Genomic DNA, 144,179 nt, shown 5'->3' on the forward strand with positions numbered 1-144,179 from the left:
ATTTAAACTTTTATATTTTTTTTTTATTTTTTTCACATTTTTTTTTACTTTTTCCATGCTTCAATAGCCTCCATGGGAGGCTAGAAGCTGGCATAGCCTGATCGGCTCTGCTACATAGCAGCAATCATCAGATCGCTGCTATGTAGCAGAATTGCAGGTGTGCTGTGAGCGCCGACCACAGGGTGGCGCTCACAGCTGCCGGGGATCAGTAACCATAGAGGTCTCAAGGACCTCTATGGTTACTATTCTGAAGCATCGCCGACCTCCGATCATGTGACGGGGGTCGGCGATGCGATCATTTCCGGCCGCCCGGCCGGAAGCGGTAGTTAAATGCCGCTGTCTGCGTTTGACAGCGGCATTTAACTAGTTAATAGGTGCGGGCAGATCGCGATTCTGCCCGCGCCTATTACGGGCACATGTCAGCTGTTCAAAACAGCTGACATGTCCCGGCTTTGATGCGGGCTCACCGCGGAGCCCTGCATCAAAGCAGGGGATCTGACCTCGGACATACTATCCCGTCCGAGATCAGAAAGGGGTTAAATTTGAAAAAAAATCTACATTTCTGTTTTTCTGCAGTCAAGATGGGATGCAGAGTGTACATTAATGAGAAAAAAAATAACTTTTTTGAATTTACCAAACGGCTGCAATTAAACAAAGAGTGAAAAATTTAGAGAGGTCTGAATACTTTTCGTGCCCACTGTATATAGCGGATTGTCTGTCGTTTAACATCAGCAATAGTAAACGTTCCATAAGGCATTTCAATTTTGGATTATTTATAATTACTCAAATTCTGCAGTAAAAAAACACATTTTCGAGTGGTTTAACCAATTTAAATTTGTCTGTCCCATGCACACCTTTACACTTGCCCACAATCTGGAAAAGAGAATTCCTAGGACCGATCATTTCCTAATTATTACTTACCTAAACAGTCCACCAATCATCCGACGAGCAAATCAGTAGTTTGTCAGGCGAAACAATTTTTAAGCCTTAAAAACCAATATTGATTTGTCAGCAAATTTAGTCTACACAGCACCTGTTGAGAACAATGAAATAGTAAGCGCACAGAATGATCGTATTCATCTCTTAGGCAGGCGTCACACTAGCGAGTTTTACGGACGTATGAGCGCAGAAAATACGTCCAGAAAAAACGCATTGCACACGGCCCAATGATTCTCTATGGCCCAGCTCCTATCTGCCGTATATTACGGATCCGTATTATACGGTCTTGTTCGGCCGTAGAAAATCGCATCATGCTTCGTTTGTCACCGCATTGCACAAAAAACGCCAATGAAAGTCTATGGGGGTGAGAAAAATACGGATTACACACGGACCGGCAGTGTGACTTGCGAGAAATACGCAGCGGTGTTCTCTAGAAAAGCCGGTAATTCAGTGCGGTGTACAGTAAAATCACACTGACAGAATAGAATAGGTAGAATAAATGTGTTTTAATATTTTATTATACTCTTAATCCACCTGAAGACCCTTGTCACCTGAAACAAAGTAAAAAAAAAACAATATTCCAGACCTTCCGTCGTTCAGTCTTGTCCCACGCTGTAAATCCATCTGAAGACGTTAAATCACTTTACACCCAGGAGCTCTGCTAATGCAGCTGTGGTCCTGTCTGTAAAACTTGGTGAATGAATGGAATGCAGGGCAATGTACTGTAGTTACCTCGAGTCGCGGTGATGCGCTCTCTGCTGGATGAACTCGTATGAACTCGAGCGTGGGAAAATATTTTGAAAAGTTCCCAGGCTCGAGTTCATTGCAAAAAAGTGCAATTCCACAACTGTTTATTGGATTTTTTTTACGATGTTCACCAAATGCTAAAACTGACCTGTCACTATGATTCTCCAGGCTATTAATTGTTCGTAGATACCAATCATATGTAGGTTGTTTTTTATTTAAATGGTGGAAAAAAATCCAAAGTTTGTTAGAAAATAATAAAAATTGGGTCATTTTCCAATACCCATAGCGTCTCCATTTTTCGTGATCTGGGGTTGGGTGAATGCTTATTTTTTGCGTGCCGAGCTGACGTTTTTAATTATGAACTTTTATAATTTAAAAAAAAACTTTTTTTTTTTTTTTTTTAAACTTTAGGCATGCTTCAATAGTCTCTATGGTAGACTAGAAGCTGCGATAACCCGATCGCTTCTGCTACACACAGGCAATGATCAGATTGCCTGTATGTAGCAGAAATGCTCACTTGTAACATCCATTTACAGATAAAAGTTAAATCGCTGCTGATCGTAGCTGATGTCCGCCAATGCAGATGTGTGCCTTGTGGTATGGCAGGGACAGGACCATAGATACACTTGTAACATTTAGGAAGGGGCTAGATGGCGACATAGATTCTCTGTTTCTATTTGCCCTATGACTTCAATGTGAGTCTCGTATGACATGCGATTTACACGCGACTTGTCTGCACTTAGCTGTTTTATTTAAAATTCAAACTCTAAAGCGGGGGCCACACCACAGCAATTCTCTAACAAGTCGCGAGACCAAAATCACTGCATGACTATTTAGGTGCCGATTTCACTATTTGGCTAAGTTCACACTAGGTGTTTCTTAAAGCTAGTTTCCAGCTGCCTTTTACAGTACCCACAAAGCCTATGAGATTTCAGAAATCTCATGCACACACATTGGTTTTTTTTGTCATCATGATTTTGTGCTTCGCATGTTTTTTTTGCACTAGAGCATGTCACGTCTTTCAGCATTTTTTCAGCGTTTTTCACCCATTAACTTGCATGGTTGGTGAAATAATGCTGAATAAAAATGCACCAAAAACGCAGGTATCAGGTTTTGCTGGATTTTTTTTGTGCCAAAACCTGATTCTGTAGAATTGAACTTTTTTCGAAACTAAATTTATCAGCATGCACAAGAGACAAATCTAGCATGCCAAAACCGCAGAAAAAAATGCACAAAAAAGCATAAAAAATGCCACAAAACATGCAAGGAAAATATGCTTTTTTTTCCTGCAGCTTCTTTCCTGCCAAGAGATCAGATTTTACTGCTGAAAAAAATGCCTAGTGTGAACTTACCCTAAATAAAGCAGACAAGCTGTAGTGACTTTGGACATGCACTGACGCCTATGGCACATGTGTGACTTGAGACCAGCGACAGACAATCCAACATATATGGCAGAAAGTGACAGGTTACCTCCTACACTCGGAGCTCTAAAACAACATGTCCTCAGAGTCCATATCCAAGCCAGAGTGTGGGGACAAGCTAACATTGCTTTGCAGGATTCTCAGCTGGATCCCGAGAAGAATGGCTATCACAAAGGGTTGGATGGACAGTTGAAACCAACCATGACAGATGTTCTTCCAGCTCCAAAAGCAATAATCGAGATGATTAGTTGTCAATGCAAACATGACTGTTCTTCTTCAAGGTGTTCGTGCCGAAAAAATAACTTATCCTGTACCGATCTTTGTCAGTGTGACAGCGAGTGTATGAATGACGAGGACACTCAGACCAAATATGAAACTGATGATGACAGTGATGGTGGCGATATGTAAAGACACTCTGGTTGTTCAAAAGTTAAAAACATTAACTCTCTGCTTTTCGAGTTCGAAAATTTGTTCAAATATAAACCGATACAATTTGTAGTCGTATATAGAGTATTTATTTGGATACCACTGCATTTCTTAGTACTCAAAATGTATGTTTAGCTGTCAAAATTTAAGTTTTACGTTACTTACAAGCTGAGATATTAACAAAAATCGATGTAAATCAGCCATTTTGTAAAATCCAAGATGGCGGCCACTTAGGACTCGGGGCAAATGGAAACATTGTTTTTCTTATTGCTTATACCATAGCCTTTCCAAAAATGTACATATTTGAAACTCTCCAGAAAATTCCGGCGAAATTACATAGTGAACCGGACTAATATTTGGAAACATTTACAGCGATGTGGCAAGTGACACCATAGGAAATCATTACATCCAGTGTTGTGATGTGTCGTCATGTAGCCCCAGCCTGAGGCCGGAGTCACACACAACATATAAAAATACGGTCCATTTTTGATGGCCGAGATAAGCAGAAAATTTCCTGAACAGTGAACCGTATTCAATGCGAGGATGCGATTTTTTTCTCCAAACATTATCCGTGTGTCATCCGTATGGCATCCGTACGCTCGCCGGCTTGCAAAATGGACAGAGAATGGATCCATGGCCTCAAATATTCATAAAAACATATATACTGTCTATATATATAAGTCAGTAAGACACTTATATATACATATATTTATATTTCATACAGCGCTAGATAGCAGAAAAGCTGGTAAATCAATTGCCGGCTTTTGCGATCTCCTTATCAAACCCGACAGGATATGAGACATGGTTTACATACAGTAAACCATCTCATATCCCTTATTTTTTACATATTCCTCACTAGTAATGTTAGAAGTGTATGTGTGCAAAATTTGGGAGCTCTAGGTGTTAAAATAAAGGGTTAAATCACGGAAAAAACTGGCGTGGGCTCCTGTGCAACTTTCTCTGCCAGAGTGGGAAAGCCAGTGACTGAGGGCAGATATTAATAGCCTAGAGAGGGACCATGGTTATTGCCCCCTCCCCTCCCCCCCCCCCCCCCCCCCGGCTAAAAACATCTGCCCCCAGCCACCTCAGAAAAGGCAAATCTGTAAGATGCGCCTATGCTGGCACTTAGCCACTCTCTTTCCACTCCCCTGTAGCGGTGGGATATGGGATAATAAAGGGTTAATGTCATCTTACAGATGTGCCTTTTCTGGGGTGGCTGGGGGCAGATGTTTTTAGCCGGGGCGGGCGGGGGGGGGGGGGGGGGGGGACGGGCAATAACCATGGTCCCGCTCTAGGCTATTAATATCTGCCCGCAGACACGGCGCACTAATGACTGTAGTCGCAGACACAGCACACTGATGACTGTAGTCGCAGACACGGCGCACTAATGACTGTAGTCGCAGACACGGCGCACTAATGACTGTAGTCGCAGACATGGAGCACTAATGACTGTAGTCGCAGACACGGCGCACTAATGACTGTAGTCGCAGACACGGAGCACTAATGACTGTAGTCGCAGACATGGAGCACTAATGACTGTAGTCGCAGACACGGCGCACTAATGATTGTAGTCGCAGACACGGAGCACTAATGATTGTAGTCGCAGACATGGAGCACTAATGACTGTAGTCGCAGACACGGCGCACTAATGATTGTAGTCGCAGACACGGAGCACTAATGATTGTAGTCGCAGACATGGAGCACTAATGATTGTTGCCGCAGACACGGCGCACTAATGATTGTAGTCGCAGACACAGCGCACTAATGATTGTAGTCGCAGACACCGAGCACTAATGACTGTTGTCGCAGACACAGCGCACTAATGATTGTAGTCGCAGACACGGAGCACTAATGATTGTAGTCGCAGACACAGCGCACTAATGACTGTAGTCGCAGACACCGAGCACTAATGATTGTAGTCGCAGACACCGAGCACTAATGACTGTAGTCGCAGACACAGCGCACTAATGACTGTAGTCGCAGACACCGAGCACTAATGATTGTAGTCGCAGACACGGCGCACTAATGATTGTAGTCGCAGACACAGCGCACTAATGACTGTAGTCGCAGACACGGCGCACTAATGACTGTAGTCGCAGACACGGCGCACTAATGATTGTAGTCGCAGACACGGCGCACTAATGACTGTAGTCGCGGACACGGCGCACTAATGACTGTAGTCGCAGACACGGCGCACTAATGATTGTAGTCGCAGACATGGAGCACTAATGATTGTAGTCGCAGACACAGCGCACTAATGACTGTAGTCGCAGACACGGCGCACTAATGACTGTAGTCGCAGACACGGCGCACTAATGATTGTAGTCGCAGACACGGCGCACTAATGACTGTAGTCGCGGACACGGCGCACTAAATGATTGTAGTCGCAGACACGGCACACTAATGATTGTAGTCGCAGACACAGCGCACTAATGATTATAGTCGCAGACACGGCGCACTAATGACTGTAGTCGCAGACACTGAGCACTAAATGATTGTAGTCGCAGACACGGCGCACTAATGATTGTAGTCGCAGACACAGCACATTAATGATTATAGTCGCAGACACGGCGCACTAATGACTGTAGTCGCAGACACGGCGCACTAATGATTGTAGTCGCAGACACAGCACATTAATGATTATAGTCGCAGACACGGCGCACTAATGACTGTAGTCGCAGACACGGCACACTAATGATTGTAGTCGCAGACACGGCGCACTAATGACTGTAGTCGTAGACACGGCGCACTAATGATTGTAGTCGCAGACATGGAGCACTAATGATTGTTGCCGCAGACACGGCGCACTAATGATTGTAGTCGCAGACACAGCGCACTAATGATTGTAGTCGCAGACACCGAGCACTAATGACTGTTGTCGCAGACACAGCGCACTAATGATTGTAGTCGCAGACACGGAGCACTAATGATTGTAGTCGCAGACACAGCGCACTAATGACTGTAGTCGCAGACACCGAGCACTAATGACTGTAGTCGCAGACACCGAGCACTAATGACTGTAGTCGCAGACACAGCGCACTAATGACTGTAGTCGCAGACACCGAGCACTAATGATTGTAGTCGCAGACACGGCGCACTAATGATTGTAGTCGCAGACACAGCGCACTAATGACTGTAGTCGCAGACACGGCGCACTAATGACTGTAGTCGCAGACACGGCGCACTAATGATTGTAGTCGCAGACACGGCGCACTAATGATTGTAGTCGCAGACACGGCGCACTAATGACTGTAGTCGCGGACACGGCGCACTAAATGATTGTAGTCGCAGACACAGCGCACTAATGATTATAGTCGCAGACACGGCGCACTAATGACTGTAGTCGCAGACACTGAGCACTAAATGATTGTAGTCGCAGACACGGCGCACTAATGATTGTAGTCGCAGACACAGCACATTAATGATTATAGTCGCAGACACGGCGCACTAATGACTGTAGTCGCAGACACGGCGCACTAATGATTGTAGTCGCAGACACAGCACATTAATGATTATAGTCGCAGACACGGCGCACTAATGACTGTAGTCGCAGACACGGCACACTAATGATTGTAGTCGCAGACACGGCGCACTAATGACTGTAGTCGTAGACACGGCGCACTAATGATTGTAGTCGCAGACATGGAGCACTAATGATTGTTGCCGCAGACACGGCGCACTAATGATTGTAGTCGCAGACACAGCGCACTAATGATTGTAGTCGCAGACACCGAGCACTAATGACTGTTGTCGCAGACACAGCGCACTAATGATTGTAGTCGCAGACACGGAGCACTAATGATTGTAGTCGCAGACACAGCGCACTAATGACTGTAGTCGCAGACACCGAGCACTAATGATTGTAGTCGCAGACACCGAGCACTAATGACTGTAGTCGCAGACACAGCGCACTAATGACTGTAGTCGCAGACACCGAGCACTAATGATTGTAGTCGCAGACACGGCGCACTAATGATTGTAGTCGCAGACACAGCGCACTAATGACTGTAGTCGCAGACACCGAGCACTAATGATTGTAGTCGCAGACACGGCGCACTAATGACTGTAGTCGCAGACACGGCGCACTAATGACTGTAGTCGCAGACACGGCGCACTAATGATTGTAGTCGCAGACACGGCGCACTAATGATTGTAGTCGCAGACACGGCGCACTAATGACTGTAGTCGCGGACACGGCGCACTAAATGATTGTAGTCGCAGACACAGCGCACTAATGATTATAGTCGCAGACACGGCGCACTAATGACTGTAGTCGCAGACACTGAGCACTAAATGATTGTAGTCGCAGACACGGCGCACTAATGATTGTAGTCGCAGACACAGCACATTAATGATTATAGTCGCAGACACGGCGCACTAATGACTGTAGTCGCAGACACGGCGCACTAATGATTGTAGTCGCAGACACAGCACATTAATGATTATAGTCGCAGACACGGCGCACTAATGACTGTAGTCGCAGACACGGCACACTAATGATTGTAGTCGCAGACACGGCGCACTAATGACTGTAGTCGTAGACACGGCGCACTAATGATTGTAGTTGCAGAAACGGCGCACTAATGATTGTAGTCGCAGACACGGCGCACTAATGATTATAGTCGCAGACACGGCGCACTAATGATTGCAGTCGCCGACACGGCGCACTAATGATTGTAGTCGCAGACACGGCGCACTAATGACTGTAGTCGTAGACACGGCGCACTAATGATTGTAGTTGCAGAAACGGCGCACTAATGATTGTAGTCGCAGACACGGCGCACTAATGATTATAGTCGCAGACACGGCGCACTAATGATTGCAGTCGCCGACACGGCGCACTAATGATTGCAGTCGCCGACACGGCGCACTAATGATTGTAGTCGCAGACAAAATGATGTGTTGCCACCGCCCTACAGTGGAAGCCACGTTATTTCAGCAAACATGTCGTGGATGTGATTTTTAGCCGCTAATATTCCCTGTTCTCCACTTTCTATGCAGACTCCCTCATAGACCGCACCGCTCTCCAGGGGTCTCACAATGGCAGATGGTGGGGCAGACTGATGGGCAGGCCTGGTCATAGACCGCACCGCTCTCCAGGGGTCTCACAGTGGCAGATGGTGGGGCAGACTGATGGGCAGGCCCAGTCAGAGACCGCACCGCTCTCCGGGAGTCTCACAATGGCAGATGGTGGGGCAGACTGATGGGCAGGCCCGGTCACAGACAGCACCGCTCTCCAGGGGTCTCACAATGGCAGATGGTGGGGCAGACTGATGGGCAGGCCTGGTCACAGACCGCACCGCTCTCCGGGGGTCTCACAATGGCAGATGGTGGGGCAGACTGATGGGCAGGCCCGGTCACAGACAGCACCGCTCTCCAGGGGTCTCACAATGGCAGATGGTGGGGCAGACTGATGGGCAGGCCTGGTCACAGACCGCACCGCTCTCCGGGAGTCTCACAATGGCAGATGGTGGGGCAGACTGATGGGCAGGCCCGGTCACAGACAGCACCGCTCTCCGGGAGTCTCACAATGGCAGATGGTGGGGCAGACTGATGGGCAGGCCCGGTCACAGACAGCACCGCTCTCCAGGGGTCTCACAATGGCAGATGGTGGGGCAGACTGATGGGCAGGCCTGGTCACAGACCGCACCGCTCTCCGGGAGTCTCACAATGGCAGATGGTGGGGCAGACTGATGGGCAGGCCCGGTCACAGACAGCACCGCTCTCCGGGAGTCTCACAATGGCAGATGGTGGGGCAGACTGATGGGCAGGCCTGGTCACAGACCGCACCGCTCTCCGGGGGTCTCACAATGGCAGAGGGTGGGGCAGACTGATGGGCAGGCCCGGTCACAGACAGCACCGCTCTCCGGGAGTCTCACAATGGCAGATGGTGGGGCAGACTGATGGGCAGGTCCGGTCACAGGCTCCTCACATTACACACTGCAGTTATTTCCAGCTGACATGAATGCAAATTACTGGAGCAAAATTCATTTAAAAAGCTCCATTTACAATCACCTGTTTCCTAGAAATTAAAGGTCATTTGTAATTAATTAAAGGGAACCTGTCACCCCGTTTTTTCAATGAGATACAAATATGGTTCAATAGGGCCTGAGCTCTGCTTTCCATTAGTGCCTTTCATATCCCCCGATTCCCCACCTTTGCAGAGAAAATATCTTAGTAATCTCTCCGTTTTCGTCTGTCAATCACCCCGGTCTGGTCCGATGGGCGGGGCCTAATCACTGTCTCTCCCCCCTCTTCGGCGTGTCAGACGTAACTAGATCTGTGAATAGCACAGATCGTGGTCATTTTTTGCGGTTGCGCATTGCATTAGCCTCTAGCGCCTGCGCAGTATGCTTTGACCAACTGTGGGCAAAGCATGAAATCATTTTTTGCGCATGCGCCGGCTTTTGACCCTATGCTCTGTGCCCTGGAAGCATAGAAAGACTTCCGCGGCACAGAACGTCAAGGAAAATGCCGGCGCATGCGCAATAATGAGTTGAATGCTTTGCCCACTGTTGGGCAAACTGTACTGCACACGTGCGAGACGCCACTTGAATATGAAGGCGCAGAAAACAACGCCAAAACCGGAAAGAAGATTCATACAGCAAAGCCGGAGGTGGGGAGAATCGGCGATTAGGCCCCGTCCATCGGACCGGGGTGATTGACAAACGAAAACGAAGAGATTACTAAGGTATTTTCTCTGCAAAGGTGGGTGGATATGGGGGGATATGAAAGCTATTATGCTGCCATCACACTAGCAGTATTTGGTCAGTATTTTACATCAGTATTTGTAAGCCAAAACCAGGAGTGGAACAATTAGAGGAAAAGTATAATAGAAACATATGCACCACTTCTGCATTTATCACCCACTCCTGGTTTTGGCTTACAAATACCGATGTAAAATACTGACCAAATACTGATAGTGTGACGGCAGCCTTAATGTAAAGCAGAGCTCAGGCCTTATTGAACCATATTTTTATCTCATATTGAAAAAATGGGGTGACAGGTTCACTTTAAATACTTCAGAACTATAAGTGTATGTGTCCACATTCAGGATTACATCCGGATTAGCTGTGGATTCAACGCTGCGTACAGCTGTAGCGTTCAACCCGCAGCGTTCAGATGTTACAGCATAGTGGAGGGGATTTTATGAAATCCAGTCTCCACTATGCGTGCAAACACGTATCCGGCGGCCCTGCGTTTACAGACATGCGGCGCATCTTTTTATATCGCAGCATGTCCATTTACCTTGCGGCAACGCTGCGTCGCCGCAAAGGTAAATCACAGGGCCCTTTGAATGGGGTGCAATGAACATATCCGGAATCACCACGCGTATAGAAGGGGGCGGCGCTTTGGGCGGAGCGAGTTTTACGCTCTATCCAAAGCGCCGGCAATCTGGAACTTGGACACGCACTGTTAGGCCACATTCACATTATCAGTATTAGGTCAGTATCCAGAAGACTGGAGAAGAGCAAATGTTGTTCCTATCTTCAAAAAGGGGAAGAAGGTGGACCCAGGGAACAATAGGCCGGTGAGTCTGACTTCTATACCAGGAAAGATCTTCGAACAAATAATTAACCCCTATCTGACCTCGGACGGGATAGTACGTCCGAGGTCAGATCCCCTGCTTTGATGCAGGGCTCCGCGGTGAGCCCGCATCAAAGCCGGGACATGTCAGCTCTTTTGAACAGCTGACATGTGCCCGTAATAGGTGCGGGCAGAATCGTGATCTGCCCGCACTTATTAACTAGTTAAATGCCGCTGTCAAACGCAGACAGCGGCACTTAACTACCGCATCCGTCCGGGCGGCCAGAAATGACGTCATCGCCGACCCCGTCACATGATCGGAGGTCGGCGATGCTTCTCCATTGTAACCATAGAGGTCCTTGAGACCTCTATGGTTACTGATCGCCGGTAGCTGTGAGCGCCACCCTGAGGTCGGCGCTCACAGCACACCTGATTTTCTGCTACATAGCAGCGAACAGAAGATCACTGCTATGTAGCAGAGGCGATCGTGCTGTGCCTGCTTCTAGCCTCGAAGCATGGCAAAAGTAAAAAAAAAAGTTTAAAAAAATGTGAAAAAAATAAAAAAAATATAAAAGTTTAAATCACCCCCCTTTCGCCCCAATCAAAATAAATCAATAAAAAAATATCAAATCTACACATATTTGGTATCGCCGCGCTCAGAATCACCCGATCTATCAATTAAAAAAAGCATTAACCTGATCGCTAAACAGCGTAGCGAGAAAAAAATTCGAAACGCCAGAATTACGTTTTTTTGGTTGCCGCGACATTGCATTAAAATCAAAAGAACGTATCTGCACCAAAATGCTATCATTAAAAACGTTATCTCGGCACGCAAAAAATAAGCACTCAACCGACCCCAGATCATGAAAAATGGAGACGCTACGTGTATCGGAATATGGCGCAATTTTTTTTTTAGCAAAATTTGCAATTGTTTTTTACCACTTAGGTAAAAAATAACCTAGTCATATTAGGTGTCTATGAACTCGTACTGACCTGGAGAATCATAATATCAGGATAGTTTTAGCATTTAGTGAACCTAGCAAAAAAGCCAAACAAAAAACAAGTGTGGGATTGCACTTTTTTGGCAATTTCACCGCACTTGGAATTTTTTTCCCGTTTTCTAGTTCAAGACATGCTAAAACCAATGATGTCGTTCAAAAGTACAACTCGTCCCGCAAAAAATAAGCCCTCACATGGCCAAACTGACGGAAAAATAAAAAAGTTATGGCTCTGGGAAGGAGGGGAGTGAAAAACGAACACGGAAAAACGAAAAATCCCAAGGTCATGAAGGGGTTAAACAACATGTATGTAAGTACCTGAATAAGAATGAAGTGATTAAACAGAGTCAGCAAGGGTTTGTAACTAATAAGTCATGCCAGACTAACTTAATTTCCTTCTATGACAGAATCACTGACTGGGGGGATCAGGGAAATGTAGATATTGTATATCTTGACTTCAGCAAAGCATTAGACAAAGTATCTCACACAATCCTTATTGAAAAAATGACTAAGTATAGAATGGACAAGGCAACTGTGGATTCATAACTGGCTTAGTGATCGGACCCAAAGTGGTCGTAAATGGCTGCACATCCAGTTGGAAGAATGTCTCAAGTGGGGTACCACAGGGCTCTGTCCGGGGCTCTGTATTGTTCAACATCTTTATCAATGATTTAGATGAAGGAATTGAGGGTAAAATGATTACATTTGCTGATGACACAAAGCTAAAAGGGATAGCAAATACTATAGAAGAGAGAGAGAGAGGATTCAAAAAGATCTAAATAAACTGGAGCAGTGGGCAGCAACTAACAGAATGGTTTTTAACAGGGAAAAATCCAAAGTCCTACATCTGGGCAATAAAAAAGCATATACAGAATGGGAGGAATAGGGCTAAGCAACAGCACGTGTGAAAAAGACTTGGGTATACTAATAGATCACAGACTTAACATGAGTCAACAGTGTGATGCAGCAGCAAAAAAGGCAAATACAATTCTGGGATGTATTAGCAGAAGCATACAGTCTAGATCACGTGAAGTCATTATTGCCCTCTACTCCTCTTTGGTCAGACCTCATCTGAAATACTGTGTACAGTTTTGGGGACCACATTTTAAAAAAGACATCAACAAACTGGAGCAAGTTCAGAAAAGAGCAACCAGAATGATGACCGGTCTACAAACCATGTCCTATGAGGAACGGTTACAGGATTTGGGAATGTTTAGCTTGCAAAAAAGAAGACTGAGATGAGACTTAATAGCTGTCTACAAATCTCTCAAGGGATGATTTAGTGAATCCTGCTTTGAGCATGGGTTGGACCAGATGGCCCAGGAGGTCCCTTCCAACTCTTAAGGCTCTGTGCACACGTTGCAGATTTTGCTGCGGATCTGCAGTGTTTCCGCAGCAGTTTCCCTTGAGTTTACATTACAATGTAAACCGAAAACGCTGTGGCCAAGCTGCGGAAAAAAACGCGCGGAAACGCAGCAGTTTACATTCCGCAGCATGTCACTTCTTTATGCGGAATCCGCAGCGGTTTTACACCTGCTCCATAATAGAAAACCGCAGTGGAATCTGCACAAAAACCGCGGTAAATCCGCAATAAATCTGCAGGAAAAACACTGTGTTTTTGCCCTGCGGATTTATCAAATCCACTGCGGAAAAATCCGCAGGGGACCATTATACGTGCGCACATAGCCTAACATTCCATTATTTTACCTCAGTATTTGTAGCCAAAACCAGCAGTGGGGGATAAATACAGAAGTGGTGCAGATGTTTCTATTATACTTTTCCTCTCCTGGTTTTGGCTACAGATACTGATGTCAAATACTGATCAAAAACTGAACGTGTGAACGTGGCCTAAGGAGGAGAGACAGGAATTCCATCTGTAGCACGGAAATAACAGGACTCTGAATGAAGGGCACGTACTGCGCAGGCTCCGCTTGGCGCTACAATAGTGAGCTGTGGAACTACAAGTCCCAGCGTGCATCGCAGCCACAACCTGCTGTACGCTCCGCTATCTATCGCCGGGCACCGCCTCGGACACAGACCCGCTCCCCCAGCGCCGTCCTCCCCACAATCACCCACGTGTCACTAGTCAGCGACTTCCGAATCCACGACGCTTCCGGGACTCCACATCGATTGCTCGTGGCTGCCGGGGGCGGGGCCGCTGACACACAGGCCGGGCTGCAGCTGCCGGCACAGGACGGAGGATGCTGGACTTCGCTATATTCGCCATCACCTTTCTCCTGATCCTGGTGGGAGCGGTGCTCTACCTGTACCCGGTATGTGCGGCCCGGGGGCGGCGGGGCCAGAGTGACCGCAAGGCGGAGAGTGATGGAAGGATGCCGGTGCTCTACTGCACAGCGCCTGCTGAGAAAGCAATGGACCTGTCAGCGTCCGCTCCGGAGCCAGGAGCAGCGTGCAGGTGCATCTCCCCGCTGCCCTCCCCCCAGCTGCTGCCCCGCGCCCCCCGCTATTGCCCAGTCACGTAGTGTATTGCCCAGCCCACGTAGTATATTGCCCAGCCACGTAGTATATTGGCCCGGCCCACGTAGTATATTGCCCAGCCACGTAGTATATTGGCCCGGCCCGGCCCACGTAGTATATTGCCCAGCCACGTAGTATATTGCCCAGCCCACGTAGTATATTGCCCAGCCACGTAGTATATTGCCCAGCCACGTAGTATATTGGCCCGGCCCGGCCCACGTAGTATATTGGCCCGGCCCATGCAGCACATAACATTGGCCAGGTAGTATGTAACACTGGCCAGGTAGTATACAGCACAGAGCCACGCGGTATATAATACAGCCCACGTAGTATATAGCAGTGTGGGCACCATATCCCTGTTAAAAAAAAAAAAAAATAGTTCTATACTCACCCGCCGGGATCCAATCCAGCGAAACTGTCCCGATGCGCTCGCACCTGCCGCCATCTTCCGTTCCTTCCCAGGATGCGTTGCAAAATTACCCAGATGACTTGGCGGTCTCGCAAGACCGCTAAGTCTTCTGGGTAATTTCGCAATGCATCACTGGGAACGGAAGATGGCGGCAGGCGCGAGCGGCTCGGCGGACTATGGAGGGTGAGAATAGCAGGTTTTTTGTTTATTATTTTTAACATTACATTTTTTTTACTATTGATGCCGCATAGGCAGCATCAATAGTAAAAAGTTGGGGGGACACAGGGTTAATAGCGGCGGTAACGGAGTGCGTTACCCACGGCATAACGCGGTCCGTTACCACCGGCATTAACCCTGTGTGAGCAGTGACTGGAGGGGAGTATGCAGGGGCCGGGCAGTGACTGCGGGGAGTAAGGAGCGGCCATTTTCTTCCGGACTGTGCCCGTCGCTGATTGGTCACGGCAAAACAGCCACGACCAATCAGCGACTTGGATTCCATGACAGAGAGAGGCCGCGACCAATGAATATCCGTGACAGACAGAAGGACAGACAGAAAGACGGAAGTGACCATTAGACAATTATATAGTACTAGATTGTGGCCCGATTCTAACGCATCGGGTATTCTAGAATATGCATGTCCCCGTAGTATATGGACAATGATGATTCCAGAATTCGCGGCAGACTGTGGCCGTCGCTGATTGGTCGAGGCAACCTTTATGACATCATCGTCGCCATGGCAACCATTATGACATCTTCGTCGCTGAGCCTGTTACTGATTGGTCGAGGCAACCTTTATGACATTATCGTCGCCATGGCAACCATTATGACCTCATCGTCGCCGTGCCCGTTGCTGATTGGTCGAGGCCTGGCGGCTTCGACAAATCAGAGACGCGGGATGTCTACGTCCTTTATGACATCATTGTCGCTGTGCCCGTCGGGTATGCATCGGGCATTCTAGAATATGCATGTGCCCGTAGTGTATGGACAATGATGATTCCAGAATTCGCGGCAGATTGTGCCCGTCGCTGATTGGTCGAGGCAACCTTTATGACATCATTGTCGCCATGGCAACCATTATGACATCTATGTCGATACTGTGCCCATCGCTGAATCAGAAACATGGGATTTCTACGTCCTTTAGGACATCATTATGACATCATCGTCGCTGTGCCCGTTGCTGATTGGTCGAGGCCTGGCGGCCTCGACCAATCAGAGACGCGGGATGTCTACGTCCTTTATGACATCATGGTCACTGTGCCCGTCGCTGATTGGTCAAGGCAACCTTTATGACATCACCGTCGCCATGGCAACCATTATGACATCTACGTCGATACTGTGCCCGTCACTGATTGGTCGAGGCGAATTTGCGGCAGACTGTGCTCGTCGCTGATTGGTCGAGGCAACCTTTATGACATCATCGTCGCCATGCTGTGCCCGTCGCTGATTGGTCGAGGCCTGGCGGCCTCGACCAATCAGAGACGTGGGATTTCCAGGACAGACAGACAGAAAAACCCTTAGACAATTTTATATATATAGATTGTCACAGTCCGGCCGAGAATTAGTCCCTCCCTACTTCCGTCCAGTCAGTGCCCGGCGCCCGCTCCATACTCCCCTCCAGTCAGCGCTGACACAGGGTTAATGGCAGCGTTATGCCGTGGGTAACGCACTCCGTTAACGCTGCTATTAACCCTGTGTGACCAACTTTTTACTATGCAGCATCAATAGTAAAAAGATCTAATGTTAAAAATAATAAAAAAACAAAAAACCTGCTATTCTCACATTCCGTCGTCCGCCGATGCGCATGCGGCTGCCGCCAGCTTTCGTTCCCAGAGATGCATTGTGAAATTACCCAGACCGCTAATTCATCTGGGTAATTTTGCATTGCATCTCTGGGATCGGAAGCTGGCGGCAGCAGCGCGCGCATCGTGACAGCTTCGCTGGACACCGGCGGGTGAGTATATAACTATTTTTTATTTTAATTTATTTTTTTAACAGGGATATGGTGCCCACACTGCTATATACAAAAAATAAATAAGAAGGGGGCACCACGGGCAGTCAAAAGCGCAGGTGAAGCGGAGACCCAACGCGTGTCGCCCCACAAAGGAGGCTTCGTCAGGGTTTTTTTATTGTTTTTAAACTGTCTGTTTCCTGTATTGCTTGTTTCATGTATATTGCAGTGTAATAAAAATTGTTCTATTTTTGCTAAATCCAATGCGTGGTGATCCCCATCTGTATGACCTTAGCTTTTTTTTCTTTTGTTTGACACACTGCTATATACTACGTGGGCAGTGTTATATACTGCGTGGCTGCTATATACTATGTGGGCAGTGTTTATATACTACATGGCTGCTATATACTACGTGGGCAGTGTTATATACTGCGTGGGCTGTGCTGTATATTACGTGGGCAGTGTTATATACTGCGTGGCTGCTATATACTATGTGTGCAGTGTTTATATACTGCGTGGCTGCTATATACTACTTGGGCAGTGTTATATACTATGTGGGCAGTGTTATATACTGCGTGGGCTGTGTTATATACTATGTGGCTGCTATATATTACGTGGCCTGTGCTATATACTACGTGGCTGCTATATACATACGTACGTACGTACGTACATACATACATATGCTAGAATACCCGATGCGTTAGAATCAGGCCACCATCTAGTAGACTATAATGGGTATGAGTTCTAACCCACGAACACCATAGATTGACCATGTACGTGACTCGCTGATGTCTGAATATGGCCTAACACATACATACATCTCACAAAATTAGAATATCATCAAAAAGTTTTCATCTGCAACAATCAGTGATGGTTTGGGGAGCCACATCATCTGCTGGTGTAGGTCCATTGTGTTTTATCAAGATGAAAGTCAGCACAGCCGTCTACCAGGAAATTTTAGAGCACTTCATGCTTCCCTCTGCTGACAAGCTTTTTGGAAATTGAAATTTCATTCTCCAGCAGGACTTGGTACCTTTGGCAGTGTGGACAGGTGCCAATACCTGGTTTACAAACAGTATCCCTGTGCTTGATTGGCCAGGAAACTCACCTGACCTTAACCCTATAGAGAATCTATGGGGTATTGTCAAGAGGAAGATGAGACACCAGACCCAATAATGCAGACAATCTGAAGATTGCTATCAAAGCAACCTGGGCTTCCATAACACCTCAGCAGTGCCACAGACTGATCTCCTTCATGCCTCGCCGCATTGATGCAGTAATTGATGCGAAATGAGCCCCGACCAAGTGTTGAGTGCATTTACTGAACATACATTTCAGTAGGCCAATATTTCGGATGTTAAAATCATTTTTCAAGCTGGTGTTATAAAGTATTCTAATTTACTGAGATAATGACTTTTGGGTTTTCATTGGCTGTAAGCCATAAACATAAATAAACGCTTGAAATAGATCACTCTGTTTGTAATGACTCTATGTAATGAGTTTCACTTTTTGTATCGAAGAACTGAAATAAATTAACTTTTTGATGATGATCTAATTTTGTGAGATGCATCTGTACATGCCAATTACTTATAGTGAAATTTTTGCTCACTGGGAATTTCACTGTAGAAGTTCAGAACTCCTTTAAATAAAACCTTCTGTTGTGAACATGGCTCAGAGATGCATTTGCAGTATAAACTAGTTAATAGTGTGCAGATTTTCACATAAATCAAAATATCAGACTACATTACTTCATGTGAAAAATATATATTCCTGTTGGAATCAGGGCTGTGGAATTGGTCAGTATAAAATGGACCGACTCTTAACTATATAATACATTGGGTTCGTTACAGGATGTGCTGTAAATGTTTTCATAATTTGGGAAGGTTGTGAAATGTGCTATAAATGTCTGTTCTGTTCCTGATCTAAGGATCTCTGCATTTAGTGGAGATGAATCTGTGCTGCACTTTATGCACATGCTCAGTAGTGATCCGTGCTGTGGAGTCAGTGGCTTGGCTTACTGACCTCACAGCCCTGGTTGGAAATGTGTTGCTTCATGAGGATAAAATGGCAATTTACCGTGTGTGTGTTGAGTGTAAGGCCAGGGATAGATATGTCTACGTAAAATCGATTGATTTTCTTCTGGAAAACGCAGACTCTTTATCCATATCCCATCAAATAGTTTCCCAGGTTAATGATTACAAACCAGATGCTATGACTATCCCACTCCACATCCCTGCCTCACCACTGAGCATGTACATAAAGTGAAGCACAGATTCATCTCAACTAAAAGCCGAGATCCTTAGATCAGGAACAGAACAGACATTTCACAACTTTCCCAAATTATGAAAACCTTTCCAGAACATCCTGCATTGTACTACTGTACCCAACGTGTTATATATTTTAGGAGTCGGTCTGTTTTATACTTACTCTACCGCCCTGTGGGGAGCGTAAGTTCAGCTACTCTTCTGAGAAGGACAGAATGAAGGCAGATTTTAAAAAATCAACTGACAAGTTCCCTTTTAACTCCTCATTCATATATAGATTTTATTAAAGGGTTTTATCAAGATTGGAAATTATCCATCATTAATAAGTTAGGGTGACAGAAAACTTACTGATTGCTGGGGTCAAACCGCTAGGACCTCTATCAATACCGTAAGCAGGTCACTGCAGATCTGTCTGAATAAAGCGGGGATAGAGAGCATGCCCACCTGATCCATCCATTGTCCATGGACTGCTGGAAATAACAGAGTACTATATTCTGCATTCTCCATTACAGCTACATGCATGCATGCCATAATTATTGTAATGTTGTGGAATATACATTGAAGTCAAAGTATATATTACTATGGCGGTATTGTGTATCTCTGTAACTTACACATCAAACAATCCATTACCCTTTGGTCACTTCCTATATTGTCAAAGCCAAGCAAATAGAAGACCTAATTGCCCAATAAAATATCACAACTTACAGTTTTTGTATCAGTTACTATGTAAAGTAGTGCAATAATAATGATTGTAATAATCTATCTATATAATCGTCTGAGGGGTACTTCCGTCTGTTTGTGTGTCTGTCATGGAAATCCCGCGTCACTGATTGGTCGCGGCTGGCCGCGACCAATCAGTGACAGGCACAGTCCGGCCTTGAATTCCCCTTCCCAACTCCCCTCCAGTCAGTGCCCCCTCCCTACTGCCCTCCAGTCAGTGCCCCCATAGCGGTTTAGCAGTCCGTTAAACTGACTGAGTTACACCGCGGTGTACCGCAGTCCGTTAACGCTGCTATTATCCCTGTGTAACCAATCTTTTACTATTGATGCTGCCTATGCAGCATCAATAGTAAAAAGATCTAATATTAAAAATAATAATAATAAAAAAAATCATTATATTCTCCCCTTCCGGCGGCGCCTTTCCCACTCCTCGCAATGCTCCGGTGCCAAGAATCCATTGCGGCAATGACCGCATCATCACGTGTTATTGCCACAATGCATTACTGGGAATGTTGCGTCGCGACGAGCATCACTAAAGGCCTGGGCTGGATCCGGGGGCTGCCGGAAGGTGAGTATATAACTATTTTTTTTTATTTTAATTCTTTTTTTTTTAACAGTGATATGGTGCCCACCTTGCTATATTCTGCGTGGGCTGTGTTAGATTCTGCGTGGGCTGTGTTAGATTCTGCGTGGGCTGTGTTAGATACTACTATACATATTCTAGAATACCCGATGCATTAGAATTGGGCTACCATCTAGTGTAACTATAATTATTGCTATATAATACTAGGCAAATGATGCAAATTGACATTTATTTTTGGTAGACTTACAAACAAAAGGGAATGGAGAGTGTTGCAGTCTAAAAGGATGTATTAGGCTACGTTCACATTAGCGTTCCGCTAATGTGCGTCGCTGTTGCGTCGGCGACGCAGCGGCAATGCAGCGGCGACGCGCCCCTATGTTTAACATAGGGGACGCGTGCGTTTTTTTGGTTGCGTTTTTCGACACGTGCGTCGTTTCCGACGCTAGCGTCGGACGCAAGAAAATGCAACAAGTTGCATTTTTCGTGCGTCCGATTTTCGTCAAAAAACGACGCACGCGTCGCAAAACGCAGGGTTTTTTGTGCGTCGAGTGTTGCGTCGCCGTTGCGTCGCCGACGCACCGGCGTGCAACGCTAATGTGAACGTAGCCTAACAAATGCAGTATATGCTATACCAGTGTGGCCTTTTCTGAATTCTGATAGGACCCAGTTTCAGGGCCGAGTTCTGTGCTGGATCTCCGGCCGCTGACATTTGCTCTGTTCACTGTGGGTGACATTTTGTAGCTGCACAGATGTTTCCCACTTTGTGTTACTAACTGCAGGCTTTAACTGCTGTGTTGCCAAAATTCCTTTTTTTTTTTTAAATACTAATCCGAACACTTTCAGATCTACCCTGAGATGTTTGTGTATAGGCTTCTATAGGCTATGGCTGCAATTCAGGCTACTTCACAGTGCAATACAAGTTAGGGGCCACAATGTGACCCGGAGGACACGGCAACAAGTAAACAAGTTGCAAAAAGTTAAGCCTCCTGAGACACTTTGCAGCTAGCTTATTGTGCTTGCAGCGCTAGGGTTTGTAGTATGGCTGGTTTTTGCCTATTGAAGATAAATCCTCAGTGATGCTGTGCCCATACAACATGCATATTGTCATCTGGACAGCCTCTGTTTACACAGGGTTATGTGCTCCTGACTATAAGCCCGTGAATGAGCATTTTGCTTCTTTTCCAGTTGATCGGTAACGTGTTTACAGTCTGGGGATCAGACTACCGTCTTATGAAAGCTGATCCTAATCTGCCTGAAATCTCACACTTCATTTTCTGAACTCTGTATTTTTCTCTTTTAGTCATCTAGACAAGCATGTGGCATACCGGGACTTGCCCCTTCGGAGGAGAAGTAAGTTCTAAAATGTATATATGGAGAAACAGAACCATACCTGTCTATTTTAGCTCAGCAGCATGCAATTTAATGGGGTTTATGTGCAATACCACACGTTACACCAGGGCTCTGGAGTCTGAGTTTGTGTCCATTATGGTGGAGTCAGCATAAAATGGACCAACTTCTAATATATAATAAATTTGGTACAATGCAGGATGTGCTGTAAATGTTTTCATAAGAATTTGGGAAAGTTATGAATTGTTCTGTTCCTGATACAAGGATCTCGGCGTTTAGTTGAGATGAATCTGTGCTGCACTTTATGTACATGCTCAGTGGTGACCAGTGCTGTGGAGTCTGAGTCGGAAGTCAGGTAAGGCTGGTTTCACACTTGCGTTTCAAAACGCATGCGTTTAAAAAAAAAAAGCATGGTGAAAAAATGCATGTAAACGCGTGCAAACGCTGCGTTTTTTTGACGCATGCGTTTTTGCATGTGGTGAAAAAAAACGCAGCGTTTTCACGCGTTTACATGCGTTTTTTCATGCGTTTGCGTTTTTTAAACGCATGCTGAGAAATGTGTGACAGCTGCCAATCATCAAAATAAAGTAAAAAACCCACTATAAACAGAAACAGTTAGGGTTAGGGGTAGGGATCATAACCCTAACCCTAAAGGGATCCTAACCCTAAAGGGGTTAGGGTTAGGATCCCTTTAGGGTTAGGGGTAGGGTTAGGATCCCTTTAGGGTTAGGGGTAGGGTTAGGATCCCTTTAGGGGTAGGGTTAGGGGTAGGGTTAGGGTTATGATCCCTGTAGGGTTAGGGTTAGGATCTCTTTAGGGGTAGGGTTAGGGATAGGGTTAGGATCCCTTTAGGGTTATGGTTAGGATATCTTTAGGGTTAGGATTCCCTTATCACCTTTATGGTGGGGGGTGGCATATCAGTGTGTTTTGTTTTGTTTTTTTTAATAAAAACGCATGCGTTTCCATTGACTCCAATGTATTTTTTGACACACAAAAAACGCATGAAAACGCATGCGTTTTTATGTGTCAAAAAAACGCCTCTCAAAAATACTACAAGTTGCATTTCTGAAAAAGAACGCATGCAGCAAAAAAACGCATGCGTTTTTTTGTTGTACGCGTTTGGTCGCGTTTTGAAACGCGTACAACAAAAAACGCATGCGTTTTCAATGTTAAATATAGGGAAAAAAACGCATGCGTTTTTGTGCAAAAAACGCTGCAGACAAAAACGCAAGTGTGAAACCACCCTTAATTGAGGAGTCTGGAGTCCGTGGTTTGGCTTACTGACTCTACAGCCCTGCATAACACATAGGCAGAGTTAGTAATGAAAAATGCAGCCATGTTTTTATCGATTTTTGACAGCGCCTTTATACCATACAGTATCTTCTTTGGCAAAACTAGATAAAACGACCTGATGGTCTGTCCTACTTGTACTACAAGACCTTCCAAGATGACTTCTCCCTACATTAATTGCCCTTTTCAATTCTTTTCTAAAGTCAGTTCAGATCCCTGACTCCGTGCTACACTCCTTTATAACATTGATTCCCAAACCAGGCAAGGATAGACTAGACTGTAAAATTTATAGACTGATTGCCCTTCTCAATTCATATGTTAAAGGGAACCTTGTCACCCCCCAAAATCGATGGTGAGCTAAGCCCACCGGCATCAGGGGCTTATATACAGCATTCTGTAATGCTGTAGAAAGCCCCCGATGTAACCTGAAAGAGGAGAAAAAGAGGTTAGATTATACTCACCCAGGGGCGGTCCCGCTGCTGGTCTGGTCAAATGGGTGTCTCAGGTCCGCTCCGGCGCCTCCCATCTTCTTCCATGACGTCCTCTTCTTGTCTTCATGCCGCGGCTCCGGCGCAGGCGTACTTTGTCTGCCCTGTTGAGGGCAGAGGAAAGTACTGCAGTGCGCAGGCGCCGGGTCTATCTGACCTTTCCACACTTTTTTGTTAAGTATAATAATTCCACCTGTGTTAATTCATAGTTTTGGTGCCTTCAGTGTGAATTTACAGTTTTCATAGTCATGAAAATACAGGAAAATCTTTAAATGAGAAGGTATGTCCAAACTTTTGGTCTGTACTGTATGTGTGTATATATATATATATATATATATATATATATATATATATATATATATATATATATATATATACATATGTGTATATATATATATATATATATATATATATATATATATATATATATATATATATATATATATATATATATAATTATTTTTTTTTTAGCCAGCCTGCTGCAGTGTCACACTGTAACAACGACCTCGCATGAGGCTGCATAATATAGAGTTGGGAATGCCAGAACATAAGAGGCAGTCCTCGGGGCTCCTGTCCGATGGCCACAGGTGGATGTACTGGGTCCTGTGAATAGATTGACAGTTAGAAGTTAAAGAGGTTATCCCCCTACTTTTTTTCTTTTTCCCTTGATCACCTATTCTTAGGATGGGTCATCAATGTTTAGCCTGGGTCCAACACCAGGCACCCCACCGCCGATCACCCGTTATCGGTGTCTGTGGCTGGTAATGCTTGCTTGCAGAGCTGCTCCGTCTTATCGTGTGATTAGTAGGTAACATTAAAATTACAAAAAACTTTATTGAAAAATTCTAAAAAGCCCCAAAGGCAATCGGAAAAACAAAAAATCACATGAAAGACACACAACTGCTGTCTTACATAGCAGTTATTGGACTCGTAAAGAGGCCACTAAGACAAAATCCACAATGATGTTGATTATATCTCAATACCAAGAGAAAAATTCAAAGTTCAATGCTTAGGTTAAATTGGGAAAAAAGAGGAAAGCTCTCACCTTGTTTTCCTCTATCAACCTCAGCTCTAATAGTATATGGTACATGTAAATAGCAAAGACCTCACCTCGCTTTCCTTTGTATGACCGAGCTCCAAGGGACCGTAAGACCTTTCAGGGGAGGCAATTATTTTCATCCATACAATACCCCGAATTAATACTCCAAAAGGACCCTTGTTACCATGACCCCAATAGTTTTTCATCCCGAAGCATTTTGTTTCTCATACTCATCAGGGAAAGGAAGATAAAGTACAGTCAAGTAGATCTATTAATATTTAAGTCCCATTGTGTATATGGGGGATGACTCGGCTTACTGTGCTACTGAGTGTTTAGGTTAAATAGACCGCCAAATGATCCTCATGTGGTAAGTGTACCTACGTCATTTCCTATGCGCATTGATGTGGAATGCATAGGTGACCCCACATGTCACTTCCGGTGTAGTTAGTCATGTGACTTCCGTTCATTACCTCTTTTGGAACGCAGTGCTGGAACGCATGCATCATGTCCGGCGCTGCGTCTCAGGTATACAAAGAAAGCAGGTTTTTTTTTTTTTTTATAGTCCCACATGTGACCTCCGCTCCATCTTGGAACGCAGGGTTGGACCACATACATCATGTCCGGTGCCGTAACCAAGGTAACGCTTATTTAACCCCCTCCAGTCCCATCTACTGCTGGAAGAGGAATGTTCATTAATAGAATAATGGAGGGGGAATTCCTTCTTATAAATGTGTGGATATGTTGGCTAAGTATTTGACTTTTAGTTGGAAGAGAAACTCCTCAGGCCCATTGCATACATTCTCCCCCCCCCCCTCCCCTTTTTATTTTTGCTACAAGGGCATCCACTGCCTATGCACACTAACTCTTCAAACACTAATACAGTGTTCTCCAACTCCGGTCCTCCAGAGCCACCAACAGGTCATGTTTTCAGGATTTCATTAGTATTGCCCAGGTGATGGAATTATTGCCTGTGCAGGTGATGCAATTATCACCTGTGCAATACTAAGGAAATCCTGAAAACATGACCTGCTGGTGGCTCTGGAGGACCGGACTTGGGGAACACTGCCTAATCGTATTTGCAAAGCAAGGGACCATAGTCCTGCCAGTAATGGGGGATCTCCAACATAAGTATCCAACAAAGATTAGGAGTGGATAACCTCAAGGTAAGGTGATTTGATGATGAAAAACACACACATTACAGTAGCTCAATGATGACACAAATATGCGGTAAATATGAAGTGTATAAGGACAAAAAATGGTAGTCAAGAGTAAATTCAGATGTGGTTAATAGCTGCAGGAAAAAGAGAAATCCAGTTTGTTTCAAGGAAGTAAGTGTATTAGTGGTGTGACCATTAGATGGCATCTACATACTGGCACTATACTCAAACAACTAATACATCTCCCAGTGAAACATTAAAGAGTAAGGCTACTTTCACACTAGCGTCGTACTCGGCCCGTCGCAGTGCGTCGGGCCGACGCATACTGTGGAAGCGCCGCACAACGTGGGCAGCGGATGCATTTTTACAACGCATCCGCTGCCCCATTGTGAGTTGCGGGGAGGAGGGGGTGGAATTCCGGCCGCGCATGCGCCGTCGGGAATGGCGGACACAACGCACCAAAAAACGTTACAAGCAACGTTTTTTGGTGCCGACGGTCCGCCACAACACGACGCAACCGTCGCACGACGGTTGCGACGTGTGGCAATGCGTCGCTAATACAAGCCTATGGAAAAAAAAGTCTGCAGGATGCGTTTTTTCTGCAAAACGACGCATTGCGACGTGCAGTGCACGACGCTAGTGTGAAAGTAGCCTTACTCTTTAATGTTTCACTGGGAGATGTATTAGTTGTTTGAGTATAGTGCCAGTATGTAGATGCCATCTAATGGTCACACCACTAATACACTTACTTCCTTGAAACAAACTGGATTTCTCTTTTTCCTGCAGCTATTAACCACATCTGAATTTACTCTTGACTACCATTTTTTGTCCTTATACACTTCGTATTTACCGCATATTTGTGTCATCATTGAGCTACTGTAATGTGTGTGTTTTTCATCATCAAATCACCTTACCTTGAGGTTATCCACTCCTAATCTTTGTTGGATACTTATGTTGGAGATCCCCCATTACTGGCAGGACTATGGTCCCTTGCTTTGCAAATACGATTAGGCAGTGTTCCCCAAGTCCGGTCCTCCAGAGCCACCAGCAGGTCATGTTTTCAGGATTTCCTTAGTATTGCACAGGTGATAATTGCATCACCTGCACAGGCAATAATTCCATCACCTGGGCAATACTAATGAAATCCTGAAAACATGACCTGTTGGTGGCTCTGGAGGACTGGAGTTGGAGAACACTGTATTAGTGTTTGAAGAGTTAGTGTGCATAGGCAGTGGATGCCCTTGTAGCAAAAATAAAAAGGGGAGGGGGGGGAGAATGTATGCAATGGGCCTGAGGAGTTTCTCTTCCAACTAAAAGTCAAATACTTAGCCAACATATCCACACATTTATAAGAAGGAATTCCCCCTCCATTATTCTATTAATGAACATTCCTCTTCCAGCAGTAGATGGGACTGGAGGGGGTTAAATAAGCGTTACCTTGGTTACGGCACCGGACATGATGTATGTGGTCCAACCCTACGTTCCAAGATGGAGCGGAGGTCACATGTGGGACTATAAAAAAAAAAAACAACCTGCTTTCTTTGTATACCTGAGTCGGGAATGGCGGACACAACGCACCAAAAAACGTTACAAGCAACGTTTTTTGGTGCCGACGGTCCGCCACAACACGACGCAACCGTCGCACGACGGTTGCGACGTGTGGCAATGCGTCGCTAATACAAGCCTATGGAGAAAAAGTCTGCAGGATGCGTTTTTTCTGCAAAACTACGCATTGCGACGTGCAGTGCACGACGCTAGTGTGAAAGTAGCCTAAGTGGCATGGAAAACCACCTGCAGTCAATGAGAGAAAAATATATAGAAGTATGAAATGATGGATGCTTACCCATATAGTACCATGTCCCTGTATGCAACTGCAGCCCCGATGCACGTTTCGCCTGGGCTTCCTCAGGGGGTTGTCAACAGCTGGCAAAACATGATACATTCATGCTCTAAGGACACGTGTATTAAGCATGAGTTTGAGCACATGTGCCACTAACTGATAACTGTATTTCAGCTACATAGCTTTGTTTATATACTGATTTATTCCCAGCAGTACCAGTTTATGCCTCATCCACAAACCCATGTCCTGGCAGACAAGAAATTCCATGTTATCAGATTCTGCATTCATCTTTGCCACCAATGATCACTTTCTGAGCAGCTGCTGTTTTCCATCTTGGTCAGCGGTGTTGCAGCTCTTGATACTCCCATTGACTGCCTACTTATAGATGTTTGACGTGAATGTGATGTAATAAGCACTGAAAGATCACCACAGAGGTAATAGATGCCCAACCTTCTACTAAGTCATCTGTCTGCTTTCAGGGATGGAAATCTGCAGGACATTGTGAGCAAAGGCAGCTTGCATGAGTTCCTGGTGAATTTACATGAGAAGTTTGGTGCTGTGGCGTCCTTTTGGTTTGGTAGAAGGCTTGTGGTTAGTCTTGGGTCTCTGGATCTTTTAAGACAGCACATTAACCCCAACAAAACCTGTGAGTATACAAAACTTTTAACTTGAATAGCTAAACATCGTTTAGATGGAATATTTTGTTTACGGTCAGCAAATTGTGTGGCGGGCTTTTTTTTTTTTTTTTTTTTAGTTTGTGCGTACATTTTGGATTTGCAGCAGAAAATTCTGATACATATCTTGTGTCTCCACAGTGCCACATAATAAAAACTAGGACCAATGTATCAGCAGACCATCCTGAGTAGTTCCATTAAAAGAGATCCTTGGGGTGTGTTCCCATGGTTAGTAAACGCTGCAGGTTGGATGCTGTGTACATCCGCAGGGTCCAGATGTTACAGCATAGTGGATGGGAATGGAAGAAATGCCATCACCACTATGCATGTTTTGGCACCCACGGCTTCCCTGTGGAGATGGACATGCGGCACTTCTTTCCAGACCGCAGCATTTCAATTTATCTTGCGGATAAATATCACCTGTACAATGTATTGGACGCGGTGATTCTGCACGGTTCAATGAACACATGCAGAACCACCTCCTACAAAAGTTAGCAGTGCTTTGGATGGAGCTGACGTGTGCTGTGTCGAAACCGCTGCTGGTTCCTGATCGTGGGAACATACCCTTAAGTACTAGGGAGATCGTGTTTCGATGCCTGATTCCAGAATCCCCCTTGTTCACTCCCAACAAATTTCCACAAGAAGCTGAATGTCATGGATATTCATTGGTCGCGGGACGCGGCCTCTGTCATTGAAATCCAAGTCGCTGATTGGTCGCGGCAAAACAGCCACGACCAATCAGCGACGGGCACAGTCCGGAAGAAAATGGCCGCTCCTTACTCCCAGCAGTCAGTGCCCAGCGCCCGCATACTCCCCTCCAGTCACCGCTCACACAGGGTGAATGCCGGCGATAACGGACCGCGTTATGCTGTGGGTAACGCACTCTGTAACCGCTGCTATTAACCCTGTGTGACCAACTTTTTTACTATTGATGCTGCCTATGCGGCATCAATAGTTAAAAAAAATGTAATGTTAAAAAAACAAAAAACCTGCTATTCTCACCCTCCGTAGTCCGCCGAGCCGCTCGCGACTGCCGCCATCTTCCGTTCCCGGCGATGCATTGCAAAATTACCCAGAAGACTTAGCGGTTTTGCAATGCATCCTGGGAACGGAAGATGGCGGCAGCTGTGCGCGTATCGCCGGAGCTTCGGTGGATCCCAGGGGGTGAGTATATAACTATTTTTTATTCTAATTATTTTTTTTTTTAACAGGGATATGGTGCCCACACTGCTGTATACTACGTGGGCTGTGTTAGATACCGCGTGGCTGCTATATACTACATAGGCAGTGTTATATACTATGTTGGCTGTGTGATATACTCCGTGGGCTGTGCTATATACTGCGTGGGCTGTGCTATATATTACGTGGCCATAATGGGTACAGTTGAATCCAAACTGAAATATTGTAGAAAACTACAGCTGCTCATTTATTTTGGAATTCCCATTTTTAAGGAACATCTTGGTATGGTGTTTTTTTCCCTCCTCACCCACCCCATCTATTAGCCTATAGTCATGTGTTTGTAGAGGTTGTCTTGCGATACTTACTGGTCGTTGCCTTCAGCTGTTTCCTGCCCGCTCCTCCTCAAGACACTGTGCGGTTCAGCAGGTCACAAATGCGGTCAGATGGTGCTGGAAACGGCCTAAGACTGCGCCTGGCAAGTGTTGCAATGCACTCTCTGCATATATACAGCATTACTATATGATAGTAGATGGGGGGAGGGGAATAAATCAGAGTTCTCCTTTAATTGTTGCATGTCATGATGTTCTAGCCGACCCGTTCCAGATGATGCTGAAGTCGCTCTTGGGATACCAGTCTGGGGTCATTGGAGAAGCGACTGAAAGCCATATGCAGAAGAAGCTGTATGAGAACGCCATCAACAAGTCTCTACAAAGTAACTTCAGTGTAATAATAAAGGTACCTCGCAATTATCTCTATATATCCTAGTGTCTATGCCTGGGGATAGTGATCTCTTAATTGGAAGGAAGTGATTCTGCGGATAGGCTTTTATCACAACAGAGGTAATTTAAAGGTAACCTGTCACTTTTGCCCTACTAAACTGCCCCCACTGCCACACAAGTCATGTAATGTGCACCCTAATGTAGCTGTAAATCTAAGCCCCCCCAGTATTTAAGTACCTTTATATACTCGAGTATAAGCCAACCCCGCTAATTTTGCCACAAAAAACTGGGAAAACTTAATGACTCGAGTATAAGCCTAGGGTGGGAAATGCAGCAGCTGCCGGTAAATGTCAAAAGTAAAAATAGATACCAATAAAAGTAAAATTAATTGAGACATCAGTAGGTTAAGTGTTTTGAATATCCATATTGAATCAGGAGCCCCATATAATGCTTCATACAGTTTATGATGGCCCCATAAGATGCTCCATATTAAAATATGCCCCATATAATCCTGCATAATGGTTAATAATGGCCCCATCAGATGCTCCATAGACACATTTGCCCTATATAATGCTCCACAAACGTTAATTATAGCCCCATAAGATGCTCCATAAAGATATTTGCGCCATACAGTGCTGCACAAACGTTGATTATGGCCCCATAAGATGCTCCATACAGACACTTGCCCCATTTGCTGTTGCTGCGATTAAAAAAAAAAATCACATACACACCTCACTGTCACTCAGGCCGTTCCGGCGTTGCTTCATCTTCAACGTCTTCTGCACTGACGTTCAGGCAGAGGGCGCGCACTAACCACGTCATCGCACCCTCTGACCTGAGCGTCACTGCAGAAGACGCTGAAGACGGAGCGGCGCCGGAACGATGAGCAGGTGAATATCGCGCAGCGCTCCCCTCCCTGTTATACTCACCTGCTCCTGGCGCTGTGCAGTCCCTGCTTCCCCGGCACCGCAGCTTCTTCCTGTATTGAGCGGTCACCGTTACCGCTCTTTACAGTAATGAATATGCAGCTCCACCCCTATGGGAGGTGGAGCTGCATATTCATTACTGTAATGAGCGGTACCATATGACCGCTCAGTACAGGAAGAAGCTGGGGCGCCGGGCAGCCAGGGACCTGCAGGGACCGCGCCAGGAGCAGGTGAGTATAATTAGATAGCCCCCGCTCCCCCTCCCCTGCCAACCCCTGGGTATGACTCGAGTATAAGCCGAGAGGGGGACTTTCAACCCAAAAAAATGAGCTGAAAATCTTGGCTTATACTCGAGTATATACGGTAAAAGGAACACAACACTTTTACTCTTTCTTTACCTTCTCTGTAAATTCCTGCCTTCCAGCCTTGCAGGTGGCGCTGTATTTTGGTACTGTTACATACCTTTTTGACAAGTAGTCACACTTGCTGCCGAAGGAATGATGGCGTCTAGGCTGCTCTGATGTCACAGGCCTTTCCCAGGAGATCCCATGGCTTTGCAATGACGGCCAGCTCCCAGGAGTACATAGTTTTCCTGCACTTCTGAGTTCCAGCGGCTTTCGGAGCGTGTGAGGATTGAAAACGAAGCAGGGGATATGCACCCAACTGTAATTCTCATGAACTGGGAGCTGGCCATCATTGCAAAGCCGTGGGATTTCCTCTGAGGGGGCTGTGACATCAGAACAGTTCAGCCCATCATTGAGATGATGATGATGGGAGTCACTACTGGCCAGAGGAGCGTGACTGAAGCCACATCCAGTGCCACTCACAGGACTGGGAGCCAGGGTTTACATGCAAGGTAAGATATAGGGCATTTCAATAGATTGTGTGGCTACACAATGGAATAATACAGAGTTTCTACAACATAAGCTTCAGAATTGTTCTCTATTCTTATATAATGAGAATCGGGTACAATCTGATATTATAGCAAGGAAATTAAAGTGGGTTCCTGCAACTTGTCAGATGACAGGCTGTTTTACACAGATTGGCAGCCTGTACACTGACATGAGCAGCGACACATAGAAGTATTCTGCTGATAAAGCCATCACCGCAACAATGGAAGTAAAAAGGAACCTGTCATGGTCTTAGTAAAGGGCCCCCATTGCCATAGAGGCCATGTAATATGCAGCCCTAATGTGTCTGAACCTAAACGCCCCAGTACACAAGTTATGAAAACACTTATTTCCTACTTGTTTCTGGAAACTGGGTGGTCCTGCACACTGACTACTCGATGCTACATAACCCATGCCCTCCTTCCCCACTTGCTGTCATTGAGCGTGACTGGCGGCCGGGTATGTGTCTAGAAGGTGCCCAGTTGTACTGATGCCTCCACTGCATGTGTCACTTGCTCTTGCAGCAGGCCATAAGCTTAGTATTAAATTAGGAAGACTGATGCTAACAATGCTCGAAAAGAGCGGCCTAAAGGAGCACGTGGCTACTAGCGGCAAAATATAGAACAGCTTTTTACACTGATCATGGTCCAGTATAAAGGTCCCCGGGAAGGCAATCGGGGAAATGGCCAGCTGTCGGTTCATTCATACAGTGTCAGGAGGCATTAGAGGACTGGCTCAATGCAAGGTTGGAGTAAATGGAGCCCGAGAACCAATTCATGGGAACCTTAGTAGTCACTCTAAAACAGAGGTCCCCAACTCCAGTCCTCAAGGCCCACCAACAGGTCATGTTTTCAGGATTTCCTTTGCATTGCACAGGTGATGCAATTATTACCTGGGCAAGACTAAGGAAATCCTGAAAACATGACATGTTGGTGGGCCTTGAGGACTGGAGTTGGGGACCCCTGCTCTAAAAGACCTATCCGGGGAGGCGAGCAGTCCTCTATAAAGAACAGCCGATAACCAGAATCTATAAAGGTAGAAAGTATTAATGGAGTAGACCAAATTAATCTGTAGATGGTTATTGGTGCAATATTAAAGTCCCCATACTTATTAGATGGCCGTATCTCCCCATACACAGGAGCACAAGTTTAGCAAGTGATCATGTGTTCTCTGGGCGCCCCTGGCTGACATGTAGGCCGGTGGCTTATCTTCGGGAATACAAAATTGGGCATGTGCGATCAGTTGGCTGGCACCCCTATACCCCTTTACCCCTATACCCCTATGTGTGTTAGCCAATCCTGTCGCTATCGACTACTGCAGCCAACCTTAGCCTAGTGTGTACGGGGGTCTTAAGTTTCCTGTGATGTGGCGTATAGGCGTTATTTTTATCTGGATTCTTTGACTGCCAGTTGAATAGCTAAAAAGTAAGGAAATGGAATTGTATGTATCCTATAAGGCTGTGTAAACAGTAGTATTTATCTTTCAGCTCTCGGAGGAGTTACTATCAAAGTGGAGTTCAATTCCTCAATCTCAGCATGTGCCCTTGTGTCAACATATGCTTGGATTTGCCATGAAATCTGTTACTCAGACTGCAATGGGCAGCACCTTTGAAGATAACCAGGAGGTTCTCCGATTCCGTAAAAACCATGATACTGTGAGTGCCATGTAATTATCCTATTTTTTGGATTATAAAACGCTCCGGATTATAAAACGCACCCCAAATTTTAAGAACAAAAATAAGAAAAAAATTTTTTTTAATAAAATGGTGGTGCTTCTTATAATCCTTGCATCTTATTGCTTACCGGGGATGGTGGCTGCTGTGAAGCGGGGTCCCAGGATCGCTGCTGGAGAAGGCAGGAGTGGTGTGATGCCGCAGGCTGGTATGAGGGGGTGTTCTGATGTACTCTGCTGCAGGGGTGTCCGGTGCTGCTGCTGCAGGGGTGTCTCCGGGTGCCCAGCGGTTGCTTGCCTGTGCCTCTGGGGCCTCCGGTGCCGCGAGTGTGTCCGGCGCTCTGCCGACATTTTGCGGCAGGCCAGAGCCCCGGCACTTCCACAGTTCTATGTGCGGTAGTCTCCGAGAATATGGCCACCGCCGGGGGTGGCGCATGCGCAGATGGTGATCTCGGGATCAAGATCTTGAGAGATGAGATTTCAGCGCTGAACCGTGGAAGTGCAGGGGCTGTGGCCGGCCGCAAAATGTCGTCAGAGCCCTGGGCAGCGCCGGACACCCACGCAGCACAGGCCAGCAAACGCCGGTCACCCCCTCATCGCAGCCTGCACCCACGATCTCGATAAGGCATGTTTGCTTTCTAAGACGCACCCCCATTTTCCTCCTCAAGTTTGAGGGAAAAAAAGTGCGTCTTACAAAACTAAAAAATACGGTACTGTAAGGAGAATGTGACATTTTCCATAATGTACCAACCCAATGTCAAGGCACTTGTATTTGCTGTGTGGTGCATTTTGGAGAGCTGATACTTTACTTATCTCGTAGATTGCATTTATTGGTAAATTATGATCTCTTGGAAACACTTGGTGGCTTTTTGCGGCAGTCACAAACGTGCTGATAATTGAACGGGGGGGGTATTACGTCTCGCAAAATTGTTTATCTTTATAGCATACAAAATTATATTGTTTTTGTTCAATAAGTTTTCTGCCAAATCCTCAACCTGTCGTGGGTCATGACCTAGATCGGATTCTTTCGCTTTATTTAAAGAGACAGCTCCTATAATGGTCTTGTAGTGAGTCCCCTATGTGGCCTTCCCATGGGCAGGACTGATTGTTATACACTGGCAGCACACAGTCAAGGTTCATTGTAAATGCAGAGATCTTACTAATTATGAGGATTTTTTCTGTTTTCAGACAACCCCTGCCCTCTGGCAAGGAGTGTGTGGTTTGTTTTGTTTTTTTTTTTAAATACAGAAATTGCATTGTCAACACCTATAATATAAACCAATGATAAAACGGATTTGTGAACCCAAAAGATTGTATGCCACTTTAATCATATGTCAGTCTCAGGAAGACCTAAATAGCCTGTGTATTAGTTGTGTAGTTTTCTGTGCTCTCTAAAATTGTCTGTAATGTAGGAAATATTTGTATCACTTGTGGGGAGTAAACAATTTGTGTAATTATTATAAACTTTTTACTTTATTTTATTCTTGGTGTGTACGTGACGTGAAAGAAGTAAACTCCAAAAAGATCACGAGAAAAGTTAATTCTATATTGTACGTACATAAATATATCATACCATTTTCTCCTTCGCCTCATGGGGGGACACAGGACCATGGGTGTTATGCTGCTGCCACTAGGAGGACACTAAGAAAACTTGAACAAAATTAGCTCCTCCTCTGCAGTATATACCCTCATGCTGGCTGTAATCGAACCAGTTCTTGCTTATTGTCCGTAGGAGGCACTTGGGTCTGGGATTCAGACCCCCAACGTTATTTTACTTTTTACATTTTTTTTTTTAATTTTTCCTTCACAGAACGAAGGGGCGACGGACCTCTTCAGGTGTCCGATTTCCCCGAATCATCAACAGGCGGGAACGCGGAGTGTCCCCTCCCCTACCCCCTCTTGCACCGTTTCTTTGCCATGCCTGGGCTCGCTTTAGTAGCGACTGTCACCTTAGGGTCTCAATCTCCCCACACCACCAACGGATGGGAACACGGAGTGTCACCTCCATGTACTCCCTTCCGGAGTCAGGCTACAGCCAGACAATAGCCCTGACCCATCCCTAGTGATTGAACCCATGGGATGTACAGAGGCCCAAATGGGGGGGGCCATTTGCATCCGTGCAGCCCCCACTGCATCACCACTGACTGAAAGCTGTGTGCTGTTCCTACCCAGAGACTGATTTAGGACGTCTCATGGTCCTGTGTACCCCAATGAGGCGAAGGAGAAACAGGGATTTTTGTGTACTCACCGTAAAATCCTTTTTCTCCGAGCCACTCATTGGGGGACACAGCACCCACCCTGTTAGCCTGATGGCTTCTGTTTGTTCTTTGGTTTGACATATAGTATTCTGTATGATAGTTATAAGCTCCTACTGCTTTGGCACTGAACTGGTTCGATTACAGCCAGCATGAGGGTGTATACTGCAGAGGAGGAGCTAACTTTGTTCAGGTTTTTTTAGTGTCCTCCTAGTGGCAGGCAGCATAACACCCATGGTCCTGTGTCCCCCAATGAGTGGCTCGGAGAAAAGGATTTTACGGTGAGTACACAAAAATCCCTGTATTTTATTCCAGATTTGGTCTGAGATTGGAAAAGGCTTTCTTGATGGATCTATAGAAAGGAGTCCCAGTCGGAAAAAACAGTATGAAAATGGTGAGTTTGTATTAACCCCTTAGTGACAGCCAATTTTGTACTTAATGACCAAGCCAATTTTTACAATTCTGACCAATGTCACTTTGAGGTTATAGCTCAGGAACCCCTCAACTGATCCCACTGGTTCTGAAAGTGTTTTTTCATGGCATATTGTACTTCATGTCAGTGGTAAAAAAAAAATTTCAATATGACTTGCATTTATTTATGAAAAAAACAGAAATTTGGCAAAAATTTAGAAATTTGGCAATTTTCATTTTTTTACCCTTAAATCAGAAAGTGGTGTCAACAAAATACGGTGGTTAATAAATAACATTTCCCACGTGTCTACTTTACATCAGAACAATTTTGGAAATATAATTTTTTGAGTTAAAAGTTGACCAGCAATTTCAAATTTTTCCTCCAAAAATGTACAAAACTTTTTTTTTTTTTTTTTTTTTGGGACCACCTCACATTTGAAGTGGGTTTGAGGGGCAATATAACAGAAAATACCCAAACGTGACACCATTCTAAAAACTGCACCCCTCAAGTTGCGCAAAACCACATTCAAGAAGTTTATTAACCCTTCGGGTGCTTCACGAGAACTAAAGCAATGTGGAAGGAAAAAATTTACATTTTACTTTTTTCACAAATTTACTTTGAAACCAAACTTCTTTCACAAGGGTATCAGGAGAAAATGGACCACATAATTTGTTGTACAATTTTTTCCTAAGTACGCCAATACCCCGTATTTTGGAGCCACTGTTTGGGTGCATCACAGAGCTCAGAAGGGAGGGAGCATCGTTTAACTTTTTGATCACAAAATTGGCTGGAATCAATGGTGGCGCCATGTCACATTTGGTGACCCCCCTGATGTACCTAAACAGTGGAAACCCCCCAGTTCTATCTCTAATCCTAATGGAAAAATGGGAAAAATATATATTTATTTTTTTTTACCTAACAAAGGGGGGGTTTGATTTACCTTTTTTTTTTTTTTTTATTTTGACAACTGTGATGGGGTCTATCATCAAATCATGTTCTCCAAGGTCTCAGCTACCCCTGGTAGCCGAGTCCCCGGAGATTTTCCGATTCTGGGGGGTGCTATACCCTTATTTCTCAGCGGAATAAGTACCATTAACTGCTGTCGTTAAGGGGTTGAAGTATTACGACAAAGATAGAACCCCAAAATTCAGAAACTACCCTAGCAAATGTCCTCTGTATCTACTAATCTATTTTGTCTCATACTGCTGATAAAACTGAGTAGTGAGGGGAATTCATCATCCCTGTTTTTTGGCAGCAAAAGTCGCTAAGTTTGCCACAAATGGTAATTGTGAGTACTTTCTGAACAAATGACGTGGTTTTCCGCCACAGGACAGCTATGCTATAGTGTACCCCAGAATGAAGTTTAGCATAAACTTCATTTTCTATGACAGTCCATAGGATGCACCAAATTAAGTTGTGTGCACCTTCCTCCACCTGGCTGTAGATTCAAGGCTGCCGTATGATACTCCTACCATGATAAATTCCTCCATATGAATCCAAACAAATTAGTCATCCCTCCGTCCACCCCTGTTTCCTCTTCAATATGCTCAGTTTGCGGCAGGAGCCTCCTCCCCATGCTGTGCATCCATTTTACAACTATTAGTATTCCCATCTCCAAGATCCTAACACAATATGTAGTAGGTGTAATAGCAAATGCCTCCAAAACGTAGTATAGTTCTTCTGATCAGCTATATCGCTTACCCCATGTGCAGGGCACTGCAATGGCTTAGTTGTTAACGGTCCTAATCATGAATACACAAGCTACTTTACTACCCTGCATATGGGGTAAGCGACTTGGCTAATCAAAAGAACTATATTACATTTCTAATTGGAGGTATTAGCTAATATTACAACTACTATATATTGGGATAGGATCTTGGAGATGGGAATACTCTTGGCTAAACAGTTTGCCCATTACTTTAATATTGATAGCCTATCCTTGGGATAGTTCATCAATACCAGATTGGTGAGGGGTTGACACCCGGCACCCCCTGTTCAGCTGTTCCTTGTGCCAACAGCGGGTGCTTAACATGAACAAGGCTGTATGTGCAGAATCCGGCTGGGGCCGCTATACCATTGACAGAGCTGTGCAGCTCTGCAACTGAAGTGGCTGCCGGGTTTCACCCCCCACGATCTGGTATTGAGGAACTACCCTAAGAACAAGCCTTCAATATTAACTCCTTTCCGACATCAGGCGTACATATACGCAGATGACAGACTCCCTCCCTTTGATGTGGGCTCCAGCGGTGAGTCACATCTTTCTGGGGACATGTCAGCTGTTTTGAACAGCTGACATGTGCCCGCAATAGCCGTGGGTGGAATCACAATCCACCCGCGGCTATTAACCAGTTATATGCTGTTGTCAAACTCCAGCGGCATTTAATTTGCACTTCCAGAAATAACCACACCGGTGACCCCCGTCACGTGATCGTGGGTCACTGATGTGTTGGCATGACAACCTGAGGTCTCCTGGAGACCTCTATGGTTGTCAGTGCCAGCTTGCTGTGGGCGCCACCCAGTGGTTGGCGCTCATAGCAAGTGAGTAAATCTGCTATACAGAGGCAATCTGAACATCACCTGTATGTAGCAGAGCCGATTGGGTCGTGGCAGCTTTTAGTCTCCTGTGGAGACTATTGAAGCATGCCAAAAGGGAAAAAAAAGTTTTTGTAAAAATATATAAAAGTTCAAATCACTCCCGTTTTGCCCCATTCAAAATAAAACAATAAAAATCAAACCTACACATATTTGGTATCGCCGCGTTCAGAATCGCCCGATCTATCAATAAAAAAAAAGGATTAACCTGATCGCTAAACGATGTAGTGGGAAAAAAGTCAGAACACCACAATTGGTTTTTTTTTGACCGCCGCAATATTGCATTAAAATGTAATAACGGGCGCTCAAAAGATCGTATCTGCATTCTGCACCAACATGGTATCATTAAAAACGTCAACTCTGCACGCAAAAAATAAGCCCTGACCCAACCCGAGATCACAAAATATGGAGGCGGTACGGGTATCGGAAAATGGCGCAATTTTTTTTTTTTTTTTTTAACAAAGCTTGGAATTTTTTTTTATCCACTTGGATAACAAAAAAACAAGATATGTTTGGTGTCTATGAACTCGTAATGATGTGGAGAATCATAATGGCAGGTCAGTTTTAGCATTTAGTGAGCGTAGTAAAAAAGCCAAACAAAAAACAAGTGTGTGATTGCACTTCTACGCCTCATTGGGGGACACAGGACCATGGGTGTTATGCTGCTGCCACTAGGAGGACACTAAGTTAATACATAAAGAATAGCTCCTGCCCTGCAGTTAACACCCTCCTGCTGGCTTGAAGTGAACCAATTCTTCCTTAGTGTCTGTAGGTGGCACTTGGGTCTGCTTTCAGACCCCATCATTTTATTTTCATTTTTATTTTTATTCTATTTTTTTCCCTTAACGGAGCGAATGGGGGAGACGGATCCTTTCTAGGTTCCGATCTCCCCCGAATCATCAACAGGCAAGTACGTGGAACGTTCCTCCCGTATCCTTTCCTGTAAGGTTGGATGCCAGCCCTGAGCTCACCTTACGGGCGACTGTTCCTTCGCGTTCCGATCTACCCCCTCCATAGCAGGTGACCACACGGAGTAGCCCTCCATCTACATCTCCTGGAGCCAGGTGCATAGCCGGACATATTATGTATGGCGTCCGTGCAGCCCCCCACTGCATCACCACTGATATAGCGGATGACTCAAGGCGGCAGAAGCTCTCCACGCCCTCCCTGACTATGGCGACGGTGGATTGAGCACCAGTCCACCGCATCTACTGTGAGTACACTGCGGGGGCTGAGGCGCTGGGGGGGGTCCTGGTCCCCGGGGTATGGAAGGTCCGCACCTCTAGCAGGGCATAAAGCCCGGGTCTGTGGGTGGTCCGCAGTGCGGCTTTTTTGCTATGAAGGAGCGCGGCTCAGGATGGCACTAATAGCGGTCGCGACGCCGCAACCGTAAGTTTTTCTAATTCAGTCCCCGGCTTTTCCCCTTCGTGCAGGCCGGAGTTCTTGGCCACGCCCACCGGCAATTACCGCCGCCCATCTTTTCTAGCCCTTCTCGTTCCCTGAGAAGCGCTCACACAGATCTCGGCGGCCATCTTGGGACACCACAGCGCTGATCCTGCAGCGCTGCTCCAGCCCTCCTAATCACAGCCTTCAGGACCATACATTGCGGACCTCCCCTGGGGACTCAAGACACAGGACCTGGGTAAGCTGTAGATAAATAGCTTTAACCCTTCCCCTGCTAGTAAGCGCTCTCCTCAAAGCTACTATGTCTCAAACAAGGCCGCACAAAAAGTCTGGGGAAAACCCACACCGTATTCTTCGCTGCATGTAGCTTTTGTAAGGTCTCATTACCCCGGGGTCACAATACTGCATTGTGCACAGCTTGTGAACCAGTGACTGTCCAGGAACCAACTGTTACTAATACTGAACTTAGTGAGCCTGGTCCCCCTGAGTGGGCTACCTCCCTTACCCGGTCTATGGCATTCCTGGTAAAAGCGTTAGAATCGTTCCGAGACCCCTCCTCTAACCAGGGCACTCTTACGGATGACGCTTCCGATCCTCAAAATCCCTCGTACGCTAGGGGTCGTACATTGCCAAGGAGCTCTCGCTCTTCCAGGAAAAGGACTCATGCCATATCCCCAGACCATCACCGGGTTTTGGGCTCTGAGAGCTCCATTTCTCGCTCCCCTTCCATTGGGGCTAGTAGAGAACCTGTTTCAGAGGATGATTCTGACACATCCCTAGATAAGGAATTTCATCACGATCAGGAGACTCTTGATTCTCTCATTGAGTCAATGAATAAAGCTTTGAAACTTGAGGGGGAACCTTTATCTAAAACGGATCATGCCGTGTCCTTTAATAGGACCAAATGAGCTCACAGTGTTTGCCACTCATCCCAAATTTAAGGAAATCGTAGAATCTCACAGGATCCGTCCCGATAAAGGATTCACAGGGCAGAAGCCTATGGAATCAAAATATCCCTTAAGTAATACAAACAAGATACAGCTGACCGCACCTCCAGGACGCCAGCTAGCAGGCACACCGGACCCGACAAGCAAGGATTGCAGCCGAACAGACAAGACTTCGGGTGCTGATGCCGAGAAAGTCCAACATACAGGAATCCAAGGGAAAAAGAACCGGCAGCACTCACCAGTCTTGATGGCAGGTAATACTTTATTGGTGCATATTCTTCACGGCTCGGGAGTGCATATATACAGAGAAGTGTACAGGTAAAACGACAGCCGTTTTGCGCTACTCGAGCGCTTCAACACGTCTGTTTGGTCTCAATCTTTTCTTAGATCCTGGGCAATCTCCCCCGTAGATCCTCCGGTATCACGCCTGGCTACTAAATCTATTTTATCCTCTTCGGAGGGCGCCTCTATTAAAAACCCAACCGATCGTCAGATCGACAATATGGCGCGTTCAGCCTTTGAAGCCTCAGCAGCCGCAATCTTCCCATCTTTTGCCGCTACGTGGGTGACTAAGGCTATGACGCACTGGGCTGAGGTCTTGTCTTCAGCGGTGCTGGATACCAATCTTCCCCCCCGAGATAGCAGACCTCGCTACTCAGATAGCCAGAGCTGGAGATTTTGTAGTTACCGCGTCCCTGGGCGCTGCTAACTGTGCTTCACAAGCAGCAGCAAACGCCATCACCATCCGGAAGTCCTTATGGCTCAGGGACTGGCGTGCGGATTCGGCTTCCAAAAAGCAATTGACTTCTCTTCCATATCAGAGCGGTCGCCTTTTTTTTTTTTTTTTTTTTAATTCGTTTATTAGCAACAAAATAAGTGGGAAGCGGTCGCCTTTTTAGCGAAAAGCTCAACCAATTAATTTCCGACGCCACTGGAGGGAAGAGTAAATTTCTTCCACAACAGAGACCCTTTCGGAAACAGCAGGCTGTCCCGATTTTTTTCGCTTCAACTCAAATTGGTCCTCTACTTCCACATCTTCCGGACCTGGCCGGGCACAACGTAGGGATAGAGGTCCTCAGACCTCTTACAAACCTTCCCCTTCTTGGAGAGGCAGGCCTAGGCAGTCAGGGTCCAGGGAATTCAGACCGGGCAGGTCTCCCACACAATGACTCCTTGCGGTATCCGGAGGACACCCTCAAAGTAGGCTGCCGCCTGCTTTCCTTCAGCGATGCATGGCTCTCGGTCGTTCACGACGAATGGGTCCGCGACCTAGTGTCCTCTGGATACAAGATAGAATTTTCCTCTCTTCCACCAAATCGCTTTTTCCTGTCTTCTCCTCCCAGGGCAAGGGCATCAGAGTTCTTCAGGCCATAAGCTCTCTAAAAGAAGACGGGGTTATTATCCTGGTTCCTCAAAGCGAAAGGTTTTTATTCAAACCTGTTCATTGTTCCAAAGAAGGACGGTAAAGTATGGCTCATACTGGACTTAAAACTGCTGAACAAATTTGTCAGGGTGCGACGGTTCCGAATGGAATCGCTTCATTCTGTCATCGCCTCAATGGAGAAAGGCGAGTCCCTGGCGTCCATAGACATCCAGGACGCGTACCTCCACATTCCTATATTACCTTCTCGCCAAAGGTTTCTTCACTTCGCAGTTCAGGAAGATCACTTTCAGTTTGCTGCTCTGCCCTTCGGCCTCGCCACCGCTCCCAGGGTATTCACCAAGGTCATGGCGGCCGCCGTGGCCATCCTTTATACCCGAGGTGTGGTGGTGTTACCGTATCTAGACGATATCCTCAAAGGCCCCTCTTTCCGCACCTGCAAGGAGGCCGTGACCATCACAATAGATACTCTTTCTCGCCTGGGTTGGAAGATAAACTTCCAAAAATCTTCCCTAGTACCGGTTCAGCGAATTTCCTTTCTAGGGTTGATACTGTACTCGTCCCAGTGGTTGGTACTTCTTCCCCCGGAAAAGATCTGTCTTACAGCGGGAAGCTCAGAAGCTCTCTCCACCTCATACTCACTCTCTAAGTTTCAGTATGAGAGTCCTCGGCAGGATGGTAGCAGCTATGGAGGCGGTCCCATTCGCTCAACTACACCTCCGCCCCTTACAACATGCTCTCCTGGCTGTGTGGGTCAGGAACCCTTCCTCTCTCGATCGTCGTTTCCTCCTTCCCCAGCGAGTCAGACTATCCCTCAGGTGGTGGACTTTGAAGTCCTACCTGAATCAAGGGAAGTCTTTTCTCCCAGTACTTTGGCTAGTTGTGACAACAGATGCCAGTCTTCTGGGCTGGGGAGCAGTGTTCCACCATCACGCTGCTCAGGGCCGCTGGTTTATTCAGGAAGCACGCCTGCCCATCAACATCCTGGAAATACGGCCAATCAGGTTGGCTCTTCTCCAATTCAATCCCTTCCTGGCGGGTCGTTCCATCAGGATTCAGTCCGACAATGCCATGGCAGTGGCATATGTCAACCGGCAGGGGGGGAACACGCAGCGAGGCAGCCATGACCAAGGTAGGCCTCTCAGCGGTTCACATTCCGGGAGTGGAAATTTGGGAGGCAGACTTCATAGCTTGGTCCCACAATCCGGCGGCCATCAGGGCAGATGCACTCGTTCACTCGTGGCATCAGTTCCCGCTTCCGTACATATTTCCCCACTTCCTTTACTGCCGAGAGTCATCAAGAAGATCAGAGCAGAGGGGATAACAGTAATCCTGATTGCGCCAGATTGGCCACGCAGGACCTGGTACGCCGAACTAGTTCAACTAGTCGTCGATGTCCCCTGGCGATTACCGAATCGCGCAGACCTGTTGTCCCAGGGGGCCATTTACCACCAGAACTCCAAGGCCCTGTGTTTGACAACATGGCCGTTGAGTCCTGGGTGCTAACACAGGCATACTTCTCTCAGAAAGTCATTTCTGCCATGATCAGTGCCAGAAAGCCTACGTCTATGCGTATATATCATTGCATTTGGAAGACCTTCTTCTCATGGTGCAAGGACCGATGACGCTGTCCTCCTTGAATTTTCCATTCCTTCCATCCTCAAATTCCTTCAGTCGGTTTGGACTTAGGACTCGCCCTGAGTTCTGTTAAAGGGCAGATTTCAGCCTTGTCAGTCCTGTTCCAACGTAGACTTGCCAGCAGATTGCAGGTGAAGACATTCATTCAGGGAGTCTCCCATGTTGTGCCGCCCTATAAGATGCCGTTGGAACCATGGGACCTTAATTTGGTCCTCTGAGTCTTGAAGGCGGCCCCTTTTGAACCTCTGCAGGACGTTCCCCTGTCTTTTCTATCATGGAAAGTTGCCTTCCTGGTTGCGGTCACATCCATCCGACGAGTCTCAGAACTGGCGGCTTTGTCTTGTCAAGGTCCTTTCCTCATTTTTCATCAGGATAAGGTGGTTTTGAGAACATCCCCGTCTTTTGTATCAAAAGTTGTCTCATCTTTCCAGCTCAATGAGGAAATTGTCTTGCCTTCACTTTGCCCGGCACCAGTACATCGCACCGAGAAGGCTCTTCACACACTAGACTTGGTGAGAGCTCTTAGGAGATGCGTCTTTCCGCAGGTCAGATGCCCTGTTTGTGCTCCCGGAAGGGCCAAGGAAAGGTCTAGCCGCTTCCAAAGATACGATAGCCAAGTGGATTTGTTCAGCTATCCAGGAGTCGTAACGAGTTAGAGGTCACTCTGTCCCAGCAGGGATTAAGGCTCATTCTACTCGGTCAGTGGGTGCGTCTTGGGCCATCCGGCACCAGGCGTCGGCAGCACAAGTCTGCAGAGCTGCGACTTGGTCCAGCCTGCATACGTTTACGAAGCATTACCATGTCCATTTTCAGGCCTCGGCAGATCCGTCCGTCAAAAGATGAATTTTGCAGGCGGCAGTGCCGCATCTGTAAGTTGTGGGTACACGGAGCAATTGCAGTGGATTGTTTCCCACCCAGGGACTGCTTTAGGACGTCCCATGGTCCTGTGTCACCCAATGAGGCATAGGAGAAATAGGGATTTTTGTGTACTCACCGTAAAATCCTTTTCTCTGAGCCAACCATTGGGTGACACAGCACCCACCCTGTTAGCCTATTGGCTTTAGTTTTTTTTCTGTGTTGACTTGGTTTTGACATAGTTCATTCTTGTTAAATGTTAAACTCCTACTGCTTTGTTACCGAACTGGTTCACTTAGAGCCAGCAGGAGGGTGTATACTGCTGGGGAGGAGTTATTCTTTGTGTTAATTTAGTGTCCTCCTAGTGGCAGCAGCATAACACCCATGGTCCTGTGTCCCCCAATGAGTGGCTCGGAGAAAAGGATTTTACAGTGAGTACACAAAAATCCCTATTTTTTGCAATTTCACCACACTTGGAATTTTTTTCCCCATTTTCTAGTACACGTCATGGTAAAACCAATGGTACAGTTCAGAAGTACAACTCTTCGCACAAAAAACAAGCCCTCACACGGCCATATTGATGGAAAAATAAAAAAGTTATGGCTCTGGGAAGAAGGGGAACGAAAATGCTAAATTGAAAAATGCTCTTGGGGTTAAAGTAATGGACATCCCCCCCTTTAAGCCCTCCAGCTCTCACTTATGAGATAGAAATTGCAAACATCATCAGGAAATTAACCCTTGCTGCCTCCGCATGATTTATTTATTTTTTCTCTGCATTTCAGGAATATAAAAAAAATCTAGCAAACCTATTTCATCTTTCAGTTCTAGGGTTACTATTTTTTCAGTGAGGCTCTGTCCATACTATTTTCCCTTTGGAAATGCGGCGCATTTTTAACCCCTTTACCCCCTAGGGTCTTTTGCACATTAATGACAAGGCCAATTTTTACAATTCTGACCACTGTCCCTTTTATAAGGTTATAGCTCTGGAATGCTTCCATAGATCTTGGCGATTCTGAGATTTGTTTTTTTGTGACATATTGTACTTCATGATAGTGGTAAAATTTATTTGATATAACTTGCATTTTTGTGTAAAAAAACAAAAAAAAACGAAAATTTTGCAATTTTCAAAGTTTTTATTTTTATGCCCTTAAGTCCGAGAAATATGTCACACAAAATAGTTCATAAGTAACATTTCCCACGTCTACTTTACATCAGCACAATTTTGGAAACCAAATTTGTTTTCGTTAGGAAGTTTAAAAGTTGACCAGCAATTTCTAATTTTTACAAAAAATTTTTTTTTTTTTTTTTTTTTTTTTTTTTAGGGACCACCTCACATTTGAAGTCACTTTGAGGGGTCTATATGGCAGAAAATACCCAGAAGTGACTCCATACTAAAAACTTCACCCCCTCAAGCTAACCAAAACCACATTCAAGAAGTTTATTAACCCTTCAGGTGTTTCACAACAATTAATGGAATGTGAAAGGGGAAGAAATGAACATTTAACTTTTTTTTTCACTAAAATTAAACTTTAGACCAATTTTTTTTTTTATTTTCCCAAGGGTAACAGGAGAAATTGGACCCCATATTTGGGGGGGGGGACCACTGTTTGGGAGCATGGCAGAGCTCGGAAGGGACGGAGTGCCATTTGACTTTTTCATACCAAAATTGGCTGGAATTGCCATATCGTGTTTGGAGAGCCCCTGATGTGCCTAAACAGTGGAAACCCTCCACAAGTGACACCATTTTGGAAAATAGACCCTCCAAGAAACTTGTCTAGATGTACCTAAACAGTAGCAATGCCCAACAAGTGCCCCCTATTTGAAACTATTCCAGTGTTTCCTGGTATATGAATTTTATAATGTAATGGTATATGGGAGTTATGCAAGTCAGAAATGAATTTTGTAATGCAAGGAGGTGTAGAACAGTCTGAAGCATTCCTTCATACACAGGCCAGGTTTATTGGGGCAGTTGTCACATTGATAAATGGTTTCCTTGCATATTCCTCTTTTGTAACACACTCGGCACCTCTTTTTGCACTTTGAGGGACCTCCCCCAGGAAATGTTGACCTGGTACGATGGAAGTACTGGGGCCCTCTCCTTCCTGATCTCCAAAGATTAAGGCCTTGATCACTACCTCCTGGAACTTATCTGTCTGGCCTGCACATCATGACAGCAGGAAAGCGTTAAGCATTGCCATTTGTACGATGTGCACGGCCAGCTTCTTGTACCACACGTTGGCCTTTCTCAAACCACTGTATGGCTGGAGGAGTTGATCAGAGAGATCGACGCGCCCACCCCCCCCCCCCCATGTTTTTTGTTGTACACCAGTACACAGTCTGGTTAGTAGAGCTGTGTAGTGGTACCTCGTACAGTGCCGAGGGTGCTGCCATCGCCATGTATGGTGGTCAAGAAGGACATCCCTCTTGTACTTGACCACCAGTAGGTGGTCGCTACATTGAGCTGTGTCGACTGCAACAAAATGCAACATGTTGCATTCGGCGCAGCGTCAAAACGGCGCATGCAGAGGCATCCACATGCATTCGCATGGCCTGCATACCCAATGTTAAAGATGGGTACGCAGGGCCACGCAGCACGCAAGGAGTAGTAGGCAGGGTTTCATGGAGGAAGTACGCTGCCATCTGCTGCCCTCCCGTACGCTAGTGTGAAACCAGCCTAACAAGGATATAAAAATTGAAAGTTTGCAAATTGTGAAATTTTTCAATATGGCAAAAATTCCAATAATAACACAAAACGTATCAACCTAAATTTACCACTAACAAAGTGTGTGTGTGTATATATATATATATATATATTATAACTTAAAGGCCATACTTTGTTGTTACTAGCAGCCTTCTAGTCTCTGACTGACCAGGCCAATTTAAAAAAAACTTTAGCAGTGTCACTTCATGTAGTATTTTATATTATATTTTCATAACAATGTTCAAGGTAGCATGCCTGTACCTATTGCATCTGGTTTCCAAAGATGGCATCATTAGTTGGCTGACAATCACTTTTTTTATTTTATTTTTTTTTTATAATAACAATACGGACAGTTTAAAGAAAACAAAGCAAACCAGAGCATGATGTTGCCTAAATTCCAGTATAGTTGAGTATACATAAGTTGTTCCTCTTGTGTTTCAAGCTCTGATGGAAATGGAAACTGTGCTGAAAAAAGCCATCAAGGAGCGCAGAGGGAAGAACCCCGGCCGACATGTGTTCATGGACTCATTACTACAAGGAAACCTCAATGACAAGCAGGTGAGTCTGCATCGTAGAGTACAAACCCTCCTAAAAATCGTAAAGGAGCACTTGGTAATGTGTTAATGCAATACTCGGTTTTTCAGTCATGTGACTTCATTTGTGGCCTCCTAAATTGCACAGTGCGTTTTTAGGTCACTTTTTGGAATTTTATGAATGCAAGTCTGAGCTCCATTCTGAGTCGGATAGACTTTCATTGAGAAAGTAACGCACAGGAGACCGAGCAGGTTACTAATGCGGACCAGAGCGCCGCTGAACACTGCAGACCCTGACCGGTCCCTATTATGGTACACTCAGCATACACATTACTGTTTACGAATATATATGGGGAAATGTAAAGAAAATGACAGCAGTGCTCCATTACAGGGAATGTTTCATTACCATATTTTTCGGTCTATAAGACCGATATATCTCTCTATCTATATCTCTCAAATCAGCACTCCCAATGTGAACATGTGCAAACTGCAACACATAGATAAAAAAGACCACAGCAGCACATGTACATAAATCGGCCATGTGAAAACAGACAAATATACATTTCTCAAAAATATTTTTTCATAAAAAAAATTTCAAAAAAATTTTTTTTTTCATTAAACTTACAGTTAAAGATGGAGATTCTTAGCGCATAAATTGGCCAATTCATGTGTACCCATCAACCACGGCAAGGTGATCTCCCCCTGATGGGTCCTACTCTACTGTACATGCCACTCTTGGGCCACCAGCCTACAAATCTGGACAAACATGTCACTCCGGGCTAAACCTACAATTTATGGGCAGGTAGAGTTGATCACCGCCACCTGCAAGGTCAATGGGGGGAGTGCAAGATAAGTCTGGATGTTGCCATTATGCGCTAAGAATCTCCATCTCTAACTGTAAGTTTAATGGAAAAAAAAAAAAAATTTATTTTGAAAAATTTTTTATGAAAAAAATATTTTTGTGAAATGTATATTTGTTTTCACATGGCCGATTTATGTACATGTGCTGCTGTGATCTTTTATTTATATATATATATATATATATATATATATATATATATATATATATATATATATATATATATATATATATATATATATATATATATATATATATATATATATATATATATTCTCTCTCTCACTCTCACACACTCACACACTCACACTCTCACACTCTCACACTCTCACACACACACACACACTCTCTCTCTCTCTCTCTCTCTCTCTCTCTCTCTCTCTCTCTCTCTCTCTCACACACTCACACACTCTCACACACACACACACACACACACACACACACACACTCTCTCTCTCTCTCTCTCTCTCTCTCTCTCTCTCTCTCTCTCTCTCTCTCTCTCTCTCTCTCTCTCTCTCTCTCTCTCTCGTCTCTCTCTCTCTCTCTCTCTCTCTCTCTCTCTCTCTCACACACACTCACACACACACACACACACTCACACACTCACACACACACTCAACTTATGTGGAGTTTTTTGTGATTTAATGTAGTCATCAAATAAAAGTTTCGGCCCCAATGAACGGCCTTCTTCAGTAACAATTGCTATCAGTAGAAGATGAAAGCGTAGGTGAACAAAGTTATATCTCATCAGCACTGGAGCAGTAATGGCTGTACTAATGAGTAATGTCCAAACCGCTGTAACTGGTGATTAATGGAGGCCCAGGAGGGACAGCGTGTCTGTGTCTTGCAGGGTTGCGGCATCCACCTCTGACTAGCAGTGGATGCCGCGTCCCTGCCAGACTCACCGGCACGCTGTCCCTCCTGGGCCTCCCAGGTTTAGACTGCAGGAAATGAGAAAACATTATTGTTTTTTTCCTGTCAATATGGCCGTGAGGGGTTTTGTTTTGTTTTTTTGCCGGATGAGTTCTACTTTTGAACGACTTCATTAATCTTACCATATAATGTACTGGATAATGGTAAAAAAAAATAATTTTTTTGTACAATTACCATTTGGTATTGCTGTGTTGAGAAATGCCCAATCAAAACATAAAGCAAATTAATCTACGGTAAATGGCGTAATGGGGAGAAGAAAAAAAAACACCACACATCAAACCGCCAGAATTACGATTTTTAGTGGCAGTTGCAACATTGCAATAAAGGTGATTAAAACTGTATCAAAAACATCAGGTCGGCGCACAGAAATAAATAGAAATTATAATTATATGTTTGCTATCCACAGATGCATAATGACCTGGAGAATCAGAATGGCAGGTTAATTTTAGGATTTAGGGAAACATGGTAAAGGGAAAAAATGTGGAATTGTACTTTTTTGCAATTTCAAAACACAGAATGTCATTTTTGTGCCCTATGATCATGTGACAGGGGTGCCAATGGGCGTGTCTTGTCATTTGCTTTTGCCAGGTGCAAGTTAACCCCTTTACGACTTTCGACACACCTCTACTGCAACTGCAGTCACGGTGATCGTATTAAACTATTGGCTCCATCTTGAAGCAGGGCACATGGTGTCGTTATTCCAGGAGGTAGTGATTCCCCCCCCCCCCCCTCCCCCTGCAACTATGATCGCCGTGATTGGCTGTTGAATTCTGAACAGCCAAATCAATCAGTGTTTCAGGAAATCAGATTGCCTGAAACACTGATGTCCAACCTGCGATCTGTGCTATGCCAGTCATCAGAGCGCACAGGCAACTTCTGACCTCGCCATGACTGCCATGTACTTTCTCATTCAAGCCGTCCTTCTGTGAGCTGTGCTGGCCCTTGTGGTGTCAGAGTTTTGTGCATCACTGCTGGTGTTTGCTTGTGCTGCGGCTGAAGAAAGAGTTCCTGATACTTTCCTGATCTTTCTTAATTTCCCCCACTTCTGTCACCGAGCATTGATCAGTACTCGAGCGCTCTAATTAGTTTTTTTTTGTTTTTTTTTTCAGGTTCGCTCTTCTTGCAGCTGTAAAGCGTTGATCTCTGATCCGCACTCGTGCTCGCTGTTTTCCACAACTTTGTGTGTGTGCATCCTACCACACCGAGCCGCTGATCACTCACATCACCAATTAGCACCTGCACTCGCTTTTGGCAAGGAGTTTTGTTTTTTTTTCGATTTCCCCCATTTTGCACCACATCCGTGCATGCGTACTACATATATCGATAGTTAGTCAGTGAGTAACATCACTGACCGGCCTTCAGTTGTGGGGTGTGTGTGTGTGTATGTGTGTGTGCGCTTTTACACCCCCCCCCCCCCCCCCCCCCGTAAGTATCAGTTCCACCCCTCCCCCCACCTTGCTATTTTTTCCCTTATCCTCCTCTTCGTGATGCTGAATTTCCACGCAGATGCCCCAGGACAGAAACTGGCCCAGCGCCCACTGTTACTGGCCCCGTATGGACCTTACCCACCCCCCACCTACACACACATCACAATCAGGTATAAAATTTGACACTTCCGAACTTGCAGAAATTGACTTTTTCAAAGTCCTCTTTTCTGAGGAATTTTGTAAACTTCATGGTGGCCCAAACAAATTTGTTCTCCCAACAACTTTTGCCAAAACCACCCTTCATCATTTTCTAACTGGACTCCTGTAGACGCAGTAGAAATTAAGACGTTTTGGGGCCTGGTCCTTCACATGGGGGTAGTGAATACTGGAGTGTTGGTGCTTTTACATAACACTCCAGTGTTCCGCATGGCTATGACCCAGAAATCTTTTGAGGCCATCCAAAAAATATTTGCATTACAACGATAATGCAGTGTCCTCCAAGAAGTGACCCCCACCTCCACCAAATTTGACCATCTTTTCAAAGTTCGACCAGTCATTGATCACTTGTTTCTGAAGTGATTAATCAAAGGGACATCTAGGGACATCTGCGTGAATGAGTCCCTAATCCATTTCAAGGGGAGGCTCAAATTCTGGCAATACCAGACCAGTAAGAGGGCTGCGTACAGAATTAAGCTGTTCAAACTGGGAGAGTACCGGAGTACACCCACAAGTTTAGAGTTTATGAAGGGACGGACACCCATATTGAACCCCTTGAATACCCCCCTGTTTTGGGAGGGAGTGGGAATTGGTGCTCCCACTGCTGGATCAAAGTTATCACCTATGTAGATAACTTTTATTCCAGCATTCCATTATGCGCAAAGTACTGCATCCTGGTGTACTTTCTGCAATAATCAGAGACCTCCCTAGGACGCTAATTGAGCAGCTGCTCAGAAAGGGTGTGAGAAGAGCCCAATGTAGCGACAGCATGCTGGTGGTCAAGGACCAGAGGGATGTCCTTTTCTTGACCGCCATACATGGTGAAGGCAGCACCCCCAGCACTGTACGAGGTACCTCCTACACAGGTCTGCAAACCACACTGTATACTGGGGTACAACAAGAACATGGGGGTGGTGGGGTTGGTTTCTCTGATCAAGTCCTCCAGCTGTACAGTCCCAAGGTGTAGTATAAGGGTATGTGTCCACGGGCCGTTTTACATCCGGACTAGCTGCGGATTGAACGCTGCATGGAGCCAAGCATTCAATCCGCAGCATCCAGATGTTACAGCATAGTGGAGGGGATTTTATTAAATCCCGTCTCCACTATGCGTGGTAACACGCATCCGGTGGCCCTGCGATTCCGGACATGCGGGGCGTCTTTTCAGATCACAGCATGTCCGTTTACCTTGCGCCAGAAGGGGGCGGGGCTTTGGGAGGAGCGAGTTTTCCGCTCCGTCCAAAGCGCAGGCCATCCTGAAGGTGGGCACATACCTTAAGCCTATGTGCACACGTAGGAAATGTGGTGCAGAATTTTCTGCACTAAATCTGCATCTCCTGGTAGAATCCGCCGGTGCGTTTTTTATGCGTTTTTTATGCGTTTTTTATGCGTTTTTTGTGCGTTTTTTGTGCACGTTTTACCACTGTGGATTTCTATAATGGAGGGGTGCAGAAACGCTGCAGAACTGCACAAAAGAAGTGACATGCACTTTGAAATCTGCAGCGTTTCTGCGCATATTTCTCAGTCGCCCATGACAGCACTACCAGAGAGAGGGAATCCGCCCTTCAGGACAGGAAACCTACAGGATAAAAAGGGCGGTACCTCTCTCCTGCGTCAGTTTGGTTTCCTGTCCTGACAGGGAACCCTCTAGGATGGTACCTGAGATCCGGAGCCGACCAGTCGACCTATGACGGCGGGGAGGCCCCTGTCACGGCTGGCGCGGTATCCGACGCTGCCGCTGCAGAGTGCGCGGAGGGAAGCGCGGCCGCCTCCCCAGATTGGGGTAGGGGCTTCGGGGACCCGGTGTGCCTCGGCGGTGAGCAGGCACTTCCTGATTCGGAGCGGTGGCGTGGTGTGTGTAAGGACACCAAGATGGCCGCCGCACCGGATATAGAAAGTACTACTTCCGGGTCCCGGGCAGAGCGCGCATGCTCAGTGATCCAAGGGGGATCAGCGCTTTCCGGGAACGCAGCCCTGGAGGAGGGGGTGAATCGGCGCCAAAAGATATGATATTTAAACACCGCTGTGGAACCGCTCCTTGCTGCATGCAGTCCTAATAATGGAGGACAGCGACCAGCAGCTCCAGCAGGCGCAGCCCTTGCAGCAGCAGCAGCAGCCACCGCAGCAGCAGCAGCAGCAACGTCAGCGGCACCACCAGCGCAAGCCAGATGACCAAAAGAAAAGGTCCTCTGCAGGCACCCGCAGTACCCGCTCCAGCAGCCATTCCACGCCGCGGAGTAAAGCCAATATGCCTAACCAGTCGACACCGCAGACTACGGATCTGATACAGGATCCTATACCTCCTCCAGAACCGGTACCTGTGGCTGCGCAAGATGGGTGAGTGATCTTTGTGAAAGTTCACCAAATAATTGGGGTCCCCCTTTTCCGTTTGTTTTTAGGAAAGAAAAAAAACGGAGAAAACTAAGAATAGAGTCTGCCCCTTATGCAGTGAACCCCTGTTGCAAAACTGGGATAAGAAATTGTGTGGCTCCTGTATAGGACAAGTCCTATGTGAAGAAACCCCTAGTTTCGCCTCTGAATTGCGATCTGTAATAAGATCAGAGGTGGAAACAGCATTTAAATCTCTTAAAGGGGAAGGGGTCGAGGAAAAAACACCTGTGCCCTATTCTCACTCTGATTCTTCTAGTCCTGAGGGGGACGCTTCAGACAGACAGGGTTCCTCCTCCTCCTCGGATTCTGAGAGCGGAGGCCGCCACTGCTTCCCATTAGACGAAGTAGATGCCCTTGTAAAGGCCGTAAGATCAACCATGGGGGTTGTAGATCCTCGTCCTGACAAAACAGTACAGGACATTATGTTTGGGGGCCTAGGACAGAAAAGGCGCAGAGTCTTCCCACTTAACGAGAATATTAACGATACTTCAAAGAAAAAATTGACCACATTCGACAGGAAATCATCTCCCAATCTCTTCATACCATGCACTGTCCTCCCTCCCCCACTGCATCTAGTTCACTCTCTGACTTTGAAGCAGTTACAGAAGAAGAAGTAAGCAGGCTCCTTGCATCTTCTCGCCCGACCACTTGCACCAGTGACCCCATTCCGTCACATCTCCTCCAGTCCCTTTCCCCGGCTATCACCTCTCACCTAACAAAAATATTCAACCTTTCCCTCACTTCCGGTATTTTTCCCTCCTCATTTAAGCATGCCATCATACATCCATTACTTAAAAAACCATCCCTCGATCAAAACTGTGCCGCTAATTATAGACCTGTCTCTAATCTTCCCTTCATCTCTAAACTCCTCGAACGCCTGGTCCACTCCCGTCTTACCCGCTATCTCTCAGATAACTCTCTTCTCGACCCTCTTCAATCTGGCTTCCGCTCTTTACACTCTACTGAAACTGCCCTCATTAAAGTCTCTAATGACCTACTAACAGCTAAATCTAATGGTCACTACTCCATGCTAATTCTCTTGGATCTCTCTGCAGCATTCGACACTGTGGATCATCAGCTCCTCCTCACTATGCTCCGCTCCATCGGCCTCAAGGACACCGTTCTCTCCTGGTTCTCCTCCTATCTCTCTGACCGATCCTTCACTGTATGTTTTGCTGGTTCCTCCTCCTCTCACCTTCCCCTTACTGTTGGGGTTCCTCAAGGATCAGTCCTAGGCCCCCTACTCTTCTCGTTGTATACTGCCCCTATTGGACAAACAATCAGTAGATTTGGTTTCCAGTACCATCTCTATGCTGACGACACCCAATTATACACTTCTGCTCCCGATATCACACCGACCTTTTTAGAAAACACCAGTGATTGTCTTACCGCTGTCTCTAACATCATGTCCTCCCTCTATCTGAAACTAAACCTGTCAAAAACTGAACTCCTCGTGTTCTCTCCCTCTACTAACCTACCTTTGCCTGACATTGCCATCTCCGTGTGCGGTTCCACCATTACTCCAAAGCAACATGCCCGCTGCCTTGGGGTCATCCTTGATTCTGACCTTTCATTCACCCCCTACATCCGATCACTGGCTCGCTCTTCTTACCTGCATCTCAAAAACATTTCTAGAATTCGCCCTTTTCTTACTTTCGACTCTGCAAAAACTCTGACTGTTTCACTTATTCATTCTCGTCTGGACTATTGTAACTCTCTACTAATCGGTCTCCCTCTTGCAAAACTCTCCCCGCTCCAATCTGTCCTGAATGCTGCAGCCAGGATCATATTCCTCACCAACCGTTACACCGATGCCTCTACCCTGTGCCAGTCATTACACTGGCTACCCATCCACTCCAGAATCCAGTACAAAACTACTACCCTCATCCACAAAGCACTCCATGGCTCAGCACCACCCTACATCTCCTCCCTGGTATCAGTCTACCACCCTACCCGTGCCCTCCGCTCCGCTAATGACCTCAGGTTAGCATCCTCAATAATCAGAACCTCCCACTCCCGTCTCCAAGACTTTACACGTGCTGCGCCGATTCTTTGGAATGCACTACCTAGGTTAATACGATTAATCCCCAATCCCCACAGTTTTAAGCGTGCCCTAAAAACTCATTTGTTCAGACTGGCCTACCGCCTCAATGCATTAACCTAACGATCCCTGTGTGGCCTATTTATAATAAAAAAAAAAAAAAAGGTTCCTCGCATCATGTTCTCATACACTTTATGCAGTATTAGCCCTCTGTGTCTGTACTGCTACATACTTAGGCAGGTAACTGGTTCATGCAGCTTTACATGAACACCTGAGCCTTACACTATAGCTGGTCCGAATAACTAAAGCAATTGTTACCATCCACCTCTCGTGTCTCCCCTTTTCCCCATAGTTTGTAAGCTTGCGAGCAGGGCCCTCACTCCTCCTGGTATCTGTTTTGAACTGTATTTCTGTTATGCTGTAATGTCTATTGTCTGTACAAGTCCCCTCTATAATTTGTAAAGCGCTGCGGAATATGTTGGCGCTATATAAATAAAATTATTATTATTATTATTATTATTATTATATAATATTCAAGCATTAATTAAGAAAGAGTGGGAGAAACCAGAAAGGAAAAATTCATCTGTCCCCTCCCTTAAAAGAAAATATCCCTTCGAGGAAGAGGCTTCTACGTCATGGGACAAGGCACCAAAACTCGACGTAGCAGTAGCCAAAGCGTCAAAAAAATTCGCATTGCCCTTTGAGGACATGGGAACTCTGAAGGATCCCCTCGATAAAAGAGCTGATACTTTCCTTAAAGGGGCCTGGGAATCGGCAGGGGGGTGTCTAAGACCTGCAATAGCAGCCGCATGTACTTCCAGATCTTTAATGATCTGGATAGATAACTTGGAAAAGCAACTAAAAGATGGAGTATCTAGACATAAAATGATTGAATCAATTCCCATGATTAGAGGGGCGGCAGCCTTTTTGGCAGATTCATCAGCCGATTCAATCAAGCTTACTTCAAAATCGGCAGCCCTGTCCAATGCAGCTCGTAGGACGCTGTGGTTAAAAAGCTGGCCGGGCGACCTACAGACCAAACAAAAACTCTGTTCAATTCCATGTGAAGGGAAATTCTTATTTGGGGACACCCTAGATGACATTTTGCAAAAAGCAGGGGATAAGAAAAAGGGGTTCCCTATCTTAGCCGCACCATTTGTTAGACGGCCCTTTCGGAGTAGGAAGTTTTTTCGCAGACGTCCCCCAAGTGAACAGAACAGATGGGATGATGGGAGAAGGAAGGATAGGGGCTTCCTCTTCGGTAATTCTCCAAGAGATAAAAAAACCCCTAAGTGACACCTTCCCCAGGGTGGGAGGGAGATTGTCTCAATACCTTCCGGCCTGGGAAAAAATTTCAACCAATTCTTGGATTTTAGATCTGATAAAGATGGGACTTCAAATAAACTTTACCTCCCTTCCTCCCTAAAACTATGTGGTCACCCCACTAAAACCCTCACCTCAGCAACAACAGGCCTTGGAACAAGAAATTTCAAAGCTCATAATGAAAGATGTGATCCAAGAAGTTCCCCTACTGGAAAGAGGCAAAGGGTTCTTTTCCCCACTATTTCTTGTCCCAAAACCGGATGGTTCTTTCCGCACAATAATCAATTTACGGAAACTAAACAGTTATGTAAAAAATCAATCCTTCAAAATGGAATCAATAAAATCAACAATAAAAAACCTGTTTCCGAATTGCTTCATGATAGTACGCGTCGCTGAGATCTAACACTATCATGTCCCCATCCACAAAAATGCCCAGAAATACCTCAGACTAGCAGTAGTCATGGGAGGAGAAATAAAACAATACCAGTACAAGGCCCTTCCATTTGGCATCTCGGTAGCGCCTCGTATATTTACCAAATTGGTAGCGGAAATGATGGCCCACATAAGAGAAAAAGACATTCTAATAATACCGTATCTGGACGACTTCCTAATTGTCAGCAACTCGGCCCAACATTGTCGCCAACAATGCGACAGAGTGATAAAAATCCTAACAGAGTTAGGTTGGCTCCTAAATCTCCAAAAGTCAAAACTAGAACCGACCAGGGTTCAAGAGTTTTTAGGCCTCACTTTGGACTCGATAACACAGGAATGTCGTCTTCCAGACCAGAAAAAACAGAAAATATCAAATCTTGTGTCCAGAGCTCGTTCAAACCCTCATATGACCCTGAGAGGGGCGATGTCACTGCTGGGGTCCCTTTCTGCTTGTCTCCCGGCAATACAGTGGGCACAAATTCACACGAGGGATCTCCAGTGGGATATTCTGAGGAATCAGGTTACACTGGGGGGACACCTAGAAGGAAATATGTCTCTAAATTCAAACACTATTCGTTCCCTAGCCTGGTGGTTAGATCCCAACAACCTATCAAAGGGGGTTCCGTGGGTAATAGAAACATCTCGGATAGTTACCACGGATGCCAGTCCCACGGGGTGGGGAGCTCACCTGGACGACAGTATCACTCAGGGGGTCTGGACAGATCAAGAATACAAGTTATCTTCAAATCAAAAAGAACTTTGGGCAGTGAGTCACGCTCTATCATATTTTCTTCCCAGCCTACAGGGGCATCATGTCCGGGTTTTTTCGGACAATCAGGTAGTGGTAGCCTACCTGAACCATCAGGGGGGAACCAGATCCCAAGCCCTAATGAACACCACTTCCCAGATCTTCACATTAGCAGAAGTCAACTTCCTATCCCTCTCTGCGCTGCATATAAAGGGGGTAGAGAACCAAAAAGCAGACTTCTTAAGCCGTACCCGATTAAAACAGGGGGAATGGGCACTAAACCAAAGCATCTTCGATCGGATTACCAAAATCTGGGGGGTTCCTGTAATAGATCTCTTTGCCAGCACAGAAAACAGGAAAGTAAGGGAATTTTGTTCTCTGAACCCCAAAGGGGGCCCTCGGGCTCTGGATGCATTTACGATCCCATGGACTCAGGGTCTAGCATACGCGTTTCCTCCTTACATCCTTATTCCGGCTGTTCTGCGGAAAATCAGGCAGGACAGGGCGAGAATCATCCTAATAGCCCCCTTCTGGCCCAAAAGGGCCTGGTTTTCCTGGCTGAGAATTCTATCGGTCTCCGATCCCTGGGTTCTCCCGGATCTTCCGGATCTTTTATACCAGGGACCGGTGTTCCACCCTCAGTCAGCAAACCTCCACTTGACAGCGTGGAACTTGAAAGGTCACTACTAAGGGCAAGGGGCTTTTCAGATAAGTTAGTATCTACACTATTAAAAAGTAGAAAATCAGTAACAACTAAAATCTACGGTAAAACTTGGAAAAAGTTTTTGTCCACCTCTGGGGTAAAATTACAAGACTGGGTCCAAGTGGTCAAAATATTACAGTTTCTGCAAAAAGGCTTAGATATGGGCCTCTCGGTGAGCACCTTAAAAGTGCAAATAGCGGCCTTAGGTGCATTATACAGTGAGAGTATTGCCTCTAACCCATGGGTAACAAGGTTTATTAAAGCTGCAATACGGTCTAAACCTTTAAAAATCAGAAGCCTTCCGACCTGGGACTTAAATTTAGTCCTATCAGCTCTGACAGAACCTCCATTCGAACCCATAGATTCATTACCAATTAAAATCTTATCTCTCAAAACGGCCCTTCTCACAGCGTTGACATCTGCCCATAGAATTAGTGACCTCCAGGCTCTATCTGCGAACCCTCCATTCACACAAATCATGGATGATAGGGTAATACTAAAAACAGATCCCGCTTATCTACCCAAGGTTGCTTCCAATTTCCACAGGTCCCAAGAAATAATCCTTCCCTCCTTTTGTCCAAACCCTAAAAATAAAAAAGAGGAAAAGTTCCACACCTTAGATGTGAGAAGGTGTTTAATACACTACTTAGAGTCCTCCCGACAGTATAGGAAGGAAGGGTCTCTCTTTATCTGTTTTCAGGGACCTAGGAAAGGACTCAAAGCCTCCAAAAGCACTATAGCTCGCTGGGTAACTGATGCGATAGCCTTGGCATACTCGTCCACGGGAAACGCAGTTCCTGAGGGGCTCAAGGCGCATTCTACAAGAGCCATGGCGACCTCCTGGGCCGAAAGGTCGGAGGTACCAATAGACAAAATCTGCAAGGCGGCCACCTGGTCATCACCTTCAACCTTCTTTAGGCACTACCGCTTAGACTTGGCCTCTTCGTCTGACTTAGCCTTCGGAAGAAGGGTCTTGCAGGCTGTGGTCCCTCCCTAAAGCAATGATCTCTGTAATTCTCTCTGGTAGTGCTGTCATGGGCGACTGAGAATACGGTAGTTACTTACCGATAACGGTATTTCTCAGAGCCCATGACAGCACCTGCTTATTCCCACCCTATCACGTGTGCGGTGAGCACCTTATTATATGAAATGTGTGTTTCTAATTTAGACACGGTGTAATCCTGATAAGTATTTTGTTAAAATTGTATATTTTCCTGTTGTCACTAACCTGGAGGACCTCTGATGCTATGTAAACCAAACTGACGCAGGAGAGAGGTACCGCCCTTTTTATCCTGTAGGTTTCCTGTCCTGAAGGGCGGATTCCCTCTCTCTGGTAGTGCTGTCATGGGCTCTGAGAAATACCGTTATCGGTAAGTAACTACCGTATTTTCTGCACAGCTTTTTTTTTTCACATTGATTTACATTGTACTATAAATCACAGTGCAGTTCTGCAGCGTTTCTGCTGCAGAAAAATCTGCTCCAGTTCTGCACTAAATCTGCATCGTGTGCACATACCCTAAGAAGCTGGCCGTGCACATCGTACAGATGGCAATGCACAAGGCTTTCGTGCTAGAACTGAGAGGAAAAATCTCAGATGAACCCAATCACTCAATAATCTTAGAGTGCAATCCAATCAATTTTTTTTTTATCGGATTGCACTTGTCCATTTAACCCTTTTCTGACGTTGGGCGTAATTATATGCCCACGTCGGACTCCTTTCCTTTGATGTGGGTTCCGGTGCTGAGCCCACATCTTTAATGGCACATGTCAGTTGACACGTGCCTCTAATAGCCGCAGGTGGAATTGCGATCCACCCGCGGCTGTTAACTAGTGAAATGCTGCTGTCAATCTCTGACAACGACATTTAACTCGCGCTTCTGGCAAGCGCGAAGGAAATTCCCTCTATTGGTGATCCCGTCACATGATCATGGGTCGTCGATAGGTTGGCATCTGATCATCGCCTGTGTGTAGCAGAGCCAATTGGACAACTGCAGCTTCTACTCTCCCATAGAGACTATTGAAGCATGCAAAATACGTTTTTTGTATAAATCAGGTTTATTGAAGCAAATAAACAATACAAACAATGGTACAGTGCTGAAACAATTGTTAAACTCAGCGGGTTACAGCCCGTAGATCGTATAAAAAGAGAGAGTCTCAGCAGGTATTAAATGTAGTTGGCCACTGCCAACGATAACACTTTCAGATTAGTAATGATATTCTTCACAGTTGAAACAAATAAGCAGCATCAAAGGCAATCAAGCATTACTAGCTATATTAATCATTTGTATTAGTGTAGAATGTCACTAGATATAAAAAGTAAGCAAAAGTAGAAAGAATTAAAGAAACGGAAAGAGGGGGAAAGAAAGAAGAGAAAAGAAGAAAGAAAGAAAAAAAAAATAAAAAAAAAAAAAAGGGGGGGGGGAGGGGGGGAAAGGAAAGCGGGTGAAGGTAAGAGGGTACACTAGGTGTGAGGAGTGCGACACCCCTCCCGGGCTGATCCCAGGCCCCATGTAGAGGAGAGAAGAACATTGAGTCACCAACATTGGCTCTAGGCCACAACAGCAAGTCAGAGGATATGGGTCACTACCGTTACGCGAACGCTCCCAAATCGGCTCCAGATATGAATTAGGACCTGGACAACCATACATCCAATTCCGGGGTCTCCCTGAATACAATCCATGAAGCCCAAGTGTTAAAAAATATCACCGAGTCCCCCATGGATTCACTTATCAATTGTTCCATTCTGTAAATGTTGTTAAGCTCCGCAACAAAGTCGGAGCCTGAGGGGTAACGATCCTGCTTCCAGTATCTAGGAATCAAATTCCTGGCAGCCGTAAGAAAATGTCTGAGAAGATTCCTCCTAAAGCCAGATATCGACATGTCACACAGAGACAAGAGGGCTAGTTCCACTGTGGGTTGTATTTTGCGAAAGGATAATTTGTTATGGAGATCGAAAACTAGCATCCGGAATTTCTTTATGGGTGGACATTCCCACCAGATATGCACATAAGTCCCTTTTTCTGATGTGCATCTCCAACAAATATCCGGTATCACCGGGAACATAGTGTGACCCTGGCAGGGGCATCTATACCACCTCGACAGAACCTTGTAACTCCTCTCCTGTGATACGGCCGACAGCGAAGTCCTAAAGGTGAACAACAAAATCCTATCCCTTTCCTCTTGGGATAATGAAATCCCCAAGTCACTCTCCCATCTTGAGAAAAATGTTGGGAAGTCATGTGTTGGAGTCTGACTCTCCTGGAAAAGATTATATAAGAGGGACACCTTACGAGACGGGGGCTCCTCCGCGAGGCAAATTTTCTCGAAAGGGGTCAACACCCCCATGGACTTATTGAGTTTAAATGATGTGCCTATGAAGCTCTTTAGTTGTTCGTTAAAAAACCAAGAGCCCTCAGGAGGTTCCCCCCTCCTGGTATATTTCATGTAGGGACTTAAAACCTGTCTGGTTTATGAAGTCAAATATAATGGGTTTTGAAGCTCTGTTTTTACTCAGGAAATTTTCCCTACGGAGACCTGCGGGGAAGTGAGGATTGTCGTAGATTGGGGTTAGTGGACCCAGGGCTGTAGAGGTTATAGTATTTCTGCCACTCTGTCAAACAAGTAGAAGCATGTTCCTAGTCATGAATCGAAGGTTCGACCCCCCCCCCCCCCCCTCCTGTGTTCCACAACATCGTCTGAGGATCCCCGCCAACGAGATCGCCCTCCAAGCCCACCCATTTCTTGTTGTTACTGCTATGGTGTAGGTCTAAAATGCAAGTACCTATTGAGGCACGACTATATACTAGGAAGTCTGGTAGGCCAATTCCCCCCCTCCTCTTGGACCTGCTTAATACAAAGTGATATATTCTTGATCTAGCATGAGACCAGACCAGTCGGATGACCGCTTTCTTGAGTCGTGAGAAAAAGGACGCGGGAAGATATAACGGGATTGTCTGGAAATAATATAAAAGGCGAGGCAACAAGTCCATTTTAATTACATTAACTCTACCAAACCAAGACAGTTGTAGTTTATGCCACTTCTCTAAGTCCAGCTCCGCTTTTTGCAACGCCTTTTTAAAGTTCGCATCGTACAAACCCGATGTTTTGGCTGTTGTTCTGATCCCCAGATATGGAAGTGAATCAAAGCGCCAACCAAACGGGAAAGAGGCTTACAGCCTACTCACCTCAGATGGTGGTAGGGATATATTTAATGCCATGGATTTATGGGAATTAATTTTAAAATTGCTTAGGTGACCGAATTTCGATAATTCTAGTATAATATTGGGTAAGCTAGTTATGGGGGAGGTAACATATAAGAGGATATCATCGGCAAAAAGCGCCAACTTGTGTTCCTCCGATCTTAATTTAACTCCTCTTATGGAGGGGTTATTGCGTATGGCGGTGGCCAGGTATTCCATTGACAGGATATACAGGAGAGGGGAAAGCGGGCACCCCTGCCTCGTACCATTTCGTATCTCGAACGCGTCCGAAAGGATGCCATTCACCTTCACCTGGGCGTTGGGGGAGGTATACAAGGCCTTTATTCTATGCATCATGTTTTCTCCCAGACCAATCCCCGCCATTGCCCGGAACAAAAACTCCCAGTGCACCCTGTCGAAGGCCTTCTCAGCATCGATCGACAGGATACACATGGGATCGCCCCCCTCCCATCCCGCCCTGTCTATTAAAGAGATGGTCCTAATGGTATTGTCGCGCGCCTCTCTACCCGGGACAAAACCCACCTGGTCTTGGTTTATCACGTGTGGAAGAAGAGGGCTCAATCTATTTGCAATCATCTTCGCGTAGATTTTAATGTCTAAATTTATAAGAGATATCGGACGGTAATTATTACATAACGAGGGGTCTTTATCTGGTTTTGGTATGACCGTGATATGAGCGGCCAAAGCCTGAGGGGGAAAGGAACCACCCGAGGAGACCGAATTACACACTTCAAGAAAAATCGGGCTTAATAATGAGGAGAATGATTTATAAAAACCAGCCCGTCTGGACCTGGACTTTTCCCTTGTTTCAGACCTTTAATAGTTTCCAAGACCACCTCCAGTGTGAATTCCTCCTCTAGGCCCTGAATCTTGTCCTCCGGTAGAAGGGGTATATTGTTTTGATGTAAATACGTATTGATTTTGTTATGGAGAGCGGATATGGACAGATCTTTGTAGTGGCCATCTATGTTGTATAAGTCTTTGTAGTAGTCACTTAAGCTCGAGATGATGTCTCTGGTACTATGTAACTTTTCCCCTTTCCCATTTTTAATGAAGGGGATAAATGTATTAGGGCCCCGCGGATTAATGTATCTTGCCACTTTTGTTTCCATATTGATAAAAGCGATTTCGGAGCCTTTCTCTGAGGTAGCGTGATTTTTGGTCCAGTAAGGCGAGCATCTTTTGCAAAATAAGTTTTTTGTTTGTTTTTTTAAATATTAAATACGAAAATATATAAGATCAAATCATCCCCCTTTCACCCCATTCAAAATAAAACAACAACAAAAAAAAATCAAACCTACACATATTTTGTAGTGTGTAGAAAGAAAACAGCTGCCCACACCACTAATCCAGCATGCTGTGAACCTTCAGGACAATTAACCGCTGCTGGTCCGCAGATCTCGGGTGCTCAAGCCGGAAGCAAGTACTGTCATGGGTATAAGTGAAAAGAAACACTGCAGAACTCACTGATCTTCTGTGCAGGTAACTTTATTACAACGACATCTTCACGGCACGGGGGTGTGAACCCGTTGAAGCGCCAGGCAGGCGCGAAACGGCCGTCGTTCAGCTGCCACACTTCCTTGTATATAGACACCTCCGTGCCGTGAAGATGTCGTTGTAATAAAGTTACCTGCACAGAAGATCGGTGAGTGCTGCAGTGTTTCTTTTCACAGCACCCCGTCTTGCTCCTCCTATCTCAATGGAGAATTACAGGAATCTTCCCCTGATGAGTAGAGAAAAACGAAACGCGTAGGGAAGTATACCTTTTCGTTACTTTGCATTGGGGGTCACCATATAAAAACTGGTGATATTCTATGATGGGGTATTTGTATGGATAATGATGTGCCATCTCCCCAGTCTTTACACCAGTTAAAAACGGTCATTAATTCGTTATAGGGTGAAACTGTTCACTTTTTTTCTTTCACACACCATTTTGAGCGGTCATTGCCAATAATAGATGCATATATAAAGAGCATATGTGGTCTGATCTGCCAAATAACCAGGTGATGTGAAATTTGATATTTTTCCGCACTGCCAGCTGATATCGGACCTTTATGTTCCCATGATAGATTTATGCATAGAGATCTTGGGATATTGAGGTCTGAGGCAGTTCGATTTATTTGTGATATTGGCATTTCTTCTTTTGAAATGTGACGTACTGTGAGTCCTTTATGTGTTTTTGATTATTTGGGTCTACCATTTTTTAACGAGTTTATTAAAAGTTAATTTTTAATCTAGAATCACACCCTGCTTTTTATACTATATTATTGATTGGTGGTCACAGCTTTTTCAGTAATAAAGTTACCTGCACAGAAGATCGGTGAGTGCTGCCGTGTTTCTTTTCACTTATACCTACACATATTTGGTATCGCCACGTTCAGAATCGCCCGATCTATTATTATAAAAAAAAGAATTAACCTGATCACTAAAGAGTGTAACGAGAAAAAAAGTAAAACCCCAGAATTACTTTTGTTGGTTTCCGCTACATTGCCATGAAATGCAATAACGGGCGATCAAAACCTCATATCTACACCAAAATGGTATCAATAAAAACGTCCGCTTAGCGCACAATAAATAAGCCCTCACCCAGCCCCAAATCACAAAAAATATAGATGCTACAGGTCTCAGAAAATGGCGCTTTTTTTTTCACCAAAGTTTGAATTTTTTATTCACCTCTTAAATAAAAAAGAACCTATACATGTTGTCTATGAACTCCTAATGACCTGAAGAATCATAAGGACAGGTAAGTTTTAGCATTTGCTGAACATGGTAAAATAAAAAAATAAAACAACCATGGAATTGCACTTTTTTTGCAACTTCACCGCACTTGGAATTCCCATTTTACAGTACCTAATGTGTTAAATCCAATGGTGTTGTTCAAAAGTACAACTCGTGCCACAAAAAAAAAGGCCTTACATGGCCATATTGATGGAAAAATGAAAAAAAGTTATGACTGGGAAGAAGGGGAGCAAAAAACGGAAAATGGCCCGGGGGTTAAATGCAGATTAGTATGAGCCCTTAGGCTTAGACCCCACAGTGTGGTTGCCTTTTGCAGGTAACAATCATGACCAGCTGAGCACCTCAGTTTGCGGTAACATTGCAGTTGCGCAGCGTGTGAATGCAGACTACAATCCTTGGAAGTGAAGACAACAGTGACAGGAGCGCTGCTTACAGCGCTTCACATGTTTATATTACTTTAGAATGAATGACTTGTCAACAGTAGCACCCAACATCGACCAAAAAATCCCACAGATAAGCCCCACATTTATTCTCCAAAGGCTTTTAATGATGAAGAGGTGACTGTTTGCGGACAAATACCGTCAGCTTACAGGTCCAGAAAAGTGTATGAGATGTATAGAAATATGCCCTTCTGTGTGTTGGGTGGGGGGAGGTTTTGAAGCATTGTAAACTGACTTGCGGTGTATTTTTGAAATCTACATCATCTCCATTTCTCTTGAGGTAGATTATTTGGTTTATTTGTGAATTTTTTGTTCATAGATTTGAATGAAATAAGGAAAGTCCACTGATTAGAAAAAAAATGCATGTGCATTTTTATTGCATTTCCGCAGCTTTAAAAGCACTAAAATACATGTAATCTGTACTTATAAATAGTTCTTATGAAAGCTAGTGTCAAGTAACAGGAAGATTCCAAGTTCTTTTTTTATTTAAAACGACTTGCCAAAAAGGGCTAAAAAGTACTCAAGCGCAAGTAACCTGATTTAGCGAATAGGTGCAGAAGATGTGCAACATCCTATTATAGGAGTTGCCTGGATTTTTGGGGCTATGAACTTACTTGCAGCTAGGTGCCAACTACCTGCTTGTTCTGCCTGCAAACACTCTCCCAGCTGACAGTAGTCGCAGGCCTCTTTTGCCAGCGATTCTCCTGTTTCCGGTGATTACAGCAGCTTCTCCTCTTCCAATCTGTTCTATGGGGGTGTCACTGCCAGCGTCATGCTGATTGCCTAACTCTGAGGAGTCTGGTGTCAATCAGCATGACATTGGCAGTGATGCCCTGTCAACAGAGCGGAAAAAGGAAGAGCTGCTCTATTGACACAAAGTCAAAGGAAGAATCATCTCCTGAACCGGGAGACTATCTAATGGTAGAGCAGACAGGTCATGGCCATTATCTACTGGTAAGGTGTTGACCCAATAGGGAAAAAGCCTAATAGTCCCAGATAACCCCGTCCTATAAGCTGTTGTGTATGCACATGAGTAATAAGACTTTCTGACCAATACTTGACTGGTATCCTGCATTTTTAGCAGTTTTTACCTTTGCACTAAAGGCTTTATTTTTCGTTCTTTCCTCCTATGCTCTCCTTAGACTTTTATTTTTTTTATGACGCGGGTGTAATATGATTCCTCGCTGAAAGTTAATTTAGTAGACCGATTTGATCAGTGTTTGTCTGAATTATGAGTGCAAGATACTAGAAATGACAGATAAGGGGGAAAGAGGCCTTTCTCTGGCAATGTTGTAATATATCTAATCTTTCCAAGTATAGTGGGGGGGAAAAAACGAAGCACACTTAGACTTTAATTCTCAGTGTACAAAGGACATGATTTTTGTGCGGGTTTTGCAGCAACCAGCTTTTTTAGTCTTTATGCAGATGATTTTCTTTTTAACCTAGTTTGCATTTGCTCTCTACTGCATCTTGTTTGTCAGAATTGTAGAATCTAAAGCTTGTTTTCTCTAGGTCCTGGAAGACTGTATGATCTTCTCCCTGGCAGGATGTGTGATCACCGCAAACTGTAAGTTCTAATCATAACGGAGATGATCTAAAGTAACTGTCACGGACAGACTTTTTTTTTATTATTGTATCCAAGTGAAGTGTATTATTGCTATGTTTGTTTCATCAATGCAAACAATTAGCATATAATGGTCCAACAAGAGGCCAGCACTTGCTTCAGCCATCAAAGAAAAGGGGCTTTATTTCACTTCATGGTTAAAATCAATGAAATTCACACAGTGGTACAAAGCAAGGCAGAGAAGGCAACCACAAAAAAATCTTTCAGTTACCATTTTTCTGACCTGTGCGGTACTTACAGTAGTCTCGGCCCTTTTTGTGATTTCGTTCTATGCCGTGGTTAGTATTGCTGTGAATGTAATGGATTTTCTTTGAATTAAAACCTCTTGTTATGGATTAAATGGGTGCTGGTCTGGTCTCTTTTTGGACTAATTCGGCCTTGATGATTTTTTTTTAGCAGTTCACTAAACAGGTGAGCTGAATATGATTTTTTTTTCACAATAAGCCTATACTACGATCGATTAGGAAATAGCCAAAAATACAAAATGTTCTAAGTATTTAATTTCCCTGTGCAAAGGTATGTAATTGCATATCATTTAGCCTTAGGTCTTTGCTGGCAATGTCTGTTCTATTTTACAGTATAAGTTAATATAGTATTTGTTTTTATTCTGCATCTGGGATGCTGTGTAGTAACTCCATAATAGATGCAGGTAATATTTATTTGATTTTATAAAAGTATGATGCATGATACTTCAGCCTCTGAAGCTAGCACCTGCACAGCATGGAGACATCAGACCATTCATTCAAAGGGGTTGTCCAGGTTTGAGTTAATCACTTCTGATGACTCGTGTGAACTCGCTCTTGCACTTTGCAGGTATACTAGCTCATAGTCCAGCTCCGTTTGTTTCCATGCTTGTCTGAGCAGACAGATACTTTCCATAATTGAACTCCGTTTGTGTCATGGACACATGGCCCCATCAAGGGTCCATCTGAATCTCATTTTTAGGAAGATTTAAGCAGAACCCCTGAACGCAGTGCAGAAAACAGTGTGAACTGGACCGAAGGCTCCACACAACTGTTGGTCAGTTAAAAACATCTGTTGGGGTTAATTTAACTCCAGATGTCAGAATGCAGCTTTTTTTCATATTTGCTCCTGGACAAACCCTTTGCTTACTGATATTTTGATTTGTGCATATGCTTTTATTTTTTTACCAAATTATGTTTTAAAATTAATCACAAACAAGAACTGTGGGCTTTGTTTATAAAACTGACTGGGACAATAAGTTAAAGGGAACCTGCCTTAAGTGGAAAAAAATCCTGTATTTACCTGCATAGTGTTCACAGTATTTAATCTGCAGGTATATGCCATTTCAAAGATATGTGGCAGTATAATCTGATGTTTAGTCGCAGAGAGAAAACAAGGTTACATTTTCCCTGCAGCTGCTAAGTTCCAGTCATCAGGGTGGTCCTTAGAAAGTAAAGTCATTTCTCTAAAGAGTGAGCATTTGTAATCCTCTCCCACTTATTTCAGAGAGAGAGAATTCTAAAACACTTAGACCTGATGAGGACAGGTATTTGGGTTCTGGATGTAAATAAAAATGTTTCCATTCATTTTGCACAAAGTATACTATAAGTGTAGCCTTTTTTTTATAAAGCTGATAAACTAGACAGCCTTTTGTACAATACAGTGACTCTCTTTTGATGAGGACCTGTTGCGTGCTCCAAAACAATTGTTAAATCACTTACCGTATTTAAAAATTAAACCCATGAGCTCCCCTGATTCTACTGCTCTTCTGCTTTATGCTTTGACGCTGCATTGCTGAGATATACATTTTCCCCTATGCTTGGTTAAAAAAAAGTAACCATAAGGCTATGTGCACACGTTGCAGATTATTTGCGTTTTTTAGCGTTTTTGCGCTATGAAAACGCTATAAAACCGCAAATAATCTGCATACACTAAGCATCCCATCATTTATAATGGAATCCGCAATTTCTGTGCACATGATGTGCGTTTTTCCGCATGAAAAACGCATTGCGGAAAAATAATGAACCTGTTCATTAATTTTGCGTTTTTTTTTGTGTGGATTTCCCACTGTCTAATGCATTGGGAAATGTCTGGGAAAAACCGCGCAAAAAAAGCACCAAAACCGCGCAAAAAAACGCATGCGGATTTCATGCGGAAATCTGGCAGAAATGTCCAGATTTCCACAGGAATTTTCTGCATGAATTCCTGAACGTGTGCACATAGCCTTACTGATTACCACATTTTTTGTTCTTGATTTCTTTTAGTGTTTCTTAAAGCCAGAAAGTGAAATGACTTTAATCTTGTAGGAAAAAAGCAGATCACAGACGTGGCACAAAACTAAACAACTGAATGAACATCCTCCAAGGCCGATGATTCCATAATTTTTGCCAGGGGTTGTATATGTGCTGCTGTCTCCCTCTCAATATGCTGCCAGCTTGATCTCTCCTTTCTCCCTCCACTCTCTGCTTGAACTCTCCTCCTCTTCCTCTCAGTATCCTCTGGTTTGGCATCCCTATCTATCCCTTTTGTGATGCTGCTCATTCAAGAATACAGAGAAGAGAGATCTCTGTTTAGGCCTTGGGTTTTGTTGGCCACTGCAGTATGAGCGGAAGTGTCGGTATGTATAGTTCTGGCAGATTGCTTATACTACCTATCCTCCCACTGAAAGTGACTGCAGGATTTGTAGCTGTACAGCAATTTAGGGAGGGATGCTCTGCATGAAAGTAACAGTGATGTGCTCCAAAACCATTCAACACGTCAAAGGCGCACCAGCTGTTATGCAGATTTATTTTTATTGTCTTAATAATCTGATGAAATGATGGGAACCCTTTAAAAATTGAACAGTAGAGCTACAAAAACTTATGTAGCCCTGGCCTTGGAGTGCTACTCTTTATATGGTTATCAAATTTGGAAGTTTATCCTCTATCTGTGTAATAGGGGCTAGCTTCCTGATTGCTGGGGTCTGAGAGCTGGGACCCCCACCGATTCAGAACTCCATGTGTATGGAGCAGTGGTTGATAATGTGCATTGCTGCTCAATTCACTCTTATTGGTGTGCCAAAGATCCGTCAAACCATCCATGAACGACCTCTGATCCATTCATGAGGCTGTTCAGAGTCCCAGTTCTTAGCATTGGTGGGGGTCCCAGTGGTTTCACCCAAAGGATAACTTCCAAACTATGAATACCCCTTTAAGAGGAAGTAATGTTGTTGCTGATTGGTAGACATTGTATGTCCTATGCTATAGTATATGTATTATAAAAAAGTATTGACACCCCTGCGATTCTGTCAGATAATACTCAGTTTCTTACTGAAAATGATTGCAATCACAAATTCTTTGGTATTATTATCTTCATTTAATTTGTCTTAAATGAAAAAAACACAAAAGAGAATGAAGCAAAAAGCACAACCTTTAGCCAAAATAACTGCGACCAACCGCTTCCGGTAACCATCAATGAGTTTCTTACAATGCTCTGCTGGAATTTTAGACCATTCTTCTTTGGCAAACTGCTCCAGGTCCCTGATATTTGAAGGGTGCCTTCTCCAAACTGCCATTTTTAGATGTCTCCACAGGTGTTCTATGGGATTCAGGTCTGGACTCATTGCTGGCCACCTTAGAAGTCTCCAGTGTGTTTTGGGTCATTGTCCTGCTGGAAGATCCATGACCTCTGAGGGAGACCCATCTTTCTCACACTGGGCCCTACATTATGCTGCAAAATGTGTTGGTAGTCTTCAGTTTGACTGTAGGGACCGTGTTCTTTCCTTTGAATGCCTCTTTTTTTCTCCTGTAAACTATGTTGATGCTTTTGCCCAAAAAGCTCTACTTTAGTCTTATCTGACCAGAGAACATTCTTCCAAAACGTTTTAGGCTTTTTCAGGTAAGTTTTGGCAAACTCCAGCCTGGCTTTTTTATGTCTCGGGGTAAGAAGTGGGGTCTTCCTGGGTCTCCTACCATACAGTCCCTTTTCATTCAGACAACGACGGATAGTACGGGTTGACACTGTTGTACCCTCGGACTGCAGGGCAGCTTGAACTTGTTTGGATGTTAGTCGCGGTTCTTTATCCAACATCCGCTCAATCTTGCGTTGAAATCTCTTGTCAATTTTTCTTTTCCAGCCACATCTAGGGAGGTTAGCCACAGTGCCATGGGCTTTAAACTTCTTGATGACACTGCGCACGGTAGACACAGGAACATTCAGGTCTTTGGAGATGGATTTGTAGCCTTGAGATTGTTCATGCTTCCTCACAATTTGGTTTCTCAAGTCCTCAGACAGTTCTTTGGTCTTCTTTCTTTTCTCCATGCTCAATGTGGTACACAAGGACACAGGACAGAGGTTGAGTCAACTTTAATCCATGTCAACTGGCTGCAAGTGTGATTTAATTATTGCCAACACCTGTTAGGTGCCACAGGTAAATTACAGGTGCCGTTAATTACACAAATTAGAGAAGCATCATATGATTTTTCGAACAGTGCCAATACTTTTGTCCACCCCCTTTTTTATGCTTGGTGTGGAATTATATCCAATTTGGCTTTAGGACAATTCTTTTTGTGTTTTTTCATTTAAGACAAATTAAATGAAGATAATAACAAAGAATTTGTGTTTGTAATTCTTTTCAGGAAGAAACTGAGTATTCTCTGACAGAATTGCAGGGGTGGCAATACTTTTGGCCACAACTCTGTATATATACTGAATATATATACACTATATATAATATATATAATGTGTATGTATATGTAATATATTTTTTTTGTTCTATCTTACAGTGTGCACATGGGCCATATATTTCTTGACGACCGCAGAAGGTGCTCAAGAGAAATTGTACAAGGAGATGACCCAGGTCCTTGGAAAAGGACCTATAACACTGGAGAAGATGGAACAGCTCAGGTTGGTGATTCTTTTTTATGATGTTTTGTTGACTTCTTATTTTATTATATAGTTCAATGTTTTGTTTTGTTTTTTATAGAATTTTATTCCATGACATAATAAAGTTGATGACAATAATGTCTTTGAGATGCCTTAATAAAGCTAAACTAATAGGTGCTACTGTCATGCTTCCTTGACAAGGCAGCTTTACAAGGAAGGAGTGTCTGGCTCATCTGTTAGCAGGTGAAATTATAAGATGCCACCACCATACTCCCCATCAAGATTGTAACAACTGCTTGGAAACTAGCCAAAACTGAATTAGAAGGTAGTCATGGCTTAATTTCATAGTAAAAGAAAGATCATACCATTCTCTTATTCCTCAGGTCAGTTAAAAAGGTACAGTATATTGGTGGTCATTAAGTGGTAAACCACAGTGCAACAGATCAACAAGTCCCAGGTTCCATATTGCTCTCTGGGACTTTTTATGTGGTATTCACAACATTTGCACCAGTCGCTTGTAGTGCTGCAGTGTTACCAAATACTGGTTCATCGGGATAGTGGTACTCACGCTCTGCAGTATTTCTTCTGGAATACATTATGTGCCACATAGTGAAGATATATAATCAAATAATGGTTTTAGCTACTAGGTTCCTATTTAAATTTGCATATCAATATATATATATACTATAGAATGGTATTTAACAGGGAGAAATGCAAGAAAAAATAAAATTACATCTACAGAATGGGAGGAATAGAACTAAGCAACAGCACATGTTAAAAAGACTTTGGTAAAATAATAGATGACAGACTGCGCATGAGTCAACAGTGTGGTACAGCAGCAAAAAAGGTAAACACCGTTCTAGGATGTATTAAGAGAAGCATAGAGTCTAGATCATGTGACGTAATTATCCCCCTCTATTCCTCCTTGGTCAGGCCTCATCTGGATACTGTGTCCAGCTCTGGACACTACGTTTTAAAAAATACATTGAAAACCTGGAGCAACTTCAGAGAAGAGCTACCAGGATGGTGAGCGGACTGCAAAGTATGTCCTATGAGGAATGGTTAAAGGATCTGGGAATATTAAGCTTGCAAAATGAAGGCTTAGATAAGACTTAATAGCTAGTTTGAAGGCTGTACGGTAGCGGCGCCATTGCAAAATATTTGAGGTCACCTGCAGGTAAAGCCCTACATCACGTAGGGAATAAAAACTACTATAAACCAGATATGTGTACCTGCGCTATGAACCACATTACATAAAATAACCACTATTGATGTTCGTTACCTGTTGAGTGGAAAAAATGCCCAAGTTGCCTTGTGCTGAGGTAAATCGGTTCAGGGATAGTGTAGGGTCAAACTACGATAAGGAAAGAAAGGGGTGTTTATTATGTATAAATTTAATGTGTTGCGTCTGAATATTTGCAGTACCCCCTTTCCTTATAATAATAATATAATAATAATAATTTTTATTTATATAGCGCCAACATATTCCGCAGCGCTTTACAACTTGTAGAGGGGACTTGTACAGACATTAGACATTACAGCATAACAGAGATCACAGTTCAAAATAGATACCAAGAGGAATGAGGGCCCTGCTCGCAAGCTTACAAACTGAGGAAAAGGGGAGACACGAGAGGTGGATGGTAACAATTGCTTTAGTTATTCGGACCAGCCATAGTGTAAGGCTCAGGTGTTCATGTAAAGCTGCATGAACCAGTTAACTGCCTAAGTATGTAGCAGTACAGGCACAGAGGGACTGCATAAAGTGTATGAGAACATGATGTGAGGGACCTGATTATGTTGGGTTTTTTTTTTTAATAGGCCACACAGGGATAGTTAGGTTAATGCATTGAGGCGGTAGGCCAGTCTGAACAAATGAGTTTTTAGGGCACGCTTAAAACTGTGGGGATTGGAGATTAATCGTATTAACCTAGGTAGTGCATTCCAAAGAATCGGCGCAGCACGTGTAAAGTCTTGGAGACGGGAGTGGGAGGTTCTGATTATTGAGGATGCTAACCTGAGGTCATTAGCGGAGCAGAGGGCACGGGTAGGGTGGTAGACTGAGACCAGAGAGGAGATGTAGGGTGGTGCTGAGCCATGGAGTGCTTTGTGGATGAGGGTAGTAGTTTTGTACTGGATTCTTGAGTGGATGGGTAGCCAGTGTAATGATTGGCACAAAAGTAGAGGCATCGGTGTAATGGTTAGTGAAGAATATGATCCTGGCAGCAGCATTCAGGACAGATTGGAGCGGGGAGAGTTTGGTAAGAGGGAGGCCGATTAGTAGAGAGTTACAATAGTCCAGACGAAAATGAATAAGTGAGACAGTAAGAGTTTTTGCAGAGTCGAAAGTAAGAAAAGGGCGAATTCTAGAAATGTTTTTGAGGTGCAGATAAGAAGAGCGAGCCAGTGATCGGATGTGGGGGGTGAATGAAAGCTCGGAATCAAGGATGACCCCAAGACAGCGGGTATGTTGCTTTGGAGTAATGGTGGAACCGCACACGGAGATGGCAATGTCAGGCAAAGGTAGGTTAATAGAGGGAGAAAACACGAGGAGTTCAGTTTTTGAGAGGTTCAGTTTCAGATAGAGGGAGGACATGATGTTAGAGACAGCGGTAAGACAATCACTGGTGTTTTCTAAAAAGGTCGAAGTGTATAATTGGGTGTCGTCAGCATAGAGATGGTACTGGAAACCAAATCTACTGATTGTTTACATCTATATGTATAAATAAAAAATTATATCAAACAGTGCTTAATGATACGTCTAAAATTAGATATCCTATATACTCGAGTATAAGCCGAGATTTTCAGCCCATTTTTTGGGGCTGAAAGTCCCCCTCTCGGCTTATACTCGATTCATACCCGGGGTCGGCAGGTGAGGGGGAGCGGGGGCTATCTAGTTATATTTACCTGCTCCCAGCACGGTCCCTGCAGTCCTGGCTTTTCCTGGCGCTGCATCTTCTTGCTGTATTGAGCGGTCACAGTTACCGCTCATTTTCAGTCATGAACATGCGGCTCCACCTCTATGGGAGGTGGAGCCGCATATTCATTTCTGTAATGAGCGGTACCATGTGACCGCTCAATACAGGAAGAAGATGCAGCGCTGGAAGAAGCAGGATCTTCTTCCTGTATTGAGCGGTCACATGGTACCGCTCATTACAGACATGAATATGCCGCTCCACCTCCCATAGAGGTGGAGCCGCATATTCATGACTGAAAATGAGCGGTAACTGTGACCGCTCAATACAGCAAGAAGATGCAGCGCCGGGACTGCAGGGACCGCGCCGGGAGCAGGTAAGTATACGGGGAGGGGAGCGCTGCGCGATATTTACCTGCTCCTCGCTCTGGTGCTGCTCCGTCTCTAGCGTCCTCTGGCAGTGACGCTTAGGTTAGAGGGCACGGTGACGTAGTCAGTGCGCGCCCTCTGCTGAGCGTCAGTGCTGGAGACGGAGACGCACGAGGCGCAGGTAAATATTGAAAGCGCCGGCGTCCTGAGCAAGAGAGGGGAGTATGTGATTATTTTTTTTTTTTTTTTTTTTTTATTGCAGCAGCATTCTATATGGCACAGCTTGATAGGAGCATCTATGGGGCCATAATGAATGGTGCAGAGCATTCTATATGGGGCACAGCTTTATAAGGAGCATCAATTGGGCCATAATCAACGGTGCAGAGCATTCTATATGGGGCACAGCTTTATAAGGATCATCTATGGGGCCATAATGAACGGTGCAGAGCATTCTATATGGGGCACAGCTTTCTATGCAGCATCTATGGGGCCATAATGAACGGTGCAGAGCATTATATGTGGGGCACAGCTTTATAAGGAGCATCTATGGGGCCATAATGAACGGTATGGAGCATCTATTTTTATTTTTGAAATTCACCGGTAGCTGCTGCATTTCCTACCCTAGGCTTATACTCGAGTCAATAAGTTTTCCCAGTTTTTTTTTTATGGCAAAATTAGGGGGGTCGGCTTATACTCGGGTCGGTTTATACTCGAGTATATACGGTAATCTCTAATATGAGCTTGAGAACGATTAAGATATTAGTTAAAAAATTTAAAAAAAACGAGACTCGTAAGGATTGTGGCAGAGTTATTGCTTTGTACCTGCGGTACAAGTAGCTGCATCAATTAGAACAATCTAGATCCCAAGTGGTGGTGGTAAAATGAAGTTACTTATCTGCTGCAGTTGTGTTCGCTTGTGGGTTCCTGAGTAACTTCTGCGAGCGCCGTCCCTGCCGGTGACGGACGCTCGAGCGGTCAGAGATCCTTGCGTGATGTTTGGTAGGACCTTCCCACTGTTCGGGTCACGTGGGGCCCCTGAAGAGAGTACGGATCACAGTGGGAGCCAATAACCAACACGTTTCGGAATGTCAGTGGATTCCTTCATCAGGGTGAATGAATTTATTACTCAACGGGTAACTAACATCAATAGTGGTTATTTAACCCCTTAATGACAGCCAATACGTCTTTTAACTGACCTGAGATATAAGAGAATAGCCTTCCCATACAGGTGACAATCCAGCAGCCATCAGCTGTACACTATAGCTGACAACTTGCTGTATCAGCCACGATAAGTGTTGGCACCGTCCATATCTGTTTAACCCTTTAGATGCTGCTGTCAGTAGTGACTACATTATTTATAAATGGTTAACAGAGTGTGGGGGCTTCCACTTTATCCCAATTTGTACCCTCACATCATTATTGTGTGGTCCTGATGTTTGCGATGATAATTCACGACCAAATAGCGGCCTTGGAATCTGTCGGCTGTTGTAACCTGTTCTGAAGTCCGAGGCATTTAGGTGGTAAAAATACACATTTTCATTTCTGTCATACCACTTTGCATTAATTCCTGTAAAGCACCTGAAGGGTTAATAAACTACCTGAAAGCAGTTTTCAATATGTCAGGGGGTGCTGTTTTTAAAATGGTATCTCATTTGGGGGTTTCCAAATATGAGACCCCTAAAGTCACTTCAAACATGGATAGTTCCCTACAAAAATAAATGTTGTAAATTTCCTTGAAAAAAATGAAAAATTGCTGAGAGAGAGATATTTCCCATTGACTTTGCATTGGGTTTCGTGTTTCGGTCGATCCCCGACTTTTTGCCATAAACGGCCGATTTCACTCGACTTTTGAGATAGTCGGGTTTTGCGAAACCCAACTCGACCCTAAAAAAGTAAAAGTCCCTCAACTCTAGTGGCGAGTGCTCCTTCAACGGAAGTCTTCAGAGGCTGGACAGACATCTGTCTGAGATGGTTTAGTGAATCCTGCTTTGAGCAGGGGGTTGGTCATGATGACCTTAGAGGTCCCTTCTGACTAACATTCTATGATGCTGAGACTACACTCTCTGCAAGTTTTAACTCGGTGAAAAAGTAAAACCTGTTTTAGAAAATATACTAGAATAGCCTAGACAAGACACTGTTATAATCTTTCCCATATTCTGATCTTTGCAATGAATCTCTTCTACTACAGCTATTGTCGGCAGATATTGTGTGAAACAGTGAGAACAGCCAGTCTCACCCCAATCTCTGCCCGTCTGCAAGAACTTGAAGGGAGAATTGACCAACATGTTATTCCTAAAGAGGTAAGGGGCTGTCAACAACAGACGTGAATATACCAAATGTTTTATCTGTGCAATGGATATTTAAAGCATAGCTGTCGTTTAACCCCTTAACGACTGCAGGTACGCCTTTTCACGGCGGTAGTTAAGGGTACTTAAACCACAGCGCCGTTGATTAACGGCGCTGTGGAAAAAGTGTATAGCGCTCCCCAGAGTCTGAATTTCTCTGGGGTCTCGGCTGCCGGGGGTAGCCGAGACCCCAGAGAACATGATTCTGTTCGGTTTTTACCGACCCCCGGGGTTGCGATTGCTGTTATTAACCGTGTAACGACGATCGCAAAAAAATAAGTGCAATTTGCCATTTAATTTTTCTCTCTGATGTGATCGCACATCAGAGGAGAGAGAAATGGGGTCCCCGATTTTCCCAACCCCCCATACCTCCGTTATCCCTGCCGTCCCCCTATGCTGTCCCCCAGCTTCTTCCGGGAGAAAATGGCAGGCACATGCAGTGTACCTGCCGAGATCTGCCAGCCGGCACCCAGCAACAATAGGGAGATTTTTCTTATTGGTTCATTTTGGTCACTGTGATAGACCCTATCACAGTGATCAAAATAAAATAAATAGTAAATAAACACCCCCTTTATCACCCCCTTACTTAGGGAAAAATAATAAAATAAAGATATATTTATTTCCATTTTCCCGTTGGGGCTAAAGTTGGGGTCGGGGCTAAAGTTGGTGTTAGGCGTGTGTTGGGGTTAGGGTTGGAGTCATAATAATTGGGGGATTTCCACTGTTTAGGTACATCAGGGGGTGTCCAAACGCAACATGGCGCAACCATTGATTCCAGCCAATTTTGTGTTCAAAAAGTCAAATGCTGCTCCCTCCCTTCCAAGCTCTGCCGTGCGCCCAAACAGTGGCTTACCCCCACATATGGGGTATCGGCGTACTCAGGACAAATTGCACAACAACAAATTTGCGGGCAAAAAGATGATTTTTGTGGAAAAAATAATTTTTTATTTTCACGGTTCTACGTTATAAACTTCTGTAAAGCACTAGGGGGTTCAAAGTGCTCACTAGGTAAGTTCCTTAAGGGGTCTAGTTTCCAAAATGGTGTCAGTTGTATCAGGGGCTCTCCAAACGCGACATGGCATCCGATCTCAATTCCAGCCAATTCTGCATTGAAAAAGTCAAACGGCACTCCATCCCTTCCAAACGCTGTCATGCGCCCAAACAGTGGTTTACCCCCACATATATGGTATAGGCATATTCAGGAGAAATTGCACAACAAATTTTGTGGTTCATTTTCTTTTTGCACTTTTGAGAATTAAAAAAAAAAATTGTTTCTAAAGTAAAATGTTTGTAAAAAAAAAAAAAAGGTTAAATGTTATTTTTTTCCTTCCACATTGCTTCAATTCCTGTGAAGGGTTAATAAACTTCTTGACTGTGGTTTTGATCACCTTGAGGCGTGCAGTTTTTAGAATGGTGTCAATTTTGGGTATTTTCTGTCATGCACACCCCTCAAAGTGACTTTAAATGTGAGATGGTCCCTAAAAAAAAAAAAAATTGTTTTGTAAATTTTGTTGTAAAAATGAGAAATCACTGGTCAACTTTTAACCCTTATAACTTCCTAACAAAAAAATGTTTCCAAAATTGTGCTTATGTAAAGTAGACATGTGGGAAATGTTATTTATTAAGTATTTTGTGTGACATATCTCTGTGATTTAAGGGCATAAAAATTAAGTCTGAAAATTGCAAAATTTAAAACATTTTCGCCATATTTCCAAATAAACACAAGTATTATTGAAGAAATGTTACCACTAACATGAAGTACAATATGTCACGAATAAACATTCTCAGAATCAGCGGGATCCGTTAAAGCGTTCCAGAGTTATAACCTCATAAAGTGACAGTGGTCAAAATTGTAAAAATTGGCCTGCTCATTAAGCTGCAAATTGACTGTCACTAAGGGGTTACATTTTATTTCATAAATCAATAATGTACATGAAAATAAGAGAATAAAAATATATATTTTATGCTTCATGTATATTGATTTATGAAATAAAAATTAAAACGGAGTCTGTTAGTCACGTATGGGACTTTGGCCCCCAATAAAAAGCTTACCGTATTAATCCCCTAAACAGTCAGTGTGTACACGCACCCAGGAGGATTTTGTTCAGGCAGCGCTTACTCTAGGCAACAGTGCTGTCAATCACGTTACAGGGTTCAAGTGATGCCCTGAGATCTGGGCCATGCCAAGGGTGCACTGAACACCCTAATTTGTATATTGACAAACTGCATCTTCTAGCCACTAAAGACAAGGATTAATATACTAAAGGTATGCTTTTTATAGAGGCCAAGCCCAATGTATGTGTACCTGTGTTTAACTGGTGTCAAACTCCCCTTTAAAAGAAGTTTTTGACCTATACTTTTTTTCTTATTCATGAAAATGCATGTATCTCCAATGACTCCAATGAGAACAATAGATTACTAATGTTTGAAATACATCATAACCTATTCATCCCTCTGATATTTAGCAAAGGGGTAAGTTGGAAGACACCATATTCTTGAGGTTAGAGAACCTGTTAACATTTATGTCATATTATGCCCAGATTTATGCCTTACACATTGAGGAGCATGGAAGTTTGCTTAGAGAATGAATTTATGTAAAATAAACACGCGCTGTAACCTCAAATATTTCTTACTGCTTGGCTATATTCATGACATTCGTGATTAAAAATGTAAGCCAAATGAGTTGTTCTATCCTGTTCCTAAGCTGTAACAAATTTGTTTCCAGACCCTTGTGTTATATGCGCTTGGTGTGGTTCTCCAGGATGGCACAGCCTGGCCATCGGCCTACAGGTAGGTGTTATATCTGTAATGTACTGAATCTTGATCTGGAGCATTGATATTTCTCCATGTATTGTATATAATGGACTATACAAGACTCTGGCGTTCAGAAGTAGTCATCTAGTTGGCTTAGTAGTTGTAGACTTTGGTGCTTGTTCTGTACAGTGTATACTTTTGTTTTTCCTATAATATATCTGCCTCATTTTGGAAAAAAAAATCTGCAAAATGTTCTGTTTACTCTCAGATTCAATCCAGAACGGTTTGATGGAGAAACGGCTAAGCAGAACTTAACATTATTAGGCTTTTCTGGAAGTCAAGAGTGCCCTGAACTTAGGTAAGAAGGAAAAATGCCTCTTGGTTAGTGATCCGAATAATCTGAAAATGGAGTGTTTTTAAATATTTTAGAACAAGGAAAGATTAATTCCTACGGGTAGAGAATATCACAAATCTACTACTTTTCAGTTTGTGCAAAATGGGATTACTGTTAAATAGAAAGAAAACCTAAGAATGAAGGCTAAGGGTAGACAGAAAAATGTCCATTGTGGACAATATCTCTCATGGCCCCTGTGGTTTTAGCCATATAGGTGGAGAAGGATACATAAAGCAGGGAATGCGGCTTCACAGATGGACGAAGGGAAGAGCAATCGTACAAATTTTTTTTTAACATACATTTGGAAATAGTAAACCTAAAGTGGTGAACCCCTTTTATTTAGGCCACAACACTTCTCCAGACAGATGTCATGGTGATATCTTGGATTGGACAGGATTCAAATTTGCCAAATCCACCAGAATTTCCTGGGAAATTGAATTTGCAAAGCATTGACTTTCTGCTATGAGTGTGATATGAGACCCTCACAGTATAATAGATGATGTAAAAAGAAAAAAAAAAAAACAATATTGCCCTCACCGCTCACCTCCACTCTTCACTGTCCTCAATATGGGCCTCTGTACATTTTCTTACCACTACCATGCTTTGTAACCCCAGGCTTTTTCATGCTAGACTGGGACTTCTGGCCTCAACTAGGCCCAACAGCCCATAGGCCTAGTGGCTGGAAGTCCCTGTCTAGACTGCAATCAGGGATTTCCAACGTTCATGTGTAGAGACGTCTTGGCTCTGACTAGCTGGAAGTTGTGGCATGGCCTAAAAAGGCTTGGGGTTTCTGCATGCAGAGGCGGTAAGAAGAGACCAGACTGTATGGGAAGTGCAGTGATGTGAGCATTAGATTTATTTTATTTTTTTATTTAACCTTTTGCTGTTTTCTCTATGGCTCAACAAAATGGCAGACTCCATCTTGCTGAATTCTCCCCAACTATTGATCTCCCTAGTGTGGTAAAGAACTGAATTAATTGTCATTGTTACTAAAATGCCCCAAAATGTAAGTTACATACTCCAAGAATCCAAAGTACCGTATTTTTTCACGTCCCATAGAAATTGAAAATAAAACCAAACGCATTTTAAAAAAACCTCTCGCCGTATACTGCAGGCACACTTGTATAATGCATTGTTTAGCAAATGATGGTTTCCCTAACCCAGCAGCGGTAATCCTTTGCTCAATTTATCCCATACTGTTTTGTTAATATTTCCACTGAAAGCGCACCTCCAGTGTTTGTTGTTGTTTTTTTTTTCTTCATTACAGCACCAGTAATATATGTATTTTTCGGATAATAAGACGCACTTTTGTTCCCCCAAATTTTTGGGAAAGTGGGGGGTGCATCTTATAATCCGAACCTGTGTGATGTGCTGTAGAGGAAGGGGGACAGCTCTGGAGTGGTGTCAGGGGGATGGAGTGGGCTGGCTGCAGAGACAGCAGGAGGTCCTGTGCTCCCGCTCATTAGCCTCATGTAAGATTCACTGCACCCACTGTCCATCACCTCGGTGCTGAAGCTGCGCCCAGTTGATTCACAGGGGAGCAGCGAATATTACATGTGCCTGCATTGCCCGCCCGCCCCCCCCCATTATGAGTATGGCCCCCCCCCATCACTCTTATATGCCCCCCTGTGCTGCTGGCAGGCAGATGATAAAATAGCAAACACTTAACTCACCCTCTGATGGCTCCCTGCTCACAGCTCCTTTGTTGTGCTTCCTGTGTCTGTGCTGATATCTGATCATGTGATCGGCACAGCACAGTGATGACATCACTGTGTGCCCAGGTCACATGATCCGATGCCTAGGTAGCTAGAAGGAATATAGTGCACATAGGGTCTTATCCGAGATAAAGGGAATATTCGTGAGAGATAGTATAAATTCACTCACCTATTATGGTTGTGTAAGACACAACCACTGCACTTAGCATTGGCGGCTGCTGCAAGCCCCGATGTGATGGTCCTTGGCTAGTTAAAGAGAATGGGGCATCAGACTGCGCTGCTCGCCTGTCAGGATAATGTACCAGAGAAGTCCAAATTGATGTAATTGAGATCACACCACTTCCTCAGGACAGTCTATACACATACACATACAGGGTCTTGTATATATATAGCAAAAGAAGGCACATGGAGACACCTCCTTTCAAAAAAACAAACAAAAAAAAAAAAAAACACACCCAGCGGGTGGGGAATCTGACTTAAACACATATTCAAACATATATGTATATGATCCGATGCCTGGGAATCGGGAAGCACAACCGAGGAGCTGTGAGCACAGAGCCATCATCACAAGGTGAGTTAAGTGTTTATTTTATCATGTGTCTGCCAGCAGCACATGGGGGGCATGTGTCTGCCAGCAGCACATGGGGGGGGGCATGTGTCTGCCAGCAGCACATGGGGGGGGGGGGGCATGTGTCTGCCAGCAGCACATGGGGGGGGCATGTGTCTGCCAGCAGCACATGGGGGGGGGCATGTGTCTGCCAGCAGCACATGGGGGGGCATGTGTCTGCCAGCAGCACATGGGGGGGGGCATGTGTCTGCCAGCAGCACATGGGGGGGGCATGTGTCTGCCAGCAGCACATGGGGGGGGGGCATGTGTCTGCCAGCAGCACATGGGGGGGGGGGCATGTGTCTGCCAGCAGCACATGGGGGGGGGGCATGTGTCTGCCAGCAGCACATGGGGGGGGGGCATGTGTCTGCCAGCAGCACATGGGGGGGGCATGTGTCTGCCAGCAGCACATGGGGGGGGCATGTGTCTGCCAGCAGCACATGGGGGGGGCATGTGTCTGCCAGCAGCACATGGGGGGGGGGGGGGGGCATGTGTCTGCCAGCAGCACATGGGGGGGGGGGGGGGGGCATGTGTCTGCCAGCAGCACATGGGGGGGGGGCATGTGTCTGCCAGCAGCACATGGGGGGGGGCATGTGTCTGCCAGCAGCACATGGGGGGGGGGCATGTGTCTGCCAGCAGCACATGGGGGGGCATGTGTCTGCCAGCAGCACATGGGGGGGGCATGTGTCTGCCAGCAGCACATGGAGGGGGCATGTGTCTGCCAGCAGCACATGGGGGGGCATGTGTCTGCCAGCAGCACATGGGGGGGGGGCATGTGTCTGCCAGCAGCACATGGGGGGGGGCATGTGTCTGCCAGCAGCACATGGGGGGGCATGTGTCTGCCAGCAGCACATGGGGGGGGCATGTGTCTGCCAGCAGCACATGGGGGGGGGCATGTGTCTGCCAGCAGCACATGGGGGGGCATGTGTCTGCCAGCTGCACGGGAGGGGGCATGTGTCTGCCAGCAGCACGGGAGGGGGCATGTGTCTGCCAGCATGGGCATATAGTGACCCAGAGGGGCATGTGCCAGACAGCAGCACAGGGGGGCATGTGCCAGCACAAGGATGGGGGTTATATAGATACCAGGATGAGGGACATATGATTTGTATGACGGACACTGGCATTATAAGACAGACCCCCATTTAACAAAAAATTTTTTTCTTTTTCTTCACCAAATTTGGGGGTGCGTCTTATAAAGCGAAAAGTACGGTACGTTCCATGCCCCTCCTCTCCTACTCACCAGTTGCATCTTCATTTTTATTGTCACCACTCCGGTTGTCTCCTGCCAGATCACTCCAGTGTTTGTTGGACGATCCTGAAGTCACCGCTCAATGTAAATGTGTGAGCGAGAACGAGCCTCTCATAGACTTACATTGAGAGTTTGTGACCATTCGCTTTAGACATTAATAATACCACTCTGGCGTTGAAATACAGTGTGCACCCAACTGATTAAATTGAGCACATCAATACCATATTTAGGAAAATAGTATAATTCAGTGTGGTACTAAGGAAGATGGCAAATTACATTCTTTGTTCATTTTCTCTATATAGTGACAACAAATCTAAAATCCTTTCTATTTTGTTTCCCAAAACACGGAATAGTTCATAACACCTTAATGTTTTGTCCTTTAAAAGGTTAACTGGATTATGAAATTAAGAAGTCTTTTTTTCATAGATACAGCATAACTCTTGTCCATAGGCTACAGCTTATGGGTTTTGTCTTTGTTCTTCCATCGCTCCCCAGTAGGGTCATATTTCTGTTTTGAGGATTTTCGTTCTGCCACTACTGATTTGTAAAGTTCTATGGAACATGTTGGCCGCATATAAAGAAGGTATAATAATGTAGCCATGGAGGCAGACACTTTCTGGATTTCCATACCTATTAGTGCACAATAGTGTACATTTCCATGGTCTCTAATGGCTCCTCAGAGAGGACAATAGATAGCACTCATCTGCACCATAAACTGAGATGAGAGGACATGCATAATTCTGTATACACATTGTTCAGTATAAAAAATTATTTCTTAAAATAAAGAAGTCTGCAGGAGTTGGCACACAATTTAGATGCAGCCGAGCTAGTAAATACGCTGTGGACTGATGGTAACGCTTATGTGTTTTATGTTTGTGAGTTTGCGTTCAGCTGTTCCACAAGAATAACCGGCTTTATCTGTAGTATTATATTTGTTCTGCAGCGAGGTGCCCATCGCTTGGTGGATGAATGACTCTCTGCAGGCGCCTTGATAGATGATCTGCTGCAGTTTTCATCAGATATAATGCACAGGCCTGTAGGACGCATCCATCTTCTCATATTTTATAGCTTTGTGCTCTTGTAAAGTTATCTGAGTGTTGCAGAGCGGTCAGGGCTTATCTGTACAGTGTCTGACATTTCCCCATAGTAATAACCTGTTACCTATAATGCATATTTGCACCTGTGATCTATTTCTATGTGAATGCTCTTCAGACATTACACGCTGCTCATCCCCAGCTCTCAGCTAAATGGTCATCGTTCAGTAGACTTAAATGCCTGATTTCCCATGTAACTGTCTTGGATTCTTGATATACTAAGGGATGGAGACTAATTTATCAGTTTGTGTGATTTGTAGAAAATGAAATACTTTGTGATGCTTTAAATTGCCTGAGCTCTAAGGGTTGGATCAAACACTTTGTGCTGTGGTTGTGGGGTGCAGTTTTTGCCCTTAAAATTTGCAGCAAATTATAGTATAAAACCCCCTTCATATCTAGTGAAGGAATCTGCAAGGAAAGTCCATAGGATATGGGATTAATGTCTGATCATTGGGACCCAACCATCACTAAAAAAGGGGATTACGGACCTCCCCTTTTTTTACTTGCTGCAAAGCATCATTAAAGAGGAGTTTTAAGAGGAGCCGTTATTGAGGGTGAACAGTGCCGCTACATTACATGTCACGGACTGAGAGACATTATGGAGCCTTTTCCTCAACTGTCAATGAGCCCCATAGACACTGATGGGAATCTGTGAGCAGTATACCCCCCAACTATTTGTGTATGTAACTCTTTCAAAGACAAGTCCATTAATACCTTTACATTACCAGTACTTTGCTCCATTACTAGAAAGCTTTTAACTCTTTGCCCCAACACGTCCGACTATCAACCACATTTGGATCCTTCAGACGGAACCTGAAAACCCACCTCTTCAGGAAAGCCTACAGCCTGCACTGACCCCGCTGCTTCCTCACCACTACCGAAGCTACCGCCTCACCAACATCGGAACTGCTGCAACCCCCCAGCCTATTATCTCCTTCCCCAATCTTGTAGAATGTAAGCCCGCAAGGGCAGGGTCCTCGCCCCCCTGTATCAGTCTGTATTTGTTAGTTTGCTTACTGTAAGTGATGTCTGTAATTTGTATGTAACCCCTTCTCATGTGCAGCACCTTGGAATCAATGTTTGGGCTCACAATCCAAATTTCCTATCTGTGGATCTTTAGCATGTGGGAGAAAAACTGCGTACCAGGAGGAAGTCCACGCAAACATGGGGAGTATTGAAGCCAGGGCCCCAGTGCTGCAAAGCAATAGTGCTATCCACTGCGCCACCATGATGCCCTGAAGGACTATGATAGATCTGAAGCCTCTATAACTCTGACTCCATATTCCACCAGCTCTGGCTCAACCTGCTTAGCTGACAGCCTCTTTGTTATGTGACTTCAGGCAGACATGGCTTCCAGTCAAGCAGGAGGAGGTGGCAATGTGCAGGGAATAGGGCTGGAGTGATGATGGCTTCAATAGCTCTTCAGCCTCTTTTGCATATCAAAACAATGATTTCTCAGTAGCTGAAGAACAGTCTGGCCATGTTTAGGTATTGCTGGACTTGTCCTTGAAAGAGCTTCATGCACAAATAGTTTGGTGTTAAATCCTGCTGGCCGGTCCCTTTTACATGAAGTAGTGGGACTCTTTCCACAACCACAATTCCCTCTTTACTGGAAAGGCTGCCATGAGAATTGCCCACCATTCTAATGATGAGCGGGGGCACCCAGAAATCAGACATTTACCGCTTCTCTTGCAGATAGGTAATACATTTTATTCTAAATGGGTTTTAGGCACAATATAGAACAACCCTACAAAAGGTTTCATTGTAGCGCCAGGTATATTCACACTTGGCCGATTTTTTGCAGAAATTTCTTCCACTAAGAATCCATTGTATTCATCTGAATCGGGTAGTTTTGGAACAAGCAAATTGTTTTCTACAAGGCCAATTCTGGAACAAATCTGCAATATGTAAAAGCCAAATATCTGTTTCAAAGCGCTAAATGAAATGACTAACATTCAAAATACAAAAAAAAAGTTGTCAAAGAAATAGATTAGATCCCGAATGAATGCACAAATCCAATGTGTTCTGTTAATGTCATGGCTGTTTTATCTATTACGTGATGCATTTAGTCTTCTCTCTCTCTACCTTAGGTTTGCCTACATGGTTGCAACCGTACTCCTAAGTGTTCTGGTCAGGAAGCTGCACTTAATGCCTGTGAAAGGGCAGGTTATGGAGACCAAGTATGAACTTGTGACTTCTCCAAAAGAAGAGGCTTGGATCAGTTTGTCAAAAAGGAACTGAAATATCCAGACACGTCCTGTGTATTCCTTTTTTCAGCTAAAGACGGTTTTCTTTTTTTTTTTTTTTTTGTATGATCCCTGTTTCAACAATCTGATATTTGTCCTTTAAACCACATGACCGTCAAATGTACCAGGATAATTAGACCAAATGACTTGGCAGATTCCGTTAGAAGGTAGTGTAGTTGTTCTAACTTGATAAAAACCTACATTTTAAAGTTGGTAAAAAAAAAAAATCACTTCAAGCTGTAAAAAATAAAAAAGTGAATATGTATATTTTCTTAAATGGGACTGGATCGTAGAAGAAGGAACTATGATTGGAAGACATTATGTTGTAATAAGCACTCATATTCAGTATTACTACATTAAACTGTGTCCTGTATGCCATGTATCCGCACAAGCCGCAGTAGCTACACTGCAGACGTAGAAATTCGACCATCTTGTTTTGTGAACACTTAGTTGTTTTCCCGGACTACGTCTTTTATACTTACGTAGGGCTAATGGTTTCTTGAATGTCCTCTTTGCTGCAGTTTTAAATATTTTGTCTTTAACAATGATTACATACCTTCTGTGCCTTTTCTGAAGAATGTATTGCCTTTGGAAACTTCACTGCCATGTAAATGTGTTTTTAACTGCAAAGCAAATGGTAGTGAAAAATTACATAAGTACATCTCACACTGTGGAGGTTTTTCTTGTGTCTGATTCTTTTGGTCCTGAATGTGCAGAAACGTTAGCGGTTTTTAAATTTTTATGAAAGAAAATTCTTGGTGTTTCTAAAAGAAGCATTATACACCACCTTCTTCTTATGACACCACATTTTGCACGTCTGAGCTGTTAAATATGCTTCGTATGCAGTGTCAGTTTCATCCATATTAAAAACAACCTAATTTGTGTCCTGTGATTTTAGTGGTTACATTTCTATCAAACAAAAGGTGCGGCAATCACTCTACTGCTCTCTAGCAAAAATGATTGAAATCAAGGTAATTATTAGTGAAGATTGTGAATACGGTATATAACAGCTTGTTATACAGTGGGGAAAACAAGTATTTGATGGAAAATCAGCAGTATAAGTTTTCCCACATGCAAAGAGTGGTGAGGTCTGTAATTTTTATCGTAGGTGCTCTTCAACTCTGAGACACAGAATTTAAATTTTAAAAAAATCCAGAAAATCATTGTATGATTTTTGCACACTTATTTCATGCAATAAAATGCGCATTAATTATTTTTAATACAACATAAAAACAGAACTTAATACTTGCTGCAGAAACCTTTTGTTTGCAGTTAGAAGTCAGATGTTTCCTGTAGTTCTTGACCAAGTTTGCACACACTGCAGCAGTGATTTTGGCCCACTCCTCCATACAGATCTCCTCCTGATCTTTCAGGTTTCGGGGCTGTCACTGGGCAACATTGAGTTTCAGCTCCCTCCAAAGATGTTCTATTGGGTTCATTTCTGGAGACGGAGCCACTCCTTAGTTGCACTGGCTCTGTGTTTCGGGTCATTGTCATGCTGGAAGACCCAGGCACAACCCATCTTCAACGTGCTTACTCAGGAAAGGAGTTTTTTGGCCAGAATCTGATGGTGCACGACCCCATCAATCTTCCCTTCAGTTCGGTGCAGTTGTCCTGCTCGCTTTGCAGAATAGCACTCCCAAAGTATGATTTTTTTTTTTTTTTTTTGTTCCCTACCATGCTTCATGGTTGGGACTGTGGAGGAAGAAGAATAGCAAGTACAACCCCAAGAACAAACACTGTGAGTGGAGTTGATACCAAAAAGTTCTGTTTTGGTCTCCTCTTACCACATGACCTTTTCCCATGTCTCCTATGGATCATCTAGATGGTCATTGACAAACTTCATATGGGCCTGGCCATGTGCTGGTGTGAGCAGGGGGTCCTTGCGTGCCCTGCAGGATTTTAATCCATGACTGCATAGTGTCTTACTAAAGGTAATGTTTGAGACTCATCCCAGCTCTTCTTAGGTAATTTACCAGGTTCTCCTGTGTATTTCTTGGCTGATTCCTGACCTTTCTCAGAATCCTCTTTACCCCCAAGAGGCCCTATCCTGTATAAAGCCCTAAGCCAAAGAACATTGATCGTCATCTTGGGCTTCTTCAGTTTTTTAATAATTGTGCCCAGTCTTTGCCTTCTCAGCCTTGTGCAGGTCTACAATTTTGTCCCTGGTGTACTTAGACAGCTCTTTGCCCTTGGTAGAGATGTTGGAGCTTGATTGATTGGCCTGTCCATACACATTTACATAAACCTTCCCACCTGCTTATTTTCCCCCAGCCTCCATCCCCATCTTCTTTGACAGCTCTTGCCTCACAAGGCTAGAGAAGGGTGGAGATATATGAAAACAAAGCAGGTGCAAAGGTGTATGTAAATGACTCGCCCTGCTGTGAAGCACCAAGTTCCTATACTTTGTTTTGAACAGTTATTCATTGCTCACAGTCTCTTTTTAAAAAGAAAAAAAAAAAACTTAGCACCGTATAAATAAGTAGGTGTGGAGTCCACAACAGCCCAATAAATTGGCATAATTGTAATAAAAATCAATACTAACTCATAGCTGGCAAATATATCCGTTTCTGGCTAACACAAATCCAAAATACGTGTCAAATTTATTCAGACGTACGCCTCTTTGGTACATCTTAATCCAACAGGCTTCTCTTGGTAAGACTAGTATATAAAATTTAAGTAATGCCTCCACAATCTGTTTGCATAGCAGATGCAGATAAAGTCTCTTGCTGTGGCTTGTAAGGATTTGCGCTACACCAAAAATCCTCAAAGCGCTCAGGTGGGGCACATAAGATGACTGACAGCGCTTGTCTAAACCTTCTGTGCAGTAATGAGTCAAAGGGAGGCTACCCCTTTTTACAGCATGCGTTTGTTACAGGGTTACACCAGCCTCTTTTAGATGACTCTTAGGCCACTTTGACACGTAGACCCATTCAAGTGAATTCGTCTGTACACATGTCAGTATGTTTCCACGTGCCATGGGAAAATTACGCTAACATGTCCGTTTGACAGCACAGGGCGCAAAAGTCGTGCACACTGACACACGGATGACATCGGTGTGTCATCAGTGTGACGCGTACTGGCACCTGGGAAGCGGTGGTGCTGTTCATGATGTTCCCAGGTGCTGAAGACAGCTCCCATCATTCTCCCCTGCTCTGCCTGCGATCAATGCTAGCAGGGGAGAATGTTGAATAATATTCAATTGATAAAAGTGAGAGCAAGCGGCGGCTGATGAGTATTCCTCAGCCGCCGCCTGCACTATAGATAAAAAACAAAACTGCTTGGGTTCCCCTGTGTTTTTGATAATCAGTCAAACAAAACTGACAGCTGCGGGCTGCAATCCTTAGGCTAGGGTCACATTGCGTTAGTGCAATCCGTTTAGCGCTAGCGGATTGCGCTAACGCAATGTTTTCTATGGGGCTGGGGTCGCGGTAACGTCCCCGCTCTCGCAGATCCCCGATCTGCGAGAGCGGGGAACGGACCGCGGGCGCGCCACGGACGCTGCAAGCAGCGTCCGCGGCGCGCCAGGAATCACCGGCGCATCGCTAGCGCGTGCCGAACATGGCACGCGCTAGTGAAGCGCGTTCCCATTGCCTTCAATGGGCGCGTTAACGGACGCGTTGCACGGCGTTAATTTCGCCGTGCAACGCTGTCCGTTAAACGCGGTCCCATAACGCAATGGGAACCCAGCCTTAGCTGTCAGCTTCAGCAAGGCTGGTTATCAAGAATAGAGGGAACTCCACGCTGTTCTCTTTAATTATTTAAATAAAGATTTTTATTTATTTTTTTTAAATGGCGTGGGTTCCTCCCCAACTTTGATGCCTAACCTTGCTAAAGCAGGCAGCTGTAGGTTGGTTTTCTGAGGCTGGTAAGGGGCCATGGATATTGGCACCCCTCCCTGCCTAAAAATAGCAGCTCACGGCTGTCCAGAAAAAGTACATCTATTAGATGCGCTAATTCTGGCATTTTGCCAACTTTTCTCACTTGCCCTGTGGTGGTGGCGTCAATTAGGGTTCATATTTGTGGGGTTGATGTCACCTTTGTATTGTCTGGTGACATCAACCCCACGGATTAGTAATGGAGAGGCGACTATAAGACGCCTCTCCATTACTAATGCTATAGTTATACTTGCTGTATTTTACAATTCAAAGTCTTTTATTAGAAATAAAAAAACACTTTTCTATTTTTATTTAAAAATAGCAGGCACATTTATACTCTCCGAACACCCATTCCATTGAATCCCTAGTCTCTTGTAATTAAAACAAAAAAATAAAAAACAACCATATCTCTCATCTGTCCGACGTTCTGTCCCATGCCGTAATCACATTTATCTGGGGATAAATAGTTTTCAACCTGGACAGTGCCAGGATGTGACCATCCAGGCTGACAATCACGGTTGAATGAGCTGCTGCGAGCATATGATCATTGATCAGCGGTGACCTTATTTAGGTTACTGTGGGTCACTGAGGCTGAGTTTCCAGTTGGGCTGAACTGCGGTGAGCTCAGCACCATGAGAAAAAAGTCAGTGAATTCAGCTCAGTCAGTTCACTGCAAATCAAAGATCTGCGGTGAACTCGCTGATTTTTTCTCATGGTGCTGAGGTCACTGTTAATCCCCAGATTACGGCAGGAGATAGAATGTCGGACAGGTGAGGGATAAGGTCTCTTATTTTTGTTTTGTTACAGGAGACGAGGGCTTCAATGGAATGGGCGTTAGGCGAATATAACTTATTTTTAAATAAAAATGAAAAAGTGAGTTTTTATTTTAAATAATCCTTTTTATAGTTGCTATGTCTTTATATACAATACAACTATAGAATTAGTAATGGAGAGGCGTCTTATCCATCTAATAGATGTGCTTTTCCTGGGTGGCTGCGGGCTGCTATTTTTAGGTTGGGGGAGTGGGGCAATATCCATGGCCCCTTACCAGCCTGAGAATACCAACCCCCAGCTGTCTACTTTAGCAGGGCTAGTTGTCAAAAATTGGTGGGTGGGAGGAGAGTACCACATGCCGGTTTTTAAATTTATTTAATTAAAAATATGGTGTGGGGATCCATCTATACTTGATGACTAGCCTTGCTAAAGCTGTTATTTTTGCCTGGCTGGTTATCAATAATATTTTATATCATATTAAATGTAGTTTTGTTTTGAGTATTCCAGCATGCACGGTGGATTTTCATAGTGGAAGTCATTGGAAGGCTGGGATCACGGTCACTGCCACATTTGCTGTCCCCACCCTGAAACAAAGCTTCATCAGTGATGTATTTTTCAGAGGCTGAAATAGTCCCTGCTCTGCTGAGCATGTTCCAGTTGTCAATTCTGACGCTCAGTATTCCTCCCACAGCGCTATAATTCTCTTAAATACGTACTTGAATGGCAAGGAGAACATAGGACAGCCCCTGAAACAGACGTCACCACCCTGAAGAGGTCATCAGTGACATCTGTTTCTGTGGCTGAACTGGTCTCTTCTCCCTGCAAGCCACATTTGCGCCTTTTTGAATTCGTATTGACAGTGCATTCTCTTGCTGGCTCATTACACGCCCTCATTGGCTCTAAAGAAAAGCAATGTCATTGCACATTCATATGCATATAGAGCAAAGTTTCAGTAATACTTACATTTTATTCATTGCAATCCTGAGTGTTTGTAGGCACTGGTGTCCGGGCGGCGGTATTATTCAGTAATTGACAGTCTTCACTGTATGACAGTGTCAGGGACACAAGGAGCTGTCCGTAAATATTACTTGTACTGGCTTTGTAAGTGTCCATGTTGTGCATTTTCCTGGCATGTAAATGTACTGTTATGTAGATGGGGAAAGCATACAGTTACGTCCATATATATTTGGATAGAGACAACATTTTTCTCATTTTGGTTATAGACATTACCACAATTAATTTTAAACAAAACAATTCAGATGCAGTTGAAGTTCAGACTTTCAGCTTTCATTTGAGGGTATCCACATTAAAATTGGATGAAGGGTTTAGGAGTTTCAGCTCCTTAAAGGGACTCACCTGAATTTGGCAGGCTATGTAAATGCCCTGTGTCCAGTCCGATGGGCGGTGTTTCATCTTTCATTCACCCCTTCCTTTCCCGCTGGCCGCAATATTTTCTTGAATTTCAGAAGGTTTCCTCTGTAGTTCACGCGTGCGCAATGCAATCTTGCCTTGCGCACGCGCAGTATGCTTTGCCCAACTGCGGGCAAAAGTCGAAAAGCATTAGTGCGCATGCGCCGCCGCACTATGTCCGGAACACAGCGAAATACTTCTGGGACATAGTGCGCCGGCGCATGCGCACTAATGCTTTTCGGCTTTTGACCGCAGCTGGGCAAAGCATGCTGCGTATGCGCAAGGAAGGGGTGCGAAAGGAAGGGGTGAATGAAAGAAGAGGAAACACCGCCCATCGGACCGGACACAGGGCATTTACATAGCCCGCCAAATTCAGGTGACAGTCCCTTTAACATGTGCCACCCTGTTTTTAAAGGGACCAAAAGTAATTGGACAGATTCAATCATTTTAAATAAAATGTTCATTTTTATTACTTGGTTGAAAACCCTTTGTTGGCAATGACTGCCTGAAGTCTTGAACTCATGGACATCACCAGACGCTGTTTCCTCCTTTTTGATGCTCTGCCAGGCCTTCACTGCTGTGGTTTTCAGTTGCTGTTTGTTTGTGGGCTTTTCTGTCTGAAGTTTAGTCTTTAACAAGTGAAATGCATGCTCAATTGGGTTGAGATCAGGTGACTGACTTGGCCAGTCAAGAATATTCCACTTCTTTGCTGTAATAAACTCCTGGGTTGCTTTGGTTTTATGTTTTGGGTCATTGTCCATCTGTAGTATGAAATGACGACCAATCAATTTGGCTGGATCTGAGCACACAGTATGTCTCTGAATACCTCAGAATTCATTCGGCTGCTTCTGTCCTGTGTCACATCATCCATAAATACTAGTGACCCAGTGCCACTGGCAGCTATGCATGCCCAAGCCATCACACTGCCTCCGCCGTGTTTTACAGATGATGTGGTATGCTTTGGATCATGAGCTGTACCACGCCTTCGCCATACTTTTCTCATTCCATCATTCTGGTAGAGGTTGATCTTGGTTTCATCTGTCCAAAGAATGTTCTTCCAGAACTGTGCTGGCTTTTTTAGATTTTTTTAGCAAAGTCCAGTCTAGCCTTTTTATTCTTGATGCTTATGAGTGGCTTGCACCGTGCAGTGAACCCTCTGTATTTACTTTCATGCAGTCTTCTCTTTATGGTAGATTTGGATATTGATACGCCGACCTTCTGGAGTGTGTTGTTCACTTGGTTGGCTGTTGTGAAGGGGTTTCTCTTCACCATGGAGATTATTCTGCGATCATCCACCACTGTTGTCTTCCGTGGGCGCCCAGGTATTTTTGCATTGATGAGTTCACCAGTGCTTTCTTTCTCAGGATGTTCCGAACTGTAGGGCGAAATGGTTGAGGAATCCCTACTAAAATAAGACTGGGCACAGAGGACGCTGGAGGGCCGTTGAGCACGGTCCGTTGCGGAAGCGGGATTAGTAAAGATAAGAGAAAGAGGAAAAGCTGTGTAATGCAAAGCCTGAGGTAAATGCTGACAAGGAAAGAGAGGAGACGGGGACAAAGAAGGAACTGTGTATTGTAAGGGTATGTGCACACATCAGGATTTCTTGCAGAAATTTCCTGAAGAAAACTGGAAATTTTCTGCAAGAAATCCGCTTTTTTTTTCCGCTTTTTTTTAGCATTTTGCAAGCAAAATTAGCTTGCAGAATGCTAAGGTTTTCCAAGTGATCTGTAGCATCGCTTGGAAAACTGACTGACAGGTTGGTCACACTTGTCAAACATAGTGTTTGACAAGTGTGACCAACTTTTTACTATAGATGCTGCCTAAGCAGCATCTATAGTAAAAGATAGAATGTTTAAAAATAATTAAAAAAAATGGTTATACTTACCTGCAAACAGCCGATCTCCTCAGCGGCGTCCGTTCCTATAGATGTTGTGTGTGTGCGCAGGACCTTCGATGACGTCGCGGTCACATGAGCGGTCACGCGACCAATCACAAGACGGCGACGTCATCGCAGGTCCTTCACACAGAGCATCTATAGGAATGGCAGCGGCAGCATGCACTGATGAGAGGGGGAGGACTCCGGGGCCATCAGAGGGTGAGTATATGACTATTTTTTATTTTAATTCTTTTTTTTTTTTTTTTTTTACCAATTATATGGTGCCCAGTCCGTGGAGGAGAGTCTCCTCTCCTCCACCCTGGGTACCAACCGCACATAATCTGCTTACTTCCCGCATGGTGTGCACAGCCCCATGCGGAAAGTAAGCAGATCAATGCATTCCTAGGTGTGCGGAATCCCCGCAATTCCGCAAATTTAATGAACATGTTGCTTTTTTTTCCGCAATGCGATTTTTTTTTTTTTTTCACGGAAAAAATGCAACATTTGCACTAGAAATGCGGAATACACTGTAAATAATAGGAGGCATATGTAAGCGGTTTTTTTTCGCGTTTTTATAGCAAAAAAAGTGAAAAATACTGAACGTGTGCACATGGCCTAAAGCCTGCTGTAAATGAAAAGAACCATTATGTGCCTGTCTCAAGTAAAGTTCATTGTTCAACGGGACTGTGACTCTGTTTATTCTTGTTCAGCTGAGGGAAATGTGCAAATCTTTACAGGAAGCTCAAAGGGAAAAGGTGCTGTAGGTATGCTGACTGAGAGTCGTGGAGTGTACACAGTGTTCCAAATTATGCAAATTATATTTTTCTCGGATTTTCCTAAATGGTCGGTGCAAATGACGAACATTCTAATTAAAGTCATCACCCGTTAGAGTATACATTGAATTTTATTGAAGAAACCGCCCAATGATAACAGTATTATCTCTAAAATCAAGAAAAACTCTAAATGCACTGTTCAAACTAGAATTCCTAAACATTTGATATGTTTTAAAGATCTGAAAATGCTCATTTGTGGAATTTGCAGCATTAGGAGGTCACATTCACTGAACAAAAAATCTATTTAACTCCAAAACATCCTAACAGGCCAAGTTACATATTAACCCTTCTTTGATATCACCTTCACAATTCTTGCATCTATTGAACTTGAGTTTTTGGAGATTTTCTGCTTGTATTTCTTTGCATGAAGTCAGAATAGCCTCCCAGAGCTGCTGTTTTGATGTGAACTGCCTCCCACCCTCCTAGATTTTTTGCTTGATGTCACACCAAAGGTTCTCTATATAGGGTTGAGGTCAGGGGCAGATGGCCACACCATGAGTTTATCTCCTTTTATGTCCATAGCAGCCAATGACTCAGAGGTATTCTTTGCAGCATGAGATGGTGCATTGTCATGCATGAAGATGATTTTTGCTCCTGAAGGCACGTTTCTACTTTTTATACTATGGAAGAAAGTTGTCAGTCAGAAACTCTATATACTTTACAGAGGTCATTTTCACACCTTCAGGAACCTTAAAGGGCCCTACCAGCTGTTTCCCCATGATTCCGGTCCAAAACATGGCTTCTCCACCTCCTTGCTGACGTTGCAGCCTTGTTGGGACATGGTGGCCATCCACTACTCCATCCATCTGGACCATCCAGGGTTGCTCGACGCTCATGAACACTTTAGGGGTGGCCGAATAGTAGGTTTATGAACTAAGGCAAGCCTTTGAAGGCTCCTACACCATGAGGTTCGAGGGACTCCAGAGGCACCAGCAGCTGCAAATATCTGTTTGCTGGTTTGTAATTGCTTTTAAGCAGCTGCTCTCTTAATCCGATGAACTTACCTGACAGAAACCTTCCTGATTATGCCTTTATCAGCACAAACACATCTGTGCTCAGATTCAGCCACAAATCTCTTAAAAGTACGATGATCACGCTTACGTTTTCGGGAAATATCTAATGTTTTCATCCCTTGACCAAGGCATTGCACTATTTGATGCTTTTTGGCAGCAGAGAGATCCTTTTTCTTTCCCATGTTACTTGAAAACTGGCCTGCTTAATGTGGAGGATCATTTTTAAGTAGTTTTCCTTTAATTAGAATCACCTGGAAAACTAATTATCACATGTGTTTAAGATTGATTTCAGTGATCCATTGAGCCCTGAGACACAATACCATCCATGAATTTATTTGAAAAACAATTAAATCTTTATGACACTTAAAATCCAATTTGCTTAATAATTTGGAACATCGTGTATGTGAGGGGAGGTCAGGTTGTTCAAGAGACTTTTACCTCAGCCACGACTACCACCCTGCCCTACCCTTACAACTGTGCATGCAGAGATAGCGAACAATGACTGAGTAGGACCGCCCACTGGACTCAAATGGGAATAGACGCCAGATATGTCAGTGACTAAAATATACAGAATCCTCTTCCAGAGATCTATAGCACTTATATCATTCTGCTCTGCTTTTCTTTATACTGTGCTGTTTACAGATAAGACTGCATATATAATGTGACCAGTTTCCTTTAAAAGGGTTGTGCGGCTTTAGCCTACAAGTCTGCAGTCACTCTGTGGCTGTGGACATGTGAAACCTCACATAGTGCGCAATGTGGCAGGCATGTGACCTCAAAAATGTGATCTACATTCTTCCAGCCACATTCTGATTAGATGGGCGCGGCGTCACTCAATGCAAGTGTATTGAACAGTGTCGGAAATGGTTTAGTCGGCATGTGGCTGGGCAAATCACATAATTGGGTCACATCACTGTTGTTCTCTGTGCCAGAACTGGAGAATCCTTTCAGCACCTGTGATGAGGATTCACAAGTCTGCAGTCACATGGAGTGACTGCAGACTTGCAGCTTAGGAGTGGACAACTCCTTGAAGACATATTTAGTGCACATTGTGAGGGTATGTGCACACGTTGCAGATTTGGCTGCGGATTCACAGCAGTTTTCCATGCATTGTACAGTACCATGTAAACCAAATCCGCAGTGCACATGCTGCAAAACGCTGCGGTTTATTTTCTGCACTATGTCAATTCTTTGTGTGGATTTCGCAGCGTTTTACACCTATTCCTTTATAGGAATCCACAGGTGTAAAAACACATGTGAAATCCGCACAAAAACTGCAGAAAATCCGCAATGATATCCGCAACGTGTGCACATACCCTAAGGGGGAAAGTACAGGTGTTGTACAGTTCATCTCCCTTAAAATTCTCTAATTGTAAGAATACAATCTGCCAAAATCTGTTCATCTGCATCCTGTAAAATATAGATAGGCCCAAAATCTGAGCCACGTGGAATAGATTTTACTAATTAGTGGGAGAATGTGGATTCCAGGTCTTGGTGTTCACATGTGGCTCATGCTTGCGGAACATCCTTCGTGACCCTCAGCCTCCACATCTAGTATAGAACGGAAGGAGACACCTCTCATAGAGCTGATCCTTTCCACCTCTTGGCGGCTTTTACATTGAATTTACTGAAATCTGCACATTGCAGACCTAAAAGTATCAATGCAGCGGGGCAAAGTGCCAATCTTCCCTGTAGATGGGCAACCCCCTTTTCACAAGAATACACAGGGGTGGGGACTAATTATTACGTTTCTGAAGGCTTCCAGGGGAATGCAAATGTGTTCTGAATGTTAAAACTTGCACAGATTTCCAGATACTTCAAGGCAGGTTGCTATGACAACAGGTTTTTTTTTTTCTTGCTTTTGTCTGTTTTACATAAATGAGTGAGCAAGGGGCATTTTCCAAATTGTGCTCTTTACATAGCTGCGTATATGGTGTATTTTGTTGTAGTCATCCCAATTCTCACTGTGCTATGACCATATACACGCTAGAGAGCCTTGGCAGCTTTTAGCAGCTCTTGGTGCGGAATATGCAGGCCTTTATGTCATGTTTGGCTTTATACTATTAATATACAAGTGCTTCTCACTAAATTAGAATATCAATGCAGATGAGCTGAAAGCTGCTGTTAAAGCAACCTGGGCTTCCATAGCACCTCAGCAGTGCGACAGGTTGATCGCCTCCATGCGACACATTGGTGTAGTAATTGATGCAAAAGGTGCCACGACCAAGTATTGAGTGCAGTTACTGAACATACATTTCAGTAGGCCAACATTTTGGATTTTAAAATAATTTTTCAAGCTGGTGTTATAAAGTATTCTAATTTACTGAGATAATGACTTTTCGGTTTTCATTGGCTGTAAGCCATAATAATCAACGTTAACAGAAATAAAAACTTGAAATAGATCACTCTGTTTGTAATGACTATCTAATGTATGAGTTTCACTTTTTGTATTGAAGAACTGAAATAAATAAACTTTTTAATTTGATGATATTCTAATTTAGTGAGAAGCCGCTGTCTAGGAGGTTATAAGGAGGATGAGAAGTGAAGTTTTCCTCCAGAGCTTTCTGCTCTCATTCACAAGCGGTATCCCACTTTTATTTTCATTTTACTAAGATAAAGCAGAGCTAGGAGACATCTGGCCCCTGCACTTTTATATAACCCTTTTATCACCTCTCAGGAAATATAGACTTTGAAATTTAGTAGAAAGCATTCTTTCCCCATGTTCTGTCTGTATAATATTCCCATATCACCACACCACACCAGAATTATATCAATGAAACAGGCTGACTTTATTAGGAACAAAAGTGACAAAAAAAATTAACCCCTTCATGACTGGAGCTTTTTTCAGTTTTACGTTTTTGTATGGCCATGTGAGGGCTTATTTTTTGCGGGACGAGTTGTACTTTTGAACGACATCATTGGTTTTAGCATGTCATGTACTCAAAAACGGGAAAAAATTCCAAGTGCGGTGAAATTGCAAAAAAAAGTGCAATCCCACACTTGGTTTTTGGTTTGGCTTTTTTTGCTAGGTTCACTAAATGCTAAACCTGACCTGCTATTATGTTTCATCAGGTCATTATGAGTTCATAGCCACCAAATATGTCTAGGTTCTTTTTGATCTAAGTGGTGAAAAAAAATTCCAAAGTGTGCTAAAAAAAAAAAAAGAAATTGTGCCATTTTCTGATACCCGTAGCGTCTCCATTTTTTGTGATCTCTGGTTGGATGAGGACTTATTTTTTGTGCACCAAGCTGATGTTTTTAATGATACCACTTTTGTGCAGATACGTTCTTTTGATCGCCCGTTATTGCATTTTAATGCAATGTCATGGTGACCAAAAAAAATGAATTCTGGCGTTTTGATTTTTTTTCTCGCTACGCCATTTAGCAATCAGGTTAATCCTTTTTTTTAATTGATCGCGTGATTCTGAACGCGGAAATACCAAATATATGTATGACTGATTTTTTTATTTTAATGTTTTATTTTGAATGGGGCGAAAGGGGGTAACTTAAACTTTATATATATATATTTTTTTTTTTTAGATTTTTAAAACTATTTTCTTTAAGTTTTGGCATGCTTCAATGGCCTCCATGGGAGGCTAGAATCTTCCACAACTTGATTGGCTCTGCTATATAGAGGCGTTGCTCAGATCGCCTCTATGTAGCAGAATTACTGCATTGCTATGAGCGCCGACCAATGGGTGGCGCTCATAACAATCCGGCATCAACAAACATGGAGGTCTCAAGGAGACCACTGGTTGCTATGCCGACAAACTGATGACCCCCAATCACTTGACAGGGGTCAGCAGTGCACGTATTTCCGGCCCGATGGCCGGAAGCGCGCATTAAATGCTGCTGTCGAAGTTTGACAGCAGCATTTAACTAGTTAATAGGTGCGGGTAGATCGCAATTCCACCTGCGCATATTGCGGGCACATGTCAGCTGTTCAAAACAGCTGACATGTCCCGGCTTTGATGCGGGCTTACTGCCGGAGCCCACATCAAAGTGTGGGTACTGCCATTGGATGTACTATCCTGTCCAATGGCAGTAAGGGGTTAAAAACTAGCAAACATGGAAAAAAGGCTTAAAATTTAAGTGACAATAGACCAGCACAATAAGGAAAATAGTATGAAACTACTCTAATTTACATGAAGAATAAAGCACAGATTATGCAGTGACCAGATATGTAAACTTTCCTGTGAATAGGACCAACCATGCAAAAGTACAGCGTCGCTACTACTACTCAAGACCTGCAGATAAAGTGTAATACCGATCAGTAGTGACACTCGAGAGATAAAGAGAAAATCTTGCAGATTATAAAGAGAGATGCAAGGCGCAATAGGTTTTACCATGTAAATTCTCATATTGCAATGGTTAGGAGAGCTATATAAGATGAATCTGGATAATAACATCTGGTAGACATACTTGCTACATTATGGAGTCAATTTGTGCCTGTCACACCCAACGCGTGTCGCCAACCCACGTAGCATTGTCAGGGGAAGTCAAAATACTATCAGTCATGTCGACTATAAATATAAGCAAGTGCACTTACTGATGTCCCAATGATCGCCAACACCTGTGGGCAGCATTCACAGGGCATTTGCTGGATCAGTCAGCCGAAGTGCGTGTCACAGAAACCGGAAGTAGTAAGCGCATGCGCAGAGATGACTGTTGCATGTGTTTCAGTAGGCTCCACAATCATGGGGAAGACTGCTGACTTGACAGATGTCCAGAAGGCAGTCATTGACACACTCCACAAGGATGGTAAGCCACTAAAGAAGCTGGCTGCTCACAGAGAGCTGTATCCAAGCATATTAATGGAAAGTTGAGTGGAAGGGAAAAGTGTGGTAGAAAAATGTGCACAAGCAACTGGGATAACTGCAGCCTTGAAAGGATTGTTAAGAAAAGGCTATTCAAAAATTTTGGGGAGATTCACAAGAAGTGGACTGCTGCTAGAGTCATTGCTTCAAGAGCCACCACATACAGATGCATCCAGGACATGGGCTACAAGTGTCACATTCCTTACGTCAGGCCACTCATGACCAATAGAAAATTCCAGAAGCCTCTTACCTGGGCCAAGGAGAAAAAAAGAACTGGACTGTGTTCCAAGTTATGTGTGGTCCAAGGTGTTTTCAGATTAAATTAAATTTTGCATTTTATTTGGAAATCAAGGTCCCAGAGTCAGGAGGAAGAGTGGAGAAGCACACATTCCAAGTTGCTTGAGGTCTAGTGTGAAGTTTCCACAATCAATGATGGTTTGGGGAGCCATGCCATCTGCTGGTGTAAGTCCACTGTGTTTTATCAAGACCAAAGTCAGCGCAGCCGTCTACCAGGAAATTTTAGAGCACTTCATGCTTTCCTCTGCCGACAAGCTTTTTGGAGATGGAAATTTCATTTTCCAGCAGGACTTGTCAGCTGCCCACACTGCCAAAAGTATCAATGCCTGGTTTAAAAAAGCAACAGTATCACTGTGCTTGATTGGCCAGCAAACTCGCCTGACCTTCACCCCATAGAGAATATATGGAGTATTGTCAAGAGGAAGATGAGAGACACCAGACTCAAAAATGCAGATGAGCTGAAGGCTGCTATCAAAGCAACCTGGGCTTCCATAACACCTCAGCAGTGACACAGACTGATCGCCTCCATGCCATGCCACATTGATGCAGTAACTGATGCAAAAAGAGCCCCGATTAAGTATTGAGTGCATTTACTGAACATACATTTCAGTAAGCCAACATTTTGGATTTTAAAATCATTTTTTAAGCTGGTGTTATTATTTACAGTATTTATATAGCACCATTGATTCCATGGTGCTGTACATGAGAATGGGTTACATACAAGTTACAGATATCACTTACAGTAAACAAACTAACAATGACAGACTGATACAGAGGGGCGAGGACCCTGCCCTTGCGGGCTTACATTCTACAGGATTATGGGGAAGGAGACAGTAGGTTGAGGGTTGCAGGAGCTCCAGTGTTGGTGAGGCGGTAGCTTCGGTAGTGATGAGGAGGCAGCGGGGTCAGTGCAGGCTGTAGGCTTTCCTGAAGAGATGGGTTTTCAGGTTCCGTCTGAAGGATCCGAATGTGGTTGATAGTCGGACGTGTTGGAGCAAAGAATTCCAGAGGATCGGGGATATTCGGGAGAAGTCTTGGAGGCGGTTGGATGAGGAGCGAATAAGTGTGGAGGAGAGAAGGAGGTCTTGGGAGGACTGGAGATCATGTGAGGGAAGATATTTGGAGATTAGTTCAGAGATATATGGAGGAGACAGGTTGTGGATGGCTTTGTAGGTCAGTATTAGTAATTTGAATTGAATACGCTGAGGGAATGGGAGCCAGTGAAGAGATTTGCAGAGGGGGGAAGCGGAGGAGTAGCGAGGAGAGAGATGAATTAGTCGAACAGCAGAGTTAAAGGGACACTGTCACCTGGATTTGGAGGGAACAATCTTCAGCCATGGAGGCGGGGTTTTGGGGTTTTTGATTCACCCTTTCCTTACCCGCTGGCTGCATGCTGGCTGCAATATTGGATTGATGTTCATTCTCTGTCCTCCATAGTACACGCCTGCGCAAGGCAAAATTGCATTGTGCAGGCATGTACTACGGAGGACAGAGAATGAACTTCAATCCAATATTGCAGCCAGCATGCAGCCAGCGGGTAAGGAAAGGGTGAATCAAAAACCCCAAAACCCCGCCTCCATGGCTGAAGATTGTTCCCTCCAAATCCAGGTACAGTGTCCCTTTAAGGATGGACTGGAGAGATGCAAGGGTGTTAACAGGGAGGCCGCAGAAAAGGATGTTGCAGTAGTCAAGGCGGAAGATGATGAGGGCATGCACAAGCATTTTAGTAGATTGACTGTTGAGGAAAGGACGGATTCTGGAGATATTTTTGAGCTGAAGGCGACAGGAGGTGGACAGAGCTTGGATGTGTGGTTTGAAGGACAGGGCAGAGTCGAAGGTTACTCCGAGGCAGCGGACTTCTGGTTTGGGGGAAAGCATGATGTCATTGATTGCGATAGATAGATAGGTCAGGTAAGGAAGACCTATGGGATGGAGGAGAGATGAGGAGTTCAGATTTGTCCACATTGAGTTTGAGGAAGCGAGAGGAGAAGAAGGAGGATATGGCTGATAGGCACTCTGCGATTCTGGACAGCAGAGCGGTGACATCTGGACCAGAGAGGTAGATCTGAGTGTCATCAGCATAGAGGTGGTACTGGAAACCATGGGACTTTATGAGTTGTCCCAAGCCAAGTGTATAGATTGAGAAGAGTAGGGGTCCTAGAACAGAGCCTTGTGGGACTCCAACAGAGAGAGGGTGGGATGAGGAGGTAGTGTGGGAGTGGGAGACGCTGAATGTGCGGTTGGAAAGGTACGAGGAGATGCAGGATAGGGCGAGGTCTTTCATGCCAAAGGAGGAGAGGATCTGTAGTAAGAGGCAGTGGTCAACTGTGTCGAAAGCAGAGGACAGGTCTAGAAGGAGTAGAGAGTATTGTCCATTAGCTTTTGCGGTAAGTAGGTCGTTAGTTATTTTGGCCAGGGCTGTCTCAGTTGAGTGATGGGGTCGGAAACCAGATTGTAGATTGTCAAAGAGCAAGTAAAGGTACCTTCACACTAAACGACGCTGCAGCGATACCGACAACGATCCGGATCGCTGCAGCGTCGCTGTTTGGTAGCTGGAGAGCTGTCACACAGACAGCTCTCCAGCGACCAACGATGCCGGTAACCAGGGTAAACATCGGGTTACTAAGCGCAGGGCCGCGCTTAGTAACCCGATGTTTACCCTGGATACCATCCTAAAAGTAAAAAAAACAAACGCTACATACTTACCTACCGCTGTCTGTCCCCGGCGCTGTGCTTCTCTGCTCTGGCTGTGAGCACAGCGGCCGGAAAGCACAGCGGTGACGTCACCGCTCTGCTTTCCGGCCGCTGTGCTCACAGTGAGTGCAGGAAAGCACAGCGCCGAGGGACAGACAGCGGTAGGTAAGTATGAAGCGTTTGTTTTTTTTACTTTTAGGATGGTAACCAGGGTAAACATCGGGTTACTAAGCGCGGCCCTGCGCTTAGTAACCCGATGTTTACCCTGGTTACCAGCGAAGACATCGCTGAATCGGTGTCACACACACCGATTCAGCGATGTCAGTGGGAGAGCCAGCGACCAAAGAAAGGTCTGGCCCTCTAGCCCCGACCAACGACATCACAGCAGGATCCTGATCGCTGCTGTGTGTCAAACTAAACGATATCGCTAGCGAGGACGCTGCAACGTCACGGATCGCTAGCGATATCGTTTAGTGTGAAGGTACCTTTAGATGAGAGGTGGGAGGAAATTTCAGAGTGGACGTGCTGCTCCAGGTGTTTGGAAGCGAATGAGAGCAGTGATATTGGGCGATAGCTGGACATAGCAGTTGGATCGAGGGTTGGCTTTTTAAGGATAGGCGTGATTGTGGCATGTTTGAAAGCAGAAAGGAAGGTGCCAGAAGATAGTGATAGGTTGAAGAGGTGGGTTTTGGATGGGATAAGTGTGGTGGTAAGGTTGGGGAGGAGGTGGGATGGGATGGGGTCAAGCGCACAGGTTGTGAGGTGCGATTTGGAGAGAAGACAATTAAGACCCCCTTCAGTGATGTTGGATAGGGAGGTTATGGGGTTTGGGCATTGGTCTGGTATACAAAGGGGTTGTGTTGGTTGAACAATGAAGACTTGCCTTGTCTGGTTGATCTTATTTTTTAAAGTGCGTGGCAAAGTCCTCAGCAGAAATGAGGGAGGTTGGAGGGGGCAGTGGGGGGTCGGAGGAGGGAGTTAAAGGTTTTGAATAACTGTTTGGGGTTGTAGGATAGGGAAGATATGAGGGTTGTGAAGTAGACCTGTTTAGCAGAGGTGAGAGCAGATTTAAAAGCGAGTGTTGCCTGTTTGAATGCAGTGAAGTCGTCTTGCAAGTGTGTTTTCTTCCAACACCGCTCTGCAACCCTGGATACTTGCCAGAGCTTTTTAGTGTGTTATTGTGCCAAGGTTGTTTATTGACACGTCGCACTCAGCCATGGACGAGAGGGGCAACTGTGTCAATAGCTGATGCAAGAGTGGCATTGTAGAAAGCAGTGGCACTGTGTGTTGTGGAGTGAGGATATGAATGCTAGTTGTAGGATAAAGTCAGAGTGTGTGTGTGTGTGTCTAGGTGTGCAAGGTTTCTGCGGGGGTGTGCATTTTGCTGGACATGGATGACCGGAGAGGAGGACAGGGATGAGAAGGTGAGCAGATGGTGGTCGGATAGAGGGAGAGGGGAGGTGGTGAAGTTAGATAGAGAACAGAGACGGGTGAATACCAGGTCTAATGTATGTCTGTGTGGGTGGCTGCGGAGGACCACTGAGTAAGTCCAAAGGATGAGGTAAGGGACAGAAGTTTGGAGGCTGTTGACTGAAGAGTATCAATGGGGATGTTGAAGTCACCCATGATGATGGTGGGAATGTCAGCAGAGAGAAAGTGAAGAAGCCAGGTGGAGAATTGGTCAATAAAGGCAGTGGTCGGACCTGGAGGTCGGTATATGATGGCCACTTGGAGGTTGGAGGGAGAGTAGATGCGGACAGAATGGTCTTCAAAAGAGGGGAGGATAAGGGAGGGTAGAGGTGGGATTGGGTTAAAGGTGCAGTAAGGAGAAGACCCACTCCTCCACCAAGTTTGTTGCCGGGTCGAGGGGTGTGGGTGAAGTGGAGGCCTCCGTAACACAGCGCAGCAGGGGAGGCGGTGTCAGATGGTGTTAGCCATGCTTCTGTGAGGCGAAGGAAGGCAAGATTGTGAGAGAGAAAAAGGTCGTGAATCACGTGAAGCTTATTGCAGATTGAGCGGGCATTCCAGAGGGCTCCAGAGAGAGGGAGCAGGGAGGTGGGCGTCAGGGGCACGGGTTTTATGTTGGAAAGATTGCGGTAGTTCATATTAGATAGGGAGCGATAGGAGGGGGTAGTAGTGGGAGGTATGAGCTGTGGGGGTCCCAGGTTGGTAGATATGTCTCCAGCAGTGAGAAAAAGCAGAGAAAGGGAGAGCAGGTGGGAGAAAGAGAGTGGCCAACTTGTTTTATGTTTTCTTAAGACAGATTTGAGGTTGAGGAGCAGGCCAGCAGAGGAGGACAGGTGGGGAGGTAAGAGGGAAGGGGAGATTATTAGTAGGTTAGAGTGTGCTGGGGTTTGTGATAGCGAAGGAGAGAGAGGATTAGTGGAGCAAACACTGTAAAGGCATATGTAAACATGGTGAAGGAGTAAGATGGGTTAATAGAAAAGCTAGATCCAATAATACGTGCTTACTCAGCAGACATACCCAAAAGAGACAGCGACATAGTGTGGGGTTCTGACTCCTGCCGTGACTAACCGCCGTTAAAATAACTGCGGCGTCTTTATGCTTGGCTGCAGAAATGCGCGTGCCTGACCCCACACGCGTGCACCCCTTAAGATGCTACTAAATTTATAGGACTGAGTAAAGGATCAGGTGAGAGGGATTGTGGGTCCTTATTTGGGATAAATTAGCAATTGGCCAACACCCCAGGGAAGGTTACATGATCAAAGGCACTGAGCCTGGCCACAACCATATGCTCTAACATCTTAAACACGATAATATCTCCTGTGACCCCAGCATGGAGGTACAGCAGTAATACAATGCAACAAGTGAATTTAGCAAACATTCAGCAGGTACATTAACCCCTTTCTGACATCGGACGTACTATCCCGTCGAGGTGGGGTGGGCCCCTATGACCACAGACGGGATAATACGTCCAGCACGATCGGCGGCGCTCACGGGGGGAGCGCGGCCGATCGCGGCCGGGTGTCAGCTGCCTATCGCAGCTGACATCCGGCACTATGTGCCAGGAGCGGTCACGGACTGCCCCCGGCACATTAACCCCTGGCACACAGCGATCAAAGATGATCGCGATGTGCCGGCGGTGCAGGGAAGCATCGCGCAGGGCGGGGGCTCCCTGCGGGCTTCCCTGAGCCCCCCACAGCAACGCGATCACATCTTACCTCCAACCCTGCCTGCTCTAGACCCGGATCCAAGATGGCCACGGATCTGGGTCCTGCAGGGAGGGAGGTGGCTTCACAGTGCCTGCTCAGAGCAGGCACTGTGAAGCCTGCAGCACTGTAAGTCAGATGACCAATCTGTGATGTCCCCCCTGGGACAAAGTAAAAAAAAAAATTTTCCAAATGTGTAAAAAAAAAAAAAAATATTCCTAAATAATGAAAAAAAAAACAATATTATTCCCATAAATACATTTCTTTATCTAAATAAATAGAAAAAAACAATAAAAGTACATATATTTAGTATCGCCGCGTCCGTAACGGCCCGACCTATAAAACTGGCCCACTAGTTAACCCCTTCAGTAAACACCGTAAGAAAAAAAAAAAAGAGGCAAAAAAGAAAGCTTTATTATCATACCGCCGAACAAAAAGTGGAATAACACGCGATCAAAAGGACAGATATAAATAATCATGGTACCGCTGAAAACGTCATCTTGTCCCGCAAAAAACAAGCCACCAAACAGCATCATCAGCAAAAAAATAAAAAAGTTATAGTCCTGAGAATAAAGCGATGCAAAAATAATTATTTTTTCTATAAAAGTTTTTATCGTATAAAAGCGCCAAAACATAAAAAAATGATATAAATGAGGTGTCGCTGTAATCGTACTGACCCGAAGAATAAAACTGGTTTATCAATTTTACCAAACGTGGAACGGTATAAACGCCTCCCCCAAAAGAAATTCATGAATAGCTGGTTTTTGGTCATTCTGCCTCACAAAAATCGGAATAAAAAGCGATCAAAAAATGTCACGTGCCCAAAAATGTTACCAATAAAAACGTCAACTCGTCCCGCAAAAACAAGACCTCACATGACTCTGTGGACCAAAATATGGAAAAATTATAGCTCTCAAAATGTGGTAACGCAAAAAATATTTTTTGCAATAAAAAGCGTCTTTCAGTGTGTGACGGCTGCCAATCATAAAAATCCACTAAAAAACCCGCTATAAAAGTAAATCAAACCCCCTTCATCACCCCCTTAGTTAGGGAAAAACTTAAAAAATGTATTTATTTCCATTTTCCCGCTAGGGTTAGGGCTAGGGTTAGGGCTAGGGCTACAGTTTGGGTTGGGGCTAAAGTTACAGTTAGGGTTTAGATTACATTTACAGTTGGGAATAGGGTTGGGATTAGGGTTAGGGGTGTGTCAGGGTTAGAGGTGTGGTTAGGGTTCCGTTGGAATTAGGGTTAGGGGTGTGTTTGGATTAGGGTTTCAGTTATAATTGGGGGGTTTCCACTGTTTAGGCACATCAGGGGCTCTCCAAACGCGACATGGCGTCCGATCTCAATTCCAGCCAATTCTGCGTTGAAAAAGTAAAACAGTGCTTCTTCCCTTCCGAGCTCTCCCGTGTGCCCAAACAGGGGTTTACCCCAACATATGGGGTATCAGCGTACTCAGGACAAATAGGACAACAACTGTCGGGGTCCAATTTCTCCTGTTACCCTTGGGAAAATACAAAACTGGGGGCTAAAAAATAATTTTTGTGGGAAAAAAAAGATTTTTTATTTTTACGGCTCTGCGTTATAAACTGTAGTGAAACACTTGGGGGTTCAAAGTTCTCACAACACATCTAGATAAGTTCCCTGGGGGGTCTAGTTTCCAAAATGGTGTCACTTGTGAGGGGTTTCCACTGTTTAGGTACATTAGGGGCTCTGCAAACGCAATGTGACACCTGCAGACCATTCCATCTAAGTCTGCATTCAAATGGCACTCCTTCCCTTCCGAGCCCTCCCATGCGCCCAAACAGTGGTTTCCCCCACATATGGGGTATCAGCGCACTCAGGATAAATTGGAAAACAACTTTTGGGGTCCAAATTCTCCTGTTACCCTCGGGAAAATACAAAACTGGCGGCTAAAAAATAATTTTTGTGGGAAAAAATTTTTGTTTTATTTTTACAGCTCTCCATTATAAACTTCTATGAAGCCCTTGGTGGGTCAAAGCGCTCACCACACATCTAGATAAGTTCCTTAGGGGGTCTACTTTCCAAAATGGTGTCACTTGTGAGGGGTTTCTACTATTTAGGTACATTAGGGGCTTGCAAACGCAACATGGCGTCTCATCTCAATTCCTGTCAATTTTGCATTGAAAAGTCAAACGGCGCTCCTTCCCTTCCGAGCTCTCCCATCCGCCCAAACAGTGATTTACCCCCACAAATGGGGTATCAGCGTACTCAGGACAAATTGTACAACAACTTTTGGGGTCCAATTTCTTCTCTTGCCCTTAAAAAAATAAAAAATTGTGGGCGAAAAAATAATTTTTGTGAAAAAATAAGATTTTTTATTTTTACGGTTCTGCATTATAAACTTCTGTGAAGCACTGGGTGGGTCAAAGTGCTCACCACACCTCTAGATAAGTTCCTTAGGGGGTCTGTTGTGAATTCTGTGGCAGAGCTCCCTCCTGTGGTCACAAGTGGTACTTCGGCTGATTCTCTCTGTGAGCTTCCGTTGGTGGAGGAGAGTGGTACTGCGGCTTCTGAGTTTCCTTCCTCAGGTGATGTGGTGAAGTCGTTAGGTGCTGCTCTATTTAACTCCACCTAGTGCTTTGATCCTGGCCTCCAGTCAATGTTCTAGAATTGGACCTGTTTCCTCCTGGATCGTTCCTGTGGCCTGCTGCTCTGCATAGCTAAGTTCTGCTTTTGCTATTTTGTTTGCTGTTTTTTTCTGTCCAGCTTGCTTATTTGTTTTTTCTTGCTTGCTGGAAGCTCTGGGACGCAGAGGGTGTACTTCTGTGCCGTTAGTTCGGTACGGAGGGTCTTTTTGCCCCCTTTGCGTGGTTGTTTGTAGGGTTTTGTGTTGACCGCAAAGTTACCTTTCCTATCCTCGCTCTGTTCAGAAAGTCGGGCCTCACTTTGCTAAATCTATTTCATCTCTACGTTTGTCTTTTCATCTTAACTCACAGTCATTATATGTGGGGGCTGCCTTTTCCTTTGGGGTATTTCTCTGAGGCAAGGTAGGCTTATTTTCTATCTTCAGGCTAGCTAGTTTCTCAGGCTGTGCCGAGTTGCATAGGGAGCGTTAGGCGCAATCCACGGCTGCCTCTAGTGTGGTTGGAGAGGATTAGGGATTGCGGTCAGCAGAGTTCCCACGTCTCAGAGCTCGTTCTATGTTTTTGGGTTATAGTCAGGTCACTGTATGTGCTCTGACTTCTATGTCCATTGTGGTACTGAATTACCTTATCATAACAGTACTGGAGGCCCAAAGTACTAATGATTCTCAATAGAGGGAAAAAAGAAGTTCTGAGATCATTTTTTTTTCTCAGCACTGTGTTTTGCCTTTTTTTTCCCCTAGACATTTGGGTGGTTCAGGACACAGGTGTAGCAATGGACATTAAAGGTCTGTCTTCATGTGTGGATCAGCTCACGGCAAGAGTACAAAATATTCAAGATTTTGTGGTTCAGAATTCTATGTTAGAACCAAGAATTCCTATTCCTGATTTGCTTTTTGGAGATAGAACTAAATTTCTGAGTTTCAAAAATAATTGTAAACTTTTTCTGGCTTTGAAACCTCGCTCCTCTGGTGACCCAGTTCAACAAGTTAGGATCATTATTTCTTTTTTACGTGGCGACCCTCAGGACTGGGCATTTTCTCTTGAGTCAGGAGATCCTGCAATAAGTAATATCGATGCGTTTTTCTTGGCGCTCGGATTGCTGTACGATGAACCTAATTCAGTGGATCTGGCAGAGAAAAATTTGCTGGCTCTGTGTCAGGGTCAGGATGAGATAGAGGTATATTGTCAGAAATTTAGAAAGTGGTCCGTACTCACTCAATGGAATGAAGGTGCGCTCGCAGCTACTTTCAGAAAGGGTCTCTCTGAAGCCCTTAAGGATGTCATGGTGGGATTTCCTATGCCTGCTGGTCTGAATGAGTCTATGTCTTTGGCCATTCAGATCGGTCGACGCTTGCGTGAGCGTAAATCTGTGCACCATTTGGCGGTATTATCTGAGCATAAACCTGAGCCTATGCAGTGCGATAGGACTTTGACCAGAGTTAAACGGCAAGAACACAGACGTCTGAATGGGCTGTGTTTCTACTGTGGTGATTCCACTCATGCTATCTCTGATTGTCCTAAGCGCACTAAGCGGTTCGCTAGGTCTGCCACCATTGGTACGGTACAGTCAAAATTTCTTTTGTCCGTTACCTTGATCTGCTCTTTGTCATCTTATTCTGTCATGGCATTTGTGGATTCAGGCGCTGCCCTGAATTTGATGGACTTGGAGTATGCTAGGCGTTGTGGGTTTTTCTTGGAGCCCTTGCAGTGTCCTATTCCATTGAGAGGAATTGATGCTACGCCTTTGGCCAAGAAAAAGCCTCAGTACTGGACCCAGCTGACCATGTGCATGGCTCCTGCACATCAGGAGGTTATTCGCTTTCTGGTGTTGCATAATCTGCATGATGTGGTCGTGTTGGGGTTGCCATGGCTACAAGTCCATAACCCAGTATTGGATTGGAAATCCATGTCTGTGTCCAGCTGGGGTTGTCAGGGGGTACATGGTGATGTCCCATTTCTGTCTATTTCGTCATCCACCCCTTCTGAGGTTCCAGAGTTCTTGTCTGATTACCGGGATGTATTTGATGAGCCCAAGTCCGATACCCTAACTCCGCATAGGGATTGTGATTGTGCTATCGATTTGATTCCTGGTAGTAAATTCCCAAAGGGTCGACTGTTTAATTTATCTGTGCCTGAGCACGCCGCTATGCGGAGTTACGTGAAGGAGTCCTTGGAGAAGGGGCATATTCGCCCGTCATCGTTGCCATTAGGAGCAGGGTTCTTTTTTGTGGCCAAGAAGGATGGTTCGCTGAGACCTTGTATAGATTACCGCCTTCTAAATAAGATCACGGTTAAATTTCAGTACCCCTTGCCGTTGTTATCTGATTTACTTGCTCGGATTAAGGGGGCTAGTTGGTTCACCAAGATTGATCTTCGTGGTGCGTATAATCTTGTGCGTATTAAGCGAGGCGATGAATGGAAAACTGCATTTAATACGCCCGAGGGCCATTTTGAGTATCTAGTAATGCCATTCGGACTTGCCAATGCTCCATCAGTGTTTCAGTCCTTTATGCATGACATCTTCCGAGAGTACCTGGATAAATTCCTGATTGTGTACTTGGATGACATTTTGATCTTCTCGGATGATTGGGAGTCTCATGTGAATCAGGTCAGAACGGTTTTTCAGGTCCTGCGTGCTAATTCTTTGTTTGTGAAGGGATCAAAGTGTCTCTTTGGTGTGCAGAAGGTTTCATTTTTGGGGTTCATCTTTTCCCCTTCTACTATCGAGATGGATCGTGTTAAGGTCCAAGCCATCCATGATTGGACTCAGCCGACATCTCTGAAAAGTCTGCAAAAGTTCCTGGGCTTTGCTAATTTTTATCGTCGCTTCATCTGCAATTTTTCTAGTATTGCCAAACCATTGACCGATTTGACCAAGAAGGGTGCTGATTTGGTCAATTGGTCTTCTGCTGCTGTGGAAGCTTTTCAAGAGTTGAAGCGTCGTTTTTCTTCTGCCCCTGTGTTGTGTCAACCAGATGTTTCTCTTCCGTTCCAGGTCGAGGTTGATGCTTCTGAGATTGGAGCAGGGGCTGTTTTGTCGCAGAGAGGTTCTGATTGCTCAGTGATGAAACCATGCGCTTTTTTTTCCAAGAAGTTTTCGCCTGCTGAGCGAAATTATGATGTGGGCAACCGAGAGTTGCTGGCCATGAAGTGGGCATTCGAGGAGTGGCGTCATTGGCTTGAAGGAGCTAAGCATCGCGTGGTGGTATTGACTGATCATAAGAACTTGACTTATCTCGAGTCTGCTAAGCGTTTGAATCCTAGACAGGCTCGTTGGTCGCTGTTTTTCGCCCGTTTTGACTTTGTGATTTCGTACCTTCCGGGCTCTAAAAATGTGAAGGCGGATGCTCTGTCTAGGAGTTTTGTGCCCGACTCTCCGGGTTTATCTGAGCCGGCGGGTATCCTCAAGGAAGGAGTAATTGTGTCTGCCATCTCCCCTGATTTGCGGCAGGTGCTGCAAAAATTTCAGGCTAATAAACCTGATCGTTGTCCAGCGGAGAGACTGTTTGTCCCTGATAGGTGGACGAATAAAGTTATCTCTGAGGTTCATTGTTCGGTGTTGGCTGGTCATCCTGGAATCTTTGGTACCAGAGAGTTAGTGGCTAGATCCTATTGGTGGCCATCTCTGTCGCGGGATGTGCGTACTTTTGTGCAGTCCTGTGGGATTTGTGCTCGGGCTAAGCCCTGCTGTTCTCGTGCCAGTGGGTTGCTTTTGCCCTTGCCAGTCCCGAAGAGGCCTTGGACACATATCTCTATGGATTTTATTTCAGATCTTCCCGTTTCTCAAAAGATGTCAGTCATTTGGGTGGTTTGTGATCGCTTTTCTAAGATGGTCCATCTGGTACCCTTGTCTAAATTGCCTTCCTCCTCTGATTTGGTGCCATTGTTCTTCCAGCATGTGGTTCGTTTGCATGGCATTCCAGAGAATATCGTTTCTGACAGAGGTTCCCAGTTTGTTTCGAGGTTTTGGCGAGCCTTTTGTGGTAGGATGGGCATTGACTGGTCTTTTTTCTCGGCTTTTCATCCTCAGACTAATGGCCAGACCGAACGAACCAATCAGACCTTGGAAACCTATCTGAGATGCTTTGTTTCTGCCGATCAGGATGACTGGGTGTCCTTTTTGCCTTTGGCTGAGTTCGCCCTTAATAATCGGGCCAGCTCGGCTACCTTGGTTTCGCCATTTTTCTGCAATTCTGGGTTCCATCCTCGTTTCTCTTCAGGACAGGTTGAGTCTTCGGACTGTCCTGGTGTGGATACTGTGGTGGACAGGTTGCAGCAGATTTGGACTCATGTAGTGGACAATTTGACCTTGTCCCAGGAGAAGGCTCAACGTTTCGCTAATCGCAGACGCCGTGTGGGTCCCCGACTTCGTGTTGGGGATCTGGTTTGGTTATCTTCTCGTCATATTCCTATGAAGGTTTCCTCTCCTAAGTTTAAACCTCGTTTCATTGGTCCGTATAGGATTTCTGAGGTTCTTAATCCTGTGTCTTTTCGTCTGACCCTCCCAGATTCTTTTTCCATACATAACGTATTCCATAGGTCATTGTTGCGGAGATACGTGGCACCTATGGTTCCATCTGTTGACCCTCCTGCCCCGGTTTTGGTGGAGGGGGAATTGGAGTATATTGTGGAGAAGATTTTGGATTCTCGTGTTTCAAGACGGAAACTTCAGTATCTGGTTAAATGGAAGGGTTATGCTCAGGAAGATAATTCCTGGGTTTTTGCCTCTGATGTCCATGCTCCCGATCTTGTTCGTGCCTTTCATGTGGCTCATCCTGGTCGGCCTGGGGGCTCTGGTGAGGGTTCGGTGACCCCTCCTCAAGGGGGGGGTACTGTTGTGAATTCTGTGGCAGAGCTCCCTCCTGTGGTCACAAGTGGTACTTCGGCTGATTCTCTCTGGGAGCTTCCGTTTGTGGAGGAAAGTGGTACTGCGGCTTCTGAGTTTCCTCCCTCAGGTGATCTGGTGAGGTCGTTAGGTGCTTCTCTACTTAACTCCACCTAATGCTTTGATCCATGCTTCCTGTCAATGTTCCAGTGTTGGACTTGTTTTTCCCTGGATCATTCCTGTGGCCTGCTGCTCTGCATAGCTAAGTTTTTCTTTGCTATTTGTTTGCTATTTTTTCTGTCCAGCTTGTCTAATTGTTTTGCTGGAAGCTCTGGGACGCAAAGGGTGTACCTCCGTGCCGTTAGTTCGGTACGGAGGGTCTTTTTGCCCCCTTTGCATGGTTTTCTTTAGGGTTTTGTGTAGACCGCAAAGTTATCTTTCCTATCCTCGCTCTGTTAAGAAAGTCGGGCCTCACTTTGCTGAATCTATTTCATCCCTACGTTTGTCTTTTCATCTTAACTCACAGTCATTATATGTGGGGGGCTGCCTTTTCCTTTGGGGTATTTCTCTGAGGCAAGGTAGGCTTATTTTCTATCTTCAGGCTAGTTAGTTTCTCAGGCTGTGCCGAGGTGCATAGGCAGAGTTAGGCGCAATCCACGGCTGCCTCTAGTGTTGTTCGGAGAGGATTAGGGATTGCGGTCTGCAGAGTTCCCACGTCTCAGAGCTCGTTCTATTATTTTGGGTTATTGTCAGATCACTGTATGTGCTCTGACCTCCATGTCCATTGTGATACTGAATTGCCTTTCATAACAGGCGTCATTGGCTTGAAGGAGCTAAGCATCGCGTGGTGGTCTTGACTGATCATAAAAACTTGACTTATCTCGAGTCTGCCAAGCGGTTGAATCCTTGACAGGCTCGTTGGTCGCTGTTTTTTGCCCGTTTTGACTTTGTGATTTCGTACCTTCCGGGCTCTAAAAATGTGAAGGCGGATGCTCTGTCTAGGAGTTTTGTGCCCGACTCTCCGGGTTTATCTGAGCTGGCGGGTATTCTCAAAGAGGGAGTAATTGTGTCTGCCATCTCCCCCGATTTGCGGCGGGTGCTGCAAAAATTTCAGGCTAATAAACCTGATCGTTGCCCAGCAGAGAAACTATTTGTCCCTGATAGGTGGACGAATAAAGTTATCTCTGAGGTTCATTGTTCGGTGTTGGCTGGTCATCCTGGAATCTTTGGTACCAGAGAGTTAGTGGCTAGATCCTTTTGGTGGCCATCTCTGTCGCGGGATGTGCGTTCTTTTGTGCAGTCCTGTGGGATTTGTGCTCGGGCTAAGCCCTGCTGTTCTCGTGCCAGTGGGTTGCTTTTGCCCTTGCCGGTCCCGAAGAGGCCTTGCACACATATCCCTATGGATTTTATTTCAGATCTTCCCGTCTCTCAAAAAATGTCAGTCATTTGGGTGGTTTGTGATCGCTTCTCTAAGATGGTCCATTTGGTACCCTTGTCTAAATTACCTTCCTCCTCTGATTTGGTGCCATTGTTCTTCCAGCATGTGGTTCGTTTGCATGGCATTCCAGAGAATATCGTTTCTGACAGAGGTTCCCAGTTTGTTTCGAGGTTTTGGCGAGCCTTTTGTGCTAGGATGGGCATTGACTTGTCTTTTTCCTCGGCTTTCCATCCTCAGACTAATGGCCAGACCGAACGAACCAATCAGACCTTGGAAACATATCTGAGATGCTTTGTTTCTGCTGATCAGGATGACTGGGTGTCCTTTTTGCCTTTGGCTGAGTTCGCCCTTAATAATCGGGCCAGCTCGGCTACCTTGGTTTCGCCGTTTTTCTGCAACTCTGGGTTCCATCCTCGTTTCTCTTCAGGGCAGGTTGAGTCTTCGGACTGTCCTGGTGTGGATACTGTGGTGGACAGGTTGCAGCAGATTTGGACTCATGTAGTGGACAATTTGACCTTGTCCCAGGAGAAGGATCAACGTTTCGCTAATCGCAGACGCTGTGGGTCCCCGACTTCGTGTTGGGGATTTGGTTTGGTTATCTTCTCGTCATATTCCTATGAAGGTTTCCTCTCCTAAGTTTAAACCTCGTTTCATTGGTCCGTATAGGATTTCTGAGGTTCTTAATCCTGTGTCTTTTCGTCTGACCCTTCCAGATTCTTTTTCCATTCATAACGTATTCCATACGTCATTGTTGCGGAGATACGTGGCACCTATGGTTCCATCTGTTGATCTTCCTGCCCCGGTTTTGGTGGAGGGGGAGTTGGAGTATATTGTGGAGAAGATTTTGGATTCTCGTGTTTCAAGACGGAAACTCCAGTATCTGGTTAAGTGGAAGGGTTATGCTCAGGAAGATAATTCCTGGGTCTTTGCCTCTGATGTCCATGCTCCCGATCTTGTTCGTGCCTTTCATATGGCTCATCCTGGTCGTCCTGGGGGCTCTGGTGAGGGTTCGGTGACCCCTCCTCAAGGGGGGGGTACTGTTGTGAATTCTGTGGCAGAGCTCCCTCCTGTGGTCACAAGTGGTACTTCGGCTGATTCTCTCTGTGAGCTTCCGTTGGTGGAGGAGAGTGGTACTGCGGCTTCTGAGTTTCCTTCCTCAGGTGATGTGGTGAAGTCGTTAGGTGCTGCTCTATTTAACTCCACCTAGTGCTTTGATCCTGGCCTCCAGTCAATGTTCTAGTATTGGACCTGTTTCCTCCTGGATCGTTCCTGTGGCCTGCTGCTCTGCATAGCTAAGTTCTGCTTTTGCTATTTTGTTTGCTCTTTTTTTCTGTCCAGCTTGCTTATTTGTTTTTTCTTGCTTGCTGGAAGCTCTGGGACGCAGAGGGTATACCTCTGTGCCGTTAGTTCGGTACGGAGGGTCTTTTTGCCCCCTTTGCGTGGTTGTTTGTAGGGTTTTGTGTTGACCGCAAAGTTACCTTTCCTATCCTCGCTCTGTTCAGAAAGTCGGGCCTCGCTTTGCTAAATCTATTTCATCTCTACGTTTGTCTTTTCATCTTAACTCACAGTCATTATATGTGGGGGCTGCCTTTTCCTTTGGGGTATTTCTCTGAGGCAAGGTAGTCTTATTTTCTATCTTCAGGCTAGCTAGTTTCTCAGGCTGTGCCGAGTTGCATAGGGAGCGTTAGGCGCAATCCACGGCTGCCTCTAGTGTGGTTGGAGAGGATTAGGGATTGCGGTCAGCAGAGTTCCCACGTCTCAGAGCTCGTTCTATGTTTTTGGGTTATAGTCAGGTCACTGTATGTGCTCTGACTTCTATGTCCATTGTGGTACTGAATTACCTTATCATAACAGGGGTCTTCTTTCCAAAATGGTGTCACTTGTGGGGGGTTTCAATGTTTAGGCACATCAGGGGCTCTCCAAATGAAACATGGCATCCCATCTCAATTCCAGTCAATTTTGCATTGAAAAGTCAAATGGCGCTCCTTCGCTTCCGAGCTGTGCCATGCGCCCAAACAGTGGTTTACCCCCACATGTGGGGTATTGGCGTACTCAGGACAAATTGTACAACAATGTTTTGGGTCCATTTTCTCCTGTTACCCTTGGTAAAATAAAACAAATTGGAGCTGAATTAAATTTTTGGTAAAAAAAAGTTAAATGTTCATTTTTATTTAAACATTCAAAAAATTCCTGTGAAGCACCAGAAGGGTTAATAAACTTCTTGAATGTGGTTTTGAGCACCTTGAGGGGTGTAGTTTTTAGAATGGTGTCACACTTGGGTATTTTCTATCATATAGACCCCTCAAAATGACTGCAAATGAGATGTGGTCCCTAAAAAAAAATGGTGTTGTAGAAATGAGAAATTGCTGGTCAACTTTTCACCCTTATAACTCCCTAACAAAAAAAATTTTGGTTCCAAAATTGTGCTGATGTAAAGTAGATATGTGGGAAATGTTACTTATTAAGTATTTTGGGTGACATATCTCTGTGATTTAATTGCATAAAAATTCAAAGTTGGAAAATTGCGAAATTTTCATAATTTTCGCCAAATTTCCGTTTTTTTAACAAATAAACGCAGGTACTATCAAAGAATTTTTACCATTGTCATGAAGTACAATATGTCACGAGAAAACTGTCAGATTCACTGGGATCCGTTTTAGCGTTCCAGAGTTATAACCTCATAAAGGGACAGTGGTCAGAATTGTAAAAATTGGCCCGTTCATCAACGTGCAAACCACCCTTGGGGTTAAAGGCAAGGTTGCAGGATGGTAGGCAGCAGATAACAGCGAGTAGAGATGTTTGTACCATTAACCCCTTAGTGACGGAGCCAAATTTTTGAAATCTGACCAGTGTCACTTTATGTGGTAATAACTCTGCAACTCTTCATCAAATCCCAGTGATTTTGAGATTGTTTTTTCGTGACATATTATACTTTATGATAATGGTAAATTTAGGTCAATATGTTTTGTGTTGATTTATAAAAAATATCAAAAATTTGAGAAAAATGTTAAAAAATTAGCAATTTTCAAAATTTGAATGATTATCCCTTTAATCCAGATAGTCATACCACAGCAAAACTTTAATAAATAAGATTTCCCACATGTCTGCTTTACATCAGCATCATTTGTAAAATGTTATTTTATTTTTTTAGCATTTTAGGGGGTTTAAAATTGTAGCAGCAATTTTTCATTTTTTCAAGGAAATTTATTAAATTTATTTTTTTAGGGACTTATCCATGTTTGAAGTGACTTTAGGGGTCTCATATATTGGGAAACCCCCAAACGTGATACCATTTTAAAAACAGCACCCCCTGACATATCAAAAACTGCGGTCAGGTAGTTTATTAACCCTTCGGGTGCTTTACAGGAATTAATGCAAAGTGACATGACAGAAATGAAAACGTGTATTTTTACCACCTACTGTAAATGCCTCTAACTTCTGAACAGATTACTACAGCCGTCAGACTCTAAGGCTGCTATTTGGTCATGAATAGTGTTGAGCGATACCGTCCGATACTTGAAAGTATCGGTATCGGATAGTATCGGCCGATACCCAAAAAGTATCGGATATCGCTGATACCGATACCCGATACCAATACAAGTCAACGGGACACCAAGTATCGGAAGGTATCCTGATGGTTCCCAGGGTCTGAAGGAGAGGAAACTCTCCTTCAGGCCCTGGGATCCATATTAATGTGTAAAATAAAGAATTAAAATAAAAAATATTGATGTAATTACCTCTCCGGAGGCCCCTGGACATCACCGCTAGTAACCGGCAGCCTTCTTTGCTTAAAATGAGCGCGTTTAGGACCGGAGAATGACGTCGCGGCTTCTGATTGGTCGCGTGCCGCTCATGTGACCGCCACGCGACCAATCAGAAGCCGCGACATCATTCTCAGGTCCTAAATTCCTAGAATGAGGAGTTTAGGACCTGAAAATGACGTCGCGGCTTCTGATTGGTCGCGTGGCGGTCACATGAGCGGCACGCGACCAATCAGAAGCCGTGACGTCATGGAAGTCCCTAAACGCGCTCATTTTAAACAAAGAAGGCTGCCGGTTACCAGCGGTGATGTCCAGGGGCCTCCGGAGAGGTGAGCATATCAATATTTTTTATTTTAATTCTTTATTTTACACATTAATATGGATCTGATACCGATTCCCGATACCACAAAAGTATCGGAACTCGGTATCGGAATTCCGATACCGCAAGTATCGGCCGATACCCGATACTTGCGGTATCGGAATGCTCAACACTAGTCATGAATTGCCATCGCAAACATCAGGACCACACAATCATGATCTGAGGGCACCAATTTGGATAAAGAGGAAGCCCCCACACTCTGTTAACCATATATAATGATATAGTCACTATTTACAGCAGCATGTAAGGGGTTGAACAGATTTGGACGGTGCAAACACTGATCGTGGCTGATGCAGAAAGTTATCAGCTATAGTGCACAACCGACAGCTGCTGGATTGTTACCTGTATGGGGAGGCTATTCTCTTATATGTAAGGTCAGTTAAAAGGCGTATTGGCTGTGATTAAGGGGTTAAAGGGGAAGGTTGCAGGATGGTAGGCAGCAGATAACAGGGAGTAGAGATGGTATTATAAAGTATTCTAATTTACTGAGATAATGAGTGTTGGGTTTTCATTGGCGGCAAGCCATAATCATCAACATTAACAGAAGTAAACACTTGAAATAGATCACTCTGTTTGTAATGACTCTATACAATACACGAGTTTCACTTTTTTGTATTGAAGAATTCAAATAAATTAACTTTTTGATGATATTCTAATTTTGTGAGAGGCACCTGTACATACAGTATATGTACAAATAAATTCGCCGCCACTCAGGTATACAATGGATGTTCAATATGAACGTAGTCCCAGGTTATCTAATATATAAAGCTGAATGTGTGTATGTATGTATGTGTGTGTGTGTGTGTGTGTGTGTGTGTGTGTGTGTGTATGTCCGGGATTGGCATCTGCACCGTCGCAGCTACAGCCACAAAATTTTGAAGACACAAAAGAGAATAGTAAAACCAAAAACACTCAGTTTGAAAAAATGTTGCAGTAATCCGCAAGTGCTAGTAAAAGATGTAAAAAACAGGGTATTTGGTTGATACGTTTTTTGCAAAAAATGTATACTAAGCTGCTCTACCAATCTTCACGGTATACCCTTATCAGAGCAGTCCTAACTAATGTATGCAATCCCTATCTGATGTATTTAAAAACCTGATCATCTGTATATAACCTGTGTGAACAGGGTTCAGAGAGGAAAAAATCCATGTGTGCATACAGGGTAGAACAGCTTTTGTGCAGATAGCCCAAGAGGAGTGGTGGAACTCCCCAGTCTTGTAGACACAAGAGAACAATTATGGAAACAGGAACACATGGGCTACTTGCACAGTGAACAAGTCTGTATGATCATGTTCACACACCACCAAGAAACCTGAAGACACAAAAGAGAATAGTAAAACCAAAAACACTCAGTTTGAAAAAATGTTGCAGTAATCCGCAAGTGCTAGTAAAAGATGTAAAAAACAGGGTATTTGGTTGATACGTTTTTTGCAAAAAATGTATACTAAGCTGCTCTACCAATCTTCACGGTATACCCTTATCAGAGCAGTCCTAACTAATGTATGCAATCTCTATCTGATGTATTTAAAAACCTGATCATCTGTATATAACCTGTGTGAACAGGGTTCAGAGAGGAAAAAATCCATGTGTGCATACAGGGTAGAACAGCTTTTGTGCAGATAGCCCAAGAGGAGTGGTGGAACTCCCCAGTCTTGTAGACACAAGAGAACAATTATGGAAACAGGAACACATGGGCTACTTGCACAGTGAACAAGTCTGTATGATCATGTTCACACACCACCAAGAAACCTGAAGACACAAAAGAGAATAGTAAAACCAAAAACACTCAGTTTGAAAAAATGTTGCAGTAATCCGCAAGTGCTAGTAAAAGATGTAAAAAACAGGGTATTTGGTTGATACGTTTTTTGCAAAAAATGTATACTAAGCTGCTCTACCAATCTTCACGGTATACCCTTATCAGAGCAGTCCTAACTAATGTATGCAATCCCTATCTGATGTATTTAAAAACCTGATCATCTGTATATAACCTGTGTGAACAGGGTTCAGAGAGGAAAAAATCCATGTGTGCATACAGGGTAGAACAGCTTTTGTGCAGATAGCCCAAGAGGAGTGGTGGAACTCCCCAGTCTTGTAGACACAAGAGAACAATTATGGAAACAGGAACACATGAATTTTGCACAGTCCCACGTCTGGACCCTGAGAGCGTCATAGGCTATGTTGTGAGGCGAAATTTTAACCCCGCACTTTCCAATTCACCCAACAATTTTGCCCCTATCTACATAATAGGGAAAAAGTGAAAGAAAAAGTGTTGGAGGCAAACTGACAGCTACCAGATGTGAACAAGGGGGACTTAAAGAGTGAGAGCGATGGCGCCAAAGAGTATATACCGTACAGTTGCTAAGGTGGGGCCCCGACATGGGATACTCACCACACACGGGAATATGAACACACACACACAAAATGCGCCACACACTACCACGTGCTTGAACACATATACCAACCTCAGCACACATTTCACCACAAATACACCAACCTCTCCACATAAAAGTCGAAACACAAAAGTCGCTGCTCAAAACTCGCCATGCGCAAAACACGCCACGTGCAAAACTAGGCTCACGCAAAACTTACCACATGTGCAAAACTCACCTCAAGGAAAACTCGCCACACGCGGAAAAATTGCCACATGCACAAAAGTTGCAACACATGCAAAAGTTGCCTCACACAAAACTTGCGCATACTCAAAACGCACCACACATAAAACTCGCCACGCGCAAAACTCGCCATGCGCAAAACTTGCTGCACACAACTTGCTACACTAACCTGTCACATGCAACTCGACACAAAAGTTGCTACACGCATGTCGCCACACAAAAGTCGCTACATGCAGGTCGCCACACGCAACTCAACACACACAACTTGACATATGAAACTCGCCCTAAAACACACACAAGTCTGGTATTATCCTTCAAAAATAAAAATCTGATTAATAAGCAGACAAACTACAAGAGCAACAACTGTACCATATAGGAAATACGGCAGCTGTCAGTCATATGACCTGTCTATTACGTGTATGTGTGAGCTAATATATACTGCCAGGGGGGAGGGCTTCTTGTTGGCTGGAGATTTATCAGGCTGCCAATTTAGCTTACAAATACTGAGGTAAAAATACTGAGCAAATAACGTGCGAATGAGGTCTAATACAGGAGGAGATGACACACAGATATCTATAATATAATGCTGGGAGCATCACTCTGTCCGAATCCTTTATAGACTGCGCAAGCGCCGGCGCAGTCTGGCCCCCAAAGAGTGACGCTCCCAGGAGATTGCGGTATGCGTAAACACTGAACGCACACCGCGATCTCCAACGGAGAGGCAGGGATCGCCAGGAGGGTAAGTATCGGCTATATTCACCTGGCCCCATTCCACCACTGCGCGCCGCCATCTTCCGGGTCCTCTGCCTGTGACGTTCAGTTCAGAGGGCGCGATGACATGCTTAATGCGCGCCGCCCTCTGACTGACCAGTCACAGCCAGAGGACCCGGAAGATGGCGGCGCGCAGCGGTGGAACGGGGCCAGGTGAATATAGGAAGTGCTGGGGGGCCTGAACTAGCGGCGATACTGGCACCTGACCCCCACAGCGCGCCGGTGTCCCCGCCTGCTCATGCCCCCCAGCACTCGGCGCCCAGCGACGATAGGTGAGTATGGTATTTTTTTTTTTTCTTCATATATTGCAGCAGCATACAGGGCATATAACATGGAGCATCTTATGGAGCCATAAACCATAATGGAGCAGTGTACGGGGGCATATACAATGGAGCATCTTATGGGGCCATAAACCATAATGGAGCAGTGTAGGAGGGCATACACTATGGAGCATCTTATGGGGCCCATAAACCATAATGGAGCAGTGTACGGGGGCATACACACTGGAGCGTCTTATGGGGGCCATCTACCATAATGGAGCAGTGTACGGGGGCATACACTATGGAGCATCTTATGGGGGCCATAAACTATAATGGAGCAGTGTACGGGGGCATACATACTGGAGCACCTTATGGGGCCATAAACCATAATGGAGCAGTGTATGGGGGCATATACCATGGAGCATCTTATGGGGCCATAAACCATAATGGAGCAGTGTACGGGGGCATATACAATGGAGCATCTTATGGGGCCATAAACCATAATGGAGCAGTGTACGGGGGCATATACCATGGAGCATCTTATAGGGGCCATAAACCATAATGGAGCAGTGTACGGGGCATATACAATGGAACATCTTATGGGGGCCATAAACCTTTATGGAGCAGTGTATGGGGGCATATAATATGGAGCATCTTATGGGGCCATAAACCATAATGGAGCAGTGTACGGGGGCATATATAATGGAGCATCTTATGGGGCCATAAACCATAATGGAGCAGTGTACGGGGGCATATACAATGGAGCATCTTATGGGGCCATAAACCATAATGGAGCAGTGTACGGGGGCACATACAATGGAGCATCTTATGGGGCCATAAACCATAATGGAGCAGTGTACGGGGGCATATACTATGGAGCATCTTATGGGGCCATAAACCATAATGGAGCAGTGTACGGGGGCATATACAATGGAGCATCTTATGGGGGCCATAAACCATAATGGAGCAGTGTAAGGGGGCATATACAATGGAGCATCTTATGGGGCCATAAACCATAATGGAGCAGTGTACGGGGGCATATACAATGTAGCATCTTATGGGGCCATAAACCATAATGGAGCAGTGTACGGGGGCATATACAATGGAGCATCTTATGGGGCCATAAACCATAATGGAGCAGTGTACGGGGGCATACACTATGGAGCATCTTATGGGGCCATAAACCATAATGGAGCAGTGTACGGGGGCATATACAATGGAGCATCTTATGGGGCCATAAACCATAATGGAGCAGTGTACGGGGGCATATACCATGGAGCATCTTATGGGGCCATAAAGCATAATGGAGCAGTGTACGGGGGCATATACAATGGAGCATCTTATGGGGGCCATAAACCATAATGGAGCAGTGTACGGGGGCATATACCGTGGATCATCTTATGGGGGCCATAAACCATAATGGAGCAGTGTACGGGGGCATATACCGTGGAGCATCTTATGGGGGCCATAAACCATTATGGAACAGCGTACGGGGACATATACTGTGGAGCATCTTATGGGGGCCATCAACCTTTGTGGAGCAGTGTACGGGGCATATACTATGGAGCATCTTATGGGGGCCATAAACCTTTATGGAGCAGCGTATGGGGCATATGGATGGGAGCTGTTATGCTGTGCTATCAGGCAACACAGTGTGTAGTAATCAGCGCACATACAGTGATATGGCAATAACCCAAAAACAATAGAACAAGCTCTGAGACGTGGAATCTCTGCAGACTGCAATACCTGAACCTATTCTCACACAACTAAAAGCAGCAGTGGATTGCGCCTAACACTACCTATGCAACTCGGCACTGCCTGAGGAGCTGACTAGCCTGAAGATAGAAATACAAGCCTGACTTGCCTCAGAGAAATACACCAAAGGAATAGGCAGCCCCCCACATATAATGACTGTTAGCAAGATGAAAAGACAAAACGTAGGAATGAAATAGATTCAGCAAAGTGAGGCCCGATATTCTAGACAGAGCGAGGATAGCAAAGAGAACTATGCAGTCTACAAAAAACCCTAAAGCAAAACCACGCAAAGGGAGGCAAAAAGACCCACCGTGCCGAACTAACGGCACGGCGGTGCACCCTTTGCGTCTCAGAGCTTCCAGCAAAAGAGAATAGCACAGCTGGACAGAAAAAAACGGAAACAAAAACAAAGTAACACTTATCTAGCAGAGCAGCAGGCCACAGGAAAGATGCAGTAGCTCAGATCCAACACTGGAACATTGACAAGGAGCAAGGAAGACAGACTCAGGTGGAGCTAAATAGCAAGGCAGCCAACGAGCTCACCAAAACACCTGAGGGAGGAAGCCCAGAGGCTGCAATACCACTTGTGACCACAGGAGTGAATTCAGCCACAGAATTCACAACAGGGAGCAGCAAATTAAAGAACGGTGGCGCAGGATGGGAGCAGCACATGTCAGAATGGAGGCGCAGGATGGGTGCAGCACATGACAGGATGGGGGGCGCAGGATGGGAGCAGCACATGACAGGATGGGGGCGCAGGATGGGTGCAGCACATGACAGGATGGGGGCGCAGGATGGGTGCAGCACATGACAGAATGGGGGCGCAGGATGGGTGCAGCACATACCAGGATGGAGACCATATACCAATATAAATGCTCACCACCCGGGCGTAGAACGGGTTCAATAGCTAGTATACTATATACAGGGGAGAGGACACACAGATATATACTATATACAGGGGAGATGACACAGGTATATACTATATACAGGGGAGAAAACACACAGGTATATACTATATACAGGGGAGATGACACACATATATACTATATACAGGGGAGATGACACAGGTATATACTATATACAGGAGGAAATGACATACAGGAATATACTATATACAGTAGGAGATGACACACATATATACTATATACAGGAGCAGATGATACAGAAGTATATACTATATACAGGGGAGATGACACACACAGGTACAGTTAGGGCCAGAAATATTTGGACAGTGACAAGTTTTGTTATTTTAGCTGTTTACAAAAACATGTTCAGAAATACAATTATATATATAATATGGGCTGAAAGTGCACACTCCCAGCTGCAATATGATAGTTTCCACATCCAAATCGGAGAAAGGGTTTAGGAATCATAGCTCTGTAATGCATAGTGTCCTCTTTTTCAAGGGACCAAAAGTGATTGGACAATGGACTCTAAGGGCTGCAATTAACTCTGAAGGCGTCTCCCTCGTTAACCTGTAATCAATGAAGTAGTTAAAAGGTCAGGGGTGGATTCCAGGTGTGTGGTTTTGCATTTGGAAGCTGCTGCTGTGAGCAGACAACATGTGGTCAAAGGAACTCTCAATTGAGGTGAAGCAGAACATCCTGAGGCTGAAAAAAAAGAAAAAATCCATCAGAGAGATAGCAGACATGCTTGGAGTAGCAAAATCAACAGTTGGGTACATTCTGAGAAAAAAGGAATTTACTGGTGAGCTTGGGAACTCAAAAAGACCTGGGCGTCCACGGATGACAACAGTGGTGGATGATCGCCGCATACTTAATTTGGTGAAGAAGAACCCGTTCACAACATCAACTGAAGTCCAGAACACTCTCAGTGAAGTAGGTGTATCTGTCTCTAAGTCAACAGTAAAGAGAAGACTCCATGACAGTTAATACAAAGGGTTCACATCCAGATGCAAACCATTCATCAATACCAAAAATAGACAGGCCAGAGTTAAATTTGCAGAAAAACACCTCAAGAAGCCAGCTCAGTTCTGGAAAAGTATTCTATGGACAGATGAGACAAAGATCAACCTGTACCAGAATGATGGGAAGAAAAAAGTTTGGAGAAGAAAGGGAACGGCACATGATCCAAGGCACACCACATCCTCTGTAAAACATGGTGGAGGCAACGTGATGGCATGGGCATGCATGGCTTTCAATGGCACTGGGTCACTTGTGTTTATTGATGACATAAGAGCAGAAAAGAGTAGCCGGATGAATTCTGAAGTGTACCGGGATATACTTTCAGCCCAGATTCAGCCAAATGCTGCAAAGTTGATTGGACGGCGCTTCATAGTACAGATGGACAATGACCCCAAGCATACATCCAAAGCTACCCAGGAGTTCATGAGTGCCAAAAAGTGGAACATTCTGCAATGGCCAAGTCAATCTCCAGATCTAAACCCAATTGAGCATGCATTTCACTTGCTCAAATCCAGACTTAGGACGGAAAGACCCACAAACAAGCAAGACCTGAAGGCTGCGGCTGTAAAGGCCTGGCAAAGCATTAAGAAGGAGGAAACCCAGCGTTTGGTGATGTCCATGGGTTCCAGACTTAAGGCAGTGATTGCCTCCAAAGGATTTGCAACAAAATATTGAAAATAAAAATATTTTGTTTGGGTTATGTTTATTTGTCCAATTACTTTTGACCTCCTAAAATGTGGAGTGTTTGTAAAGAAATGTGTACAATTCCTACATTTTCTATCAGATATTTTTGTTCAACCCTTCAAATTAAACGTTACAATCTGCACTTGAATTCTGTTGTAGAGGTTTCATTTCAAATCCAATGTGGTGGCATGCAGAGCCCAACTCGCGAAAATTGTGTCACTGTCCAAATATTTCTGGCCCTAACTGTATATACTATATAGAGGAGGAGATGACACACAGGTATATACTATATATAGGAGGAGATGACTTACAGGTATATACTATATACAGGAGGAGATGACACACATATATACTATATACAGGAGGAGATGACATACAGGTATATCTATATACATAATTGTCTAAGGGGTACTTCCGTCTGTCTGTCTGTCTGTCCTTCTGTCACGGTTATTCGTTCGCTGATTGGTCTCAGCAGCTGCCTGTCATGGCTGCCGCGACCAATCAGCGACGGGCACAGTCCGATTAGTCCCTCCCCTACTCTCCTGCACTCACTGCCCGGCGCCCGGTCCATAATCCCCTCCACTCACCGCTCACACAGGGTTAATGGCAGCGGTAACGGCCTGCGGTGTAACGCACTCCGTTACCGCTGCTATTAACCCTGTGTGTCCCCAACTATTTACTATTGATGCTGCCTATGCAGCATCAATAGTAAAAATATGTCATGTTCAAAATAATTTAAAAAAAACAAAAAACCTTCTATACTCACCCTCCGCCGCCTTTCTCGCTCTTCTCCACGCTCCCGGGACCGCGCCATTACAAGCAGCAGCTTCCGCTCCCGTCCCAGGGCTGGTGTGGGACAAGAACCTGCCGTGACGTCACGGTCATGTGACCGTGACGTCATCATAGATAGGTCCTGCTCACACCAGCCCTGGGAACACAAGCTGCCGCTTGCAATGGAGCGATCCCGGGAGCGTGGAGAGGAGTGAGAAAGGCGGCGGAGGGTAAGTATAACAGGACTACAACGGGCTATAGGTGAGTATATGTTTTTTTTTGTTTTTTTTTAAGTCTCTATACTACGTGGCTCTGTGCTGGGCAATATACTACGTGACTGGGCAATATACTACGTGGCTCTGCTATATACTATGTGGCTGGGCAATATACCGTACTACATGGGCTGTGCTATATACTATGTGGCTGTGCAATACGTGGCTGGGCAATATACTACGTGGCTGGGCAATATACTACGTGGCTGGGCAGTATACCACGTGACTGGGCACTATACTACGTGACTGGGCAATATACTACGTGACTGGGCAATATACTACGTGACTGGGCAATATACTACATGACTGGGCAATATACTACGTGGCTGGGCAATATACTACGTGGCTGGGCAATATACTACGTGACTGCAATATACTATGTGGCTGGGCAATATACTACGTGGCTGGGCAATATACTACGTGGCTGGGCAATATACTACGTGACTGGGCAATATACTACGTGGCTGGACAATATACTACGTGACTGGGCAATATACTACGTGACTGGGCAATATACTGCGTGGCTGGGCAATATACTGCGTGGCTGGGCAATATACTACGTGGCTGGGCAATATACTACGTGGCTGGGCAATATACTACGTGACTGCAATATACTACGTGGCTGGGCAATATACTACGTGGCTGGGCAATATACTATGTGGCTGGGCAATATACTACGTGACTGGGCAATATACTACGTGACTGGGCAATATACTACGTGGCTGGTCAATATACTACGTGACTGGGCAATATACTACGTGACTGGGCAATATACTACGTGGCTGGGCAATATACTATGTGGCTGGGAAATATACTACGTGACTGGGCAATATACTACGTGACTGGGCAATATACTACGTGGCTGGGCAATATACTACGTGACTGGGCAATATACTACGTGACTGGGCAATATACTACGTGGCTGGGCAATATACTATGTGGCTGGGAAATATACTACGCGGCTGGGCAATATACTACGCGACTGGGCAATATACTACGTGGCTGGGCAATATACTACGCGGCTGGGCAATATACTACGTGGCTGGGCAATATACTACGTGGCTGGGCAATATACTACGTGGAAATGCATATTCTAGAATACCCGATGCGTTAGAATTGGGCCACCATCTAGTACTATATAAAAGAGGAGATGACACATCGGTATATACAGGTCCTTCTCAAAAAATTAGCATATAGTGTTAAATTTCATTATTTACCATAATGTAATGATTACAATTAAACATTCATATATTATAGATTCATTATCCACCAACTGAAATTTGTCAGGTCTTTTATTGTTTTAATACTGATGATTTTGGCATACAACTCCTGATAACCCAAAAAACCTGTCTCAATAAATTAGCATATTTCACCCATCCAATCAAATAAAAGTGTTTTTTAATAACAAACAAAAAAACCAACAAATAATAATGTTCAGTTATGCACTCAATACTTGGTCGGGAATCCTTTGGCAGAAATGACTGCTTCAATGCGGCGTGGCATGGAGGCAATCAGCCTGTGACACTGCTGAGATGTTATGGAGGCCCAGGATGCTTCAATAGCGGCCTTAAGCTCATCCAGAGTGTTGGGTCTTGCGTCTCTCAACTTTCTCTTCACAATATCCCACAGATTCTCTATGGGGTTCAGGTCAGGAGAGTTGGCAGGCCAATTGAGCATAGTAATACCATGGTCAGTAAACCATTTACCAGTGGTTTTGGCACTGTGAGCAGGTGCCAGGTCGTGCTGAAAAATGAAATCTTCATCTCCATAAAGCATTTCAGCCGATGGAAGCATGAAGTGCTCCAAAATCTCCTGATAGCTAGCTGCATTGACCCTGCCCTTGATGAAACACAGTGGACCAACACCAGCAGCTGACATGGCACCCCACACCATCACTGACTGTCGGTACTTGACACTGGACTTCAGGCATTTTGGCATTTCCTTCTCCCCAGTCTTCCTCCAGACTCTGGCACCTTGATTTCCGAATGACATGCAAAATTTGCTTTCATCAGAAAAAAGTACTTGGGACCACTTAGCAACAGTCCAGTGCTGCTTCTCTGTAGCTCAAAAGTGGCTTTACCTGGGGAATGCGGCACCTGTAGCCCATTTCCTGCACACGCCTGTGCACGGTGGCTCTGGATGTTTCCACACCAGACTCAGTCCACTGCTTCCTCAGGTTCCCCAAGGTCTGGAATCGGTCCTTCTCCACAATCTTCCTCAGGGTCCGGTCTCCTCTTCTCGTTGTACAGCGTTTTCTGCCACATTGTTTCCTTCCAACAGACTTACCATTGAGGTGCCTTGATACAGCACTCTGGGAACAGCCTATTTGTTGAGAAATTTCTTTCTGGGTCTTACCCTCTTGCTTGAGGGTGTCAATGATGGCCTTCTTGACATCTGTCAGGTCGCTAGTCTTACCCATGATGGGGGTTTTGAGTAATGAACCAGGCAGGGAGTTTATAAAAGCCTCAGGTATCTTTTGCATGTGTTTAGAGTTAATTAGTTGATTCAGAAGATTAGGGTAATAGGTCGTTTAGAGAACCTTTTCTTGATATGCTAATTTATTGAGACAGGTTTTTTGGGTTATCAGGAGTTGTATGCCAAAATCATCAGTATTAAAACAATAAAAGACCTGACAAATTTCAGTTGGTGGATAATGAATCTATAATATATGAAAGTTTAATTGTAATCATTACATTATGGTAAATAATGAAATTTAACACTATATGCTAATTTTTTGAGAAGGACCTGTATAGGAGGAGATGTGTTGTGAGTTCTGTTTTTGGGCTCCCTCTGGTGGTTACTGATGGTACTGGGTGACTTGTGTTCTCTGCGGTCTCTGGTGTCCACCTGTTCCATCAGGTTATGGGTGTTTCCTATTTAACCTGGCATTTTTGTCATTTCCTCGCCGGCTATCAATGTAATCCGCATGTCTTTTTACCTCTGCTCCCTGCGTCTGTTATCTTCAGGACAAGCTAAGTTTTGATTTTCCTGTTCTACGTTTTGCTTACTTTTTGTCTTAGTCCAGCTTGCAGATATGTGATTCTTTGCTGCTGGTTGCTCTAGTGGGCTGAAATTACTCCTCATGTTCCATGAGTTGGCACATGAGTTCAAGTAATTTCAGGATGGTTTTTTGAAGGGTTTTTCGCTGACCGCGCAGTTCACTTTTGTATCCTCTGCTATCTAGCTTTAGCGGGCCTCATTTTTGCTGATTCTATTTTCATAACTACGTATGTGCTTTCCTCTCATTTCACCGTTATTACATGTGGTGGGCTGCTATTTCTGTGGGGTGTTTCTCTGGAGGCAAGTGAGGTCTGTGTTTCTTCTTATAGGGGAAGTTAATCCTTCGGCTGGCGCGAGACGTCTAGGAATCATCGTAGGCACGTTCCCCGGCTACTGCTAGTTGTGTGTTTAGGTTCAGGATCGCGGTCAGCTCAGGTTCCATCACCCTAGAGCTTGTTTTGTTTTTGTGCTTGTCCTTTTGTGATCCCCTGCCATTGGGATCATGACAGAGATGACATACAGGTATATACTATATACAGGAGATGGCATACAGATATATATATATATATATATATATATATATATATAGGAGGATATGACATACAGGTATATAGTATATACAGAATAGATGACATACAGGTATATACTATATACAGGAGGAGATGACACATAGGTATATACAATATACAGGAGGAGATGACATACAGCAGGTATATACTAATTACAGGTGAGCTGACATACAGGTATATACTATATAAAGGAGATGACATACAGGTGTATACTATATATAAGGGAGATGACAAACATGTATATACTGAGGGGAAAATGAGAGGTGTGAGGTGAAAATGAGGGGTGTGAGGTGAAAATGAAAAGGTGTGAGTGCAAAATGAGAGGAGTGAGGGAAAATAGTGGAGTGATCGGAAAATGACAGATGTGAGGTCGAAATGATAAGTATTAGGGGGGAATGAGAGGAGTGAGGGGTAAAATAAGATAAGTGAGGGGGGAAATGAGAGGTGTAAGGGAGAAAATGAGAGATGTGAGGGGAAAATAAGAGAAGTGAGGTGCTATAACTAACCACAGATATTTACTATGCCCAGGCAACGCCGGGCTCTTCAGCTAGTACATCATGTAGAAGCAGGAGGGAAATAATAATAATAATAATAATAAATCCTAATAACAAGTCACTGGCACAGATAGTGACTGAGTAATAACTCAAACTACTGAATGCAGGGATTCCCAAAATGATGAGGGTAAATCATGCAAAATACTGAATACAAAGGGTAACAATATAATGGGTTTACCACTGATAAAGTATTTAAGTTAATGCACAAGAAAAATAGCCAACAATGACAAATATTATCTACTATATAATTGTCTAAGGGTCACTTCCGTCTGTCTGTCTGTCACAGATATTCATTGGTCGCAGCCTCTGTCTGTCATGGAAATCCAAGTCGCTGATTGGTCGTGGCAAACCGCCCACAACCATTGCCACGACCAATCAGTGACCGCCAGAGTCTGGCAGCGAAATGGCCGCTGCTTTACTGCCCTGCAGTCAGCGCTGACAGGTCACACAGGGTTAATGCCAGAGTTAACGGACCGCGGTGTAATGCACTCCGTTAACGCAGCTATTAACCCTGTGTGACCAACTTTTTACTATTGATGCTGCGCATGCAGCATCAATAGTAAAACGATCTAATGTTAATAATAAAAAAAAGGTTATTCTCACCCTCCAACGTCGCACTGTCCTCGGCTGTGCAAGCGGCAGGTTGCGGTGCCAAGGATGCTATGCGAAAAGGACCTGCCATGACGTCACGGTCATGTGACTGCGACGTCATCACAGGTCCTGTGCTCATACCAACCCTGGGACCGGAAGCTGCCGCGTGCACCACACACAGGCGCCAGGACTACAAGGGGCCCTCGGAAGGTGAGTATATGTTTATTTTTTATTTTAAGTCTTTTTTAACCACGCATATAGTGCCCACATTGCTATATACTACGTGGGCTGTGTTACATACTGCGTGGGCTCTGTTATATACTACATCTCTATGCTATATACTATTATATACTATGTCACTGGGCAATATACAACGTGACTGTCCAATATACTACGTGCTCTGTGCTATATACTATGTAGCTGTGCAATATACTATGTGGCTGTGTCGCTTCTGTTATATACTACGTCGACTGTGTAATATACTACGTGGCTCTGTTATATACTACGTGGCAGTGCAATATACTACGATATACAACGTGGCTATGTTATATACTATGTGGCTGACCAATATACTACGTGGCTGTTATATATTACGTAGCTCTGCTATATACTATGTACGCTGTGTTACATTCTACGTAGCTCTGTTATACAGTGGGGCAAAAAAGTATTTAGTCAGTCAACAATAGTGCAAGTTCCACCACTTAAAAAGATGAGAGGCGTCTGTAATTTACATCATAGGTAGACCTCAACTATGGGAGACAAACTGAGAAAAAAAATCCAGAAAATCACATTGTCTGTTTTTTTAACATTTTATTTGCATATTATGGTGGAAAATAAGTTTTTGGTCAGAAACAAACAATCAAGATTTCTGGCTCTCACAGACCTGTAACTTCTTCTTTAAGAGTCTCCTCTTTCCTCCACTCATTACCTGTAGTAATGGCACCTGTTTAAACTTGTTATCAGTATAAAAAGACACCCGTGCATACCCTCAAACAGTCTGACTCCAAACTCCACTATGGTGAAGACCAAAGAGCTGTCAAAGGACACCAGAAACAAAATTGTAGCCCTGCACCAGGCTGGGAAGACTGAATCTGCAATAGCCGACCAGCTTGGAGTGAAGAAATCAACAGTGGGAGCAATAATTAGAAAATGGAAGACATACAAGACCACTGATAATCTCCCTCGATCTGGGGCTCCACGCAAAATCCCACCCCGTGGGGTCAGAATGATCACAAGAACGGTGAGCAAAAATCCCAGAACCACGCGGGGGGACCTAGTGAATGAACTGCAGAGAGCTGGGATCAATGTAACAAGGCCTACCATAAGTAACACACTACGCCACCATGGACTCAGATCCTGCAGTGCCAGACGTGTCCCCCTGCTTAAGCCAGTACATGTCCGGGCCCGTCTGAAGTTTGCTAGAGAGCATTTGGATGATCCAGAGGAGTTTTGGGAGAATGTCCTATGGTCTGATGAAACCAAACTGGAACTGTTTGGTAGAAACACAACTTGTCGTGTTTGGAGGAAAAAGAATACTGAGTTGCATCCATCAAACACCATACCTACTGTAAAGCATGGTGGTGGAAACATCATGCTTTGGGGCTGTTTCTCTGCAAATGGGCCAGGACGACTGATCCGGGTACATGAAAGAATGAATGGGGCCATGTATCGTGAGATTTTGAGTGCAAACCTCCTTCCATCAGCAAGGGCATTGAAGATGAAACGTGGCTGGGTCTTTCAACATGACAATGATCCAAAGCACACCACCAGGGCAATGAAGGAGTGGCTTCGTAAGAAGCATTTCAAGGTCCTAGAGTGGCCTAGCCAGTCTCCAGATCTCAACCCTATAGAAAACCTTTGGAGGGAGTTGAAAGTCCGTGTTGCCAAGCGAAAAGCCAAAAACATCACTGCTCTAGAGGAGATCTGCATGGAGGAATGGGCCAACATACCAACAACAGTGTGTGGCAACCTTGTGAAGACTTACAGAAAACGTTTGACCTCTGTCATTGCCAACAAAGGATATATTACAAAGTATTGAGATGAAATTTTGTTTCTGACCAAATACTTATTTTCCACCATAATATGCAAATAAAATGTTAAAAAAACAGACAATGTGATTTTCTGGATTTTTTTTTCTCAGTTTGTCTCCCATAGTTGAGGTCTACCGATGATGTAAATTACAGACGCCTCTCATCTTTTTAAGTGGTGGAACTTGCACTATTGCTGACTGACTAAATACATTTTTGCCCCACTGTATACTACGTTGGTTGTGTTATATATTACGTCACGGTGCAATATAGTACGTAGCCTGTGCTATATACTAGCTACATATTCTAGAATACCCGATACGTTAGAATGGGGCCACCATCTAGTCATATAAATATTAGTTTAAAGTGCAAAGTGCCAGATAACATATAATGGCTACATGAACAAATACTACTAATCCTGCAAAAACATGACCATATTAATATAACTAAGATGGATACCAGGAGTACAATGTATATTTACTAGTGATGAGCGAATATACTCGTTACTCGAGATTTCCCAAGCATGATCGAGTGTCCTCCAAGTATTTTTTAGTGCTCGGAGATTTAGTTCTCATCGCCTCAGCTGAATGATTTACAGCTACTAGCCAGGCTAAGTACATGTGGGGGTTGCCTGGTTGCTAGGGAATCCCCACATGAAATCAAGCTGCCTAAGAGATGTAAATCATTCAGCTGAGGGCGAAGAAAACTAAATCTCCGAGCACTAAAAAAATACTCGGAGGACACCCGAGCGTGCTTGGGAAATCTCGAGTAACAAGTATATTCACTTATCTCTAATATTTACTACGAGTCCTTGATAGGGAATAAGACTTTCATTTAAAACAACTGGCCGTCACATCCAAACATAGACTAAATGTGAACAGGTGCTGAACCTAGAGTCACCAACTCGTATATAGTCAAGTAAATAAGGCAGCACACTGCAGCACTAAAACATGCAAACATGAAACATGAAAAATGAACTGCATTACTGCACTAGAAATATGAAAAATTAGAGTGTTTAGCGCATAAAAATGGCCAATTTTATGTGTACCTGGTAGCCACTTTACGGCATCTCTCTTATACCACGTCCTACAATTGCCTTTCCTCGCTGAGAATAAACGTCTCCATCTGAATGGGTACCTGTGAAACCTCTTCTTAGACTAAAATGCTCTCTCACTGATGAGCGGTTATGGACCTGTTGCGATTAAAACACCTGTGGCTAGGAGGCGGAGTGCTCGGTCAGAAGGCTAAAGAATACATTAAAAAAAAACTGACCGTCACATCCAAACATAGACTAAGTGTGAACAGGTGCTGAACCTAGAGTCACCAACTCGTATATAGTCAAGTAAATAAGGCAGCACACTGCAGCGCTAAAACATGCAAACAAGAAGCCATCTGTCCGAGCAGTCCGCCTTCTAGCCACAGGTATTTTAATCGCAACAGGTCCATAACCCCTCCACAGAGAGAGAGAGGTTTAGTCTAAGAAGAGGTTTCATGTTGTGAATTCTGTGGCTGAATTCACTCCTGTGGTCACAAGTGGTACTGCAGCTTCTGAGCTTCCTCCCTCAGGTGTTCTGGTGAGCTCGTTAACTGCTTCATTACTTAACTCCGCCTGATGCTGCTATCCTTGCTCCTTGTCAATGTTTCAGTGTTGGATCTGAGCTTCTCCTGATTGTGCCTGTGACCTGCTGCTCTGTATAGCTAAGTGCTTTTTGCTTTTTTGTTGCTTTTTTTCTGTCCAGCTTGTCTGTTGTTTTGCTGGAAGCTCTGAGACGCAAAGGGTGTACCGCCGTGCCGTTAGTTCGGCACGGTGGGTTTTTTTTTGCCCCCTTTGCGTGGTTTTGCTTTAGGGTTTTTTGTAGACTGCAAAGTTCGCTTTACTGTCCTCGCTCTGTCCTAGAATATCGGGCCCCACTTTGCTGAATCTATTTCATCCCTACGTTTTGTCTTTTCATCTTACTCACAGTCATTATATGTGGGGGGCTGCCTTTTCCTTTGGGGAATTTCTCTGGGGCAAGTCAGGCCTATTTTTCTATCTTCAGGCTAGCTAGTTTCTTAGGCTGTGCCGAGTTGCCTAGGTAGTTGTTAGGCGCAATCCACAGCCGCTTTTAGTTGTGTTTAGGATAGGATCAGGTGTGCAGTCTACAGAGTTTCCACGTCTCAGAGCTCGTTCTTGTATTTTTGGGTATTTGTCAGATCACTGTGTGCGCTCTGATCGCTAAGCACACTGTGTTTCTGGATTGCCTTCATAACACCTGTCATTAGCAAACATAACAGTACAAGGAGCCAAAATTAATGATTCTCAATAGAGGGAAAGAAAAAGTTCTGACATCATTTTTTTTTTTTTTTTTTTCTGCTCTGTGTTCACTTTTTTTTTTTCCCCTAGACATTTGGGTGATTCTGGACACAGGTGTGGACATGGATATTCAGGGTCTGTGCTCTTCAATGGATAATCTCGTTATAAATGTACAAAAAATTCAAGATACTATTGATCAGAAATCTATGTTAGAACCAAGAATTCCTATTCCTGATTTGTTTTTTGGAGATAGAACTAAGTTTCTAAGTTTTGAAAAATAATTGTAAGCTATTTCTGGCCTTGAAACCTCATTCTTCTGGTAATCCTATTCAACAGGTTTTGATTATTATTTCTTTTTTGCGCGGCGACCCTCAAGACTGGGCATTTTCTCTTGCGCCAGGAGACCCTGCATTGAGTAGTGTCGATGCGTTTTTCCTGGCGCTCGGATTGCTGTACGATGAGCCTAATTCAGTGGATCAGGCTGAGAAAAATTTGCTGGCTTTGTGCCAGGGTCAGAATGATATAGAAGTATATTGTCAGAAATTTAGGAAATGGTCAGTACTCACTCAGTGGAATGAATCTGCGCTGGCAGCTTTGTTCAGAAAGGGTCTCTCTGAGGCTCTTAAGGATGTCATGGTGGGATTTCCTATGCCTGCTGGTTTGAATGAGTCTTTGTCTTTGGCCATTCAGATCGGTCGACGCTTGCGCGAGCGTAAATCTGTGCACCATTTGGCGGTACTGCCTGAGGTTAAACCTGAGCCTATGCAGTGCGATAGGACTATGACTAGAGTTGAACGGCAGGAATACAGACGTCTGAATGGTCTGTGTTTCTACTGTGGTGATTCCACTCATGCTATTTTTGATTGTCCTAAGCGCACTAAGCGGTCCGCTAGGTCTGCCGTCATTGGTACTGTACAGTCCAAATTCCTTCTGTCCATTACCTTGATATGCTCTTTGTCGTCGTTTTCTGTCATGGCATTTGTGGATTCGGGCGCTGCCCTGAATCTGATGGATTTGGATTATGCTAAACGTTGTGGGTTTTTCTTGGAGCCTTTGCGGTGTCCTATTCCATTGAGAGGAATTGATGCTACACCTTTGGCCAAGAATAAACCTCAATACTGGGCCCAGCTGACCATGTGCATGGCTCCTGCACATCAGGAAGTTATTCGCTTTCTGGTGTTGCATAATCTGCATGATGTGGTCGTGTTGGGGTTGCCATGGCTACAAACCCATAATCCAGTATTGGATTGGAATTCCATGTCGGTATCCAGCTGGGGTTGTCAGGGGGTACATGGTGATGTTCCATTTTTGTCGATTTCGTCATCCACCCCTTCTGAGGTCCCAGAGTTCTTGTCTGATTATCAGGATGTATTTGAAGAGCCCAAGTCCGATGCTCTACCTCCGCATAGGGATTGTGATTGTGCTATCAATTTGATTCCTGGTAGTAAATTCCCTAAAGGTCGATTATTTAATTTATCCGTGCCCGAACACGCCGCTATGCGCAGTTATGTGAAGGAATCCCTGGAGAAGGGACATATTCGCCCATCGTCATCACCACTGGGAGCAGGGTTCTTCTTTGTAGCCAAGAAGGATGGTTCGCTGAGACCGTGTATTGATTACCGCCTTCTTAATAAGATCACTGTTAAATTTCAGTATCCCTTGCCATTGTTATCTGACTTGTTTGCTCGGATTAAGGGGGCTAGTTGGTTCACTAAGATAGATCTTCGTGGTGCGTATAATCTGGTGAGAATCAGGCAAGGAGATGAATGGAAAACTGCATTCAATACGCCCGAGGGTCATTTTGAGTATCTAGTGATGCCGTTCGGACATGCCAATGCTCCATCTGTGTTTCAGTCTTTTATGCATGACATCTTCCGTGAGTATCTGGATAAATTCCTGATTGTTTACTTGGATGACATTTTGATCTTCTCAGATGATTGGGAGTCTCATGTGAAGCAGGTCAGAATGGTTTTTCAGGTCCTGCGTGCTAACTCTTTGTTTGTGAAGGGATCAAAGTGTCTCTTCGGTGTGCAGAAAGTTTCATTTTTGGGGTTCATCTTTACCCCTTCTACTATCGAGATGGATCCAGTTAAGGTCCAAGCCATCCAGGATTGGATTCAGCCGACATCTCTGAAAAGTCTGCAAAAGTTCCTGGGCTTTGCTAATTTTTATCGTCGCTTCATCTGTAATTTTTCTAGCATTGCCAAACCATTGACCGATTTGACCAAGAAGGGTGCTGATTTGGTTAATTGGTCTTCTGCTGCTGTGGAAGCTTTTCAGGAGTTGAAGCGTCGTTTTTGTTCTGCCCCTGTGTTGTGTCAGCCAGATGTTTCTCTTCCGTTCCAGGTCGAGGTTGATGCTTCTGGGATTGGAGCAGGGGCGGTTTTGTCACAGAGAGGTTCTGATTGCTCAGTGATGAAACCATGTGCTTTCTTTTCCAGGAAGTTTTCGCCCGCTGAGCGTAATTATGATGTGGGCAATCGAGAGTTGCTGGCCATGAAGTGGGCATTCGAGGAGTGGCGTCATTGGCTTGAAGGAGCTAAGCATCGCGTGGTGGTATTGACTGATCATAAGAACTTGACTTATCTCGAGTCTGCCAAGCGCTTGAATCCTAGACAGGCCCGTTGGTCGTTATTTTTTGCCCGCTTCGACTTTGTGATTTCGTACCTTCCGGGCTCTAAAAATGTGAAGGCGGATGCTCTGTCTAGGAGTTTTGTGCCCGACTCTCCGGGTTTATCTGAGCCAGCGGGTATCCTCAAGGAAGGAGTCATTGTGTCTGCCATCTCCCCTGATTTGCGGCGGGTGCTGCAAAAATTTCAGGCGAATAAACCTGATCATTGTCCAGCAGAGAAACTGTTCGTCCCTGATAGGTGGACTAATAAACTTATCTCTGAACTTCATTGTTCGGTGTTGGCTGGTCATCCTGGAATCTTTGGTACCAGAGAGTTAGTGGCTAGATCCTTCTGGTGGCCATCTCTGTCACGGGACGTACGTACTTTTGTGCAGTCCTGTGGGATTTGTGCTAGGGCTAAGCCCTGCTGTTCTCGTGCCAGTGGGTTGCTTTTGCCCTTGCCGGTCCCGAAGAGGCCTTGGACACATATTTCGATGGATTTCATTTCTGACCTTCCCGTTTCTCAAAAGATGTCAGTCATTTGGGTGGTCTGTGATCGCTTTTCTAAAATGGTCCATCTGGTGCCCTTGGCTAAATTGCCTTCCTCCTCTGATTTGGTACCTTTGTTCTTTCAGCATGTGGTTCGGTTGCATGGCATTCCTGAGAATATTGTTTCTGACAGAGGTTCCCAGTTTGTTTCAAGGTTTT

The 144,179-nt window shown here is 44.6% G+C and overlaps 1 protein-coding gene across 2 annotated transcripts; it reads left to right on the forward strand.

Annotated features, from left to right (window-relative positions):
- The first annotated feature begins 14,005 nt into the window (after positions 1 to 14,005).
- CYP20A1 (cytochrome P450 family 20 subfamily A member 1) lies at positions 14,006 to 89,894 on the forward strand. 2 transcript variants are annotated; one of them, XM_069733642.1, is made up of 13 exons: positions 14,006 to 14,331; positions 21,761 to 21,810; positions 28,101 to 28,267; positions 30,064 to 30,209; positions 33,496 to 33,663; positions 36,251 to 36,329; positions 48,308 to 48,423; positions 68,380 to 68,434; positions 73,219 to 73,339; positions 78,787 to 78,898; positions 81,669 to 81,733; positions 81,966 to 82,055; positions 88,847 to 89,894. In XM_069733642.1, the coding sequence occupies exons 1-13, from the start codon at positions 14,260 to 14,262 to the stop codon at positions 88,995 to 88,997; spliced, it is 1,392 nt and encodes a 463-aa protein (XP_069589743.1). In that variant the 5' UTR covers positions 14,006 to 14,259; the 3' UTR covers positions 88,998 to 89,894. The 2 variants fall into 2 exon arrangements, with proteins under 2 accessions (XP_069589743.1, XP_069589742.1); XM_069733641.1 differs by having other exon boundaries at positions 14,140 to 14,331; positions 81,966 to 82,050; positions 88,842 to 89,133.
- The last annotated feature ends 54,285 nt before the right edge of the window (positions 89,895 to 144,179 follow it).

This window comes from Ranitomeya imitator, chromosome 7 (genome assembly GCF_032444005.1).
Source record: "Ranitomeya imitator isolate aRanImi1 chromosome 7, aRanImi1.pri, whole genome shotgun sequence".
Taxonomy (NCBI): domain Eukaryota; kingdom Metazoa; phylum Chordata; class Amphibia; order Anura; family Dendrobatidae; genus Ranitomeya; species Ranitomeya imitator.

Excerpts from the sequence above, each read along its gene's own strand:
- CYP20A1 (XM_069733642.1), top strand. The coding sequence starts at position 14,260 with ATGCTGGACTTCGCTATATTCGCCATCACCTTTCTCCTGATCCTGGTG. Across the intron at positions 21,811-28,100 it reads CTTGCCCCTTCGGAGGAGAA|GGATGGAAATCTGCAGGACA; the intron begins GTAAGTTCTAAA and ends GTCTGCTTTCAG. Across the intron at positions 73,340-78,786 it reads GAGAAGATGGAACAGCTCAG|CTATTGTCGGCAGATATTGT; the intron begins GTTGGTGATTCT and ends CTTCTACTACAG.